This window comes from Cinclus cinclus, chromosome 3, assembly GCF_963662255.1.
Source record: "Cinclus cinclus chromosome 3, bCinCin1.1, whole genome shotgun sequence".
In the NCBI taxonomy this organism is placed as follows: domain Eukaryota; kingdom Metazoa; phylum Chordata; class Aves; order Passeriformes; family Cinclidae; genus Cinclus; species Cinclus cinclus.
Window position 1 is genome coordinate 61722214 of NC_085048.1, and position 144179 is coordinate 61866392.

The following is a 144179-nucleotide window of genomic DNA, read 5'->3' on the forward strand; positions in this document are numbered from 1 at the left end:
TGTAGTTGCTAGATCAGTTTAAATTGAGGCTTAAGTAGACAGGTATAATTCACATTTTCTATCAAACCACCACAGTCAGCATCATTTGAGGGGTGAACATGTGGGAATCACCACAATGGATGACACTCATCTGTGCTGCCTGGTTATATTCCTGTTTATCCCTCTGCAGAGCATCCATGCACCACTGCTACCCTGTGAACCCACCTCCTGTACACCCAGACCATACTCATGCAGCAGGTGCCAAAGGCTGTAGCTTTTTACTGTGCAGTATCATTAGCTTTTCCTCTAGAAAGTTGGATCATATTGCCCTGAATATGGTACAGCACTTTCACAAAACAGCTTCCTGAAAAGAGGCTGGAGAAGGCACTGTTGCACACATCCCACCTCACTACTCTGCTCTGCTAGGCAATGTCTGCTGGCTCCTCCGATGCTGTCAGGAAACAGTGAAATAGCTTGTTCAGTGCCTGTACTGGCACTTCCCCGTCTTCTCATTTTTTTATACTTTGCATCTTACACTCTCTTCTCTTTTCCATTCCTCGGCACATGTAGTCTTGTGATTCCTCCCTGCTCTTTTCTCCATAACCTTTCTCCATCTCTTGGAAATGGCTTGAAGGTTTCATTGGACTGTTGTCTGAGTTGAATCCAATAAAGACGTAGCTGATAGCTGTAGGAGAAACTGTTTAAAGGAAGTGGATAAACCTGGCCACTCCCTGCCATACATTCTGTACCTACTCCCCCATCCTCCATAATTCTTGCAATAAGCATGCTAGAGGGTACAGCCCTGCATCTTATTTTAATTGTATTTTCATGGACCCGCTGTCCAAAAATTTATCTCCTTCCTTTTTGTAAGCATCTATATCATCTACAGTCACCATCACTTATGGCAAAACATTCCAGAAACTTCCTATCAACAAGAAGAAATATGCTCCTTTATCTGTTTTAAATTAAACCCCTACAGTTTTCTTAACTGCCATCTAGTTTTATTGCTGCAGGCTCATGTGCCAAAGTGTAAGTCTGCCATCTTTATGATTTTGCAAACTTTTTTCATATCTCACTCCTAGGTGGAGCATCACTGATATTTTATTCTCTTCTCATAAACCAACTATTCCATCTCCTCCATAATTTTAATTGTCCTTTGCCTTCTCCACTTTGTCCTTCTTGAGATGCAGAGACAAGAATGGCCTGCCATACTGAAGATGTGGGCTCATCAAAATCTTGTGTGGCAAAATTGGCTCTGTCCTGCTCCCAGTTGCCTTCACAATGATGCTAAGCTCTACATTTTTCTTCAGTTTTTTATTTGTTTTTTTTCTGGCTAAAACCACATGCCAAGAAAGTTATTTCAGACAAATGTCAGTCCAAAATCTGTTACTTAAGTGTTATTTCCAAGTTAAGTAGTTAAAAAAAATGTAACATACAATGGAAAGTTAAATGACTTCTCTCTGTCACACTAGTTGAACCAGAATCATATTTCTACATGTTTCTCTTCTTGTTTTCTGTTGAAATCCTTAAGTGACTCTAGCTTCTTTTGTGTCAAAGATCAGCTCTTACTTTTTGTCTCCAACTTCTCCTGTAATTTGTTTAATGCGTTATCTCTCTTGATATATTGTAAGGAATAAGCAAACAGGTTTCGTGAGGTATGCTTCATGGTCTTCCTCAGGAACTTGGTCTACTTAGGCACAGCTGAGGCTCTGGCTTAAAATCAGCTGTGGTAGTGGTTTGTAGCTGCAAAGGGCAAGGCATGAAAAATCTAAACCAAATAGGTAGCATAATATCACACATAACATACACAAATGTGTATTTAGTGAAACCGTGTAACATTTAAAATATCCCTTGAAATCCCACCCCTAATTTAGCAAACTTTGGAGTACTATTTCCACACATGCTTTCAGAAAACTTTACTAAACATGCTGTAAATTAAAGTTTTTAAAGCTCTCATCCATATATAAAACTGTAATAACATTTAAGCCTGAGTTTTCTCCTTGCCTCACAAAAACTGTCCCCTTTGACTAAGCTCTTCTGGTATCATAATGAAGCCTTTCCTCATTGGGCCTATTTTGAAGCATTTTTATACTTTACTGCGATGCACATTATGTTGGCTAGGTAACTCCCTAGCTGGTTTGTGTTCTCATTCAAAGCGACAGCCTACCAGTAAATAAAAATGTTCAATTAACAAACGAGAACTGAAACTGCACTCCTATCACTTCACTTCAGACACCATTTAAAAACGAAAAAAAAAAGAAACAAAACCAAACCCAAACAACCCAAAACATTAATGGTAAAACAGGAAGTAACACTGATTTGAGATTGTTTTTTGAGTGGCATTCACTTGTTAACTATTCCAAACACATTAGCAGCCTGAGGGGATCATCCATGTCTCAGTGGAGAAGAGGCAGTTAGTCAAAACTTTTTATATATAACAGTCACAAGAGTATTCAGACCAGGAGCTCCATGCCTGCAAGCAAGGGAATTATGTAACACCTGAAGACTGTATCATGTTTTCACAGTAGTATTCTGCATGACATAAACATTAAAATAAGTTCTTGAAAAAGGGGAAAAGAACAAGCTGAACAATTTAATTAATTTTCTTTTATAATGGACCAAGCTCCCTGTAAGTTTTCATATATACATAAAGTTCCCAAGACATGGTTTCTTAATTTCTCTCAAGTGTTCAAATTAAGATGCTCTTTATTAAATGTAGCATAATAATCTCGATGTTAAAAAAGGAAGTATAGCTGTCTAACATATATGCTGTCATATTTTGATTGCTTCAATCAGTGTTCCTCCTTCTGCTTTTCCTTTTTGCTTCAATTGCAATTAAGAGGTGCTTCTCTCTTTATTGCATTATCTTCTTCTATTCCCATCCTACTAACCTGAGTATAAATGTAATGGTCCAAACACTTCCTGCCTACTCAGCTAAAATTCGTTCCTTCTAATCCTTGCATAATTGAACACCTAGACTTTAATGTCTGTATTACTTTTTCAGAACCTTTTCATTTTTCTATGTAATATTCTCACTATTGCCCCATGTTTTGCTCTATTGTCTCTAGAATCTGAATTCTGGACACCTGTAAGTTAGTAAACTATGAATGGCTAGGAAGTTAATTCAAATAATTGAAACTACAAGTTCAGCATCTTTTAATGTTTTGCTTCAAATTTTAAAATTATAAGAAATGATAAGAAAATGATATAGACAGACTATGTGTTGTGATTTTCCTTTTACAGTAGCTGAAGCTGAAGTTACTTTGATATTCAAGTTGTGTTTGGAGACTGCCATCAGACATCCAATTTTAATTCACCCTTTCTAAAACTGTCAGTCACACAGTTAAGATCATGTCTGCTAAATACACTCAATAGTTTTAATGCTTGAGTAATTTTACCCAGTAATTTTGGAATAAATTTTTATTCAAAGGGAGATCAGGAAACTTGGGCTGTACTCTGCCTCAGCTAATTGGTGCTCAGCTCAGTTAAGCACTAGAACACCTGCAAGCCAAGAAAGCATAAGTATTGACAGGAAACAATCTGAAAACAAAATACAAGAAAAAATTTATACAAAGTTTGTGGTCACTCTCTTTGTCTGCTTTCTTTTTTTAAAAAAATAAAGATTTATAAAAAATAAAAAGAATTATTTTTTTAGCTTGAAAAATGTCAGCTCACACACTACTTCTCTCTTATGTGAGTAAATATTGAAAGCTATCTGCTTCTTCTTTGTGGCAGCTAACCCAAAGTTTGGACTTCTATGTTCAAAGATAGGTTATTACATACTGACAGCAAAGCAGAGGATAAAACAAAAATTGTTTATCTTCCAGCTCATTAATTTAGTCAGGACTTTCTCATGATCATTTTGTTTGGTTTTGGTTTTGTATTATTTTTTAGAATTTTTTAAGTACTCCAAGTTCCATTGGTTTCCTCTCAAAAAATTGTATGAATTTTAAGCAGCAAATACGTAGCTACAGCTTTATACCACTGTGGATATTAAATCTTGTTTTTGTAAGGGAATAATTCATAACCAAGCTTGGTGAAGTACTTGCCTTCATGGTGCTTGGATGTCCTTGCTGTGGACTGAGGCAAACATCCCTTAGATTGTGTCCCAGGCTCTGTTGACTCTACTCTGCATTCCTTTCCCCTGTATTTCCCAGTTCTGAGAATAATTAGCAACACTGACTGGTGATAGCATGCTGCAGAAACCTAACAGTGATATCTTGCCAACACCAGCTGTGCTTCAGTATTTATTTATTAAGATCACACTATTTACACAGGACAAAGTTGCTGAGACTGCAAAGAGATGAATACAGTTACAGCAGCTGAATTTCAGCTTGACTTTTGAAAGGAAATAACACACATACTGGGTAACGTTTATCTCTAAGAAGGGATACAAGCCTTTAATTCCACTTCCAAATTATATTTTGCTGGCTCTTGAGTTTAGTCTACAGGTGATGGAAGGGAACCTTGCACTGCTGGGTGTAGTGGATGATTCTTCTTTTTACACTGCATTAAAACAGCTGAGTGCATACATTGGATATGCAGGAAAGGGATGCATCTGTGAGGCAGGCATCCCCTTTGCATTGCTAAGGCCAAGTCAGAGGCTGGCTTTGTAAATCATGATACACTTGAATTTTCACATCTGCTTGTCAGAACTGTTGAGCAACATGAAAACTGATGTCAGCAAGTCTGCTGCTTTCTAGTTCATCTCAGGTAGAAAAAAAACATTAGGCATCCTTATGATTTAATGTGTGTGTTCTTTACAGTAGAGTGAATGCCAGAAATTTAAAAGGCTAGACTCTTTTAAATTAAAGGTTTAATTTAAAATTTGTAAGAAGGGCTGCTGAAGTGCTACAGAAGTTCACACTAGAAGACACTATCCATTTGGAAAATTACTGACTGCTTTCTCCCTTTTACTTAGAAAACTGTGTATATTTTCTCTTCCTCTACCCTCATTTGATTATTACTGAATATGAAGCAGTAGTGATTTCCAATCTCCTGGAAATAAAAAAAGACCTGCCACTGAAATGTGAGCCTAAAATAACTATTTAAGTATTCAGAAAAAGTTTTGCTAAACCTTTCATGACATACATAGGCCTAGGTCCTTTAGTGATTTCAAAACTAATATCTTAAAAGGAAAAAGGTGAAGTCAGGAGAAAATGTTATTGTCTGCTTACCAAGGGAAGAGGAACTGAGGGTGACTCCAGCACAAATTGCGACCCTAGCCGTGGGACATCATCCCACAAGACCTGAGCATGGCAAGCAGATCCAGGTGCTGGGAACAGAGCCCATCAACTGTAAGCCATGAACCAGGGCCAGGGAACCTGGTGAGGAGAGGCAGGAGACAGGGCTGGACACCCTGACCCCACATCGAGCATTCCAGATCCATCCAGGAGATGGAGCGAGAGCTGGAGGTCCTTTCAGCGTAGCTCAGGCAGGGATTGGGGGTTCTGGGCTTAGCTGGAGTGGGCTCCATGGGCCCATGAGGAGCTTGGTGGGGCTGATCAGGGCCAGTCAAGTCTGTTAGCACTCTCAGAGCTCCAACACAGAGACATCCTGAAGTATGTCATTCAGTTGAAAAGCAGTCATGGAAAGAAGCATATAAAAAGTTGAGGATGATGGGCATTTACAGCACAGTGTCCCACACCAGAATTACATTCTTCTTATCACCTCACTGAAATAAAGTATGAAGTGTATGAAGGCAAAATTTACTTTTAAAAAGTAATGCATTATGAGATAATAAATGCCTAAATTGAAGCATAATTTGAATCTTTTGCTTTGTCCTTTTCGAATTTTTTTGGTGCTGAGTCACACAACCTGAAAGATTTATAAAATATTATGTAAGATTGATATGACAGACATGGTAAGGAGTCAAAACTGTGTGGACAGTGTTTTTGTGTCACCTCCAGTTATCAATGATTCATCTTTGTGCAAGTATATTGCATGCATATTTAAAGCTTCTCAGTATATATAATTTTTCCAAAGTGGGCAGCTTCTCTGATTTTAATCAGAATTAAGTGATTAGCATGCTTGAAGATATGTGTGAGAAACATTCTTAAGTATGGTTCACCTGACCTCTCCAGCCATGTAAAGGATGATGTTATTTTTTATGAGCCGTGAATACAGAATCATTGACTGCTTGTAGGTAGCTATAAAATCTGGAGTACATGATCAAAAGTAGTTATCTTTAGTAGCTGTTTTCTGGTCCGCATAAAATAAATTGACCTTATAGCCCTTTTTCATTAGAAAGCATCAATACCACAATAAACATTGCTAGGGATGTCAGGCACTATTCAGTCTGATACCAGCCTCAATACTGAGGCCAAATGATGGCATGAAGTGCTGCCCCATCTCCTGCCCCACCGGCAGCAAATGTTCTGATTCAAGGGTCAGATGGAATGCAAATGCTTTCTGTTGTGAGAGTGTTCACATACCCATTTTTTAACTAACCATTTTTATGAACCGTTATAAAAATGCTAATTTTAAAAGAAAACCTGGAGCCTTTCGAGTAATTTCAATTCACCCCTTGCTGCCTGGACAACAGGCAAGACAACGCTCCCAATTTTTTGTCAATTAAAATCGTCTTGATTTCAAGCTGGTTTACTGATGTTGCTCCCTACCTTGGGCTTCAAAAATCTTGAGTAATCTCTTTCTTAATATGTATATAGATATATTGTAGCTAATAATTCTAAAATATAAAATATTATATATATATATATATATATATATATATATATATATATGTTTGATGCTTTCCACATAATAATATTCTGTTGTTGTATGGACATCTAATCCAGTGTCCTAACCAAGGCTATATTGTTAATAGCAACTTAATATGCAGCAATATTTTGAGGCTTACATAAAAGAATTTAGGACACATATCTAAGTGCTTTTCCTTACCGGGTCTTAGTTTTATCACTGTCTTATTGCAGATCTCAAAAATAAAGGACTTGTTCAAACCACCAAGCATGTCATTTGCCTGTTTGGGAAAAGAGCAGGGCCTCTTTGCTGCTGCTCAAGATCCAGCAACATTTGGAACACTCCTGGAGTGACTACACAGAGCTAGAAGGCACAACACAGGTCTGTGGGAGGATCCCCACCTTTTAAAGCAGCAGGTGGAGGCTTCGTGGCCTAATCTAGGGCTTCTGAAGATCCTGGACCCTATTCTCAGGCAGCTGAAGTAAGACTTAGTTCAAGATCAGGACATCTCAGTATAGCTGTCTCCATGCAAGGGAGGCAATCCCAGCTGTTCATTTAGTTTGGGATTGTCTGCCTCAGTGTGTAGTCTGAGCTGATCAGCTCTCCCTTGACCCTAAGAAGAATTAAAACAGGCTCACACAGACAGACATCTACCTTACATGCATACATAAAAGACAGGTAATCACTCACCTTTTGTGTGAACCCCTTTGACTGGATCTGAATCCCAATTCATGCATCATAATATCTGTGATTCCCCCTTTACATGAACAGGAGCAGACCATTTAGATACAACCACTGTCTAAAGAACTGGGAATGAAGGAGATTTAAAAGGAAAATAAGTTACCAAATGTTTAAATTATAGTAGATTATAAAACTTTAAAGTAACTAATACACCTTATTTTGCCTGTTTCCACATGTATATTATTCAATATTGAATGAACAATGTGCATCTCTTTGAATTATCATAAAGCAATTTTTAAACTATTTATAACAAATATATAAATTTAAAAAAATTAATGCTGTTTCTGAATATATGTATATCATCCTCTTGTATACATATTGTTTTTATGTATATATAAATAATTTCATTTAAATTATACATATTTTTTCTGTCATAAGCATAAAAGCACACTCTCTTACAAAATTGTGTTTAGAAAATGTTGTGTGAGGTATAATGCATGAGTATGTGACTGGGAAAAATTTCTTAACTTTAAATACAAAAGAACATACATAGACCATGTCCACAAATTTATTTCAGAAAAATAAAAGAATTCTCTGGCTATTATGAGTTAATAAAATATAGAGTGGAAGTCATTATGTTACCCAATCTTTAGTGTATTTTTGTGCCTTCCATGACTGTGTATACATTACCTTAGTAGAGAACAATACATAAGATTTTTTAATTTAATTTTAAAAAGTGAATATAAACCTAAACATGAAATTGTTCCTACTGTTAGCAAATATCCAGCAATGAATAGCTGCAATGTCATAAAGGCTCCAGGATGTTAAATAACCCTCAGGCAAAATTTTCTGTTTTGACATTGAGGAGGTCATAAAATCGCTCAAATATTTTCTTAATTAAAAGTCATATGCAAAACATCTGTCTTGGTACATGTTTACTTCTGCAATATTGTGTTCATATTAGATGATGCTCTTGAAGACCTTGTAAAGCTTAATAAGGACAAAACAGAGGGACAGAGCTGTTACAGAAACAAAGACTTATTTAGAAATTGCATTAGAAGTTGACATAATTTAAAGATAGAAGACATTTAATGAACATACTACATAAAATAAAAATTAAAAAAGCTTCCTAGAGTGTTTGAGATTTTTTTTAATGAATAAAATATCTTTTAGTGCAGTTATTCAAATTGTCATTTGTTAATATTTACACTGTGTTTGTAAGAACATTGATACTGGAGACATCAGATGCAGATTTTTTTAAAGAGTAGAAAAGTGGCATAACTAAAGCTACAATGACAGCTACAAACACTCAGTGACATAATTTTCAAGTGATTATATTTTTGTTCTGCTATCACATACTGAAACAATATGTCACTGTTACTAGAATAGGACTAAACATACTGTATGTCAAAGTGGCAAATCAATTTTCATAGCATTTTAACCAATGGAGTTTCAAATGAACAGCAATTAACAGTGAAAGAAATGAATGCTGTCTGTAAGGAGGTTTTCTGTTTCACTGAATGCTATATATATATGGAATTGACTTGAAAACCAGAAGTGAAGGTTTAGGGACTAAATCTTACAAACTGTAGGGTTTTTCCCATTTTTTCATTCCTTTTTCCCATACATGATAAATAGTTATTGTTCTACCCATGCTTGTATTCATGCAAAAGCAAAACCAGAAGACCACCTTTGGCATTTTTAACAACCTAACAGGAAGTATTATTCTTTAAAAAATCAATAGAGATGATATCCTGTCCCTCCTTGAAATTGCATTAGGTGAATGGAAAAAAAGAAAACCAAAAACCACCAAACATGGTGAGAAATAGGAACAAGGATCACTCTATGAAATAGATCAATTATGCTCAGTCATATAAAAATAAGCCTCAAGCCTTGTGAATATAGCAGATTTTTCCTTTGACTCAGTAAGCATGGAAGCACTTTGAAAGCACAGTACTTTTGTTGTACTTTGAATATGTTAAATTGATGTAGTCTATTTATGTTCTTCACATACCTAAACTGTGATTACCGGATAGACAATTTCACTGAGACATTAGGTAAAATTTCTTATTTCAGAAGAATATACTAATTAGATAACATGGAAAATAAATCTGATAACTTTTAATCTAATTGTACATTTCACTTTTGCAGATAATTTAAGCTTAGTGAAACAATAACAGTATGATATTAATTCATTGACAAATCACTTTGTGTGTTTCTATAAGTGTATCCAAATTCAGAAAATTTGAAAAATAGGCATTAAAATTAAACAGCTAACTAATATACCTTTATAAGATTAAGGAGAAAATCCAACAAGCCCTTGGCAGACATTAGATAGAATACTGACTGAAAATTAATTCAGGATTTTTCATGGTCCCTAGTGTGATCAAGGCAAATCATTGTTCAGCAAATGGTTGTAATATTCATATTTTAAAATGTGGCTAACAATAAACTGAAATGCCATTATTTTCAGTGCTGTCTCTTAAAAAAACACTGAAATAAATAAGTTTATTATAGAATAATAGCTTTAAAAACTTATTTCATATCAGATAATAACTAATTTTACAAATGCAAAACAAAGCAAATTTCGTTATCAACATTCTCACAGTGTGCCATCTACAAACTTTTACACACTTTTACAGTACTGTGAGATTACAAACCATCAGTGCTATGAAACAATCACTCTCCACACTATGTCTCAATATCAAATGCCCTTTTTTATCTATTTGTTCATGTATACAATGTATTTAAAGATTAAAATCAGCAATAGGGAATTCTATAAAGAGCTATTTTTCATTATTGCTCTAGTGCTGAATGAAGGCAATTCTTTCAACAGCAGAAGAATATGGAAAGTAAAATAAATATGCTTTCTAACTGTGGGGTCTCTATAATTTCACAGGTAAAAATCAATCTTGGTAGGCCAAATCTTTGATCTATTTTATGTATGTCTGACACATATTCATACTTTATGGTTGCTTAACAAGTCAAATATAAAAATCCACTAAAACCAATCAAGTCTGAGGCTGAATAACCAGGCCTAAGTGACCTTAAATAAGGTAGACTAATTTAAGTGCTGCATCAGCACTTAAATGTTGCCTTAGGTACTGATGCACTCAAGTGTGGAGTGGGATGTGGGTTTCGGTCCATTTAGATCTGGCGAGTGCTCCAGCCACACACCATTACTGTTACTGTCAGCTCTTCCACCTTCAAATTATCCTTTTTATGGCTACCCTTTGAAAAGAGCAGCTGCCACAACATGCAGCAAGGGTTCTGTGTACCAGTGCTATTGCTATATTTTAAATGTTTTTAGAAAAAATAGATTTTCCCTCCAGCCATTGACCTCCTATCAAAGAGCAATCTGACACCTGTGCATCTGACACCCATGCTTCTCGTGTTTTAAAGGACTTCTTTTATTTCTTTTTATCAGAACTTAAAGTTGAGAAAGACCTTTCCATAGAATGTGCATGGAAGCAGATCCAAATATCCCATCAACAGACACTGGGAGAAAGAGGAGAAGGAAGTGGGAAGTCTCAAAACTGAGAGGGGTTACTTTTACTTGTTACTGAAAAAAATCTGCAGTTTTACTGATTGATTACAGCCCAAAATAATTGCGGATGCATAAAAGTTTGCCTAGTGTTGAGCAGAAGTGCTTTCCTTTTAGAGAAAAAACATGAGTAGTTTTTAACCCAGTGCACGTACTTCATAAATTATGTACTGAAAATATTCCAACTTTGACAATATAAATATCTTATATGTCTGCTAGTATTTGTTACCCAATTATATGAGTCATAACACATTCCCTTTAGAGTTTGGATAAAGGAACAGAATTATTTTGTTTCTTAAATACCTTAAATACTATAAAAATGTGTTTACATCTGTCTAATACACTTCTAATATTCATTGTAGCTTTTCATTCATTAAATTTTGACACCTTCTATCACCCTAACAATGTTATTAGCCTCTTTACTTGAAGTCAATGCTCTTCAAAGCATAATAATTTATTCTTTATATATTCTTTAAATATCTGATAATGGGTAGTTACAGGCAATATACAAATAGTAAAGTAAAATGAAATCAGTAGTAACAGCAAGGTATTAAAGATTTAAATATTTAGCTTTTTTTTTTTACAAATATCTGTAACATTTTACTTTTTGTTATATGAAAACTTAATTTGCTGAAAGGCAATGGATGTGCACAGCAATAAAGAACAATTGTATGTTAACCATGGCTCTTCATCTTATTCTTTCATCTGCAAAAATGTCAAATTTACAAAAATCTTAAAGCTAGACTGTTAGGGTAAGATGAAATAAAAGATAAATGCAGAAATCAGTGCTTTTCAACTCGTAAGTGTAAAGACATTGAAAGTATTATTTAATAGTTTCTCCACTGGTAATAGATAAAAATTTAATATTTCATGGAACACACAAAGATAAAGCTGGGATTGAGTTCTACTGAGCTGAAAGGTTGGATTCTGTTAACATAAACCAAATTTTTTTTTATTTCAAACAGCCTATTAGGATTAATCAAACCTTTGCTACATAGGAGCTGCCTCTTAGGCAGCCCCAAGATACCTCTTCATGGCTAATAGCTGCTTCTGAGTTGTGATGTGGAAGTTAAAACCTTGTGAATTCCACTGTAAATTGAACAAAACAAGGACAGCCCATGGCATGGGTCAAGCAGTGTGGTGTCTGATCTGTCTGCAGGTGTCCATGTGGTAGGGCAAACCTTTGTTTAAGCACAGAAAAATCAAATCTGTTTTATGAAATAAAAATAAAATAGACAATACTGACACGAGGTTTTATTTGGTAACTAAACAGAAGGAACTGAAGACAGAGGAAGGATGGATTTGTGAGGGATGAGAAAGCCCTGAAAAGCTACATCCTTTATCTCCTTTAGATTTCCCCCGTGGTGACAAATAAACAGTGAGCACTGTTTTTTTTTCCCCAGGTGTACTCTAACTGTGCACTTCTTACTTTGCCAAGTCCCAGTTTGAGAAACAGCACGAATAAAGTCTACCAATAGATGGTCTACCTCCTGATAGACTGTGTAGATATTTCTTTCAGATTTGGTTATCTACATTCCCTTTGAAATCAATTAAAAGAAAAATTCTCCCAGGTTTGTCTGAACAAGAAATCTGTCTCTCAAATGAAATGGAAGAATTGGCTGAACCAGGTCCCCTTTCGTGAAGTAAGAGAAATGCAACTCCCATTCCGAGAAGTGTTGCAAAGACATTGGGTGAGTCATAAAATGTATAAGGCCTGTATTAAACAATTCACTAGTTTATTTTTAAGCATTCAAAAAACAAACCCCACATTTTCACCTTCTGTTTTCTCTGGGAAAACTTGGCTTTTGCAAGAGTAAGAATATACAGAGCAGCTGCAAGGTCAGGGATCCAGCCAGGCCTGCAGCAGCTTGGACCATCTTTACCATCAGGCAACACTGAAAGCTTTTAGAGAAGATGCCAGATCAGAGTTTGCAGAGAAACTAATTCAAGCAAGTACATTCTTAGTTTTATTTTGAACACTGCATTAGAGGGAAAACTGTCCTTCTCCAAACTCAACCTGAGACTGCCATTTTACAAAATATTTTAAAGATTAATTTATCCCCTCTGTCATTTTCAGACTTCACAGAGATAAGATGCACTAAAAAGTATTTTGCACATTCTTTTCACAATAATTACTGCTACAAACCATGGTATAAGTAAGTGCAGCTTGAATGGCAGCTTAATCCATATATGCAGCTAGATTTCAAATTTTGATTCACTCCTGAAGCCTTCTCTGCCTTATCTTTTGATCTTCCTATAATCTCTATAGTCTCTGTCAGAGCAGCATGAACTTTAGCCGTTGCTAAAAATAAAGTATATAAAAAACTATTTCAGCTGACAATACTCAAGATTCCCTGTATTCCTAGAACAAAGTGTATGAGTGCACTGGGGACCACTTAAAGGTCATTTTTTTCAGTATCAGATAATGTTAGAACAAGAGAAAATAAAGTGAATGCTCTTGGCTGAAAAAGTCAGGCCATTTTCAAGACAACAGTATAAGCCATTAAAATTTAGTTCTGGCACATGGTCATTCAAAAGAATAATGATTTGCACCAAAAGTTAGATGATTTAATTGCCTAAGCTACATAGCAACATTGTAAGCCTCAGTGCACTTTTCCCTGTTTAAAGTATTTTATCCTTTGTGTTGAATTCCACTTTTTTTTTTTCAGCTGTATCACAATGGTTTAGGCAACAGGGCTTCAATAACCTGATTAAGAGTGAAATCTAACCTAATTTTGTACTCTGATATAATAAGCTTATAGGCTGATCCTGAAAAGACTAATGCCTGTCTTCACTTCCTGTGCTGCAACCAGCTCCGTTGGCATCAATGAAACACCTTGGAGAGTACAATGAGTGCACACATCCATTAATCTTTGCAGAACTAGAGGCTTGGACTCTGTGTGAATGAAACAGGGTAGCACCGTGGGTTATAAAAGCGATGGGCTATAAAGGAGAAGAATATTAAATGGCAAGTACAGGTGTATGATTCTTCTGAATATTTATCCGAATTTTTTGAAGTTGAGTTTTAATTATTTTGAGCTGCAGAAAATATCGGCAAAAGCTATATTTTTCCTCACATGAGGTCACAAAAATATGTGATTTTGAATATTTTTGCTCTAAAAGCCAATCCCCTTTCTTTTAAGAAATAATGTAATGCAAGACTATAGCAAATTGAAATATTGCTCCAGCATTATTTGTATTTTTCATTGAAGTATGAACACTTCATACATAAATCAAGTGTATGGAATACAGCAACATTTCTCCAGCTGGAAGTTTTATTGGATAGTTTTTAATGGTCTGTTATTTCCAATGCAGGCTATATGCAAATCAAGATAAAGTAGTCATCCTGAGAAGTTCTACTTCTCTTAAGCTGGAAATCAACAGATATGTTTGTATCTTAGCTTGACCCTCAATTCTAAAGAACTGGAGATTGAACAAGCCTTAAGGCTTTTTTCCATTGAGAAAGCTTGTCACTTATGAGGATTTGGAAGTGGTGAATTTGCCACTTGTATGCAAGACATTTTTCTCTGCGTAGCCACATCACAGAATTTCATTTCAGAAAGTAACAAACATAGTTGGTTCCACTCTATTCCAGACTGAGACTAACAAATGTCATCTGTCTTCAGATGGTGTTTCAAGACCTATTCTTTGTGCACAACTGTTGTACACAACCCCTTTTCCAGTATATTCCATTCGAGCAGCTTTTCCAGTTGATGACATAAGGCTGTTGTATTATCTGAGAGATTGTCTTTCTAGCTCTTGAAACCATAGAGCATGTATTGATTATAGCAGAAAGCAAACTTAATTGTTTTAATTTGCAGATTAGTACAAAGAAAAAGCCATTTTGATGGCATCATGTTACTGAGGAGATGACAAGCAGGTTATCTTGTTTTTTGGTAAATACATATCAACATAGAACACATGATTTCAAACTACCAGAGCTTTAAATGTAGAAGAACAATTGAAGGGTGAAATGATGAATGTAACATACCTGACAAACATTTACTACTAAACCCAGCTATGACTGTATTTGACTTTTTTCTTTTAGATTCCATGAGGCCAATAAAATTTGTAGAGCAGTTAATATTTACTTCATGGACACAGCACAACAGATTATCTCCAACCTGGCTGAAAATACACATCAAAGAAGCAAAATTACACATCTGTTTATGAAACTAATAAGAGGAGAGCATGAGGTATATGAACTGCGCTGAAAGAAAGAAGCTTACAAGGTAAAACATTGCATTTATGTGTTATTTTTCTAAAGAATTGCTTTTATAGGACTAGGTTCAACAGAATAAGTCTGAGACAACTGGTGTGAACAGTGCTGACTTGATAGGAGAATTGAGTTCTGGACTTATGCTATAAGCAAGTGGTCATTTCAGAAGTCTCTTTGTTTTTCCCAACTAAAGGACACACCAGCATAGCAACACTCTGAAGAAAATTCTTAATGCAGGATTCTTGACAGGGTCCTTCTTTGCTTTGAATAGTCTGCACTGTAAGGAAAAGAGGCACTGTCATTTTAATATGTGATTTGAAGTGCTGATGCAAATTTTCATCTTGTTTCTGTACATTCTTGCCTGCATCAAATGGAATTCTAACATGACAGTTCATTAACATCACACACATAGAAAGTAAATTAGAGGAGTAATATAACTGCACTTAAATATTTATTTAAAAATCTTATACTTGCCTTTTACACTGTAGAATGCTAGGACAGAGCTGAAAAGAGATTTTAGTAGGAACTAAGGAGTCCAGCTGAATATGTTGCACTCAGATTATGTTAAATGTTAGCTTTCTGGCATTAAATACATACCATGAAATAGATATTGTTGGTGTTCTTGACACCAACACTGCAAGACCCTGACAAAATATTCACAAGCAGCATGTTCTTATTTTACTTTACTCAGTTGTCATTGTTCACACTGGATTTAACTTTATTTCTATATTTAAAAGTAAGTGAAATGTTTTCTTTTCCCATCACAATATTATTACCCCTAATGTTTATAAAGATGTTAAAGTATCTTGCATGAGTATTTCTTATGAGTGGGTAAATGATAGCTGTCTTGGTTTGAAAGACAGGTATCTGCTAGGGAGGGCAGATCCTCCCTTTGGAATGGAGAATTTGAATCCCCTCCCTCCAAATTATTATAATTTAGAAAATTAAAGGGGTTTTCAGGCAGAGGTCTGGGAATAGGAATAACAGTTCTTTACTAATACGTATAGCAAGACAAATAAACAACAATAATAACTACAGCATTAAAAGTAAACAGAACTAGGGACCTTGAGGGGCTTTGCTTCACAAAACTTTGGGCAGTCTGATTCCGGTGTGGAACTTCAAGAGCACCAAGCCAGAACGGCGGAAAATCTTGGGCTGGTGGTAGCAGTCCAGATGAAGCAGTCTAGTTGAAGCAGTGACTTCGTAGAGAAGGTCTGGTGGCCTTTGTCCTCGGCAAAAGATCTAGTAGGTAAGGGCCCAAATCCCACATTATATTCAGGTGAGGATCCTTGGCTCCTCCCTCTGGGTGGAGCATATCCCGATGGGATGCAGTAGGTCCTTGATTGCCCCTTAACAGAGAGAGCTCCTGGAGAGAGTTATCTATAGGTCATGGCAAAGCATTGATGGGCCCATTAACAGTTCATGAAGGTGGTGATAGAATAGATTTTGGGCACATCCTGGATTGTAACCTAGGACAATAGCTCATTCAATTACCTATCTAATGGAACAGTTCTATTCTAAAAGCCGTTAAATCCTAGGAAAAGGTGGCAGAACAGTCTTGATGTTCAAACTTTTCATACTACTGTTCAAATACCAGTATTTCTTTAGCTGTCCTCCTTTAAAGAAGTCTTGTAACCACTCCACAAATTCCCCTTTTAACGACTCTGCTAAAATTTCAAGTAAGCCCTCCATCACAGCCAAGGTTTCTGTAATACACAACCTTTCTGATAACCATGACATATAAATTGCCTGCAGAAGGAAATCAGAAGAGTATATCTTGAATTCAGCTCATCTGTCAAAAGCTTTAAGATGATTTCTGACCACAGTGTTATATGAATGGTTTGGACTGTTGGTAAACGACAGCCATTGGAGAGATAAAAGCACCAGCTTGGAAAATGAGAACTTTAAATTTCATCTAATGGAGCCTATTTCTGACTAGTTACACACCATGAAGTTTCCATTTTGCTATTTAAAAACCCTAAGATGAAAAGGACAGAAGGAGAAGGATTAGCATTTAAACAACAAGATTATGTTGCAAGGTAATAGAGAAACATGGCAGTAACAGGAGCCCCAGAGATTATTTGCAGAAGATTCCATGAAATAGTGAACATGGTGGTAACCTCAATAAAATATGCTGAAGGCAGACTACAGAGCACCAAAAAATTTAATACATTTGTAAACATTTAAGGATTTCTGCATAGAAGCTGCCTTTTTATTTAGAGGAAAGAGAAGGACAGATCTAGATCACAAAACCAGTTCAAATTAAGTTGCTGCTGTTGGGAAGAGGCTGTTTTCCCCAAAGAGACAAGGCACTTGCACTCGGGCCCACTGGATAACCACAAGTAGGGCTGGATGTTATTATTGTGCAGATTGTTACGAAGTAAATTACCCATGTGATGCCATAAGAAATCAGAGCATTTAGGCATGTGACCGTGTGGGCTGGAGACAGCTCCAGTTTTCCACCAGTGCTTGTGGTACTGGACTCAGTCATGAATCAGTCATGATGTAGAGGCCCAGGTGGCCCATCATAAATGCACCGTGATTTACATCTGATTAAGAAAAAAGTACTTAGAACATATGTAGTGATATAAAATTAGAGCTTAATTAAGGAAGCCTCTGTCCGCTTAACACAACTTCCTTTACTCCTCTGAGTCAGATCCACCTGATCCACCTCTGAATCCACCTGATATTGCAATTTCCTAGTCAGGGCTTTACAGAGGGCTTTTTTAAAACTGTTGAGTATTTGGAAGTATCATTTCTTCCTGACCCACATTCATATTCTTCAGGGACTTCCTTCAGAAACTGAGGATTAAAATTACTGCTCTTCAAACAGAAAACTCCCATATGTAAGAGGCTGATGGACAGTGCTGGCTCCAGCACCTGCACTCATGACATATCCTCATACACATATTCACTGATTATACTGCAAATGAAAGCAGAAAAAGCATAAGGCAATGACTTTGAAGACAATCAAGAGTCATTTAAGAGCTGAAAAGAGACTGTTGAAGTTATATATTACAACTTTCTAATTTCTTCCTCAAAAAGATATTTCCTGAATTAATTTCCCTTTTAAATTGAACTATAGCCTGTATTTTTTTAAAAGGTTAATATTCCTCTCTGCCTTCATCTAAATATTTTCGGTCATAGAAATAATCTGTCTCAGGCCATGACAAGGTTTTTAGTGGTTAATTATTTTTACTTCAGAAAATACTTTCCTTGGCTCTTGGTACTGAACACACCTAGCTTCTGTTTCCAGCACCCAGGATATTGTTATACTGCTGGTTTTCCTTATAAGCATATGTAAACCAGGATCAATAATTTTTATTTTGACAAACTTATTTGGATTTTTTCTCCTTCATAAAATAAATACTATTTATTTCTGCCAAAAGATTTTCTGGCTTTCTGTGTAGGTATATTTCATCATGCTTTCCTAAATATTATCCAGTATTTCAATATATTTCCCTTACAAATATAAGGCAGAAACACAGCAAACCAGGAGTGTTTGTGCTATTATCAAGGTCAGAAGGAATACAGTCTCTCTTGTCCTACTGTCATCTTTATATACATCAGAGATATATTTGTCTTTTTGGTTCCATTACAATAGCATCACAGTTTCAGATATCATTTCCCAGAATAAAGTTCTTTTGCTTGGAGAAGCATGTATTTAATATTTTGTTACAAATATGATTTCTTACACATTAACAAAATCTGTGGATTAAGCAGAGAACAAACTGACCTAGAGCACAACTATAGACAGCTTCTCCCATGATGTTACTGGTTGCACCTGTACTGACATTAATTCAATATCCTTTTCCTACCTTCTCTAAACAAAAATTAAAGCACGGGGTCGTGTATCACTTGATCATAGTTCTCTGTTTAGAATTATATGTTATTTTTAATCAATTTGTTCACTAATACCAGTTTTTTTAAAAGTTATTTTTTAATTAGTGATTCATGCTGTATTGAAAAAAAGCCAATATATAAAGAAGACAAAACCAAAATTTTACCTAGAAAGACACTAGAAGGTGCTAGCTTCTCAAAGTGTCTTGTGATTTTTGCACCAAAATCCTTATAGAAATGTGGCAGCCAGTCTAACTTGCAGTTAGAAAATTATGGTATCTTTGCACTATTTTTCTGGTAAATAGAAATTAATTGCATATTTTCATATTTTAAAAGATTGTAGGGTTGTTGCAAAAATTGAAATATTACATGATCTACAGTTTAAGGTCCTACAGCTTCTTAATTTTTTTCTTTTTTAAGAATTCTATAAGAGATTTTTAAAAACAGTTCAGAAATTAATTCCAGAACTTCTGAATAAAATCTTTGACAATTGAAAAAAAAGGTATTCCCTATTAGAACTATCTTTCTTTCTTTTTTTTTTTTTTTAGTTTTTTTCAGGGAAAAATAATATAAAGAAATAATTAATAATTTTAAATAATCCTAACTTGCATCATAATGAGTAAACTGATATGTTATTTTGTATGCATTCAAACATAGCTATCAATTTAATGCTGATTTACCACCATACCACATTTAATATTAGCCTCCAGCTTTTGCAGATATCTGAAATTCCAGGCCAAAATAATCAAAAAATCCTTCAGAAATGCCAATTACGCTTCTGGAAATCAACTATATACTGCAGAAATAATGCAACTGACAAATACAGATCAATAGATTTAATGAATCATGGATATGAATGTTTGGGTCATTAAATGCTGGCACATACAGCAAATGTATATACTGTGTATATAGTGCAAATACGTATTTGAAGATTTCAGGTAATCCAAAGTAGAGAAAAAAAAAAGTTTTAAGAAAATGTTGGTTCTAAATATCGAGTCAGTAGATGACCTCTGATACTGGTACAGAATACATTTCCATGCAACTTTTCTAACTATTCATAGAGAACTTGTGCTGCTGCTTCTTATGAAATACTGTAGCACTACCATCCCCTAAGTTACAACTACAACAATAGAACTCGTTGTTTCCATAGAAACCAAAGAATTTCAAAGGAGGGGGGAAAGTAGGCTGCAGTGTAATTCTTCCCCTTCTTACATGCAATAAAAATAAGAAGACATGTAGGATGAAGAAAATACTTGGTTTTGTCCTCCCATTTTTGGGAAGTCATAGAGTACATGAACATCTGTCAGAAGAGCATCCCAAACATAAAGAAAATAAAAGCTGCTGGTGCCTTGCTCTGTCATATGCGTCTTATATAGGGATTTTCAGCAGGCATCAATAATTTCATATTTGAATAAATACTACAGAATTCACAAACCAATTCCAGCATAGCAACCCTAAAAAGGAAAATGAATAGGCTAATTTGCAGGAAGAACATTTTTTGTTAGTGTGAAGAACCTAAAGTAGTAAGTAACTAAATATTGCATTCTGTTGCAGTTTTAAAAAGACATGTTTCTGACCTTCTGCTAATTAGGAAACCAAACCAGTGCCAATCTGTAATTACCTTTTCTGAAGTTTCAGAGCTGAGTTTTTAGTAATGTGTGCAGCATTGCACATTCCTATAAATAATAGGACCTCTTGGTAAGAAGTCTCATTTGTTTGTATGTCTTTAAATCAGTCCAATTAACAATTTCTGTGTTTTATACCAATAAATACATAATTTAAATTCAACAGCTGAGTATGTACTCCCAGCTATTTGAACCTTTAAAACATGCAGATCAGGAGTTAGAGAAAAAATGTGTGCTTTTTGCATCTTCTCTGGATCTTCTAACTCTTGTCAGCACCATCCTCCACAATAAATTGATATTTATTCTGCAAATGCACAAAGCTGAGGTGTTTAAACAATTTCATGAATCTAGCCACATTCTTTAAAATCTTAGCATCACCTCAAGCAGCCTACAGACTGGTCTATCAGACCACTGAACTGTTCAATTACTGTGGTTACTTGTATTACTTGACTTAGTATCTGTGTCTTCTGCCAAAAGAGAGGGAATATATATATCTAAAACAGAAAGGTATATACAATATTCTGTATTTCATCTTAATTCAGAGTAAAAGCCTCAGAAACTTCCTGTGTGGTGTATGAAAAAGCTATGATGATTTTCCTTTGTGAATATGTCCTGAAGACTTTCGTTTCAGTAAAGAGTTTCTTAATGTCCTTAATTGCCCAAGCAAGTAAAAAAACTTTGGGTTAAATTCCTAGGGGCAGCTGCTTAGTGGCTTGATATTCTAAGGATATGAGGATTCTATCCATATGATATACATGTGTTTATGCATGTGAAGGTCTTCATGTACTTTACTCAGGAGAAAAAAGATCTAACAGCCATGTAGGGTTCTCAAAGTTATTCTGTTCCTAGGATGCAAAGGAAGATAAAGACATGATTAATGCAACAGCAGAGAAGGGAAAGCACAAGCTCTCAGATTCCACAAAAGAAAGAGAAGCTACGGAAAAGCCAACTGCTCAGAAACTTCAGATGGAGATTGCACCTCAGATATAGCAGGATGCAACCACAGTATTTACTGTTATAGTGGTCATGATTTATCTGCTCATACAAGATTAGTGAGTGCCTTGAGGACAATTTGTGTCAAATTTTTGTTCTAGACATTGCTGCCCTACTAAAAGAGCCTGTTAGCTGTGAGACAACAAATGATATCTTGTCTCCAAACATATAAAATATCTCAAAACAAGTAACTAGCCACTTATGGACAGCACTTATAGGAACTAGAGAGTATTTCTGTTTTTTATACTGAACTCTGGGTGTGAGGGGAAGGGCTGACCAGAGAGACGAGATATCTCTTAGCATAAATATTTAACGATGTTAGCAAAGAGCATTCTGAACTAACGACACAAATAGTTTTTACTGTAACTGCAAAAAAAACCCCAACCAACCAAACTACCAACTGCCCAATCAATCAACCAAAACTTTATGTGTAAGACTGTATTCAGTTTGGGGGGGGGGGGGGGGGGGGAAGGGGGGTTGGGGAGGGTGTATTTTGGAGTACACCTACAGGTTGTGGAAAAAACTGGGTTATTTGAGAGTGTTAGCAAAAGACTGAGAGGCTTCACATCTAAAGAAGTAGTTACTGCTGAAAATGCTGATTTTTATCAGTTGCGCATCTTTGAGCATGGTTCAATTCCCATTTAAGCATCAGGAGGATATATTAGCTATAAGAACTGAGAAAATAGAGGAGAATAATATATAACATATTGATACACTTTTATCAGCAGAGTTGTGGTCAGGATTTTCCTGCTGATTTTTTCGATTCAAAGACATCAAATAGGCAAGAACCCTGTCAGTTCAAAAGGTGTGGGAACCTCTATTAATCTGCCATTCCAAGCTGGGTGATTCCAATCATTCACCTTCCCTTTCAGTGCTTATAAGGATAGTTCTCCTTTATTCTTCTTATTTTGTGCTTGTTTGTTGGCTTCCTTAATAATAGTTGTCCTGATCATCATTTTACTTTGAGAACTTCAGACAGAATTCCTCTGGAAGCTTGTGATGGGAAGCAAGCAAGGGTTACAACCATGGAGACATCACCTTTTGGATTATGTCAGTGCAGTGAAATGGACCATTGTCCTTAAGTTGTACTGCAAAGAAAGAGTTGTACCATTCCCTTCCACAGATTTGGGCCAGAATCAGGAAGAGTGTACTTGGCATGGGACAGCCATGACAGGATACACTCTCCACAAGACATAGTCCTGACGTTTTGGCACATGTGTCTAATGAGTGCACATATCACATTAACATGTTCCTGCTGCTTAGTGTTGGTGAAGAACAGCTGTCTGTGAACTTGTCTTGAGGTAAACATTTATGATGTTAACCAATTTCCTTACTCTTGCATTTCTACCCTAATAGGACTTTATATTCTGTTACACTGACTGAGGTAAATACTGATTCTGAGATTATTGCTATCACAGTGAAAAAATGTAATAATAATTACTATTTATATTAATAAATAATATTGATAAAAAGTGTTTGTATTAAGCAATAAACAAAGAATGATATTGAAACATTTTACTCTGCTGTGTCAGAGTAGCCAGACAAACAACAGTGGTTGGCATGGGATCTGTGGATCCCAGTAAGCTAAATAGGTAGAGTAAATAAAAAGTGCAGCTCAGTGCTATATATTTCTAAAATTACTAGCAGTCATGGTTAAGAGAACTGGTTTTGTTCTGTGGATTCTGTTAAGGGAACTTCTGGAGTTCTTTAGGAAATGTTAAGTGTTCACACAGTGAGAACCAAGATCCTCCAACTACATGTGTGAAACCACTAGTCACTTTAAATCTTAGCCAATCTTTTATTCTGCTCTGTACATATTAGCACATATATTAATCACCATTGTCAAAATATTTGAGTATAAATATTCACTGAATTTATAAGAAGATGTGTGCTTTATGCAGAGCAATGTAATGGACAAGCAGGGTAACCTCCTGCCATGCCATGTGTAATTTGCAAATGCCATACAGTACAATGCTTCAGATTCTTTTGATATATATACACGCATTATGTAATTTGTTTTATAATCAAAAGGACAATCAATACATAAAATAGTCAGATAGCATTATGGGGCAGGTATATTAAAGCCAAAAACCTCAGCCCAGAAATAGGAATTATAAACCTCTAAGTTTTGTTGTCTTTTACTGAACCTTAGGGAACGTGCTTCAAATAACCTTTTTTGTACTGACTCGTATTCATCACTTCAGAATCACAGAACACAGAGGACACTGTATGTATGGAGATATTCCATTTGGGGATAAACAAATGGTTTGCACCCCATAATGTCACCCAGTTTTTAGGAAACAATCCACAATATGAAGCAGCCAAAATTTAAAGCTTAGCCTGAAGATTCCTTTCTATTCCTGCCTGAAAGGTAGGGACAATGATTGATCCATCTGTAAGATTGTTTTTTATAGAGTAATTAGTATTTGAAAGGACTGCTGAATATGAAAAAGACAATGTAAAATGATATGTGTTATTATTAAAAGAAAATCAGTTACAGCTGAAAGCTTTAGTAGTTATTGTTGAACTCAAGTACATATCCATATCCAGTCATTATCTTTAAGAGAATGCCAGGAGAAGCGAAAAGTACAGGTTCAAACACCATTTTACACATTAGTGTTTCAATAAAAGTTAAGAGTCCTCACTACATAATAAATCCTGGACACAAGAAAAAGTAACGATTCTATTAATAAAACTACTAATGATCAGTGATGACAAATGGTACTCAGAGTTATTATTTCAAGTAATTGTCCATGACTACTTAAGCAAATTTTTAGACAAATGCGTTTGGCTCTGCTTGTATCTCTTTCCACTCCTGCTCATCTGGCATAAACATTACTGGAGAGTAAATGTTAAACTCTTTTCAAAGAGTTGCAGAAACGGAATGTAAAGGGTCTAATTCTCTGGTGGTGCAACCATGGAATTTTGCCAGCACAGAAATTTGGCTCTACACACATACATACAAGCAATTGTATGCCAGGTTTTGTGTGTACAGCCAAATTCAGAATAGAAGTAATAACATGTAACTTAGCTAGGCTTTCACAAGTAACCCACATGTCCTGATTACAAATAGCAAATTGTCACATAGGTGCATGATTAATACAGAACAAAATTCAGCCACATTCCAAAAATACTTCTATGAAACAAGGGCATTAATGGAAATCTTTCTGAAGAGGCTAATTTTGTCAGATTAATTATTCATTGTGAAGTAGTCCTTCACATGTACTGCTGGGGTTAGCAATAAAGTAAGCAAGAATTACAACATAAAACAGAAATGCAGAGCAGTTCTTCAGCAAAATAAGCAAATATAAAAGTAAAATAAACAAATAGAACAATGAAAAAGCAAGGTGCCACTGAGAATGTAAGCAGTATCTAGACCAAATTTAACAGGAAAGCAAGGGCATCTTCTGTAACCAAAATTTAAGAGAAAATATGGTTCAGTCATAGACCTCTGAATTCAGAAATAAAGAAATTTAGTATTTTTCTAAGGTCAAAGCAAAAGGTATTTCAAGCATATTCTGTACCCCTGCAAGATTCAGTTAGTCACTGTCACACCTGGACAACTAGTGGGAAAACAAATCATTAAAAATCTCACAGGGCATTCTGCTATACATCCATATAAATTTTAGTTATGTTACTCACAATGAAGTAGTGAAACAGCTGTACAACAGACGCTTGGGCATTCCTCTTGTGTCACAGCTGGAAAGCCATGGATGCATTGGGCTGCCTTTCTGGAAGGATTAAAGTGCCATTGGAGGAATACTTTTTGTCCTGGGTCTTGTGCCTTTTCTGATCCCATTTAGTGGCCTGGTGTTGAATGTGCCATTGAGCTGACACTAATGGTATTGATACATCAGTAATAGAAGAGGAAACCCTCTGCAGCAATTTGGGGTTCAGATGTGGCTTTATTACTATTCAGTTGGCTAAATCTGTCTCCTCCTGGTGACCTCCCCGGTTAGTGGGGGCCTTTCAGACGCAAGCATCTCACAGCAGTAACATCGACAAACAGAATTAAGACATTTGTTTGGAATTTATATGCGCAAAGATATTCCATCTTTAAGACCCAGAGAGAAAGGAATCTTTTACAACTATTTTCCTTGTGGAAGACAACGTTTCTGGCCCTTATTTTCCGTGAACATACAGTTTGTAGAATTTAAGAGTCACAACATATTCAGGAATGATTTCCTGGCTGAGCTTTTGAGATTGTAGAATAGCATATCTTGGATACTTCTCATCTCCTTATTTCTTGCTTCCTTGTATTTTTGGAACAGGGTGCTCTCCTGTTTATCAACATGAATTATTTCATCAATATAAGAACAGAATGTTGCAGCTGAAATTAGGGTGTTTTAATGTATTTTTCAATTTAGTCAATTCTGAACAGAAAATTTAATACATTAGCAAGGTTACACTGAACTAGCTAGAGCTGTCTAGAGCTGAGGCTGAGCTGAGACACAGAAACATTTCCTAAAGCAACTCAATCATACAGAGACAAGCAGCTTTTGCTCACTGACAATTATTCTGTTTTTCCCAGAGACATTTATTAATACATAATGCAAGAGAGCCTAGGCTCTCTGTGTTCTTTGTTTCTTACATGATTCCTCTGTTCCTTCAGGAGCAAAGAGAACAATTCCATATGACCTTCTTGCATTGTACGCTTTTAAGAAGAAATACAATCCATCTTTGTCTATTTAATCTACCCTTTCTGATTACCTGCTCATCTGATCATCTACCAAAGATATTTAATTCCAAGAGATCAGTGGAAAGGTTTTGGAAATACCACTTCCTGAAAGTGACTTTTCAGCCATCCTTCTCTTGTCAAATTGCACATTACTCTCTAGTGATGAATAATAGGCTGTATTGTTACTCAACATATATGACAGGAGAAAATAATGATAAGTACTGATGAATTTGGATCATTTTGATAGGCCAAACTGAATTCCTTAGGCTTTGTGAACAATAGGCTCCTTTGAAGCAATGGGTATGTATCTGAAGCAGAAAAGGAAAGCTTACTTTAAAGGATATTCATTGCCTATAGGCAAGATACTTTCAAACCAAATGTTTTGCTATGAAGCAAATGCAACCTTCCATAGTTAGATAGTGACATTTTTTTCATTTACTTCTGTAAATTAAATTAGTGAGATTATTACTAAAAACACTTAAGTGGCTGTTGTCAGCTTCAAAATTCATTTCAGAACAGAGAAGCTAGAACAAAAAGAAGAAATGATGAATAAATTCAGACCAAATGACATAAAAATCAACAAAACTTGACAAAAATATAGAAAAATAAAATATGACTTAAAGCGTAAAAATTTTTTAAAATCAATCTATTCTATTTTCTTCCCCCAAAAAGGTTGACCTTAAAAGAAGCATCATGGTAGGAGACAGTTCGTATTTGAAATAAAAGGACACGATAAGATCAGATTTTCATAGTGCACACAATCAGACTGAGTGGAAAGAATTGTATTTTTCCACCTGGAAGAAAATTAAATACTGGCATAACCTATCACAAGATGTGATGAAGTCTCTATCATTTTAAATCAAGACTGCTCAACTTGGTAAAAATACTCCATTCTCAAATCAAAAAATGTATGAGGTAAATTGTACTAAATTAACTAAAAATGTTGTACTAAAATGAACATTTCAGACTAAAAATGAACATTTTTTTACTAAAAATGAACGTTTCAGACCTTTATATCTATAAACATCAGCCTCTGAAGAAAATCCACATAGCAAATTATTCATTGACAAATTTGGTAAGATTAGTCTGTATTTAGAAATGTACAAGCAATCTCATAAGCTGTTTCATATGTGGTAATACAATCTTTCCTGTGTAAGCCAGAGGTCGTGCTGTATAACTTTACTGTTTTAAGGACTGGCTATTTGAATTACCTTACATTATTGTTCCTTATTATGCATCGTGTATTTTTAAACATGTTTTCTAAAGTCTTCAGTGAATGTGACTAAGAATTCTCCTGATTCAAGGCTATTTAGGTAATAGAAAGGAAGTATTCTTGCAGCCATAAAGCCTTCTTTAGTCATGTATTTCCAATATTTCTTTCTCTAGCTTTCATATTCTTCATAACATATTGAAATGATCAACGTATCTTCAATTTTCATTATTAATACAGTACAGCTGTTACAGCTGTGGAGGTCTAAGGATAGAGGTAAGAAAGAGTTCTTCCAGAGTAAATATGCCCATTAGGTTGCTGACATTCCTGAAAAAATAACAAAGAAAATTTGGGGACAAATATCATTTGGAATTTTCAACACTCATGGAACAGTTTTCATCTCTCTGTTTTTTATGGAAACTTGAAGTATTTCAGATACTTTTAAAGCTGTGTCTTGTGAATACATTTTTGCTAGGTCAATCCATTTCCATCTACTATAATTTCATCTTTCAAGTGTTTTGTGGATTTTATGGTTATATTTCTCTATTTTTTTTGTTTTTTGTTTTTTTTTTTTTGTATGCATCATCCCTAGAAAAAAATTCTATAAAATTCTGAGATAATTTTAACTCTTACACAAAAGCTTTGTTCACTGCTTGCTGTCAAGCAATGAACAGTATGAGTTATATTTAAGAAAAAAAGAATATATAATAATGTCTACTAAACATATAATACATCAAATAAGTAATAAAAATTTAGTTTGGATATTCATATTGGAAAAACAAATATGCAAGTATTTATAACTATAGAATATATGTATATATATTTACCCTGTAATTCCCTACCAAGCCTTCAAGTATTTTAGTAATAGGCCACAGGTCAGATTCCCCAAAGAATTCATGCTCCTACTCATGGATTTTTTATGAAAAATGGAGTCTATCTATGATGTGTCCAACAAGTTTGTTTCTTCTTTATCTGGTCTTACAACTGAAAATGTCACCTTTAGCATAAAATAAACCCAAAACCAATCAAACAAAAAAAAAAATCAGTCAAACAAACAGAAATGCATACAATCAAAAGGAGGAAATAAAAAAAACCAAACCCAAACACCCTCAAAAAGCCTCTCTTCCTCTTCTCTTTCCTGCCAGACTTTAAAATTTCTGATGCTAGATTCTTCATTATAACTCACTAGCCCTGTGAGAATTCCCTGTCAGAAGGTTCCCAAATGAGCATCATTAGAAGATCAAAGTTTTCCAACAGTTGATCTGTTGCTTAGTTACCAATTCCCTGGAGTTATGACTTGACAAACTTCTTTGTCCTGAACAGAAGTCGACATTTTGTCCAAAGTGGCTTCCACCTGAAGAGAGGATCATCATTATTTAGCAATACACTCATGTCACCTTGGATCACCCTCCTTTGAAACTGCAGCATGGAAAATATTCCTAAAAAGGGAGACAAAAAGATGGCAGAGACAGACACGTCCCAGATACAAAACACATTTTACAGTCTTAACATAGAGACTCATGGAACACCTCCAGTATCAAACAGAAATAAAGAGTTCTGCACAGACAGATTCACTGTGTCATATAACATTTGGGTATGGAAATTAAACTCAGCCTCCTGAAGCTCCAAATGTGAAGGACATTCAAGTGAAAAGTTCTGGCACAGACTTACCTTAAATTTAATAGAGAACTCTTTAATCTAAGATGTTAACATTAAAAAAATATCTGGATGGCACCCAAGACATTATAAAGTTATGATTTGCTAAATATTCATCACTTTGTACATTCTCTAAAACCATATTTCCCATGCAAATAATTAGCATTTCATTTTTTAAAAAAGTGTCCTGAGAATTAGCAAAAAGTCAATTCTGTGCTCCCTATGCTCCCAATTCTGAATGCAAATAGGGAAGAGAAAGCACTTACTACAAAGGGATCATATAAATTTTTCTCTACAGAAAGGTCAGACTGGACAAAAGAATTTTCATGTCAATGTCACCCTTTATGTTCTGCTCAATCTTCATCTTCCAAGAGGGATGCATTTTATTACTTTACAAAAAGAAACCCTATTATTTCTGGACGTGATTCTTGATCAATAATAAATTTCCCACATAGTTTTATTTTAGGTCATTTGATAACTGGGCAATTGTCATATTTTTAAGAGTGAATTAAATAAGATTTAAAATAAAATCAAATGCCTCTTTCCAACTTTTTTTTAAGGGAAAAACAGTTTAATTCGTCAGGAAAACAGTCAAGGAAAGAGCTATGAATTTTATGCATATGAACATGAATCATAACAGAATGCAATATACATTAGTGTTAAGCATCCATATTTGATAATAAGAGAAAAAAAACATACGAAATATTCTGCATCAACACAGATCTACACATGTATACATACCAGAGAATCACAGAATGTCTTGAGCTGGAAGGTGCCCAGAAGGATTATTGAGATATACACATATGCATATGCATATACATACACATACACATACACATACACATACACATACACATACACATACACACGTATATAATCTACCATTACAGTTTTGTGTGGCCTAAAAGAGTAATTTTCAAAGAACCCAGAACTCCATCAGTTTCCCCCTTTCCTCTTCTTATCATCACCACCTAATGATGGCTGAATAATTGCACCTTTTTATCTTCCTAAACCTTCACATCCCACTAGAGTATTTTAAAAATATGCTTATTCTGGATAATTTCCCACAATTTCTCAAAACTTTGGTAACTTTTATAAGGAGGCAAATTGACAGAAAAAACCTCACCCTACCAAATACATTTATCTCTTTTAAAAATTTATAAAGTTTTTTTTCCAGTCCTGTAGAATGCATAGGCATTATGTTTTTCTGCTTTCCTCTTGAAGAGATAAATAATGGTGTATGTCTGAACTACAAATCAGAGGCTTAGTGTGAAACTAACAGTGAACAGTAATTATACAGAGAAATAATGCTCAACTTTATTTCAATGAAACATATGAAAAAACTCTAAAAAACATCAACCTTATCTTGAAATCAAACCGTGGGGAAATTGTCATTCTTTAGGCTCAAACATGTCAAGAATTCAAGAGGCTGCACTTACAGGTCCTCCAACTTCACTGCAGAAATAAACAATTACTTGACTAAACTCAAAGTTCTACCATCAAAGAGGAGAAGATGATGCATTGCACAGCTCTACATTCAGCAGTCAGCATCTTCTGACTGTCTACGGCTCAGCAGTGGCAAAATGTGAAGTCTTATAAGAGAGACCCATTTGAAGGTTGGCTTCTATCCAAACTGGCAACTCTCAAGCAGTTGCTACGGCCAGACAGATGCACTTCTCGGGGACTGCAAACCTTTGGAGGACTCAGTAGCACAGGATGACATTTGCAGGGGGAGCTTGACTGGTGAAATGACATTCATGGGCTGTTGTGAAGTTGCTACGCAGCAGGAGGGAGAGATTTTCCAGTCCAGAAGAATGTCCTGGTTGCAGAGCTGAGATGATGATGCCAGGGTGAGGTAGCCCTGATGGGCTGGGGCAAACTGCCAAGGCTGCATTCTCATGTAGATTTGAGCCTGTCACTGTGCAGTGAACCTGAAGTTGGTACAAGGAGAGCAAATGTGGCCCCCTTTTAGAAAGACTGCTCTTGCCCATTCAACTTCTTGCAGAAATTAACTCTGAACTTTGATCATATTTCTTAGGGAAGAAAAACTGATTAACAGCTTCCCCACCCCAGGCCCACCCCCCCCCCCCCCCCCCCGACCATCCCCTACCCCCACTGAAGTAAAAACCCAAAAGTGTCTAAAACAGACACAGAGAGCAGAACAGGCTGTGCCATACAGTCTTGCATGTGTTGCCTGTATAAAGGCTTCTCATGAAAGCACAGCTGCATGTTTTAAAACTATCTGCTGTATAGAGAAGGGAAGTTCTAACAAGAGCCTACTGTAGAAACAGACTACTGTAAAGAGGTCATTCCATATAATTGCAAAAAAAAATATTCAGCAAAAAGCAATCAAGGGATGATTCAGTGGCTCCCACATCCTCACTGTAGTTTTGATAAACTGTGCCATTCTCTGGGGAGGAGTGAGAAGCTAGAAAGCAGTGTTTCAGAGAGCGACCTCCTCAAGTGGCAGTGCATGTGTCACGGTGTATCCCCACACTCAGAGCTGGCAGTCTTTACACAGTTTGCTGGAGTAATTCAAGTTTTGGATGGTGAGGATTCCAGAGATAAAAAGCAATATTACTGGGAGAAAAATCCCATCTTCAGCATATCTTTGTGGTGGACTTTTCTACACAGTATTTTCAAAACTTGCACAATTGGATATGGTTCATGGAGCTGGACACGGTTCGTTAGGCAAGTGTTTATAATGGCCTCCTGTTACATCTGCTGAAAGTAAAATGCTTTTATCTTGCATCCAGGAGCAGATTTTGAGACTGTCCACAATATCATGCATGCTGGTGGTAATTTACCCTTAATTTTCCCATTCAGTCTGCATTGCAAAGCAGCAGGGAGGTTGGCTTAACTCTAAATGCTGTAGTGTCAAAAGAATCAGCAGGATTCAATGCCAGTATTCATATGAATTTCTTCTCTTCATATTTGAAACAGAAAGATCCTATGATTGTCTATTAATATGCCAGAACCAAGCAGACAACCAAAAGCTCAGTTTCTTGAGTCTTTATGAAACACCTGAATATTGATGAAAATCAATTTATCACTTCTACTTATTTTGCACATTCATCTATATGTGCCTCTATCTGTTAACTCACGTTCCATATTAATTACTACATTAGCTCATTATCGCTCCCACCAATATATTGCTAATATTTGTTGACAAGCCACTTCATTTTTGGCTCTTAGTGGAGCTTCTGATACATGGTCAATGTTCCATTGTTTAGGGGTGGTTTGGTTTTTTTTACCTGTCTTTTATTGGTATTCATTCTGCTGGAAAAAAAAAAACACTTTTTAAAAATTGTTTCCAAATCCCAAGATTAATCTGGAACCAGAAAATCCAGGAGTGTTTTTGTTGATTTTGTTGCTATAAAGCATATTGTTGCATGCACTGGGTGCATTTTATATTCAAAATGGGAAACAAAACTAAGCATTGGTCTGAAAAGTCTCAAGACACAATGAATCTGATTCAAAAAATTCTTTTCATAACCAAATACAGTCAGAAAAATAATTAGTTGAGCCAGAAGACTTTGTTGCTCAGGAACAGATATTCCCAAGGAGTGATTTTTACCCCAGTTAAATGGCAGTCTTGATGTTTTATTCATCATAAAGAGGACTTTATATCATGGCCTTCAGACTCTTCCCACTATACAGACCTTCAAACCTCATCTCAACTAATAGGATTCTGTTCTTCAGCAATAGAATTGCTCAGCTGGACACCAGGTACCCACCAAAGCCCTTCTACCACTCCTCAGCTGGTCAGAGAAGAGAAAATATAATCAAAGGCAATGATAAGGACAGGAAGAGATTGCTCATTAATTATGGGCAAAACAGACTTGACTCAGGGAAATTAGCTTAATTTTTCACCAAGAAAGTCAGAGTAGGATAAAGAGAAAAAAAATCAAATCTTAAAACACCTTCCATCGGTCCCTCCCTTCCTCCTAGGCTCACCTTTAGTTCTGATTTCTCTCCCTCATCTCCCCCTCCCCCAGTGGCACAGGGAGATGGAGAATAGGTGCTGTGGTCAGTTCATCCCATGTTGTCTCTGTTACTTCTTCCTCCTCAATGGGAGGACTCCTCACATTCTTCCCCTGCTCCAGTGTGAGCTTCCTTCCACAGGACACAGTCTTCCAACGTGAATTTCCAATATGAGTGCTTCACACAGGCTGCAGTTCTTCAAAAACTGCCCCACAGTGGGTCTCTTCTATGGAATGCAGTCCCTCAGGAACAGACAGCTCCAGTGTGGGTCCCCTGCAGGGTCACAAGTCCTGCCAGGAAACCTGCTCCAGTGGGTCCCTCTCTCCATGGAGACACATATTCTGCCAGGAGCATGCTCCAGTAAAGGTTTCCAACAGAGACACTGCCAACTCTGGGCATCTACTTGCTCCATGGGGGAGTCCCCTCACTGTCTGCAGGTGGATATCTTATCCTCCATGGACCTTCATGAGCTGCAGGAAGGCAGCCAGTCTTACCATGGGCTTCACCACAGGTTGCAGACATCTCCTTCACTTCCTCCACTGACCTTGGTGCTTGCAGGGCTATTCCTCTCACAAATTCTCAGTCCTCTCTTTGCTGTTCTGCAGCAGCTTTTTCCCCTTCTTAAAAGGGAAAGTGCTACCACCATCACTGGTGGGCTCATCCTTGGCCAGTGGCAGGTCTGTCTGCAAGCCAGCTGTCAATGGTTTTTTTCACTGGACACAGGGCAAGCTTCTCACAGAAGCCACTACTGTAGTCACTCGCTGGAAAAACCCTGCCATCCAAATACAAAACACCTCCTTCTCAGCAGTTTTCAGCAGGAACTTAGCTACCCTTTTCCTCCACTCTTCTCACTAGGATGAACTGTGAATGATTCAGATATACAGAAATACAAGAGCCACTTAAAAATACATGCAAACAAAATCCACCTCAAGAGTAAACTAGCTAGAATTTGCTTCACAGAGAAGGGCAAGTGGCAGAGTTAGTCTTAATAAATGAATTAAATATCTATTCTGTAAAATATATCTTTGAAATGCAAATACATGAAATATAAACTTAATGTATTCTTTTGATTTTTTTATGGCAGTTTGAAGAAAAACAAATTAAAATAAAAAAGAACAAAAAAAAAATTAAAAATCCTTCTAGTGTTGCTTCACTGGATTAGTGTGAGGATAGTAAGGCACTGGAAAAGATTGCCAGAGAGGTTCTCAATGCCCCATCCCTGGAATAGCTCAAGAACAGGTTGGATGGGACTTTGAGAAACCTGGTATAATGGAAAGTGTGCCTGCCCATGTCAGGGGGTTTGAGACTAGATGATCTTTATGGTCCCCTCCAACCCAAACCATTCTGTGATCACTTCCTATACAACTCATTGGTAAAAAAAAACAGTCTAAGACCTCTATTTTGAATGCATCACTTCATAAAGTGATTAATACATTATCAGTTATATCCCACAATTTTATTTCTGTGTATATTATGTCTTCTTATTTTCATGAAAAGGCCATCAACATTAATTCATCAACTTTTAACAAAGTAAAAAATCTACTTAAATTATTAACATCATTACTTTGAGATTTTCTAAACCAGTGCAAAATCTGAAATTTTAATAATATTTAGAAACAGATTTGGGATCTGGGAAAGATCATTCAGCATATGATCAGTGTGATTCATTTAACGACCACTAGAAGGTATTCACAAAGTACAATGGTGAATAGAAGCTATAAACTTGTGGGAATCAGGAGCCCAAATCTTACTTCTAAATGCTTTTAAATTCCCCCTGAGGTTATAAGCACTTAGGGTACAAACAGTTATTGTTGAATGCATTTCACTTTGTAAAGACATCTGAAGTTGGTAGTCTGCAACTAAGCTAACTGTCTGATGACTGTTTTGGCAAATTTTTCCTTTCTTGGGGAGAAACTTGAATTTTTCAAAGGTCAATTGGTCTCATGCAAATATATATATGAATGGTGATATGCCTTGTCCTCTCAAAACATCTCTCCATGAAGGGTGAATATCTCGAACTTGGAGTATTTATTTTCCAACAAAGTGAGATGAATTCCCCTGTGACTGAGCACTGCTTCTAAAAGTCCTTAGGCATCAGCTTGGGTAACACCACTGCAATAATTACATTGGACTTAATTATATTGACTTTAACTGGATTCTTGCCAAAATATTATTATTTTCCAACCCAAAATGTTCTGCTGAACTGCATCATGTTTCTACTTCTGACTAATTACAGTTCTTATTACATAATGTATAAGCATGTAGTTTGTCACCAGCAGCTTATTTTTAAAGAACCACCTCTCTTGCTGCTTAATCAACAAGGTCTGATCCTCTCCAGCCTAATTTTAGATAATAAAGTAATACCTTGAGTAACAGACTTGAATCACTGCCTAGAAATGTTATGACTTTTCATTGTCTCCTGAAGAAGGTGAAAGAGGGAGAAAAATGGGGGGTATGTAGGTCCTTAATTTGGTTACATATAATGCTGAACATGGATGGAATGGTCCGGCTGAGTGTCCATCTCAGGAATCACAAGGAAAAAAAAAAACACAGCTCCTGAAATATATAAGATAGCAAGGTGGTTAAATAGGACTTTAATGAACCAGGCCTTTTATAATTTAGGAAATCCCTAAACTGCAGTGCAAGCCATGAAATTTGAAGCTTCTGTCACTGACTTGAATTTTGTTTAGAAAAGCCCACTGCTATTTGTGCTTGTCTGAATTTGTGCTCATGTTATGGAACTCTGTCTGCTCCACAGAGGATGTGAATTTATGACAAGTCTCAATTTGGGACTTGACTTCTAACAAAAAATCTTCAGTGGCAGATCAGCAGTGTTAAGTCAGGACAGCTTCCTAAATGCATGGGATGCATGACCGTGCAGGTGCTGATTTTTTTTGCCTGGCTAAATGAACAGAGCTATACTTATGAGCAATGTCACACTTGCAAGGGTTAATAATTATTAAAAGGTCACCAAGTAATTTGCACTTAGACCAAATTACCTTGATTTCCCCTTCAGAATTATGCTACTTTCTGAAAAAAATAGGAGGAGGCAAACGCTTCTTTCTTAAGAAAAAAAAAAAAATTTGAAAGTTTAGCATTCCCTAGTGTCTGGATTTTTTAAGAAAACACAAGTATTTTTGAGAGTTATTAATTTGGCCCAGTGAAATCTTTACTTAATAGCAATGACTCTCTGTCAGATTAGCCTCAATTTTTTGACCTATCTTGATTGTAATCCATATTCAAATTACACTGGCATTAACTCTGGGAGATTGTTATATTTTCAATACTATAATGAGAAAAAATTTAAATCAATCATTCCAAACCGCTGTATATATAATATTTATTTCCTATTGTTTGTTTTCCAGCAAGGAGAAAGTGGATACTCTGTGTGTATTTCCACATGAAAAACAAACTTTGTGCATTAAAATGCAGTATTTGTATGTTCAGTTTTCTTTTGCTAGCCAGGGCTCATTTAAAAATGATATATTTTGTGGTATTATAAAAACAAGAACACAAGTCAACAGAAAACTGGAAGTATGCCTCTTTAAATTTATTTATTTTTATCTTTTTCTTTGTCATTTGTAGGACACTGTCCTACTTTGCCATGTTTCTGAAATGAGCCTTGTCCTGCTGGTTCACTGCATGTTCCCAAATGAATAGAGTTACAGGATAAAAATGGAATTCCTGAATATGCTACAATGCAGAAGAATACATCTCGTTTTTAAGTTCTTGTAATGAATTTTCTAAAAATAAAAGACAATGAACACAATTTTCTGAACAGTGAGAGATTTGTATCAGAACTACAATTTGAGCTATTGTAGGTTTTTGTCGCATTTTCCTGAGGTTTGTTACTTTTTAAACTGATTTGCATGTAGCATGGAAGTTACCCAGCTGTTCAGATGAATACATTACTTTTGGCTTTCAAACACACAAAGAGGAAGGAAGACTTTGTGTGTGTGTGAAGGAACGGGGAAACAGACTGGATTATATATTATGCTTTATATATAAAGGAATATAATCATTCAGGGAAAGCAAGGGGGGAAAAAAAAAAGAAATATGCATGGCACATAAATGAGTGGTAAAAGCCTTTCTATGTAGTGGAAGTTTGTTAAGTAAAGCTTCCTAAATCCTGGGAAGTGGTGAAGGACACTGTAGAAAAAGAAGATACTCTAAGCTTCAACAGTTCTAAAAGCTGTTTTTGTTGGCTTAAAGAAGACAGAAAATAAAGGTCTCTTAACATGTGATAAAGTTCTAAGGCAGTGCATAACACCAAATTAGGAAGCAGAAAAAACACCACAGACTACTGTCTGCTGCATTTTTTCTATGGAATCCCTGCATAACTTTACTAATCCGATCCCAGATATTATAAACTATCTATACTGCATTCTAAACTTCTCCTGAGAAAATATTCATTTTAAAATGAAGACTGAATAAAATTTAGATTTTAACTGCTTTTATAGCTGGGATAAAAGCCTTATGTATGTGCTCATACAAGACCTAATAAGAGTCAGGGTCCTGTTTATTAAGATTGATATTGTTGTTGTATCACAGAAGAGCTGTGATAGGAAGGAAGCTCTGAAGCTTATCTAGGCTAATGCCCTTCTCAAATGTTCATCAGGACCACATCTAATTGAAGTTTTAATATCTCTAAGGATGCAGACTTTAAAACCTCTCTGGGAAACCTGTATATGACCTTGTTTTCAGTAAACATATTCTAATTTGATTTATAAATTTTTTTTTTTCTGATGTTTAAGGGAAGTAAATTTATTTCCATTAGCAGTTATTGCCTCTTTTCTTGGCACTGGGTACCTCTAATAATCGGGCTCTGTCTTTCTTACCTCCTCTGGTCAGGCATTTTTACACATTGACAAAATCCCCCTGAGTCTTCTCAACTTCGGACTGAGCAGAGACAGCTCTCTGTTTTGTTTTGTGACAGAAGCTCCAGTAACCAAATTTTTGTGCCCCTTTGCTGGACTCACACCATGTCTTTCTTTCCCTGGGAAGCTCAAAACTGGGCCTAGCAGCCCAGATATGTCTCGCCAGGACTAACTGGAGAGGAACAATCATTTCCTTCATCCCATTCTTAATGAAGCCAGAGGCTGTTGAATTTTGATGCAAGGGTACATTGGTGTCTCCTGGCCAGCATAGTGTCCACTCAGACAGAACTTCTGTACTATACTACATACGGTTTCTGGGCTATAGTGAGTGGTCTCCATCTGGACTTTGTTCTGTTAATTGAAAGCCTTTGAGCCTAACAGTTTAGGAATAGTTTGTTTCAAGGCCTAGTTTGCTATCTTACATACTTTGGTATCTGGCTTTGTTTTTCTTGTCTGATTCAGTCCATCTCTGCCCATGTTTCTAGTCTGTACTTTGTTATTTTGTTTGTAAGAATGTTATGGGAGACAATGCTGAAAACCTTGATGAAATCAAGATAAACAACATCAGCTACTTGTCAGCCCTTGCCTGTAGAGCTGGTCACTACATAATAGAAAGCTGTTGGATTGGTTAAGCATATAACTTAATAAATTCATAGTGACCAATCCAAATTTCTTTTTTGACTTCCATATGTTTGGAAATGGCTTCCAAGAAGATTCACACTCTAAACTTCCCTGGGACTAAGATAACAGAGAAAGTATTCTGAGTTGGAAGGGACCCACAGGGACCAAGTGGAACTCTGAAGTGAATGGCCCACATAGGGATTGAACCCACAACTTTGGGTTATCAGCACCGTGCTCTGAGCAGCTCGGCTAGTCCCAGATGACGCTGACCAGATTGTAGTTCTTCTGATCTTTCAAAGATAATTGAGTCTAATCTTGCAATGACAGTGGCCAGTTTCCTCAGTCTCATCAGTGCATCCTGTTAGGCCCTGTGGACTCAATTTGTTTAAGTGTTCCCTAACACGAACCTTCTCCACTGAGGGTAAACCTTCCTTGCAACAGGATTCCTCACTGTTCTCAAGGGGCTGAAACCATTGAAGGCAAGTTTTACTGTTAAAGAACAGTGAGTAAAGGCATTCACTCTTCTCCATGTTCTTTTAGTACAAATATGAAATACTTATGCAGAACCTAGACAGGTTCTACTTTTCTACTGCTGATTTCTATCTGACCCTCCCTTCCTCACCCCCAAGTGAAAGGACTGATTTTCTACTCTGAAATTATGGGAAAATTAATTCTGCAGTGAATTCATAGCTCAGCAGTCCAGACATGCATTTTGTATGGATGGCTATATTTGTTTTCCTCATTCAGCAGTCTCCATATGCCTAGGTATAGTACTTACTATAACAGAAGATAGCTATTAGAGATAGAATAAGTAATGAATATGGGCAGCAGTTTGCTCTATGAGTCATTATTATAATCATCTTTGATATATTAGCTTTAGTTAGCCTAAGCAGAAATTAGAGGAGTCAGGGACTTCCAAGGGTAAAAGATTAGAGCAAATGCTTCAGGTAGCCAATATGATTTCCCTTTATTCAGATATTCAGATTGGGACAAAATGCTACAATCATATTAATACCTAGATTAAGCTGAAGCACAGATTCCCACATAAAGATGTCTGAATTTTTTTAAACTTTACTGCTGGACTTCTGTAAAATAAGGTCCCAACCTAAAGAGAAATTTTAAGCGCTTCTTTGAATTTTACTCTTGGCATTACATATATACATTCTACAGAAAATAAAGGTCATTTGTTTCTTTCTGTACCTTTGTAATCTACATATAAACATCAAGATTTTGTCAGATGTATATTATCATACCAAATGATTTGCTATATATGCACTTATCACATTTCTTATTTTAGCTGTTCAAGTATAATTTTTTCAGCCATTATAATGAAGATTTTCAGCTATTCTTTATGTTTTGGTGGGCTCCTGGATTTAATGTGATTAATCACCTGACCTCTGAAGAAGTCAAGGTGACAAGAGGATAACACAGATTTGTCAATAGGAATTTTTGCTTTCTGATATTAATTTAAGGTCTAGAGCTTAATTTGGGTCTTCATGGATTGGTTTCAGACTCACATCTGGTAGGTTTAGCAGAAGAGGTATCTATGTCAGTGAGTTATTTGAGCTTTTGATCTCAGATTAGTTGATTCCAAAACCTTAAGAGTGGAAAAAAGTTTGTATAAAAATAGAAATGGGCAAGAAAAAGTTTCTCCAAACTGAGATTTCAAATGTTTCCCTGTTTCTTACTGAGACAAAGCTGACCTTTTGAAGTTTTCAGTGAAGAAACAACCATAAATCCAAAATAAACAATACTGCAATAGCAACATACTCAAAAGTAATATTATGCCTGGTTGGCAGCTGAAAACTGATGTTCTACCAACCAATGAAGTGATTTTATTGTTAGAAAGCAGGTTATTTTAAAGGTCTGAAAAGAATAGGGAAAAGGGTAGTGGGAATGGAAAAGAACCACTGGACTAAAAAAACATTTTACATACATCTCCAAAAGTGCAAATAAGGTTAGGAATTTTAGAAAAAAACACCCAAAGCAGTAACAGTGTCATCTTTGTTATGAATAAATCGAATGTGGTTTCTCTGGTTATTCCTAAATGTTCTCAGCAATCCCCAGCAGATATATGTTGTAATCCCCATCTCTCTAGGTTGAGTAAACCTGGGCTGCAGAAGAAATTGTACGGGGAAAAACGAAAAAAATTGTCAGTGTGTTATATAACTTGGCCTATCATTCTTATATATAATCAAGATGCATCTGTACTGTGAATCCATATCACAAAAAGATTTCCAAGTCTTGTCCAATTTTTTAAAGACATTTCCAAGTTCTACAGTTTTAGAGTTAACCTTGAGAAGTACACAGAAATCAAGAATTTCCACAGTATGGAAACATACCTGTAAAATGAATACTTCTTAAGAATAGGGTACTGATTCCTTCTTCTAGAGTCTTTAAAATATTGTGGCATTAAGCAATATGAATCTAGGGGAAAAAAAAAAAAAAGCAAAAACCACCACAGGAATGCTAAGTCCAGAGATTTATTTGATTGATTTATTTCCTTCCTTCCTGTAATCCAGCTACTTGAAGAGAAGAGAGAAAGGAAGAATTCTGACAGTCAGTCTTGGATGAAAAACTAAAACGAAGTTCCTAATACAAGAGGGAGAGAGGGAGAGAGAGACAGATGGCAATAAAAGGTGTGATGAAAAACATGAGAGAAACCAGGAGATACTCCATTTGCACCTTGGACAAGAAGAGAGAAAACCCCAAGAGGGTGCAGCTTTAATAAAAGCAGATGAACTGTTAGAAGACTCTCCAGATCAAATGATGCTTCAATTGTGGGGAACAGAAGGCATAAGAGATAAGAAAAATGATATTAATTATAGACAAAGAAATAGAATTTAAATTAACCCACTAAGGTTACCTACACTAGAAAAAAATGAGGGGGGCATAGCTTATAGGAGATTCGTAGGATCACCCTCAAAAACATTATCCAAAATTGTGGGGTTTATTTTAAGATTAGCTTGGGGTCTTTTTCAAACCAGGTCTTTATTATTATTTTTATAATTATCTTGATTATTTTATAATCAAGAATTTTATTTTTAAATTATTATTTTTTAATTATTATTATTTTTATTTTATTATTTGATTATTATTTTATAATCAAGAACATCATATTTTATTTTTCTAGAATAACCACACATCATTTTCATCCTTGTCTTTTCCTGGTAATGAGCACCTCAGGGGAGATCTGACAGGAACTAAATGTTTTGTTCCTAACTGAGAAGCAATAAGATGTAGCTATATCATCTTGCCATGGCCTCTCCACCCAAAATGTCATATGATTGTCTCAGGATTTAGCCCATGTTTTCTTAGTGTGTTTCACAGCAAGGGAGTCTGAGGACCAGTGATGCCTCAGGAAATACTTCTCATCTGTAATGTTATGCTGCTGGAGAGAGATTCTGATAAAATTAACTGGAAAAAACCATGAAAATTGCAGCTAGCAATCAAATAGCTCTTGTATTCAGGAATGCCAACAAATATCTTTGGAGTGGAAAGGTAAGAGGAAGGGAAAAATATGAAGAATAATAATAAGACAAGTAGTAGGGAAGAAAGAATCAAAATTATAACACAGGACACCAGGAAAAATATCCATATTCAAACATTTGGAACAAAATAAAGTATAATGAGGGAATTATTGGAAAGCAAAGGAAATGAGGTTCTCTGAAAGTGAATCTTCACTTTCTCCATCTATCTTGATTGCCTTTTTAGGATAAAGGAAAGAGCTGAGACAGTCTGGGGTTTATTAAAATCATCATTCAATTTTCCTTTGTTAATTAAGAAAAATCAAGGAAGAGATACACAAACTCTATTTGATTACAAGTATTTATGCAACTTTACGACCTAACAGATTGCATTTCAAAGTCATCCACAAAGTCATGAGTGCTTTAAAGTAGTTCTTTTTTGCTCTTTTAGATTCAATTATTCAGACTTTTTTTCTGGAGATGCTAACATCACATCACATGCAGAGTCTGTCTCATATTTGTCCAACACAGTTTATAAGACAAGGCTTTAACCTGGGACATTTAAGCTTTGCTTTTATGCAGCAACCAGGCATTCAAACTGTCATCTTCATTAACATCAATTCTCTTGAGTTCCTGAATCCCAAAATCCTTCTCAGCAGTATCTGCACCTCCTAGTGCCCTCCACAGATGAGCAAATTCTCACTAGATAAACAAATTAGTATTTTCAGAACTAGATCCTCCTAAGCATTTTACTTTCTTCAGTCCCTTCTTCATATTTAAATGTAAGTAGAAAACTCTTCCTTTGTATACAATGGGTATCAAAGCATCATATGGAGAGACATGCATGTCCCATCAGTAAAGCATATAAACCTTCATAAAAGCCAAAAGATGTGCTTCATACAGCCTAAATTTTAAAATCATGCCCAGCAGTTATGCCTGCCTGCCCCCTTATCATCTTTGCAATCTCATCCTGTGTCAGTATTATTAATTTTCCCATTATGTTATTTTATCCACTATTAGTTACTAATTATCAACATATTCTTCAGTGCCATCTATACATTGCTGTGAATTTAGGGTATCCAGTAGATTTTGTTTGGGTAGATACTTTTGTCCCCCCAAGCGGACGTAGCAATACGCAGTAAATTTCATTCACACACAATCATTTATTTTCTATGTGTGTGCAATTACAGGATAAAAGCAATAGGATTAAACTTTGACTTCGATATAACTGAAGGTATAATTTATCTTACAGATATATTTATCTGCATATTTATATTTATTTGAATGTTTTAACATTCAAATTCCTCTGTTATATCTACAGCACATTTTTTTCTGTGCAAAGCACCTGCCTCAGATGCCTGTGGAATAAATATTGAGTAATTACTTTAAAAATGCAAAAGCCACAGTGCCTTTTTCTTCTTTACTTTTACTCTATGATACTAGCCATGAGTTCATTTAGGAATTATTAACCTTCTTCATTTAATGTATAAAATTAAAAGAAGTAGTAAAAAAACCTTGGAATACTTTCTTGAGCCTGGCAACAAGCACTAAGCTGAGCTTCTTTTATTATAAATCAGCATAACTCTTTGTTTATTTAAACTTGCTGACATTTGCTCCTCCAGCTTTTTAATGTTCCAGAGGTGACTCTCAGAGCTAGAGTGTTTCAGCTTTTTGCAAGCCACCTGGGTTAAAGTCAATTAGAGAGGAGATATTCAGCAGCTCTTCAAATCAGACCTATGTATTAGAGCCATTCAAGAAATGTATGCTTTTATCTGAAAGCTGGATTGAAATATAAATATTTCATTTTGGGTCATTTTTTTTCCCCCATTCTGGTTTGTATAATTCTCTTTCATTTTTGCTGAAAAGAAAAACTAGTCACTTGGGATTCATGCAAAATATTTTGTTCAGTCTGAAACAGAATATTTTATTTTAGCTTAATTGAAATAAAAGACAAAAGAAACAACATTTTAGATAAAAATATGTAACCTAAATTTTCATTTTTGTCTCATAACCCAGTGCTCAGGGACTCATATAAAATTATGAAATGCACAAGGTCAAGACCTTCTTGATGCAGGGATCTGACCATTCACAGCACATAAAGCAGTCTTGAATATTTTGGTAGAGGTGGCTCTCCCTCAGCCTTTTCTGTCAGAGCCATGATATTCTGCACAGCCTATTTAAATATTCATGGGACAAGAGGATAGCATAAAAATGACTTCATGGCCTGCTTTTTCAGGTGTTCGTCTGGGCAGGATAAATTAATTCAAATCCCTGCTCTGAGTCGGCCAAAAATATAACTGTGACTTTGAAGGGCTCCAGCACCTCATTTTTTGGGGGAAGGAGGCTTTGTGTGACTAGATTTTATGCCAAATTCTTATAAGCTGTCTTGACCTTCCAGAAAGCTCTGTCACTCTTATTTGGGACAATAAAAATTTGTCTCTGAGTTGTGTTTCTCACCGAGGGACTGATTTGTTGACATTGTAATATCCAGCTATACTGGATATTTTTAATAAAACACATATACTGAAAAGGCATCAGCCGAATAAGTTATTTCCACTTATCAGATAGCATAAAAATACTAGATAACACTAAAAGGCTTCTCAGTCTAAACAATTAGTACTCTACTTTTATTTTTTTTCTTTTTCTTCTCTCCCCTCCACCTTCCCCCTCCCCCCCCCCAATATGATATTTTAAATAATTGTCAGGAAGAATAAGTCCTCATAATCACATCCAACCCTGACTGTTTCAAATGAAGACATTATTCTGAAACTATCTGTAGAGAATGTCTGAAGCAGTATTTGAAGTTTTAAGTAAAGTTTTCAGTTTTAAATAAACTCCCAAGATGTGTATTTTTTGGCAGTTTGACTAATGTCAAATTATAATATATTATAATTCTAAGCAAGTCAAGGAAATTGTCTGCATTTGTGCACATGCTGCACCTAGTGCAGGAGGGATACGTTCTAACATTGGAATGGACCTCATTCTGTAATCTCTGGGACAAGGAAAATATGCAATGGGAGCTGGTGGCGAAAAAGGGCAACTTTGAAACTAAAAGCATCAGAAGACAAGGAAAGACAGCAATACCTGGAACGTATTCCACTCTACCAGACATTGGTAGTCTTCATCAGTAGGACTGTTACAGAGCTTTGCTGCCTCTTGAAGTCAAGACTTCCTGGTAACCACAGGAAAGAATAATTATCTCTTTTGGAGCAATTAACGCTTTGGCTGAGCAATTCTGAGGAAGACCAGAGCTCCTGACAAGAAGGGGCATAGATATTCTTGTAAGAGTGGCAGGGGAATGTTGCACAGGTTCGTAGGTACCCTGCTTCCTTAGCCATCATCACCTGCTTTATTGGAATAGGACCCTCAGATGAGACTGTTCATCTCTGCTGTGCCAGAGGACCTCATTGCTGCTCTATCTGATAGGATACTAGAAAGCCAGCCTGCCTCCCTTCCACTTCTTCTTTTTACCCTCTTTCCCTCTGTTTGTTGGTTGGTTTTTGTTTTTTGTTTTTTTTTTCCCTTCCCTCACTCCATCTCTAGCTCTCTCCCCAGCTTTTATACCTTTCTCCATTAACAATCCATGTATGCCATCAGCTGTGAGCCCTGCTAATACAAACTGTGTGCAGGTGAATCTGTCCTGACATCCTTTGTGCAATCTGGCCTATGATTAGGATTGTAAAACTGGCAGAGATATAACACAGTAGATGAAAAATACTGAAAGGAATTTTGAACAATAATGGAAAAAAAGCCGCAGACACAATATCACACAATGAAAGAATAATAATAAACTCTCAGAAGAGAAGATTTGGAAACCAGAAACAAAGAAACCAGATTCTGAAAATGTAATTCACATTTAAAACCCGTATTAAGAATCCTTATATGGTGAAGACAATAGCAAACAGTATTAAGTATTCATGCCCAACTGTTTCCCTTAACATTGCATTTGATTATTTTCTTTACCATCCATGTGAACTGCTGCTTTTTGAGAAATTTATTAGGTGAAGCCTGAGGAAAGGGCCTGGTACTTATCTATTTGATCATTTCTATAAAAAAATGCATATAGGTGGTCTCCCTTTTTCTACCTAAATTTCATTTTGTTTGTCATCCATCTGCATGGTTGTAAATAAAGATGAAATAAGCAAGGTTGGCATTATGTGTTTTATTTTCTATTTACAGGTTTCAGATTTGAGGCTAAGGCTCAAAGTCTAAAAGGATAGCACAGCTTTTCTATTTTCCTATTCATAAGCAGAAGAATTGGATATTTCTGAAACACATGAAGCAAATAAAAGTCTCTTTTATTATTATTCATAACTAAAATTCTGGTCTATTTTTATTCTAACTGTAGCTTTTATAGAGAGCTATGCATCTGAGTCAGCACCTCAAAGCAAAACTCATTTCCAATTCATGACATCTCTTTTTCCTCCAATTACTTAGCTTCATTTCCTTCTCATTTCATTTTTTTTCCCTTTTGACTCTCACTCACTCAGATGAAATTGCTACACAGTGTAATTCTCCATTTGAGAGTGATATATCATATTCTTAAATAGGCTTTAGTTTAACTAGCCATTCTTCTTTGGTTTTGTTTTTCTGTTTTGTTTTTTTTTTTTTTTTTAATTGCAATAATTACATGGTCTTGACATGTAGAACTAAAATATAGGAAAGAGAAGACTGTATGGGAAGAATGCCCATTTGTGCTTTTTATTATGGCTGTTGGGGCCATATCTTCAAAGTGTCATTTTTCATTCTTCCTTCCCATACTGTTGTGTTGATGGCCTGTCATGTTTCTAAATTTATCTCTTTCACTTTTTTTGCACTCTTCATCTTCTCACAAAGCTTGATTCTATTTATTCTAGCTCCTCCACGTCTCTTTCTTTTTTATACTATATATAATTTTTTCTGCTCTACTGTGTTGTCAGCTGTGATTGTCAAAACTTGAGTTATTTTCAGCAATATTAGATTGCAAAGCAATGTCCAATGTTATGACTTTTTTGTGCACTTTGTCTTTAAATCTCAAGGTATGCAATGTTCTTGAATAGTAAGGATTTCCAGAGAGGATCCTATAAAACATCTGACAGAAGTGTTAAGATATTAATTAAAAATTCACACCAAACTGTAAATATGTGTCTAATCATTGCCTTTGCAGTAGATTTTCTTGGCATGCATCCTGCACATGCCTAGAAACATGTAGGTGCTTTTAAGGGTTCAAGTGCAACAAGGTTTCCAGTAAATGCCTTGGGAGGTAGTTCTGTGAATCATCCACATACAGTACAGAGGGAAAAGATTATCGTACAAATCAATGGGGAAGAAGATACTTATTTCATTTAAAAAAAAAAGGCTCTGTTTTAATTATACTATAGATATTATAGAGAATATTATACTATATATATTATAGGGGAAATAGAGTCTCAGAAGTACAGGAAATTGCTAACTGAGCTTGTTCACAGTCCTCCACCATATTTGATAACTTGATATTCCTCTAGCCTCCATGGCCACACAGATCCAGTATATGAGGAAAAATTGAAATGTATTTTGTTTACTCTCAAAGAAAGGACAGAAAAACTATGTCCTGGATCTTACATATACTATTTTTCACAGTAACTTTGGTTGGTTTTTTTAAAAGACTCCTTTGAAAAGAGAAATTCACAAATATAACAGTAAGTCTGCTATTAAAAAATCATGTCCTCAATTCACTAGAGTGGTTATTCAAAAATAGCTCACAGAAAAATATACCCCTGTAGTACTGCCAAGGTCAGTGAGAGTTAAGATGATCTGAACAAATGTGGATTTTGCAACTGAAAACTTCACATTAACCATCAACTTCAGAATTTCCCTTGATTTGAGCAAGTCAGGTCATTGCAACTTACTTCTCTTAGCAGGTTTCTTCTCTCCAGATATCATTTGATATTATCTAAGTGACATGATGATGACTGTATCAAAGTGTAGCATCTCTGAGTCAGATTCTTCAGTGAAATAAAGACAATATTCTTAATTTGCTTTGATGACATAACCAAGTATCCGAAAGTACAATTATTATTGCAAAATGGATATGCCAAATGGAGAGGGTCCAGCTGCTCAGAGGGGAATGCTTTCCAAACAGAGGGTGCCCAAAAGACTGACAAAAGCTCTGATTTGTAATTCAGCCAGGATTACTGGCAGATTTGGAAGACTCCTTTGTGGGTCTTTTGATTTGCAGACAGTAGAAACAAGGATCTCACCCCAAAGAATAATATACCCAATAATAAACCCAGAAGCAATAAAAAAATTATTTGAGTCATCAAGCTGTAATTAATCATGCAGTGGGGAGAAAAAGATGCGAAGTGCAATTTTAACATTGGTACAGTATGTTGTTCACACCAGCTCTTAGTTTCATCATACACTCTTGACCAAAGACTTACTTTTTTGTTCTAGTTGGGATGGAAATGACTTAATTAAAAGACACCTGAAACATTTTCAGTGCATGTATGGGATAGATACATTCTCTCAGATCAGAGACATACCTGTGCAGATGGTGCAGTTAGAAGGAGTAACGCTAAAAATACCTTAATACTGGTCAGCAGCTCCAAATACCTAGAGGGAGAACAGCTGAGTTAGGCAGTGCTATTTTTATATAGCCACTTTACACAGGAGTACAGCAGTTCAAACATCAAGATGATGAGGTCATAGCAATACAAAGAATGAACAATTAAAATCTTTCAGAATTGTTTGAGGAGGACTTTTTGTGAGTGAGAAGTGAGCACATATCCAGCAACAAGCCAAGAATCTGTATCCAAAGGATTGGTGCTTGCAGTAGGAGCAAAGGGTGCCCAAAGGGTGTCAGGTGAGCTGATGCTCACCCCACACTCTAGGTGCAGGACTTCCATTAGTGGTTAACAGCAACAATACACAGGCAACAAGGTGAGAACAACTCCTTATACAAGAATTCAAGAAAGCAATTAAATCTGTATTCCCCAAGAACAATTTTGGCAAGCTTACAATTAGTTCTGATGTGAATATCCTCCTTCCCCGGTGTGTTTACCATTACAGACACACAGCACAGGCAATAACTGCAGCCTTGATTCTCTAACAGTTTATTATCATGACTGAGGTATTTATATCTTCCTTGCACACCTGTACACAGTGTTCTGTAAATTGTTTTGCAAATATCATATTCCATATGTTTTATTATACATATGTTACTGTATTTAATACAGAGATCCATTACCCTGAGGGTAAAGTGGCTTCTGTCATCTGGATATGTTTATTTTTGAAAGCTTTTAGCACTTTCATGGCTGCATGACAAGTTTAGACTATTAGAGTATATCCTAAGCGTAAACTGAGATTTGAAATGAAAGTACAACTTCATTTATTCAGTATTTTCTGCTCATTCATTTTTTTCCTGAAAATACCCACTAACTATTTAACAACTCACAGTGCACTGTAATGTCATATTGAACTTGTCTTGTGGTTATAATAAATAATATTTCTTAAGATCACATTAAGTCTCTCAGTATTCTTCAACTGTGGGGTCAAAATGAGACCATAAAAGCTTCAGTAGTCGGTGTCTAACAAAGTGCTGTTATTGTTTATACCATTTTGTGGGTCAGGTCGCTGATTACTGCAGATGTATGTATGCTCATCTGCATGTTTACACATGCATAAATATACATTTTAAAAGGCAGGCGAAGATATATGTTGGTATATACCAAAAAACCCTTCCATCTGTAAAGGACCACCCATAAAACTTACTGTAATTTAAGTGCCCGACTACAATTTGGATTTCTGTTTTTCCTTAGTACTGTATTCATGAGTTTGTGATCTCTGTTGTTTACAAAGCCACAGAACAAGTCACAACTCACTGACAATTCAGTATCCTTCCTTTTACAAGGAAGACCAAGAAGATAGTTATATGAGCTCATTTCACCAGCAATAAAACAAAACTGTTTAATCTCATTTTCCACTCAAAATACTGACTCTCCTTACTGAGAGATTTTGGTCAAGATCTATTCTGCTTTCAAAATTAAAGAGGCCTTTAAACCTATGATCTGCAGAGTAGACAGGTAGGCCTGCTTTTACAGTCTGCCATGACTGAAAAGTCCACATTTTCATGGAATAAATGTCTGTTTTCTATAGTAGCTGCAAGGGCAGCATGCAACTGGATTGAAGAAGGAATGAAGTTTTTCTTCCCAACTCATGTGGCTTTCTCCATATATTGTATAATCACATCGTCTAAAAATTTGCATAAAAACTAGGGTGCAAATAAGTATAACAGGACCTAAACCCAGTAGTGAATAGCATTAAAAATTATTGTGATAACATCCATGTTTCATAACTATGAAAAAGAAAGTTATGACTCTTTGAATTGATGTAGAGCATAAATGATAGATTATTTTCTTGCATAAAATGAAAATGATGCTTTCATTAATTAATTCCCTACATAATTACATTGGATTACAACAAACAGTTTGAAGTTCAAAACTTCCTTTTCAAAATAAGTATAGCGGAGAAGAAAAAGGCAGATTATATTTCATTTAGGTATGCTACAATAAGAAATGCGTGAATATTATTTTCATTAGTAGTAAAAACAGCTCAAATATATTAAAATGTGGTACACGTATTATTTATTTTTTATCTGCCATGCAAGAAACTATTTACCATAAAATAATATAATAAGCTTCAACTTCAATAAGTACTGTGCGTTTAATTTTGATTGAACAAGTAAAAAACAAGGGGAAAACTCAATATGAGAGCTTTTTCTGCCACTTCACTAACTTTCAAAAAAATCCTCAACTTTCAGAATAAGAATTAATATTCCGAACTTCAATCTGTTTTCTGTGAGTTTAAAAACTTAAAGAACAATTATTCAGTTTTCTGCAGTGGCTCACTTAGCCTTGCCCAATTTCAGCTGGTAATGAAATATTTTAATGACAGAAAAGTTAAAGGGAGCATAGTTATGAACAATTTGGTAAACATGAGTGGAAAACCCCCAACAACTTCCATCATTACTGATATCTAGATATCTATATATGTATGCATCTATGTATATATATATATGTATATCTTTGCTCTTACTGTTCTTGAATTTCCAACTGCAGTATTTATTCACAGTTCCATTCATTTAAAGGGATGTTTTTAGACAGCAATGCCAAATGGAAATTAAACTGTGAGATACAACTGGAATCTTTATTCTACAAATTAGGAGAAGCTTGTGATTTTATATCAGCTTATAATTTTCCAAAGCTGAAAGTCTGTTTCCTTGGAAAATTTTAACTTCTCATCTGCCCATAATACGCTGAGTTACTTTACTTTTTCTACTCAAGTTTTAACTCTTAGTAGCATTTTCTGACTCAGATACAGGAAGATATTCCCAAGTCAGGCTGCAGTTGTAACTTTGATGCGAGCTGCAGACACCACTTTCCTCCAGGAACATCGAAGGAAGGAGAGAAGCCAGGGGTAGGAGGCCCTGCATATCCACTTGTCCAATGCACAGTGGGAATGAGAGCCACAGCTCTGTGGAGGTTACTTTTACTTTTATTGTAGATAGAAAGCAAATGCAGCTTTACTCCACTATACAAAGAACCCAAGACAAGGAGCCATGTCACTAATTAGAAACAATATCTGCTGAAAGAAGTTATGTACACTTTTATCTCTGCTTTGCTGTTTGAAATGGGAGGGCACTCTAATGAACAAGGAGCGGAGGTGTGGGACTGAGATCATCCTAAATTTTAGCAACCTTTGAAACCCGGAGCTGGGTGTAGGCTACTTGAACTTTCAGTCTGTGGAGATTTGTATCAATACTGTGAGCAGTTAAAGTTTGGAAAACTTCCTGGAGTTAAAGAAACATGTTTCCTTATATTAAAGGAATATGATGCAAGCTCTTACTATGCTAACACCAATGTTCAGTCCCATTTTCTTCACCAGAAAAATATCCACAAAGATCACTAAATCTTTTCTAAGGGTTGAGGAAGGGAAAATCCATCCACGATACAGTCTTGTAAAATGTGAAGAGATCACTCAAGACAGTGATGTGGACAGATGATATGGATGTTATTTATAACTAAAAAGATCATCCATAGACAAGAGAAGTATTGAAACCATTGAGCCTGGAGCATTTTAGGGTACCCTAGAACTGTGTGAAAGTCATGCTTTCATCTTAAATAGAAGATAAAGTATTAGGAAACTGGAAATACTCTCCATATGTATCAAAGGCCACTGCTTTTAAAAGGTCATCTCATACAAACCTTAAATTCTTCTCAAGCCTTTCCTGTAGACCATAAGCTAAGCTAATAATACAGAGTAAGTTTTCCTACAACTCTCAATCATGTGCTTCTGTCATTAGCTGGGGTACATTAGGTGTCCCAGGGCTACTGTAAGCAATAATTGTTCTGTCACTTTGTAACAGAGCAGACAAAACAGAGGCATACATAGCCTAGGAACAGTCAATGGTGAACCTTTGCTTGACTTACTACACAAATAACAAGATACTTAAACATTCAGTTGTCTGTTAGCCTGTGCAATGTGCAATTCTACATGGAGAGAGAAAACATCCTTTTCTTCCATTTGAACATTCATTAAGATTGCTGTCCACTTCAGGGCTCATAGGTGAAATTACTGGTCAGAAAATTGAATCCCCAGAAAGGAAAAAGTTATTTTTTAAAGCATTTATGATATTGGACCTGCTTCTGAGTTGAGAAAAGGAAAATAATAAGTTCTTTTGGTACTTAGAAACAATTAATATTCAGGTCTCACCTGATCCGGCACTGAATTTGTCTTGGATTACTTGGAAAATTTGCTTCTTCATAATCTTTTTGTTATGGGCCTGTAAAGCAATCCTAATGATCTGGACAAGCCCTGAAGCATCTCTAGGGCTTTATGGAAAAATTAATTGAGGATTCACTGCCCTTGGAATTTACTACAAGTGGAAGTTAATAGCTCAGGCAAATTCTCTCCCATATGCTAATAAACTACCGTGGCACTGTGGTGCTTCTGTCTTGGCTTCTCCTTTGTTATTATTTCTGTATCATCTCAATTACCTTCTACAGGTTCTTATTAATGTAATTCCCACCTAATCCCCTTTCTCTTTTTCCCTTTCCTATGTCAGCAGCGTTTCAATACATAATCTTCACTGGGTACACTTGTTTATTCCATGTATTTCAGCATATTTTTGAATAGCCACTTCCCATTCTATTCTACTCGAACACTAAATCCATGATTTGCTAAAGAGTCTTCCCAGAACAGCCACAAGCTGGCTTGCTTGCTCTCTCTCTCTCTCCCCCTCTCCATCTATCTCATACAGAAAAGATATTCTAGTATTTCCAGTTTTAAATAATCCAGAAATATCTATTAGAAGATAGGAAGCTCTGGTATGATATCACATTTGCCACTGTCTTGCTGTGTGATCTCTTCATTTGCCTTGTCTGTCAGATTTACATCTTGAGACAATACAGGATGGAGCCATTGTGTCCTATTGAGACACCAGCAGCTGAGTTCTGCTGACCACACATTTGCTTCTAATTCATGACAGGAGGAAAGCTATAAAAGCATGAAAACTCACGCAAGCATGAGCTGTCTTCGTGGTCCTGTGCAAGAACCAAATACAAATATACTCAGACTTTATAAATATAGACAATACTTCTCACCTCACCTACTTGCAACAGTACTAAAAGATAGTTTGCTTCTCCTACTAGAGCTTAATGAGTAGTTTAGAAATAATATGAGCATATATATTCTCCTACATTGCTCTCACTGCACTTCCAGCCTACCTAATTCTTGAGTGCAGGCAGTTGCAGCATTGCTCAGCTGGGGACACATGCAGAAGATCAGGAGGCAGACTCTACTGAAGTTCTGCAGGACAAAGAAATAATACTGGAAAGAGGAATTGGGTATTTTGTCCTCTGTCCTCTCCCCCTGTATGTAATCTAATTTAGGTAAACCCCAAATCAATGTAAACAGAAAATTCCATTTTGTTGTCAGAAGCAGTGGTAAATTATGGTTAACATGTTTGTTAAATTAGACAATCCTTTGTGGCAGTACTGAAGTCTAAAATGCCTGAAGGCTGGTTCAAATAGTGTTAGTATGGTCTAAATGAAACATGTTTTCTATAGAAAGAAGCCACTTCTCTTAAAGACAAAACCTCTACATTTTCCTAAAAGAAACAAGCTTATTTTTTCTGTGTCTTGTGCAGCACGTCTTTAGGAAACTTCTCAGTATTGAGGCTACAACATTTTATTTCCACAGGGAAGTTAAAGTGCTTTAAAGTAAGCATTTTGAGAGAAAGAGAAACAAGAGCAATAATTTTCTACTTGATCCTGCATTTTCTACCAAATAAAATATTTACTCCTGTGAATAGTCCTAGGAATTTTAGATTTCACATCCATATGAATTTTTGTTTACTTCAATCATTTTTCTTTTTTTCTTTTTTAACAAAAAAAATCATTTCATTCTGACCACTGGCACCACTGACCAGTATTTTTACTGCCAGGTCTTTGCAAAATAGTCAATAAATAAAAGTTTGATACCTGGTACAACTGAAATAGCAAATAGAAGCGATTAACATTATAAAAATAAGTTGCCTGTTAAATTTGGTTTAGATTTTGGCTATAGTACAATTATAGTGTGCTTGACTTTCCCATACTAATAATAATATTTACCCCAGGGAATGGATTCTGATTTTTAAGTTCCTACTGGTGACCCTAGAATTTGGTTCAGCATGCCTGTTCATCAGTAACAGTTTTATATTTCCTGATGCTTTCATGGCAATACATGTTGGACTCAGCCTATTCTCTCAAGTACTCTGTTTTGCTCTGACCTTTGCACATATATTCTCTTTTTTTTTTTCCTATTTTTTCTAACCTACGTTTTACTTCACACAAAATCAAAAAAGGCAATAGCAATTACTGTCTGAAATGAGAGCCTAAAAAGGCAATAGTAATTACAAAAAAGGCAGTGTTTTGAAAAACGACAACTGTAAATGCTTAAATTCTGGCTCAGGATTTCTGTCTGAATACAGACTGTGTGATTTCTTCCAGTTAAGGCTTTGTTTTAGTATCTTCTTCTCCAAAAGGTAGTGAGGAAATTACTGCACATTTCTTCATAGACAGCTTCTGATACACTTTCACTATACCCTTCCTTACATTCTCTTAAAAAGTCAAAAGACTATGATCATGGTCTCGTCTTTAAAACAGGCACTGCATCAAATAAAAAAAAAATAACACTTTTCAATTGCAAGGTAAACTTTGGGAAGCTGATACCTGAACATGACTTCAGTTTGTAGGTCTAGGAGGCCAATAATTTCAAGATGCAGTTCAGATTTTTACATAATTCAGTGCTTCCTTCCTCCTTCCTAAAATCAACCTAGGATTCCACTTTCAATGTAATTCCAAATAAGCTTTAAATTTTTCTTTTAAAATATCCTAAACTATAAAAAAATACTTTGAATGTTAAGAAAAAATCTTTAAAATTTAAAACATTTTATTAAGTTTAACTCAGAAACAGTGACAATTAACAAACATTTGCAAATTCAAAAGCTTTGTTAACAGTAAGAGATAAAATAGGATAGGAAATATCCTTTTGAAATATTTGATGAGAGAGTCATTTTTGAAAGCAGTGATTATAGAAGCAATCCTCCTATGAAACGCTATGAGAAAGATTTGTGGTTTTCTGTAATTAGAAAAAAAATGCTCCCAGTTCTAGTCTGCTGAGCCAGGGGGAAAAAAAAAATTAAGGACATGAAAGATCTCGGTATTAAATAACAGAAATAATGGTGACCAATGAGATAGAGAGTGTATCATCATTAAACACAAACTATGGTCATAATAAGATTTCCTTGCAAAGATAATTTTGAAAAAACCCACAAAAATCTGAACAGCATACAGATCTCTCATCTCTCTCCTTCTCTTCCACAAAGAAAAAACAAAAAGAAACAAAAACAAGAAAAAACCAAATCAAACAAAAAAACAAGTAAAAAAAAAGGAGAATTCTTTCTTACTCATGATAAAGGTGAAATACACTGTATTTTGAATGACAACATTTGAAATCCTCAAATGCTTTAAGTACTACCTACTGTAGGAGTTTAAATGAAATGCCTAAGGCAAATCAATATTCTCCTGCCTTATTCTGTCATACTTAGGCCTTTTGTGATTTGGCAAAGTTTAATATTGCTGTATCTGTTCCAGTGGTGAAATCTGTGAGAATCTATATGGCTATGAAGCTCCTACAAATGTGATTACCTGCTCTTAAAAACACAACAAAAAATACTAAATGATAAAAATTCAAAAACACTTTGTTGTCGGGCTTAAACTGAGAAATCTACGTTCCCTGATTTATTCTGAAGATCTTAGGAAACTTTGAAAGGAAAGCTCTCCAGCTTGTGAACATCCATTCCAAATTTAATGACAGGTACTTCCACCTTCATGTTGCTGTCAATACATGAATTATTGATTGCATTCATTACTAAGCAATGGCTCATATCTTCAAAACAGATTCCTTAAAATTTTCATGAAAAACAGATATCTCAGCTGCTGCTGAAAATCTCTGAAAAGGAGAAAGATATGACTAGGTCATTTTAAACATCTTTGTGTCCAGTTTAGCAACTTGATTTGTAGTTTTGGGTTTTCTTTTTGTGTTGAAAACAGAAGAAAGGAGAAAGATGAAGTTCTGTAATAGGAGCTGTGAAGAGAACCAGCTCTTTTATGCCACTTAGCATGAAAGTATAATTCCTTTCTGCCCTTCAGTTTGCTTCTGTGTGTATCTGCTGCTGTGCACTTGGAAAAGGCTTCTGACATCTCCAGGGCTAATAAAGGGTTTGCCAGATAGCCATGTTGTTCCTGGAGCAGGTTGTCAGAGACCAACAGGCTGAGGCAATTATGGCAAGTAAAAGTAGAAGCAGTGAGTTAACAGAGGCAGGCTGTTGCTCTGTTTGCCTGGGGGATTTCCCCAGTGATACTAGCTTTGACCATTAGATGACCAGTTACAGAAGCTAACAGAGAAATGAAGCATGTCTGTCTTCAGTGGAGGCAATTGAGACTGTGAAGAAAAATAGAACAGCATCTGCTTCATAGCACATAAAGATACTGAAATCCTGGTTACAAGGCCCAGCAGAAAGGGAATAGGCTTGAGGATGGGCCATATGCTAGGGAGGGGTTGATCTGCAGAGAGGGATGTAAAGGAGGTTCAAGCAAAACTCCTGTAACTCTCAGCTAGTAGGGCTTGAAGCAAGAATGTAACAAAGATGGCTTTTTCCTTCTCATTAACAACTGAACTCACATATGGAAGTTGGCTATTTTCATTCACAACAGGGCTCAGTAGAACAATGAGCTGCTAAAAATTGTTTCCTCCTTAAAGCCAGACCAAATTAGCATAAATCCAGAGAAAAAAATGTTGGCCCTCTTCACAGGAGCCATGATTAGTTTAGGGAGTGCCCTGGTTTCAGCTGAGATAGAATTAATTTTCTTCTGAGTAGCAGATACAGTGCTGTGGTTTGGATTTAAGACGACAATAATGTTGACAACACACTGCTGTTTTAGTTGTTAGTGAGCAGTGCTTACACTAAGTCGAGGACTTTTCATCTCCTGTTTTATGGTTCTGTGCCAGCCTGGGAGCTGGGGGTGCACAAGAACCTGGAGGGGACAAAATCAGGGCAGCTGACCCTAACTGGCCAAAGGGCTATTCCATACTATCTGGCATCATGATCAGCATATAAAGTAGGGGGAAAGCTGGGTGCACACTGCTGCTCAGGAAGAGGCTGAGCATTGGTTGGTTGGTGATGAGCAATTGTTTTTCATTTGCAGTTCTTGTTTTTCACAGTTTCAGTTTCTCTTCCATTTTCTTATTTTCATTTTCTCTATTATATTTTATTCTTATCATTAGTTTAGTTTATTTTAGCTTAGTTTAGTTTAGTTATTAAACTGTTCTTGCCTCAACCCCCAAGTTTTATTGCTTTTACCTTTGATATTCTCTTCCCCATCACACTGGGACAGGCAGTGAGCAAACAGCTGGGTAGTTCTTAGTTGCTGGCAGAGGTTAAGCCATAACAGGGGATTCACTTCCTGCAGCAACCAAGGTGAGAACTACTCTATCCTATGAACAAAACTCTGGACTATACCTGTCAAGAACTTCAGCCAACTGATGTATGAAAGCTCTTTACAGGCAACATTATACCACTTTTTACATCATTCCACTGTCTTCCAAATTTCAAGACGCTGAAAACTTCAGGACATTTTTCTCCAGAGACTCTACTGAATGGGAAAAACTGAACAGAAAACATTCAGGAAAAGACATATTCTAGATAAAAAGAAACTGGAGAGGGCCAAAGTAGCTAAGACACCTTATGTTTTCCATAGGTTTATGCAGGAATTCAGTATATAGAAAGAGATTAAAAAATCATAAAATAATTACTGCCTTTATCAATCAAATCAGTTCTTGAGTGCTACACAGATGTGAGTGATCCCATGAGATCTTGTTGGGACTAGTAGTGATTAATTTATTGCAGATCTTTTATCTACTGAGAAACAAAGTCCAAATGACACTCCCCCTTCAAAGCAAGAATTTGGATGAACACAGATATTTGTTTTCAATGTAGATATCGTTGTGTTGACCAGAAGTTTTTATGGTTTATTTTAGACCTTCCAACAGCTGGTTTAATTTCTGTTTCTACCTCTTCCTCTCACAAAACCTTAGTATTAATCATGTCTTGTTTCAAAGAACACACAAACATGGAACAAGATCTGCCTTCATTTGCTCCAACTGGACATCATGTTCCTCTTTGGGGTATACTTGTCAACAAGATTTTTTTATCAAAAATTAATTTATTAAGCTGTATTAACAGTGGGAAAAGAGCTTGATAGGCTCCAATGCTCTGGAGTTTTGGAGACATCATAGGTGGGAACATGGGTACTTTTGTTTTTTCAAAATGCTGATGTAAGTTGAAGCGAATCCTTAAAATCTTTAAAATGCATTGCACAGTTTGCACTTGCTTCTTATTTCACTTCTCACTCACACTGTTTCATGATTTTTTTCCATGTTTTTCTTCTCATTAATTTAAAAAAGAAAAAGAGAAATAATAATAAAAAACATAAAAACCAAAACAGAATCAAACCTAGGAACATATACCTCATATTGAGAAAAGAAATTAAGATTCTTGAATCACGTGTGGTTGTGGTTTATGCTGCAGCTGCTTGCCCCATCCCTGCCTCAGATGTGTTTGTTCCTCGCTAAAGTAAGCTGTAGGCACTTAACCTCAGGGGTCCACAGCCTGGAAAAGCAAGTAAAGATTAATTTGATGCCTTCATAAATGCAATTATAAACTTCTGGTCTGCAGGTACTCCACAAACTGAGCAACTGAGCCATGCCTGCACTGGGAAGGGGAAACTTGCAAAGGTTGAGGGAGCCTCATAGAGAGGGGCAGGAGCCACTGCTGCTGTAACAAGTTTGGCCATGTCCTTTATGATCCAAACTCCTGCCTTGGTGCAACCATTGCACCAAACATGGCTTAGCAGTATCCATCACAAACCATCTGGATTTCAGGGACAGCTGAGGAAGAGAGCTACAAATTTACCTGCACACACCCACAGTAATTTATTGTGGTATATTTTCTGAGCCTTCACAAATATAAACACTTACAAATGCAAATATCTACCTAGAATAATGATCTTCCTGATGTCAAAATGCAAACAACCCTGAAGGTTCTCCTTATTAAGATATTAATTTCTTCTAAAAAATAGAGATCTTTTGAGTCATTAAAATATAGGCACTTACATTCAGAATTCAACTGTACTATCTGAAATTTCTTCTCAGATCCATATATCAGATTTGTGATACTTCATTCTTTAAGTCAATCTTCAGGTTTTTCACATGTTTTAAAAATGTAAAGGAAGGATCAAGCATGTTAAATATTCTTGCTCAGATAAGATGTTTGACGTGATAGCATCATTTTTAGCCACTGTATGAGTAGTGAAAGTACACAAGATGTAAAAGAAAAGTAGTTGCTCTGAAAAAGTAAAGCATTGAAAGGAAAAAATGTGAAGAAGTTCAGCTGTGGAGATATGAAACTATCTCTGTACAAGAATCAGAATATTTTTTCCAGATTTTTTTTCAAATACCTAGATTCATGGAGATTAAAGTCTTACATTTTTAAAGCTTTTTTTAAACTGAGTTTCTATTTTCTAAGATAAGAGCCTGTCAGCTTGTGTGTTCCCAGCTGTAACTTCTGAGGCTACATTTGAAAACATTTCCCTTTGTAGATACAAGATTAAATCCTGTGTCCTTTGAGGATCAATAAAATAATCCCATCTATTTCTATGAGTTGCAGATATGGCTATAATGCTAATTTTTTTCCACATTTGTTAGCTCTTGTGCATGGCATTTTGCTATGCATTACACTCTCACAGACTGTACCCAGCACTATGCGAAGGAATCCCAGACTTGTCAAGATAGAAGAGATTCATACTGCACTAATCTTTTAATTCCTCCTCTTTCCAAGCTCAGAACTTGAGATTCTTCATCATAATTTTTATTCATGCCTGAAACTAAATGTCCTTCTACTGTTGAATTATGGTTCCTCACTGAAATGTTTTTTTTCCACTGAAGCCTAAGAGCTTCCATGGGGCTTTGCTTTGGATTTGTGATGAAAACAGTTTTGATAACAGATGTTTTAATTACAGTTGAGAACTGTTTACAGAGCATTGTGTCCTTTTTTGCTTCTCACCATCCCACCAGTGAGGATGCTGGGGGTGCCCAAGGAGCTGGGAGGACACACAGCTGGGACAGTTGATCCCAGTAGACGGAAGAGTTGTCCCAGACCATACGGCATCATCCTCAGCACATGAAGCTGGGGGATGAAGAACGAAGAGAAGAACATTCAGAGTTATGACATTTATCTTCCCATGTAATTGTTTAGCATGATAGGGCCCTGGTTTCCTGAAAATGGCTGAACACCTGCCTGCCCATGGAAACTGGTGAATTAATACCTTGTTTTTCTTTCTTTGTACAGGCAGCTTTTGTTTTACCTATTAAACTCTCTTTATCTAAACCCATTAATTTTTTCACTTTCACCCTTCAGAGTCTCTTCTGCATCCCACTGAATGTGAGTGAGCAGTTGGGTAAGATTTTGATTCCTAACAGAGTTAAACCATGACAGAAAAACTATCCATAGTTGAATTCAGCCACATTATGGGGCCACCTCTGAAGCCACATTTTTTACAAGAACACATAATCCTACTTTACATCTGATAAAACAGATGCTCTTTGGATTAAGTACTGTGCAGGTATGTTGAAACACATCAAGACAAAGAAAATAATTTTGATGATAATTTTCAAAATCTGAAAAGAGAATAGAAAAAAAACCCTATTCTAAATATTTTAGAATAATAACAGTAAATCAACATGCTTCAGTAGAACAAATTAATTTCTAATCAATGTTTTTCCTAGTACAATGCTATTTCCTAAATATATTATTTTCTTGGGAAAATTATTTCTTACATTCTCCTTGTTTAAATAGGCTTCCTATTGCTCATATATAAAAGATATTTTACTTATAAGATAACTCCTGCATTCTCTGCAGACTTTATTTCTTTTCTTTCTTAATTCTTTACATCTTTCCTAATCTGTACCTAAATCTGGACCATCACTCTGCATGAGGCATGTACTGCTATTTCTTCTGTTGGCTTCTACCTTTAAACAAAAACTCCTCCCTTTTCTGAAAGTGTTTAAAAGGTTGATACACCACTGTAAATACAGTCTACAGCCAGCTGTGTTTTTTATTAAAATGTTTATATTTTAATTAAAACCATTCTTTGTTTGCTATATGTAAGGCTCAATCCTGCCAATCACACCTTGAAATTGCAAAGAATCTATGTCCCCTTGTCTTTTGTACTGATAAGTCACTATACTATGAAAATAAAATATGTCAATAAGTTTAAATTATAAAAATTCAAATAGATCTATGCAGTGCTGGAAAAAGATAGACTTAGCAGGAAACGTGTAAATTGAAAGGATAGATAACAGAGGAGAAATGTGTCCTTAATCAGATTTTGGGTCAAATAATAGGTGAAGCACTCACAACCTCTAGCAGCCCTTGCCCTCTTGCACAAATGGAACAACCCTGGCAGCCTCATTCTGCCCAGAACCACAGCAACTGCTTCAGCCAAGCTCCCCGGGACACGCTCAGCTCTGGTTTGCAAGTAATCCTAGAGGGCAGCTGAAAGCTACATCATCCTCCTGGACTTTCCTGGGTCAGAACTAGAATATCCAGCATCTTCAAGCAACTCCTGAAACATTAAGTCTACAATGGAAAATGTTTGAAAGGTATCTAAGAAAGCTAAGTGGGTTAGCAAAGCAGTTTAGTTAAATATCTTGGTAGAGAAACACAAGAGTCAACCTAAGGTCACTTAAACTGTTATTTAAGCTATCTCTATCTGGAGCTGCATACTGATATCCTCTACCCTGATACATATCCATGCTAAACTTGTCTAGAGAAAAACAGAAGAACATAAATGGAAGAACACAACGGGAAAAAAAAAACATAATTAAACTTCTACAAACTATACTGCATGCTTGACTCCAGTTTAAAGCAAAAGTGTCAGTTCCCATTTTTTTATAAATCAGTTCACCAGTTCCTTCTTGGAAGTTAACTAGTTAGAGTTCTCACATGGTTGCTCTCCTAGGGAATCTAATTTCTCAGTTTCAACATGCCCAAGGCATCTGCTTTTCTTACTGACAAGACACAATCTTTCTGTCACTGACATCAGAGGAATTATCAGTACATTTGACAACAGTGATGTTCAGCACTGAATATAGCTATTATATCCACAAAAATAACATGGCAGCTTACTAAAAGAGTTGTGAAAATAAGTACTTGGAAAGCTTTCATTTATGTAAAAAAAAAAATATATATATAAAGATTATTTAACTTTTACTGTTAACATTTTAAGAAGTGGCTTTTTAGGACAGGAGAAAGACCACTTGGTTACAGCAAAGTCTGAGCATATGGATATGACACTGAAGAACTGGTGGGCAGTATTTTACATCAATTATACATAAACTAGTAAATAATTTGAAACTGCTACTCAAACAAAAACCTGATCTTCAGGGCAAGAAATGGCATTGGATTTTTTTTTCTATTCAGACAAAAATATCATGTACTTTTGTATTTGGACCACATGTTTCATGTATATATATGTGTTCACCAATTAAAAAAAATGTTAGGAAAATGGAGGCCAATTTATGCTAAATATGAGTAAATGATCTCTAATTGCAATTATTGTCTCTGCAATAGACTACCAGGTTCCCTTTGTATGAAAAAACACTAAAGTTCTTCTTTTAGAGTGTATCTAGTACGACTAGGTTCAATACTCTAAGAACTAGAAGTAATGTTTGCATTTTGTTTTTTTTACAAGCTAAAATTCCATTTTGCAATGTCTAAAAATGGTATGCAAACTTTAACAAAATTTTTCCTGAGGTATTTTGTTGTTTTAGTGAACCTGGTGGCTCTGAGCTGTCATCATGCTCAGGAAACAGTACTTGCCTGATTAGAGTCTGCTGACCTCAACACACCTTTTTGTTTTTTACAGTGAGCAGCAGTGCTCTGTTCTTCTAAAGGTTGGTTTGGACCTTCCTTGATTAGTTAACTTTTTAATTTATTATTGACACTCATACAACCAGATAACCTTACACAACTCATGACATAATTCTTCTCATCATGAGGATATCAGATTTATATCTCTGGTATGTTGTCAAGAGTTCTTTAAAAGTGTTCAAACATCTAGCTTGGAAATTCAAGTTATTTTGGAGGGACCAGACATTCGTTTCAATTTTAGTGGGGTAAAACTTTGCAATACAAAAGCAATTACCATAACAATGAGAGTTTTTTGTGTTCCTTAAAAGCAGAAAATCCTGACAGTGGCAGCATAAGATACTGTGGCTGTTTACATTGCCATAGCCCATTGAAAGATCACAACAAATTGCTAATAGATAGATACCTCACAGTCTTAGGTGCTGCTTCAGAGTCTGAGCTTACAGTTTAAATAAACACTACAGAATGAATCTGGATTGAAGTATCTCTTTGACTCAGAAGAAGGAAGACCAGATCCTTGGTTATGGTTAAATTTCTTCATTCCACAGGCTAATCCCAAACTTGAAACTGGTCATTAAATTACAACAGAAACACCCTTTCCCTTGAATTTTTGGGCATAATACCAATAACTTCAGCTCAGTGGGACAGGGGATGAGATACCACATGCAAAGCAGATTGAAAAATACAGTCTGTTTTACCTCAGACATATTACAAAGACAGAGAACCAGTTAACATTTATCTTCTGACCTTTTGACATTATATCATATCTATTTTAAAAACAACATAACAAAACAGATTAAAAAACTGTAAGATCTTGGTTGCATCAATAAATATAATACAAACATAAGCTTACTGTCTCTTAAAGTTCTGTGCCATGGAAACAAGACTTCACTAGAAAATAAGATTTTTTAAAATAATTGTTTTAAAATAATGGTTTTTTCTCCCAACAGAAGGCTATGTATAGTCTATCTGTTTTATGATAATTTTTTATAATTTGTTTACTGTATAAAACTTGTACAGAAGGTCAATACAATGCAGACTAGCTGTAGGAAAGGGGCAAGTATGTATTCATACTTGAAAGAAAGGCATCATGCATCAATTGTCTTCAGAATCATTAAATTATGGTCCTGAAGAAATGGAAGATTAAATTCACTATCTAATGATGCTGTCACAATTCTTTCATAAAAGGTGCTGGGGGCATTTTTTTTCTTTGGTATAGACAATTGAAACATGAACATGAAATTATATTTTTACAAGCAAGCAAAAATATGCACTGGTCACTAGCAAGTGTCTTCTTCTCTGGTCACTGGAAGTATAAGCAGTTAGAATTCTACTGCTTGAAATATGACTAAGTTTTCAAGGATTCCAGCAAATAACATAATCTAATATAAACATGTGTCAGAGGAATAAGGTAAAGTCCCCTAGGTTTCATTTAATGCCTATAATTTTCCATCAATTTTGTAGATTTTTGTCTGATAGGACTTAGTTACAGTTACAGAATTGAAGGTTAGAATGTCAAAGGTTTGTCTGTAATGCCTTTATAATCTGCCTAAAATTTTAGATATCTCAGCATGGAGACTTCAGAGGCCGCTGAAGATTAAACGAGTTCTAAAAGCACCTGTGAAATATTTTCTTCTTCACTTTATTTTTGAAGTTAAAATATTTACTAGCAATTGCAGAATAAGATTTATCTTATTGGCTGGCCAAGGGAAAAACCCACTGTCCTCCTAACATTCCTGCAAAAGAAAAAAAAGTCTGTCTAAGGGATAAATGACCTATCACTCCTCAGACAGATTAAAGTTTTTAAACACTGTGATAAAAAGAAAGTGAGCACAAAGGAATGAATTCAATTCAGACTTTACCTTTGGGCCACATGGAAATTCCCAAATAGCACACCTGTCATATTTTAACACAGACCACCGAAAACTTGCCAGCATGCACTTTTTTCCCCTCACATTCCTCCAAATTTCCACTTCCCCCAGACACTGTTTCTCCCACACAAAGGAATCAGAAATTCCATCTCATTCCTTGCTTTGGCAAACTGAAGGGTCCCCCAGACTTTTGATTCTACTTAGATATACTCCCATGAATAGCAGGGATGCTTTGACAGAATAGCCACCTTAAGGCCCAGTTTAATTTACTCATATGATTAGCAGCAGCAGAGAAGGAACTTAACAGTTAGTGGCACTAAACTGTGCTCTACAAGTAGTTCAGTTGAAGTCAATAGAATGTCAAAGGAATTAAATGTTCCTCAGTTGGTCAAAGCAAGTAAAATATTTTTGAAAGTAATTATTACCCTATCTGATGTCATATTGAAATGAATATCAGGTGGGATTTCTGTATAGAGTCCACCTTTCACTACACAATATTTGAATTGGTCCCTGTGTGGGACATGGCAGAATACACACTAAACCAATTTTTAATTTGAATCTGGAAGACAATAAGTTTTTTGGAAGGTACATAAAGAGACATCTTCATAGGTTGTAGCTAGTATTAATAAAATCTTAATTACTTGATGACTAAAATGAACAAAACATCCTCTCCAACAGAGGCAATAAGTAACTGAAAAGTAAAGGTGAAAGATTAACAATGTGTTCAAATATAGAAGGCAAGGACCGTAATGAGACAGATGGCAACAGAAGGACAGGAGTTTGTGCTTGGTGACAAAGTACTTATGAGTCAAACATAGAGCACTTTCACAACCAAAAAAATAAGTGAAAGGGAAGCAAATGCTATAGACTATTAAGTTGTATTAAGACTAGTAAATTTAAACCCAAATGAGTTAATTACCCTGTTCTATTTGGCATTTATTAAGCATCAGTTGGAGACCTACATTCAATTTTAAGCATCATATTTGGAAAATGACAGGCAAATTAGAGAGTTCAGAGTGAAATAAAAAATGATTAAACATTTAAAAAACAGGTCCCACAAGACACCATCTAGGAAAAAAATGCTGATGGGAGGCATGATGACTGACAAAACACACAAGGGGATGGAACAAAAGGGATAGTGAGCAATAAGTCTTGCATCATTTTCTTCAACTGACAAAGAGTAGGTGTACTGGAAAGCTACAACAAGGAAACTGTGCTTTAGATAAACAAAATCTATAAGAAAGCTCTAGGCTTTAGGGAATATGTCACAGTGGGGATGCTCCATTGCCTTCACTGGAGATCTTAGAGGTTAAAAAATAACATCGGTCTGCAAGGTTTCAGGACAGGGTAGTCTTGCTACATTGTAGGGAATGGACTTGCTGGTTTAAGACTTCCATTGTGTGCCAAGTCTTCCATGTGTTTTTATATGGATGTGGATATGCAAATACTCACCTGAATACTGCACAGATATATATGGAGTAAATGTGATGGATAACCCATCTGTTATGACACATATGCACTATTCAATATCTCATAAGTGAATACACAATAAATTTCATAACAGGGGCTGGTCATTTTTTATACAGAATAGACTTTCTCCTTTCATTGTTCTCCAGACTGAAATGTTTTTCACTTGACAACTGTGCAGTGCAGAAACTACTTAAAAAGTGGAGATCAGGGAGATAAAAAAGATGGTTTATGTTTCACTAACTTCCAAGCTCCGCTAACAAATGGTACATCTAGACACAGGCTCTAAACTAGAATTTTGCATTTGAACAACTGTTGTAGATCTGTCTTCCCTTTATTTTTAAAGACTGCAAATGTCTCAAAAATTCATGGCAGAACTGCACTTTAAAAGGCTGTTTACTCTTAGAGGGTTGGGTTTGAGGCTTCCAGAAAGGTTTCGCTTATGCATGACTGAAACCATAGGAATGCCACAGCCATCTCCTCTATGCCTGCTTTAGTCTACTTACTTTCTTATTTTTCCATAGACAGGGAAAGATCCACTTACACTTAAGGATATTCTTTATTATGAGTCTGTTCCTGGCAAATGGCTTGTTATCTACCTTATTCTCAGTCTAGGCAAGTGGTATCTCAGTGTATGCAATTATGCTGCTAATGACTCTTGCTGGCAGGAATAAAGATATGATTGATTGAGTTGTATCTGCTAAAAACAGCTTTACTCCAAACCCCCCAACTCAAAACCACTGGTTACTGCATTCTTGGAAAGCACAAAATGTGAAGGATCATTCTACAAATACCAGATATCCAACTCTTTTCCATAAATATTTGTTATTAGCTGAAATAGCAGACATACAGAATAATTGAGATGAACCATTATGGCAGTGGTCTATACCACTAACATATGCACAAGTCTATGGGGCCATATAGGATCCACCCAAGAGGACTGATGGAGCTGGCAAAAGAGCTCACCAAGCCACTCTAGCATTTACCATATGTCCTGGCTCACTGTGGAGGTCCCAGGTGAGTGCCTGTAATTTAGCAAGTATGATCACCATCTGCAAGAAGGGCCAGAAGGAGAATCTAGGGAACTACAAGCCCCAGGCAGGGGCTTGACCAGCCTAATGTCCTTCTGAGACAAAGTGACCTGCCTAGTGGATGAGGGAAAGGCTTTGGATGCCTTCTACCTGGAGTTCAGTATCCTGAGTGGTTGTTGCCTTCACAGAGGCGTGGCGACCTGGTTCAGGAACGGCACGGCGGCAAACCCCAGGCTGCTCGGGCCATAAGCTCACAGACACCAGTATGGTGGATGGCAAATGGCTTTTATTAGTAGGTTGCATGGGGTTATATAGGTTGGGTTTATCGCGTCACGTTTTTCTGCTTGCGTCATAAACCGGATGTTGCTGGCTAACTAAGGGAGGTTAAGTAACTTTAACTATTGAGAGGAGGGCTTATGTCTGCCCGTACAACGCGATATCTTCCGATCGCCTATCCCTAATCATCCACAGGTGGTATCAGAAGTACTGTGGGCAATGGAACTAAGGCATCGTTCTCCTGTGTTTAGCCTTGGTCAGGCTGTACCTTGAATCCTGTGTTCAGTTTTGGGCCCTTCGCTACAAGAAAGATATTGAGATGCTGGAGTGTGCACCAAGAGCAACAGAGTAGGTGGAGTTGGGAGTACACAAGTCTCCCTTATCAGTTTCTGTATCTCCCTGAAAGGAGGGTGTAGCTGGATGTGGGTTGACCTCTTCTCGCATGTAACTATTGATAGGTCAAGAGGAAATGGCTTCAAGTTGTACCAGGGGAAGTTTAGATTGGATATTAGGAAAAAAAATCTCGGTAACAAGGGTTGTCAGGGACTAGAATAGGCTGCCCAGGGAAGCAGTGAAATCACCACCCCTGGAGGTATTTAAAAGATGTGTGAATGTAGCACTTAGGGGCATAATTTATAGGCGGACTTGGCAGTGTTAGATTTACGGTTGGACTCTATGATTCCAAAATTTAATCTGTTGATAAGATGAACAATATTTACTTCATTCTAGATATTTATACTGCTTGATAAGTAGATACTATAAAAAGGATATTCCTAAACCCATAAATAGGTGTTGAAACACTGAGAAAAACTGAGTTTTGAACAGTGTAATCCTTATTCATGAAAAAAAATTAGGAAGAAGAAATGGGCCAGAAATAGAGTGAACAACATTTTTAAATGTTTTCATGTTCTTTACTCAGTATTTCCTTTTGCAGGTGTGGCTTTTTTTCCGTTCCATAAGAATCTCTTTTTCAGAAGAGGAAGGAAAGAAAAATGTCAACCAGATATACAGGACGTCTAAATTAAGATCCCGAGCTGTCCTTTGATCGTTTGATAGCAACAAAACTTTCTCTCTCTTTCTCTGGTGCTGAAGTCAGTGTAGGGTTTCTGGTCTGAATAATTTCATCACCTTCATACTGTAGCCATTGTGGCAAATCTAATTAAGTATTCACTCATTTTATGTAGGACAGAGCAACAGAAAGCTACTGCCTTTGTAAGTATAATGGTGTGGATAGCTGCAACATACCCTGTAAAATACTGCCTTCAGAATCTTTCATTTACTGGAAATTCTCACTATTGTTTCATGCGTGAAACACCACAAGTCCCCTTTAATTCAATAAGATTAAAAAGCTCTATCATTTGATAGAAATCCAAAAATAAAATTGTCAGCAGAACACTGCAAAAGAGCTAGAAAAGTTATTCTAATATGCAATACTTGCTGGTGTCTTCTGACTAATGCGGAATGGAGGCAAGTTATAAGTAAATTTTCCCCTTGCAACTGAAATCATGTTAGGTCCTCTGTTGCCAGAAGACTCCAAGCTTCTCTACTAGGGTTATGTTCCCTCTTCTCCATGCATTGTAAAGACTAGTGCATAGGCCAGAGAGTGTAGAAATTAAATAGTATGATGGTCCAAGAGATGGGTAATAAAGTGGTTGGAGGTTTTTTTCAGTTTACTGGTTTCTGAATGAACTGCTCAATTCTTAGATTTCCCCCTTTCAAATAATTGAGTATGAATCCAAAATTCTGTTTACATTTTTTTTTGTCTGCAGTTATGTTGGCTGCAGCAAGCTCTGCTAACTTTAACTCCCACTAGATATCGAGGATAACCTTTGTAACTAGTCTTATCTACAAGAAAACTCCTGCTCTACCCCCTTTGTCATCAACAACAGTCCCAGTACCTCACCTTCATGTACAAAAGTAGCAAACATCCCTGTAGGACTGTCAGTGCTGTCTCAACAGCTGAAAGATAGGAGGACTTTTTGTCTAATGATGCAGTCAGTTTCCTTCTCCTTTTTCCTTCCTGTTACTGTGTGATCTTGAGTTACAACCACGGCTTCCATCAGCCCTTAGAAGGGTCCCACATCTATAGGTATGGAACAGCAGTCTGACAGAACTTAATCCAGCAAGTTGCCTTTGACTCCTTATCATACAGTTAAATTTTGCTATATGCAGGTGTTTAGAAATTGCTCCCCTAACTGAGACATCTAATGGCTACAAATAAAGGATAGCCCCTCCTTCTATGCTGCTGTCACTACTGAGAAAGATGCCTCTGAATTTTTCCTTTCCCTGCAGAAATCTGCATGGATCTGAAGATAATAAAGGTGCAGCCTTTAAATGAAGTGTGCAAATTCTAAGTACATTGTTGTGAATTAAGTCACAGTAAATTAATCACTGATTATACAAATGAAGATAAAAAGTGGAGCTCGTGCATGGCATTCACAATGCAGTGTAAACTGTACAGGGCAGGGACTGCTTCTTGCCATGGCAACCTCATCCCAGGATTTCTCCTCAGCCTCCTACATGAAAAATCTGCAGCACTGCTGCCGTGCATTGTGTCACTGATCTAAGGAAAGGGACAACTTACACCCATCTGGAGAGGAAAACAGCACTGGGGACTGCAAGAAGGAAAACAATACTTATCCCAGAAACAGGGAAACTGTCCAGGTTTACATGCCTTGTCCCACACCATAAACTTTATGCAGAGCTTGTGAAGAACAACTTGTTTTTCATATAATCCTTTTAGAGAGCTGCAAGTGTGCTGGTGATCTATGGGGAAGGGAAGATAAAGAATTTTAATTTCAAACCTGTCTCAAGTTGTCAATGTCTTTCTTAATGCTAGAAATTAACAAAATGCTTAACAATTTGTTGAAGAGCATTATGATAAATTAACAACTAGAAATTAATATGTCATCAAAAATTTTTTAAAGATGTAATTGAATAAAAAGCAAGCACATATATAAAAATATGCACTAAATATAAAAAATGTATAAATGTGAATATGTATTTTAATATCTGCTCATGTAGTGTGTATAAAGTGTGTAAATGTATTTAATATATAAATACATCTATATAGGCAGCTTACATTTAAAATCCAAAAGTATCCTGACCATGCAGAAAAGCAAACATATTAAGCTCATATAAGACTTATTTTTCCAAAGATAATAATTCTACTGATGCCATGTGTTACAACTACACTACAAACCATTCATGCCCATTCTTTCTAGCTGGGTTTCTATTAAGACATAAAGAATGGGAGAGAGTGTGTTGCAAAATTCAGAACTGGGGCACAGAAGCCTTTATTCTTCAGTTACATTAGATAAATTAGAACATTGTATTCCTGATGCCACAGTGTTCCAACTCCAAAGTCTATGAGTAATTTCATTATGCCTACAGAGAGATAAAATTTGGTGTCACTGAGTGAGTTGGAGAGCATGAAAAGATTACATATTGGGATGGTTATCAAGTCCTACCACATGTAATGGAATATTTAACTCCTGAGATGACTAATGGAGTCTTTGGGGTAACAAAGTAATAAAGACCCTGAGTGAGCAAATCAGTAGAATGAAACTACCCCAAAGATTAAACCAAGCATATACTTATTATTTTGCTTACATGAGATGATAGGACAAAAATTATTTACTACTATATACCCAACACAGCTACAATTTCTTCCATAGTAGATGTACTATTACAGTACAGTACAGTAGCTGTGCACATAGTAGTCGTACTATTGCAAAAATTGATGATTAATAAATTCACAATTTTGAATTTTTGAACTTCTTTGGAAATTGGTTTTTTTTAAACTTAAAATTGGAGTATTAAATTCATTTGGCCATACACCAGCTGCAAATAATAATTGTGTTTCTGTTTGCTTTAGAAGGATAGGATTACAGAAGCAGGTCAGTTAAAATAAAAAAAAAAAGCATCATCACCTTATTTATATGTAAATGACATCTAGGTTTTCACAAACACTCTAATATATGTGGCTTACAAATAAGATGTAATAAGTTTTGCCCTGATTTGAAAGCTTATTGTTCTGAATGCTTTTTTTGAAACATTAATTCTTACCACATTCCAGCAGGAACCATATCCCCAAAATATTTCACGGTCACAGCACGTTCATCTGTAGGCAGCCAAAGATAACAAAATGGGTTTTTGTTTGTATGTTTGTTTGTTTGTTTGTTTTTAAAGAAAGCATAATCTCTCCTTGAAAACTAAATTTCATTTAGTTGCTTCTTAATCAATATTAATTCTTGACTGGGAAACTGTCATATTAACCCATCTGAAAAGCACACACAAGCTTGATTTCAGCTTCATGCAGTACAGTGCGAAACTTAAAAACAAAGTTTCTGCAGGAGATGGCCCACTAAAAAAAAAAATAGCAAAGAATGCAGACTGCAGAGACATTCTTTCAAGATATTTGCACTATTCAATGTAAAAGCATTATTTCGGTTTCTTTCCTTCAATTTATTCAAATATACCATTTTTATAACAGAAAAAAAGACCAGCAGTGAGGAATTTATTCACTAGACAACCGGACAGTGGACCACATCTTTTGGCAAAGAATTCCATATGGAAGAGAAATCAACAACAGAAAAGTGATTCTAAAAATAAACTAAATACAAAGTAACCTGTGTCTTAATCTGCTTCATTGTTTGGTAAATTATCTGATATAACTGGAAAAGAAAGACATGAAGAAGTGTTTGTTTATGTTGCTATGGCTAGTAATCTCCTACTTCAGGATGTAAGATTTTTCCTCCTATTTATTACTGTCTGAATTAATTCTTTCACTGTACAGCTCCGTTTTATCTTTGATTGACTGCTCTGGTTACATCAGTGGCTTACATGGTAGGCTTAATGCATGCATTTTCCATCCAAAGATAGCTAACAAGTGTTATGTGCCAGCTAGCCAAAGATGAGAATAAATAGTTTTAAAAGTTCTTTAACATTATATATTATGGTTCTTTTCATGTTGTTGTTGTTCTCCTACTGTACACTAACACTAGATACAATTCTATTGTACAATCTATTATATAAAAGCTGTTATTTCATTACAGGCTGTCTGATGAATCTCTCTTCTTTACAATTATCTAATTTCTATAATATTACAACACTTTTGGTTATTCAGTCTGAATTAAGATAAGTAGTACTTCAAGTACTACAGAGTAGAGTATAAAAATGTGAGTCCAGTTGATTTGAAAAGTCACAAGAAGTGGAAAACTGTTCATAAAGGGTGGTTTGCTTGCTTAGGAACACAATAAATAAGTATACAGATAAAAAGCACAGAAATGCCTCTGTCTCTACTGCTTTCTTTTGACCAAACTTTCTTATTTGAGTGGTCTCAAGATAATCAGTGCCTGAATTATAATCTAAGTAGTCAACATTTTTATTCAGTTAACTCTCTTTGGAGTTAATAAATGTATGAAATAATTCTTTCATGGGCGAAAGTAATGAAAGCAAGCAATACGGAGTAACTGACAAAATCTTCCTATTATTATTATACAAGAATAAGAATATATGACCTTTTCTCAGATCTGAAATTTTCAACCTCAGAGTATAGGATACTACACTTAAATAGGAATAATCAGCTCCAAATACTGTGTGTACAACAGCTGGCTGGATAAAAGTCCTGTAAAAGATGCTGGGCCTTAGAGTTGATTACAAGCTGAATGAGTAAATAATGTCATCCTAAGCAATCACACCAAGGATACACATAGGAGGAAACAGGCAGCAAGACTGTACATGGAGCAATCATATTGCTTTGGCTTGTATAAAATCACTACTAAAATTTCATCTTCCGTTTCAGACAATTCACTTCTAAGAAAAATGCTGCGCTACTGAATAGGCTGCAGCAGAGAGCAGTCAGAATGATTACAGATCATCAAAAGATGGTCCACAAGGTAAAACTGAAGAAACAAGGGTAGATGGCCTAGAAAAAGGCTAAAAAAGAGGAAGAAAGATTTAAAAAACTCTTGTTTATTGCAGCAATGAATGAACATATACTAAGAATAAGAGTCTACTGGTAAGGCTAGATGACCACTTTAGTGGGTGGATGTGCTAGAGAGATTGTAATATCTTTTTTAAAAGCTAGGCAAGTATTTGCACTGGACATGGAAAAGGCAGATTGTTTCACCACCTGAAAAGGTAAAATAAGTAAGATAGGTAACTTCCTAGTACCCAGCTCTATTTTTTTCTGTCATGAATAAGATGTCATTTCAAGGAGGGAGAAACTGAGCATATGCATGTCAGTTGTTGACTGATAAAAAACACCACCAGGTAGTTGCATGCCTGTTTAATTAAATAGTGTCACCACTTTTTAGAAACATTAATAAAAAGAGCATCACAATACTATGTGGCAGATATAAATCTACTTGTTGTACAGATGAATGAACTTAATGCGAAGTGATTACATGATGTTTCTCTGGGGATCTTTTCCTCATTTTCATTTGTGCTATCCCTAATCATATGTCAATTCAATATATACTTTGTTGATTTTATTTAAATGGAAAGCCCTGTTAGTGTATCTTTTATGTAAATACATATGATTCTGTGTATCCTGTATACCATAAATACAGTTTCTATGTACAGTATCAGTGATGACATCATACCCAGACTAAACCAAAGGTTCTTTAGACAGTCTCTCCTAAGGAAAAAAAAAAAAAAAAAAGATGTTAATGAGATTTCTTGATGATCCTCCAAATTTCTCTTTGTAATCCACAAAAGAGTTTAAATACTTATGAATGCATTAAGCTAAAGGGATTTCCTCTGTATATTTTGAGCTACTTCTCCAAATACTCTGTCTCACTTAAATCATGACTGTATGGTCGATAGTTAGATTTACACTAACATTCTAAGTTATAAACTGAGACAAACCTTTACTGGCACTTTCTGTGGTTGCTGCAATAGGCTTTCATGGCCCATAAGAGATTTCTGGCTGCAAAGGGTTTTCACTGACTTTATTTTAGCTAACATACTTTTTACTTAGCAAAAATAAAACTGCACAAGGTATAATTTTCAGCCCCAGATGAAAATATTTCCCAAGAACCAGGAACTGTTAACTCTTCAACATCAACAAAAATCTTTCAACATGTATCTTTACAATATATGATAGAGTTCCATGTGTTATGTCTCAACTGGAAAGATTTTATCTGTGACCTTTTTTTACTACAAAACTTATAGCATTTGATATTCACTACTGCAGATTAAATCTCAATTGTTCTCTTGCAGTAATAATAAAATCCTCCTAAAACTATTTTCTTATTGTTAAAATGCCCTTTGTTTACAAATAAACAACAAGATTACATCTTTCCTTGGCTTCTGATAGGTAAAAAAAAAAAGTAATATTGTTATAAATGTTCTCTTTTATTAGAATAATTCCAAGGGGACAAATACTTTATCTGCATAGCAAAGTAATTCAACAATTTACAGTAACATTCTGTGGGGGGGGAAGTATTTTCCCCTCTACATAAGTTCTGTATCATGAAAAATTGTACAATTATCAGTTTATTACTGTGACATAACTCTAAGAAGCATTCCTAGCTCCAATTACAACTGTATAGTGCCACCCTTTAAAACAACAAACATCTGAACTCTGCTAACCTGTCCCTTTAAACTGCTCACCTTCAAACCACCTGAAAGCAGAAAGCAGGCCCCAACCTCAGGTTTTCTAACAAACTGGATTTCACAAAACTTCTTCACTTTTTAATGAGGCGTCTCAGAATTCTGCCAGCTTTCAGCACTCTGCTATTTTCCATGCTGCATTTGGAAGGCATACCTTCCAAACTACAGCAGACTGATGGCTTCTCACAGCAGCAAGGTGCAGCCCACCAGCACTATTTTCTCTCTATGAAAGGCCTGGCTCCAAGATTTAAGCTCCTACTGAATTCTGAACTAGGAAAACTGAAACTCAAGTGATAAAATCTTTATTTTGGTAGGGAAGAGGTTTCTTGATAAATGTTATATTCCTCTGATTGCCAAGCTCGGGCTAGACCCACCATGGGACATTTCCTGGCACAGAATATCCCGTGAGATGCTCGGGGAGCAGGACCAGCTGCCAGGCTCTGCAGTGGGATGCTGCCCCTTGGAGGGTTCCTGGCTCCAGCTCCTTCAGCTCTCAGTGGATCCTTGGCACCTGAGCCCGATGTCTTTGGGGAGAGGACCACAGCTTTCATCACTGCCTGCTGTGGGCATTTGCACGTGGGCGCCGTGGCAGGACATGTGTGGATGGGGGTCGGATACCGCAGCTGACTAACACAGTTACCTGGCAGTAATCCCAGCTGGGACAAAGCAGAGGTGCTCCCCAATCCCTCTGCTCCTTGGTTTTGTTCTCAGCAATGTCTGACCATTCTCCAGCTATTCATGAAACTTCCCTTCGATCTGCTTTATCCTGAACTGGTTAATTCCAGTGGCAAAAGTTAAGTTGTGCTACCAGCTGGCATCTCTCTTTAATGTGAAAAGCCATTTCACCCATGTCTGTAGGACAATAGCACCGATACTATTTCCACATGAATTATTTGCAAAACAATCTACCCACTTTTCATGTTTCACAGACTAATTTCAAGAATGACAAAGTCTGTGCCTCCTACAGTATGATTTATTTTTAAAGGCTTTGCAAACTGCTAATGGTCTCTGGTCCATAAGGTGTTTGCTGGATGTACGGAGAAAGGTTGCAAAGAAAACAGTTCAAATCTGTGCAAAGCATATGAGATTATCATACTCAGTTTAAAAAAACAAAAAAGCAAACATAAACCCTCAAAAAAGCAACAACAATAGCGTCCCCCCCCCCCCAAACCCAAAACAAAACAAACAAAAACCCCCACTTACTGAGATTAGCTGGCAATGAAAAGTGTTGAGAAACCCAAATAAATGGATGGAAAATATTCACTTTTTCAGTAAATCAGAAGTGCTTTTGTGTCAGGTATATGCAGCCACACAGTTTGTTTCAGGTATAGCATATTTAAGATGTGCTAAAATTTCTACACACCAATTTAATGGTTCAAGAGAAAAAGGAGATCACACATTACTCTAAATTTCAGGGTCACAGGAGAAAGACAGGTCTTAATTTGCAGGAGCTTTGGTATGCAAGTAGCAGAAGACATTTCATATATATTAAGTATTTTCAGTAGCTTGGGGAAGAAGGGGTTATCAGAATTTTTTTAATAAATTCTCTTACAGGATAATAATGTGGTAGCACAGGAGATGGAGAACTATGACTGCAGCCTCAAGAACAATCTGCAGTCAGCATTAATTGCAAAAATGATCATAATGTTGCCATCTGTTTCAGTGGAACCCATTAACAGTTTGTGGTACTTTGAATACGTATGCCTCTTTGTGCTCCTGGAAAGTTACTGCAGCAAAACTCGGTTCTTTCACAAAAATGAGTTCAGCTTTAGCAGCTACAGCTCAACTAATATTTCTCCTATTGCCACTTCCTCCCCCTGTCCCTTTTTTTTAAGCCTTTTAAAATTCATTGCAGTTTTATAATGCATTAAGTCTTCCAATTGCTTCTCACTATTAAGAGACTCATTTACAGTCTCCATTATGACATAACAGTCCTTTTTATTCCTTCCATATGAAGTCACTGGTAATGTTTACCTCTAAGATATCTAACTTAAGTGCTCTGAAATACTCCATGGAAGATTGACTCTCATGCTTGCTGTCACTAAAAAGGAATAATTTGGAGGGAACAAGTTTCCTACTTAGATGCCTCATGTAAGCGCTTAAAGTTAGGCCAAGTCACAATCTGTAAAATAGCAGTGTAAGATTAAAAGGTGACACAGAGAAGAGATTTAAATATTAGTGCTGCCCTGCCAATAGAGGGAAATTTAGAAATCCTATTATATACTTTACAGTTCTAACAAGCGGCAATGCAGAAAGCATTCTATTGTCTGAATCTCCAGAGTTAATACTTTCTTGTCAAATTTGCATTAGGATATTATCGTGTACTGAACTAAGGTACATTTATCCCAACTGTTTATCTAGAAGATGAGCATGTATTTTCAGAATGCAAAAGAAATGCAAATTAGGATGGTGGAGCTATTAACTTTTTTACTTTTTTTCTTTTTTCTCTGAAGTGCAACATGTCCCATCTTATTCAACACTCTTTCTGAAGACACAGGAAGAAGATCTACAATTAGATGCCTTGCATCACTCCTTTCAAGGTATTTTGATGCTGAGACATATATTTCAACTGGATACAGAATGTATTTTTATCAGTTTAGTTCTGTGAAATTTGAAATTTAGGACCTGAGCATCAACTTTTTCTGGGTTTCTTTTTACTTGTGCTTTGGCTCAGTGGAAATGTTATTTATACCTTTCCAAATCAGTCTCTTCCTACTCATTCATCCTAAAGTGATGTATGAACGACAGAGTTATGAGCTCTTCATCTACAAATTCTGCTTTGAGAAAACTTTTTGGAAAGGAGGGCAATGGGAATTGAGGAAGGAGAAAATGGTATTTAAGAATTCAGGCTAGCACAGATTTTCTTCTTCTCTTAAGATGTGCATTTAAATATGATTGCTTCCATTTAGCAACAAAACCCTTTTGTTCTACCACTTCCTTGGAACTTTCCAGAATAGACAAGAATTAGCTAAAAATCTCCAAAAGAATTTGAAATTCAAAGATGTGAAATAATTATGCTTGGGTGAAAAACAAACAAACAAACAAAACACACCCACACGCAAAAAACCTGGAAACCCAACTACAACAACAACAACAAAAAAACAAACCCAAACACAAAACACCACACCAAACTCTAAGAATGATAATTAAGAGCCTGAAGTACAAAAGGCTAATGCACTGTCCTCTTCCCCAGTAGGGAAGTTCATTAGCAGTGGAATTGTGTCATTTGCCCATCTGTTCCTAATTGGATTCACTGCGGGAATTAAGCGACGGAAGTGACGTTACCTGGGCTCAGCGCAGGCAGCCGGGCACATCGCACGGGCTCCACACGGGCTCTTCAGCTCCACATGGGCACCTGCTCCAGCTCCAGCTCCGGCCTTCTCCATGGCCCAAGGAGCCCAGATGATTTTTGCATTGCCTGAGCAGGGCTGGCCTGGATCATATCTCTGAGATGCGGGACAGAAATTAAATTTTAAAAAGGTGACACATTGTGGATAGGACCAAAGCCATACCGAGGGGGAAATTGTCGTTCCACTGGTTGGAGGCACACACACCTAGTGTGTGTACATCCCAAACACTGGGTGCTTAGCAGCTGCTGTCATATCAATGAGCGATTGAAACAGGCCCTCATTAGATTTGTGCTGAGCTTATTGCTTGTGCCAGTCTCATTATTATTGGTGACTAAACTGGCAGATTGTCAGGATGCCTCATGGCGAGATGAGCTTTTGCAGCTCTTTGTTTGTAGTTATTATAAACAATGAAGTGAAAGCAATCCCCTGGGCATAGTCATGTCTCAGATGTTTTTTGCAAGCAGCAATCAGCTTGCAGAAGCAGCGATGGTAAACAACTTCTTATTTTAAGAAGCAATATTAATTAAAGCACGAGGCATGGTTCTGAAAGAGAACTTGTTAATTATTTAATGTCACCTGCACTATCAAGCCCACCAGTTGGAAATTGTTTCGTTTTGCCTCAGATGGGTTCTGCCTGTCATCTGAACCAGTGGAAAATAATGTGTGGTGCCAAGTGGCAAAAAAATAGTCAGGGTACATCTGGGAGTCATATCAAATTTTAATGTACAATCCAGGTTTATTACTTCTAAAGAATTCTGAAAGTGAACAGTATGCCACATTACACAGTCTTTCTAAATGCTAAACTTAATTGTGAACATTACATTCCTCATAAGAATAAGGAGAATATTAAGCAAGCTTAAACTGTAGATATTCATGGTTATTGAAATTCCTGGCCATCTACTGATATCACTGCATACAAGTAGATTATTTGGAAACTCTGCCCAGCTGTTAAATCAAATAGTGTGAATCAAGGGTTTGACATCAGCTAAAACATGCACACATTAAGGAGAATTCTTCTTTACTTTTAGCAAAACTTCTGCTTCCATTCCTGTAGCACAAGAAAAGGCTTTCAGCTTTTCTTGAAAGACCTACAGGTATGACTAGAGAAAGCAGGGTATGAGCTGGAATCACTGGGTCTGAAACTGCTCGGAGTTGGGCATGAACCTTCTGACTTTGCTTCTGGAGAAATAGTAGGGCCACTGAGAACCACCAGGACCCATTTGGGTGCTAAGTTCAGCACAGGCAGAAGGTCATTGGTACTGCTCAAAGGTATTTCTAGTTTTAATTGAGAAAGAAATTCCAAAACGTGAGGACATGAAAACATTCTTGTTAAGTGATGAAAAAGTGAATACAGTTTTCAAATATGGAAAAAGTTAAAAAGCGCCATCACTTTTATATCTTCTTGAGTCTTTTTAAGACTTCTTTCAAATGAGCACCAATCAGTGCCTCATTTTTTTTCAAATTGGCATAGGCTATGTTGCTGCATCTCAGAGAACGGTGGCTGATATTTATGTATATTCCTAACACTATGTAGGAATATTGTTTATATCGTGTATACCAGAATACGTAAATAGAAATTAATGTGAGAAAGGACCTGGCAGAACAGGCTTGCATGACTAAGAATCATCCCTAAGCTGACTTTAAACTACAGTGGCAAAGTTAGTGCTTTAAGGGTCATTAATCTCTGCTGGAAAATTTGACTGAATTGACACCTGAGTCTTCTTGGTACACATACTTAAATTCTGGCCTGCAACAAACGTCAATATAATAGATGACAAAAGTTCAGGTTTACAACTCCTGTGCAGAGGATATGAAACTCTGATAAATAGTTTTAAAACTTATTTTAAAATAATCAGTGTTCTGAGGATGTTTTTTGACAGGAGACTCAAAACAACATAACAGGAGAAAGATAGACAAGCATAACAAAGTTAAAGGCATCAACAGTTGCAACAGCTGCAGTAGAAAGGAATGGAAATTAGGGAGTAAGCATGCAAGAAAGGACAAGAACACTGATTCACTGCTTGCTGATTTGGAAAGCAGGATTGTATTTCTTTGCCTGCATACACTATGTAAGGAAAATCTTGGAGCCCTGAGGACACAGTTTTAACCAAATGATCTGCAGTATTAATGAACTGCAATTCTGATAAACTGTAAGATCCATCAAAGACTGAGAAGAATACAAAGCTTACCAGAGAGGTTAATTAATTATCTGATAGGTAGAGATAAGACAACAGGAGATCTATATCCCAAGCTGATTTAACCTAAAAGTTGACAGGGCATAGCAGGAAGGATGTTAGCCCCAGGAAGGAGTATATACCAAAGACAAGCAATCAACATAGCTAGATCTGGCACTCCCTCTGAGCTAATAGTGAAGTAAATATTCATAAAATGGAGCACAAAGGAATTTAAAAGTATTATTTCAAATGAACCAGACTGTGGGCTGTTTGTTCCTTTAAGAAACAGTTATGATTTGTGAGAACAAAATGTTGCAGTAAGTTACAATTCTATTATCACCTTGCAACACACTAAATTGATTGCACAATAATGTTTCTATTTTTTCCCCACTCTCTCAACCATACTCAAAGGTGTCTTAACAGTCAATAAAGCAACAACAGCAGCAGCCACTGCTAGACAACATTTTTTGAATGGAATTAATTTCACTTTCAGAGAAAAACAAGAGCATATTTCTGCCAGGATTAAGGGTCTGGAAAACTAGAAACTTTAATTCAGGCATATTTTTTTTTTCTTCCAGAAGAAAAGACCCACAGTTGGTAGAAAGTGAAGTTGTAGAAGGTGTTTTTTTCAAGAACCAATTTCAATATTAACATGAATTCCTCTTCAAGCATATCCAGCCTGAGCTAAAAAATAAAAGGTAGACAAAACAAAACAACCCCCCCACCCAAATTATCAAATTTGATCTTCTACAAGACAGCCAAACTTACAGCTCCTTATTTTTGTAAACTTTCATGGGCCAACCCATACTCTGTCATGAAACGTGAAACATGAGCATGAAATTGCTCAGACATTCAGACTAGGTCATGAAACCAGTTTTTACTTCAGAAATGGAAGCTATTTTTCCTACAGATTAAAAGCAAAGGAGATTCAACTATCTAGAAATCTGTTAAAAGGGAAGTTCATTCTTTATTTTCCCAAAGACTCCACATCTCAAACAGCATTTGGTAAAATAATGCGTATTAACTGTTTGAGTTTTCATTTAGGAAAATATTTTTTTGTCATTCACAAACAGTGCAAATACCTAGAATATTTTTTAATTGCTAAAATAATTAAATTATCGGAGATGTTTGCGAGTATGAAATGTTTTCTTTTATGAAAGATACCATGCTCCTGGTGAAATTCGATTTGAGGAATATGTGAGTTGCACTATGCATCTCAAAGGATGCCTCAAGACTATGGACTTTTATTACCATCTACCCTGTCCACTTCTGCTGGCATCTACCGTCCTTTGCATTTCAAAGATGGGCAGCCAGGATGCACTGCCCAACCACACACAGAGGTGCCTGCTGCTGAGTGATGTATTTCTGAGATAAACCAGTGACTCCCTCAGGTGAAAAATAAAGGAAAGACAACATTCTAGGCACTCAGCAGTAGGAAGGCTTATATAATATTATGATTACAGCTCCAAATGGCCTTAGCACAGCCCTAAAATGCAGAACATCTCTTTTGTTAACTTGCTGTTTCCACAATATTCAAGACACTAAGAACTTTTACTGTTAGAAAGTACAGACTTTCTTCTTTCATATTGCCAGATAATGGCCATAACATTGAAAATGTTTCCCATTTCAAAGGAAGAGAAGTTCTGACAATATTTTTGTTATTGCAGTTGGCCAATTAGTCAGCAGCGTAGGAATGCATCTGTTCCTTTGCTACTTATACATCTTTAAAGTGGAAAACAATTTAATGAACAAATACTGTGCAACTCAGGCAATAATAATATCTATTTTCCATTTGCACTGAGCAAATCTACAAATGTCAATGTATTGAACAGGAAACAAAAAACAATAAAACCAGAAATGTTATAAAATTATTCAAAAATTGCTAAGGGAAGGGTGAGATAACAGTAGTGACCACCTATTACTTAAGTGATAGTAGATCACATGCCTTTTCTAAATACTGAATTTGGTACCCCTGTAGTTCCTCCAAAGGACTTTATATTTTCACAAGTGCGATAATTAATGTCTGTATTTAAGACCATTGAGTTAAAAAGGAATTTAAAAATGGTAAAAGTTTCACCACTGAGATTTCACAAAGGCTTTCTTTTGCAGTGAACTTTCTGGCAAAACATACAAAAAGGGAAAACGAAACCCATCCAATAAAATTTAGCATTATATCTCTGTTTTTCTCTGTCAAGTGTCTAACCTGTCAGCTCCCTATAGAGACACACTTGAAATTGCAAGTAAGATTTAGTAACATTTTAAGGATACAGCTTTGTACTCAGTTACCTTGATCATCAATAGTCAGGATCATCCTTGGTTTTCAGTTTTGGCTTGTTTTTTTTTTTTTTGGTTTTTTTTTTTTTAATTTTGTCTCCAGCTATGGCTCCAGGTGGTGTCCTATCTGCCAACAGTGCAGAGATAACCTGAAAATCCTCCAGTTGAGGATTTTTTTCACACTTCTAGTAATTTTTGCTCCTGTTACGTATTTTTTACGTTTTTCAGCATCAGTGGCACCATGGTTACTTCAGAAGAAATGCTCCTGACTTTTAAAGGGGATTTAGAGATTTCAGTACATAGCTGACATAGGAACTAAGATCAGGTAACCCAGACACTGAGGTTTTCAGTTCTTCTTGCTTCCAAGCAAGAATGTAAAGTGAAATTCTCAGGAAATTTAAATGGAATTTCATTGGATGTGAAACTGTTGTTTGGTCAACTAAATACTAATATAGAAGGTAAAACAATAGCTAAACCTGAGCTGCCATTTCTGTCATAACTGCTTTGAAGTTCAACTCAGACCAGAATGCCACTTTTTTGTCTATGCTGTTGGGAAGGGACTTTCTTCTGCTTTTCTGGCATTCCAGCCTTGCATGACAGCTGACCTCTTTTTCATATACAACCTGACTCTCTTATCTTGGACAAGACAACAATACCTGAGGCAACATGTGTATGTCCTTTAGGCCATGGGCTGTTTACCTGTTTATAATGGCACGCTGTTTTATCTCCAGATACTCCAGTGGCTGGAGTATGGAGTATGGCTCCAGTATGGCTTTCCAGAATTTTCTTCAGTACTGATCAGAGCTCTGATGGCCTATTTGGAATTTCTGTTGTCAAAGGTCCGTGTGAATATGGAATCTTGCCTTTTGAAATTACTTTTGCTGTTGCTTTTTAGCAGCGCTGAGGCCTGCTCAATTGTAAAGTTAGAGATGTGGATAGCCAGCTCTTCTGCAGCATTAGTCCCAGAATCAGATATCACAGAATATTCTGAGGTTTAAGGGATCCACAAGCATCATCAAATCCAACTGTTAAGTGAATGGGCATTATCAGCATCTCCTCAGCTGCTTCTGCCATGTATGAGACAGCCTTATGAGAAGCATAATTTAGTCCTCCATCTCATCAATCCTCACTCTAAATATCTAAAGGAATATGGAAAGGAGAGTTGCAGTAGTTAAACATTGCTGTGCAACATTATCCCCACTTGTTACACCTTTTTCATCAGGCTGTTTCTTCCGTGCTGGCTCTACTTCCCAGTTATTTGGCAGTCAGTTGTCTGAATTCTCCCAAAGTGTACTGTGGCTCATTTTCTGAAGACAGTATATCTTCAATTTTCTGATCACAGCCCTTATCAAATTGTCTTCCCAGAAATAAAAGTAGTAATTAATTGTGATTATCCTATTACTAAAATGAACAGACTGGGTTCAAACACTGCTGTAAGTTCACCATATCTTTTGCACACTTAACATTTGTCAATAGAGTGCACACAATTATAAAATAATATTTCCCGTATTTGCTTCTTACAACCTGACTTAACCTAAACCATCAGCTTCTTCTTAGAAGAGAGCCATCAAGGTGTCTGGCCAGACTGTACTGGACCTCTTCTTCTGAAACAGAAAGGGACTGTGACAGGCTGATGGACTCTCTTCCAATTCTTAGAAAATTGCAGTGTTGCACTCTGAAAAGTGTGCTCTGCTAAGTGTGTCTGCTTTCAACAGCAGTTTCTCAGAAAAATTGTTCCCTTTTTAACACCAGAGCATTAGAGTGTCAGTAGACTTTGGAGATATGAAGACAAGAACGGTTTGTGCAACAAAACTTCTTTCAAAGGGCTCTTTGTACCTGTTGAACTTCATATGCACCTTGCAACCAAAAGTTCAGGTTTCATAGCCATACAATTCCACACCACAAAACCGAACAACTTTTCTAAGCTAAGTTATGCAGTTTTCAGGTAAGACAGCATACCCCATGTGGTGCTGGATGTACAGCATTACTCTTTTTGGGTTTCTTTCTGAAGCATTACAGGCTGGTTGTAACTCCTCTTCTGCCTGTATTCCACCTCAGGATCTAGTCTGAAACACTCATCTAGGAGCTATTACAAAATACCATCTTTGTATTCTTGGTCCTGTACTAACTCTTCTTTGGTTTTAACCAGATTGTATGAAAGAAGAAATAAAGTCTTTCATGCTGTAAAATTAGATAGCTAAAACTTGCTTCTGCAGCTTGTGTTTCAGTACTAGCCTCTTCAAAACTAGTTGTTTGAATAGTAGATTCAAATTTACACAAACTCTTTTGTCAGCTGAAAGCTCTTCTTGTCCCTTCTAATGTTGGCTAATTTATAAAGGTTACTAGGGAATTTTTCTGCATAAGTTGCTCCAGGATAAATGGGTGGGAGTTCTAATTTAGCATCAATGTCCCCATCAAAATGATAATTTATCACTTTTTAAATCTCTTGGCAGTCTGTATCCTCACCCCAACATCTAGTCTTAGATTTTCATTGTAAAATATTTTGTTAAATGTTTTTTAAATCCAGAAGGATTATTAGTCTTGCTAGGATTGCATTGTAGCTTTCTCTGCAACTCAGCTCAAATAAAATATTTCAACTATATATATGAAAGTATTGCAGAGTTGTAAATATGACCAAGGAAAACTCATCTTCTCAAGTACAAGCTTATTGTCTGTTTGGCTTATGGAATGCTTTTTTCTTCAATGCAGACATAAAAACTTCATGTGCAAATGTAAGGCAGGAACATAATTTTGACAGAAGATAATACCATTTTCTAGTTCATGTGTACTACTGTTAGTAAATTTCATTCTGAGTTCTCTAGGATGGATTTCTGCCCTTGATTCTGAGAATGTTCTTTGTTCTTGCTAAATGGAAGCATTTTCCTGTAGTTAAATAGATTTTTGTGGTTTAAACATCCTTCAGGTTAAGTTTTTGAAAATAAAAAGGAATATTTTGTTACATTCCCAAGTTACAGGTTAGTGGTGGATTACTCAGTTCAATAATGTAAACAACTGTTTTGTCATTTATTTCTCATCTAAAATTAGTTTGTTTAATGAAAAACCCCTTCCTGCTCTAAATCAAAGTACTTAAAATAGATTTGTCAGTCATTATAGTGTTTCTGGTATCATTATCTGTCCTACCTTTTGACTGGCCATTTAAAAAATAGAATGAAATGTTTGGTTCCACTCTTTTTCTAGTTTACAGTGTATGTTGAGGTCTGAAATCCTTATATGAGTCTAGAAGCATAAATTTGACCCACATCCAGTAGAGCCACACCTGTCTACCCTCACCCGTAAGCATGCTCTTGTCTTCTGATGTTTGTAGCCTGCCCATTAGCATCATATTTTATTGAATATGCAAAGTAAATAATACAGGCAGACTCCAGGAAGCAGCACAGTGGTAGAAAGGAGAGTGTAAACTCACTCAACAACATAAGTACTGCAGCTGTCACTGCCTTTTCAGTTTTCAGCATACAGACTTATTAATTTGCTCTTCTTCTAATTTTTTCAGAATATTCCCTCTAAAACCCTTTTCCCCAGGTTGTTGCAGGTATGAAGATCTTCCTTGAGATGTTGGGTTTTTGGTTTTGGTGAGTGTTTTTGTTTTGCTTGTGTGCTTTTGTTTGGTTTTGGTTTTTGTTTTGTTGTTTTGGTTTGTTACTTTTTTAAGAGGGAGTAACACTAGAAAAACACATGAGATCTCACAAGGTCTGGCATAAACACATACCAGTTCCCTTAAAATAAGGTGTACAGTACTTGGGAATGAGGAAAAAGTGGAAGAAAAATAAGAATTCTAGAAATAAATATTTCATAGTTCCAGGAGACAATACCAATCTTAAAATGTCTCCATACTTCCAGTATTTCTTGATTCATCTTTTTCTTATTGGAGCATTCTGTGAAACATTCCATTGTTTTGGTCACTTAGACAACAATTAAGGCTACATTATCATGGAAGGAAGTGCTAAGGCATGAGACTGACAAATATAATGGTGACATACTTGCAGAGAAGTCACAACATACCATGCTGCTAATACATAATAATAACACCTTCATTAGGAATCAACAGTTCTATACAGTGCTTCACAATATGAACATTTCCATCCTGTGAGATGAGAATAAATAAATTGTATTATATTGCAAATACAAGTTTTTCAAGCACAAATCACTATGTGGTCTTTTCTCCTTCACAATATTATATGAAGTGTCTCCTGTCTCTGGCTGAGGATCATGACTAAGATACAGAAACAGCAAATAAAAAGCTACACCTGCTCTTTCCAGTGCTGACTTTGACACTAGATGTTTATTAAAACAGCCCTTAAGTTGTGTAAATTCTATGCTAATGCCATCTGTAACATTATTTGTAAAAAATAAAAACAAACCCATAATTTCCCAAGATGAGCTGTGCAGTGTTTCAGTGATGCTTTTAATGTTACTGGATTTGTTTGCTTTCTAATAATTAGATGTTGCCAACAGAAAAAAAAATTATTGAGTGTATCCACAGATAATTTCAAGACATAAACTGATCACCAGCTGGAATCATGAAGAAATTTATCCCTTAGTATATTATAAAAAAACTGGGTACACAACATGGTTTTTATTACCCCATCCAAAGATTTTGGCATTGACCTGTGGTAGAGATACAGCCAACTGGATGGACCTTCTGGCTTCTTCTGCTGTTGCATTTGCTTTGTGCATCTGCTTATGAGTTATGGGATGCAAATGTATCATCTTTAGCAAAATGGCCATCACCCTGCCCTCTAATGCAAGTTTGCTAATGGTGCAGGACCCATTGACCCAGTCTTCCTGTTACACATAGCCAATGTTGTTTCCTCCAGTTCAGAAAAAAAATGCAACAATATTCGCATGATCTCCTAGAGTGCCTCTAGACCTTTAATTGCTATCAGATAGGATTAGAGGGTGTGGCCTTCCAATTTAGTGCTTTATGTGTTGCCTCTTGTTTTTTTACATTATAAGAAATTAGTAGACTAATGTAAAAAATGAGTGGGGAAGGAAGGGTGGTGTTGCTATGACATAGAGATCCCACATAAATGCACCAGTTCAGAGAAGAGATTCCAAAATGAGTATTGGATTCAGATTAATATCAACATTGGAAATACAGAACTCTTTGAAGAAAAAGTCAAAGACGTTCTGCAGGTTGCCTGAGTTAGCACTCACAAAAGATTTTCCAAGACCTGAGATGTGGTTCCTTGTTACCTATCAAATGAGTTTATAATACAGAAGGCTCAGAGAGAGTTTGCAAAGTTTGGCCATTTCTTTATGATGTCAAAGTCCAGTGTTATTTGGGTCGGTATGGAGCTCCCAGAAGCCTTTTTATGCAAGAAGAAACTAGCATCTCTGTGTAAGGGGTAGTTTGGGTGGGGAAGTTCACTGCTGTGTAAAACACTCTGAGCCAGTTAGGGTTCTAGAAGAAGTAAAGGACTATTACAGTACATCTCTTCAAGGATAATTAACCTTGACTATGCTGTACTGATCCAAACTAGTGTATTAATATCTTGCCGGTCATCTAGAAACAACACCAGGAATATGGCCTAGAACTATAATAAAATTGTGTTTAGACACAATGTAAAGTGATAGTACTTATGTTAGAAGATAGGCTATTTCCACTTGGAGGATAATTTTTTTCTGTATGTGGAATACTTCAATACTTTTTCTCCTACAAGTTTAAGTAGGTGTAAAGATTCGTGGAGGAAGTCTTGCTACTTTGTCTTGTGCTTTTTTATGTGAAGTAAGATATAAAAGCAATGTGAAAGAGGTTATTGCTCTGTTCTGAGGGTTTTCAAAATTATGGTCTGATGTGCTGTACTTGGGAGAAGTTTTAATTAACTCTGGTCTTGAAGGTCCTTTCTATTGTCTTATTCAGACTTCCCTTGAAATCATAGCGTTTGCTGCCCCAGGTAGTTTATACTTCAGAATAAGGAATACTTTTTTTTTTTTTTCTGCTGCAGAGATGCAGAATGTGAATTTTTAGTGGAACCTACTTTCTATCTCCCTTTTCTTACTCTGGGTTTCAGGGAGAGTAAAGAAGGTGACAGGAGTAAAAATCATGTTCAGAAGAAAAATAGAGTAGCCATCAATCAGGTAATATCTGCAGCTATCTCCTAAGAGTGAAACTGGTGTGGTTCTGTTATATCTCACTTCAGTAAGGGCTGGCATAAAAAGAGGTTAAAAAGAGACTAGAATACAGGAGAGAGACAGAGGGAGGGAAAGAGGGGGAGAGAGATTTAATCAGACTGACTGACAAAGTTAATATATATTCTCTATGAAAGAGAAGTCTCCAGGGTCATGGTTTCAGTGTTGAACAAGAACTCCAGAAAGTTTAGAGAGCTGGATTGAGTCAGAATTGATTTTTCTCTGTTTACTACATTCCCCAGGTGAAAAGTTAATGAACCAAGGCTAAAACATAAAAAAGGGATAGGTTACTTGGAAGGGTGTGATAAAAATATCATCCAGGTAAATCAGGGATGAACTTTCATGCTACAGAGAAGGCACCTCACTAACCACAAGTAAAGAGAAAGGAAAACTGTTCTGACAAAGCAGAGCATGCTCTGTGATGATATGCTATTCTAAGCAGAAATACATGGCAATCTCAAACAGTGTAAGTGCATAGAGCAACCTCTTCACCTGTAGAAGAGCAGGTGTTTGACTGCAGCCTTTTGACAGATCCATGGAGCCTGAGGTAAAGCAGTTAGTGTCAGAACTACACTTTCTATGGAGAAATGCCAGAAGTCAGAAGTCTGGTCTGTTAATTGGGGTTGAATGTGAGGAGACTCAGCCTCACTGGCCCTGTGAGATCTGTCTCACAAGGATGATATAAAGTTACCTCCCACCACTGCCTCTTCTCCACTGCCCCCAACAGAAACGCTGCATGAAAACACACATGCTTGGTGGTGGTTGGCAATTCATATTTTCTCCTCTCAGGATTAAACAAGGAGCAAGGCTTGGATGTACCCTGCTTTGAATCCCAGTTATGAAGCCTTTTCTTGATCTTTTTCCAGCAAAGAAAACGGAACAGGTCTAGCTGACTGCTTTTACTGTCCCACCCTTTTGTCACAAAATATCTGGAGCAACTTTTTATCTTAGTCTTTTTCAGATCCAGAAAGAGTGGAGAAATCAGTACTGTTTGGTTAGAACTGAAAGGGGTCATCTGGGATGCTGAAGATAAGTACCAAAATAGTTGCTGACAAGTGCATATAAATATTTTTGCAAGTTTCATTTTCTCTTTTACAGAATTCTACTAGGTATTGAAGAAGACATCACTGGAAAAAATTTTCAGAAGCAGAGTCAAAACAAGAGAACATGAAGAGCTCAGGCTCTGTCCCAGCTCACGTTGAGTTATACTAGTGGATTAAGTGATTAAAAAGAGCCACAGCCTCCATAGCCTGATGGTTAAAATATTTATGCATGATATGAGGCTCAGAGTATTGAGATTTTAGTGTGGTTTTGGTGTGACTGTGGTTTATCTGTCTCTCAATTTTTTCTGAAAAACTTCAGCAGAGTCACTTCCACACTTGAGCTGGACAGAAATTATTTCTTCTCCCCAAAATATTAAAATTATTCTTTGGATTAAAAAGATGTTTCCTTTTGAATTTAGATTCCTTTTGAATTTAGACAAAAGTGCAATGCCAAGATTTTTACCTCAAAATGTGACAGAAGAGACACTGAAAGTGAATCTTAGGTATTTCTACTGCTACCTCCAGTACTCATATTCCTTTGACTTTTCACTGGCTAGTGCAGTTCACTTAAAATAGCTTTAGGATAGCAGTCAAAACTTCAGGAATTGATTACAGGAAAAATGATGAAGCTTCTCAGAACACGATAGAACAAGATGAAACACTGGGGCTCTAATGCTGTTATCTTTGCCCACATGAAATACAAGTCAGCACCATAGTTTGGCCATTAGAAGCCCAGTGTAGGAATTAAGAAGTATATTGGAACAGGTAATGAAATATTAAATATGCCAGTTCTCTGAGCACTCAGATTACAGAGCAATGGCAAAAGCAGTCACGTTGAGCCATCTGTATACATCAGGATTTTCTGTCTTCTATGGAAAGCAGGCAAAAGTTAGACCTACAGAAAATATTCTACCCTCAAAGAAAAACACAGTCTCCCATCCCTTGAATTTTTTTTTAAATTTCATTTTGTTTTATATTTTGATGTCAGGAAAAGTGATATATGCAAAATCACCCACGTGCAATGGAAAACTCGACTGCCAGCAGATATGTCTAACCATGTATGCAACACACATATGTAACCCACAAGATACTCAGAGAATACTGGCCTTTTTTAAACTAACCAACCAAAATTTTTAAAAATAATTTTAAATCTGTATTGTGACAGTTTGTTTTATGATGTCATGCCTGGGCAATTGCAGAGCCATAATTGCATAGCTATGACTCATTGCAAACCAATCAGTGCAGTCAGTTTCCTAATGCTATTTTGTACTATAACATTGTTATTGTAAAGGCAGGAATTCTTTAATCATCAAATTGAATGACTGCCAAGAGCTCTTTTATTGACCATTAAACATGCTTCTGTTTAGAAGAAATGCTGCAACATCACTGTTTCCAATAGCAGATTTTTTTTTTCTGCAGTGTTTTTTCATAGGACAATCTGCAACAAAATGATAGGTCAAAAGAGTGTTTATAATTTGTGAATGTACAAGACATTAAAAAAAGAGGATCCTAATCTAAAGTGTATTAAGTTCTCAAGTAGCACTTACTTTTGGGAAAAGGTATTGTATCAGAACCCAAGCAAGCAAACAACAGTATACATATTTTCACTGAGAAACACTAGAATTTCTCAAATATAAATATTTCAAATTTTAAAAGTTGTATCTGCACCTGAACACCTCTGCTGAACCTCTTTTGATATTTGGTACCTCTTGACAATTAAAACACAATTTTAAGGCCCTAGTTTTAGAAAAGTAAAGTGAAACTGCTAAATCTAATGCTGAATTGTGGGAACAATTTTTAATAATGATATTACAGTTTCCTCTCACTGTCAGAGGATTCCATGGAAGGCACAGCATGATGTTACTTTATTCAAAGAATAATTTTCCATCCAGCTGGAAAGAGGTATCTTTTTTGGCAGATGCTTCAATGTTCTGAAAAGTAAGATTAAGTAAAAAATTTATAGAAACCCATGCTCAGTTTAGTGGCAAAATAGTGTGTTGGTTCCAAATTTTTGGGAAATCTTTACAAAATCTTTTGCCAGTACCTAAATATTTCTACAGCTGCAGTTTCTGAGAACACTTGTGGACCCATTCAACAAAAAATTACCCTATTTAGAATACTACATTCTCTTTGGACAGTAAGAAATTTTTAAAAAGTGCAATTATATTACCTTTTATCTTTAAACACACAGCAAGTCTAGAGTCTATAGAAATAATCTCACTGCATTGACCTGTCAGTATCAACTAATGATTTCCTGCTGTTTGCTCTTTTCTTTCTTAAGTTTACCAAGGAAAGGGTGCATAGAGTAAAACTAAAAAAAAAGCTTTTTCTTAAGACAGTAAAAATATTGAGTACTCCTTTGCAGCTCCATAGACATCTGTAGAATCATAATGATATTTGTCAATAAATAACCAATTCAATCAATGATAAAGAAAGGGGAAACAGTGCAGTCCAGTAATGTACTTTAAAAAGGATGTGCTTATACAACAAAACAAATTTGATTATGTGAGTCTGTAAATAAACAGAGGTTTTGTCATCTTAGCAGTTAGCAAGCTGCTTTACCCTTTTTAACTGCCATGGCAAGCAAAATAGGTATAATTACCAGCAAGGAAACCCAAGACTTATCAAGAGAAAAAAGAAAACATTTGTATGCTGGAAAAGAAAGGAAAGGAGACAGCAAGACACGGCAAAAGAAGGAGCGTTCCTGTGGCACAGATGTACTGACAAATGCATCCATAGTTTAATGCAGGTGTGACACACAACAGCAAACCAAGAAAATGGTCCAGAATTTTCCAGTGAGTAAACCAGTCTTTTGGAATGAAAGTATCAGTTCATTATCAAGTTGGCTAACAGACTTGGCCAGTTCACCTTGCAGGTTAGGTGCTATCTATATTATGTAATACTAGTATTTATGGACCAGCAATTAGATGATGCTGGAAGTGGCTTTTTGTTTGGTTGCTCTTGAGTGAATGCAGGCACCTGCACTCCACTCCATGGAAGAGAAGCCTGTGCCTTAGACAATTTCTCTTTGTTATTTCCCCAGGAAATAAGGCATAAAGAGAATAATGCTTTGGATCTCTGTGAATAAGCCAGTACTGGTTTCTAAATCATCTAGAGGCTGTCCTAAAAGCAAAAACTAGTTTCCTTTTATAAATGAAGTCAAAAGGATTCATCTCTCCTAACAGAGCATACCCTGTGTCTGGGTATCCCAGCACTTCTCACCCTAGCAGACAACTGTCACTAGACTGCCTGAATGCAGATGGAGAGCTGGGCCATCAGATATAAGTTATAGAGCATGCCAGGTTACCTAAAACATTTAAAGAATCCATTCAAGCCTGTTCAATTGTATTGTGATATCTGACATCCCATTTCCTGTAATTTCACTCATGTGAACCGGGGAAAACACAATTCCAGATAAAGACATACTGAAGTGTCACATCAGTGGCTGTACCACAGGGTGCATCACTGAGTTAGGACTAATAAAACTTTCTATCTATCCCTTTAGCATTGCTCATGATCATGTTCTCTCCTTGCCTTGTAAGCCCACAGACAGCTGTCAATTGCAGACAAATGAAACTGCAGATATTCCCTGAAATGTCCAGAGGAACATTTTCTCAAATGCAGAAAGAATATTGTCACATTACTGAGTAGAGCAGAAGCTGGATGAGCAGTATAGACAATGATTGTATGGCTCTACTTCTTGCAGCACTTGTCACTGCTAACCTTTCATTAAAGGGACCAATAAAGGAATGAGACACTGCAAATATTCTTAGAATAAAGTTTTTATTAGCGCACAAACAATCTGACAAGTAAAATATGGCAGTAAGACAAGAATTTGTGGAAGACTTGTCTTAAAGAAGGAAACAACTCTTGCTCTGCAAAAATAATTGAATAAGGAGGTTGGTTTGTGTTTTGCTAGCTGCTCTTGTTGTTCCAACAGTTTGTCTGAAGGTTTTATTATAAGTGGTGACTGAGCAGAAGGAAAGAGAATGAAAGCCAAGTGATAGAAGTATACAACTGAGTCAAAATTAAATGGATGAGGAACAACTAGTCAGAGATTTCATCATCCAAGCACCCCCAGCCACAGAAAACAGTGAGCAGAATGGCTCGAACCAGTAACCAGTTTCAGCAGAAAGGTGCTTATTTCCTCCCCCTTTAAAAGATAGCCTTCATAAAATAAAACAGACATTACTCTGAGGAGCCTGAGTACACCCGTGGGCACACTTGCCTTGACCAGCTCAGCCAGCCTCCCTGAGACCTGTGACTTCAGGGGCTCCATTCAGGCTCAGATCAAAGCACCCACACCTGTCCTGAGATGTGGTCCCTGCTGTTCCTGACTTGCTTTGTGGTTTTCTAGTCTGATCTTGGGCCAGGTTTGTGACCTATAGTTTGTTTGAAGATTACAGGGTGTTAGATGGACCCTGTCCCTGAGTAAATTTTGACAAAGGCTCTGCCTATGCTGGAGGTCACCCCCAGCTCCCAGCTCAGTCCTCCTAATGAGTCTGTCCCAGTAGTGCTCACTGCTCTTAGGAACTGCTGAGGCAGGAGAAGATGCAAGGAGTGTGAGCCCCATCTCCTTTTTTCTCCTCCCACCAAAAACTCTCTTGCTGAAGCAGCTGTGTGTATTTTTACCCTAGAGCAGGTACATGGAGGGACTTATTTGTGTATAAAGTGCTGTGTGGTAGAGTTTGTGGTGGACAATGGCCAGAGGAAACAAGAACTACCTCTGGAAGCAATGATGAGTTTGCACTTGGACCTTAGGACATCGTGAATACAGCACAGAAAACTCCAGACCTTGAAGGCAGTTCCTGGCACAAAGGGAGGAAGGAACCAGTTAGCAAGTTCTTTTAAAAAAATAGGAGGACAGTGGGAAATAGGAGAAACTGCCCTAAAATTAGAATAAATTTGATTTTATAAATGAACACTTTAAGGCAACAAAAACTCCTCATAACTAATGGGGCCAGAGGGAAGGTCTGCAAAGAAACACTTCAAGCTGACTTCAACAGCAAGAAAATCCTGAGGCATGCAACTGAAAACTCTGTGATTAACACCAACAGGTCCATCCACAGAGCAGGAAGGAAAGTTGTGAAAATTATGTGTGTGCATGCATGCAAACAAGGGTCTGAAAAAGATGGAGAAATACACTAGTCAAACATCAAAATGGGTAAACATTGTCACCCTGTTCCTAACAGGAGTAATTAGAGCTGGCAATGTCCAGGAAGATTTTATGCTTCCTATAACATTCAATTCCCTTGGAAAGACAGCTTCCAGCACTGCTTGTCCTCCCAGAGTGGCTGATTATGTTTTCAACCAATGTCATCCAACCAACACATGGCATTTCTAAGTAAATGAGGTGAAGTTGTCTTTATTTACTTCACATAGATCTTTTACCAATGTTTTAATTTTACTTTTGAGTCTTGTATGGATTTGAAATTATGTACTCTGTTTTGCACATTCAGATAAATATTTTCAGAAGTTGCTATCCTCACAGTGAATTCATTGAGATCCAAGGAGAAGTAGACAACATCCAGGGACCCATCAACAAAGTTTACAACAAATCAAAATACAAGCTTACAAAAATGCCACCTCCAGCACAGCATCCTAGAGCACCCATAGTGTAAATTGTTTCCTGTTAGAGGACTTACATGATCTAGTTTCAAAAGGTTACACTGCATGGATAGAGTAAAAGATTCTGTTAATCACTAGTAACAAACAGAAAAAGCTCTATATGTTGTGGAAATTAATCTGAAATTTTGAAGGAGTTTGTGACAACACTACCAGAAAAGAAGTAGGGCTGTCATATTCCTTATTCATTTTTTTAAAAAAATTATATCCTTAAAAGGTTTAGAATTAATAAAAATTTGCATTTTTAAGAGAGGAGGAGAAGAACTAAAATTACAAAATTGTTAATTCAGTTTTCCTAATTATAGCAAACCACTTCAAGACATAATCCGGTGATTTTTAATAAAAACCTACAGGCTGTTTTAAAAAATACTGAAGACCTTCATCTAGTCACTTTTGCATAGTTATGTAAACACAAATTTCTACATAAAGCTGCACACAAGCTGGAAGAGTCATCATCCAGACATTTAATTTTAACACAAAAATACTGTTTGAGGTGTATTTTAGGACAGGCCAGATTAAAACCAGAAATGCAGGCTTTCTGAATGCCTTCAAAGCAGCTTTTAGAAAGCCAGTGTGTCCTGCTCTTTCACATCCACCAACTGAAGCTGGACTTTCTCTTTGCCAAGTAATGCCAGCTGTTGCCATCTCATTTCTCCTCTGTAGCTTCCCCACAGACTGCGTGGCAAGAATCAGGATTTTTATTTCCGTGGAATGCCATTAGAAAGTTTCAGACTTCACCAATCACCCAAAGGCTGTTTTCTCTCTAACCTGCTGTTGTGCAGCCAGGACAGCCTGTCCGGATGCTTTTCAGCAGGGTAAGCAGCATCTCTGCCTGCCAGAAAAGTAACCATTGAAAATGGGCCTTACATCTGTGCCTGCTGTTTGTGGCTGGCAGTCAGAAGCCATTAGTAATGCCTCTGCTATGAAGCTCGAGAAAACCAACACTTTCCTACTTGGTGTCTCGAAGGTCTGTTCTGATCTTTGCTCGTATTAATTAAAATATGTTTTAGTTGCATTTAAAATCCTGCATAATAAGCACACTTGACACCAAACATACATAAGCAGCTAAGATGGTAAACAGTGTTAACAATGTTGTCTGAGCTGTTATTTGGGAGAAATGAAGAAACTTTTAGAAACCTTCCAGCAGTCTTTAGGGCTTATACATACTTTGTAACAGCAACTTGATTTTAACATTTTTACTTATACTATTATGCTCAGTCTGCTGCACAATTTCTTGGGAATAGAAAAAGAGGGCAGAATGTTCAACTATCCAATGTTACCAAAGGGACAATAGGTAAATCAAGAATTAGTAGTGAAGGTAATAACACTTTTACATAACAGTTTTACCCTGTTTCTGCACCCCACTGAATTTCATCAGCTCCTGCCCCCTTACTCAGAAGTCTTTTGCAGTTCATGATCAGATTTCAGGCCACTGATTTATTTTCAGTACAGCAAACTTAATTCGGGGAAATTCCTTTTGCCTTCTCCCTCTTGCCCAATACTCTGCTTTTCAAAGCCAACAACCTCAATCTGTTTTTCTAAATCTATTCAGGCAGTTGAGAAGCTTGAACCTTCTTTTTTCCGTCCTGAGGAAGTGTCTAATGACCTCTGGGTTAGACGAATCAGAAGGGGAAAATATGAAAAACCCTCTGTGACATCTAAGATCTGAAGCCTTTAGTCTAAGAAAACAATTACTCAAAGATAATTGTCCTGTCTGTTTGCATATAAACCTCTGTCATTCTGAATGTCTTTTAAAGTTTTGGGTAACCACACATTTCTCTATTGTACAGATGAAATTGTGACGTTTGATTTAATGATTTCTTCTCTTTCTATTTAGACAGGAGAAAAACTAGAGAAAAGAACCTAAACTTCCTTTGTATTTTAATTACCTGAACCCATTAGGTAAAACTCAGACAATTAACCTTTTAAACCATTTACAGATATAACAGAGTTTTTGACACAGTCTGTATTATATTCATGTTGCTCTACAGAGTAGTTCTATATTTACAGATATCTTTTTCATCACCATTTTCTTTTAAAAAGCTCAGCAAACAAACAATCTGTCCTCAAAATTCTAACAAAAATGAATGTAGCTACACATCACATTAAAAACCTCTTAAAAAACAGAGCATGTACACATATAAATTAGGGGAAATCATGATGAGACATGGCAGGAGAAGGGAAATACTACTGTGAGAGTAGAGGTCTCTATTATGCTCTTCAGAGAGCAGATCAATGCATTTTTGATGCAAACACAATGCTTAGTTACAAAGGCATAAGTCCTGCCATTGACTTTGCACAGACAGTTTCAGCTTCCCTCTTGAAGCACCACTGACTTCAATTGATTCCCACATGGAGTCAGTTGCAGAGAGAGAGTCTTTGGCAATTACCACATTATAAGGACCCCCTTGTCCATTAAACTCGGTGTGAGATTTTTCAGTTGATTGTAAATCGGAGTCTAAATGCAGATAGATAAGAAATTATAAGTAGTTTGAATGCATTTCTGAATTAAAAGACTTTCTTTCACCCATTGGAAATAAACATTAAAGACAGCAACATACATCCTTTAAAAATTCATTCATCGATGTGATGGGAAAGTAAATAAAAAGGAATGCAAGAAAAGTTTACATCGTAACTGCTTGAGTTAACCTAGAAATAGGAAGGGGGTATTTTTCCTGAACTTTGATGGCATTAAAGCTCTTCTATTATTGTCGTTATATGCACTGCACTACACCCTTAAATGTCTACTCATTTTCATTGATAGTTTTGTACATTTACAGTATAACTGAATGTTAATTAAAGTCAGTCAATGCCACTGAAACAATTATAGGTTCTCTTTTGGACTTAAATGATCCACCACTGAACAGTTGCAAATAAATGCAATTGAATATTCTGTTTACACAGGCTATATTTCTTGACACTATCATTTTTATGGCTTTACAGTGGGAAAGAAAAATCCAATATAATACTCAAATTTCATCACATATTTTCATCTTATGTCACTTTCACAGTAAGGAACACTGATGACAATATTTTTTTCAATATGAATTAAGAGACTTTTTCTGCATTTATCTCGTCTTGCAGGCATTGATATCTGCTCTCAGTAAATCTAGGTCTCATGAGAAGACCTATCCATTTCAAAAGCTTATTAACAACAATTCTTTTCTTTGATGAAGGAAAACAGATAACTTTTTAAAAGCTAAGAACAATAACAGAGACGTAAAAAAAGGTAAATATTTCTGTGTCTTTTATTAATACAAATTAATTTTTCATTTTTTTATTTTTTAAATCGTATAATTTATAAGACACTTAAGGCAAGAATATTACCTTGACCTACGTTTGCTCCAAGGAATAAATATGAGATACAACGATAAATAAAAGATAATACCGTAAAGGTATATGGAATATCCATACCGACTATTTTAAGGTTACTGTATTCCAGAAATATTACTTCTTCTTTTACCCTTAGATTGCTCTTAAAGAGAAGTACTGACTTTTTATTTAGCCCAAAATATAAAATTAATAGCCAGCACCTTTAAAATAGTATTAGAAGGCATTGTCTATGATGGACAATTGCTAGAGATGAAGTGCTGCCATTCAGACAAGAATGTAACTGACCCTTCCTGACACAGAAATTGACAAAAGTTTCCAATGCCCTCATCTTATTTCTCTTCCTTTTGCAAAATACTTGTAGTTAAATTTCTCATGTTATACTTCTATCCAGGCTATTTTGGAAGATGCTCCTGAACCAGGTGAGCCTTTTTTTTTCTTGAGGTGGGTGTTCTTTTTCACTAAATCCAGGTGTTCTTTTTCAGCTCTGGATGACATTTCCAATTTTTCAAAATGTGATTTTGTTCAAATGTACTTTAAGAACTTTTTGTCCTGCCTTGGAAAATCCACGCAGATTTGGTCAGTTCTGATGTTTCTGGCAAATTTCCGTTTTATACATTCTTACTGGAGGTGTTTTCAATTTTAACCACTGTACACCTGAGACAAAATTATTCTTCTTTAACTTTATCAAATCCCTGGTTGGTATTGAGGCTGTGTATGTGTGATACTAACAGGGCAACCAGACAGGTTTCCTCAAGCAATAACCTCCTGGTTTTCAAACAAACATTGTCTTCAATAGCCACACTCAGCTGCACAGGACTAGTGCAAGACTATCAGCCAGGAGAAATCTGAGAGCTTTTTGACCTCCAAATTAGAACTATTTCTCTGAGTAGAACCCAAACGAGAAAAAAATAGAAGGACTCTGAAAACAGTAAAAACAAATAGTTCAATAGGCTTTGTAGAAGTTTGCTGAGCTCACACAATGATTCAGACCCCAGAGGGAAAGTGGAGCCAGGCTGGGTGAGAATGAGGCAAGGAGGAGATCAAAACAAGAACCCATGTGCACCCACAGGGAAGTTCTATCCTTCGCAAGGACATAGTAACTCTTGTAGAAAACAGCTATGAAATAGGCAAAAACTGACTTAATGAACCTAGCTAACCTCTGCTGAGCTCGAGTCCTTCTCTCACTTCACCAAATAATCTGTTTTCATTACATTTATAAGAATGTAACACCTCTGAGAGACTTTCCTGGTGAAGTTCAGTTGTGAAGAGTCCTGCTATAGAACATGGCAATAATGCTGTGAACAAAAACACTCATCTCCTTGTAAATTGTATGAGCGTTAGTAAACCCAACCAGGCAGAGGACAAAATTAATGGTGCATTGGGCCCCTGGATTCCAGTACTTCCTAAAATTTGAGTTCCTGACTTTTCAATTTGAATAATGTTTAATGCAGCAGTTGTTTGTGCTGCATTTGTAATGCACCATCACTGTGAATTCCGAATGCATTAGCCAGATTAAAATGAACACTTATTGTCAGTGGCACAAATCAAACTTTTCCAACTACTAATCTCAGATGGAACAAACATAGCCCAGCCTTTCTAACCCATCCCTCATGGTTTGCAGTGGGAGGCATTATTTGTTTGCTGCCTTTATTACACGCAATATACTCTTGGAGAGGCAGGTTGCAAATATATGTTCTGTGTCAACCGCATGAAAAATATTTGCTGTGTATTTTTACTTCCAATTGAACTCTCGGGAGGAAAAGAGCTATGAGATCAAGCAAACTGAAAGAAGTCATAAAAATGGTGCCACACATCAACACTCTGGTAATACACGAAGGCTGTGAAAGCCAGATGCAGCTGCAGTATCAGTGAGGAGAAAGGAGGCTGAAGGGTGGCACAGCTCGTGCCCACAATTCAGAATACGGTCCACAGAGCCTGGGCTAGTGAAGGTTATTCCTTTATGCCTTGTCATATAAATTTGCCTTGTTCTTGTGCTTCTGTCTCTGAGAACAGGACTAGGGAACTCAGTGAACTCCTTTAGATGAGGGTAAAAAGTACTTCTTAAAAAGTGCTTTAAGGAAAATTAAAAAGGGACTTGCCCGCAACTCTAAAGCTGCAAGTTGGACTGAGAAAACTAAAAATGCCTTATTTTGAAAAGGTGAGACATCTTATATTTTACCACAAAATAAACATGGCTTGGAGTGGTAAAATATGTACATCATGATGGTTTTTCTAACCATTTTAAGAGATATATAAAAAGATATAGCTAAAGAGATAACTATATAGTTACATAAATGTAAACTGTTCTAAATGAAGCTTAAATGAAAGAAAAACTGGAGTATGACTGAAAATGAATTATAGAGACAATCTTCATGAAATATCTCTTCTGTATACTAGTCGACAGCTGTAGTCCAACTTCAATATTATTAGCTTTGACCATTCATCAGCATCTGGGCTCACAATCAACAAAACTAACGAAAGATTATTGATGTGAATATCAAGGTATTTTTATCAGAGTCTGAGGAGATGTTTGCCAATTTTGTTAAGGATTCTGCATTCATATTTTAGTGGCAACTGTGTTTATTTTCTTTTTTTGTTGTTGTTAAATAAATATGAGACGTAAAATACATAATTGCAACTTTGAAAAACTCCTACTACTTCAAGACATTATGCTTCTACTGAAAGAGTAGACATTACTATACAAAAATATTGGAGAAGAATACCTTGGGGATTATATAAATTCCACATTTATCCCCTCTTCAAGAGCAAGCAAATGTCAAGTGTCAGCTACCCTATTCTCATCCATTAGCTTTAGGGTTCAGAAGAGAATGGACTTCAGGAAAGGACAGCTAGGAAATGGGTATTGACAAAGTGCAATTTTAGCCTAGTATACCTAATCTCTTTAGGCTCTGTCTATAGTCAGCAGAGTAAGATAGTCTCCTATAGAGGATGATTCAGAGTAGAAACCTAATTTAGCTTGTCTGACTCACTCTCCCCAGAATGAATCAGCAGGCACTCTTGACCAACATCATAAGATTGAAAACTGAAAATGCCTTTCCTCTACCTGAGCACATATGACACAGTATTCCCAAACAGACAGAAATTTACAACCGCTATAGTACCTACTGTAGCTCATTTAAAATCACATTTTCATATGGAAAGCACTAAAAAGGAAAAAAATCAAATGAAGAAATAAACAGAAAAAGAAGACAAAACATAAGACAGTTAAATAGCTGGTCAAAGGAGCCTAGGTCCTTCTGGCTAGACCTGATGTAGGAAAAAAGTATAAACTTGTTATCTCTTTAAGTTATAGCGTCTATTGAACATGAACAGGTAACATCCTTAACCAACAGTATACTTTTGTGGGGAAAAGCTCTAAGGTCCTTTGTGGACTTGGGCAGTGTTTGATATGACATAGCACAGCTAGAAGATAAAGCTAGTTAAGAATGTTAATTTCAAGAGGAAAAAAAAATCGGTTGTATAAAACAGCTTGGCAGGAGCAAAGGTGAAAGAGGAAAAAAATACCCACAGGTATATACCCAGACTTTCCTTATCATCATGTTCATACTTATTTTTTTTTTCTAGCAGAATGAAAGGAAAGAGATATTTATGAAGTATGTGAAAAGGTAAGAGTTACTAAGGATGATATTACATATTTTAAGGCTTTAATGATTCAGTTTCATCAACCAGCTATGAAAACTACATGTTAATTAGAACTGGTGACCTTGGGAAAACTCAACTGGGTAAGCAGATTTCTCTGAAAGAAAGAAAATATCCTCCAAGTTGGCTACAGTTTCAGTAATAGAAAAAAACTTACCTGAGAACTCACATCAGCAGTTTTCAAATATGTATCATTATATATTCAAAAGAGAAATTCCCTTTAAATATTCAATATTAATAACATTTATAAATATTTTTATTCCCCAGTTTTTTATTTTGTTATGTTTAAAAGAAGACATTAACATTTATACACAACATTTCCTTCAAAATAATTTTAAAGAGTGTGTCAGGTCAGTTCATACAACAGTATTAGAAATACTGACATTGGGGCACATTTACAGAAGTATCTTACCAAATAACTGTAGTCCTAATTGCCCATATTACTGAGATTATGAAGTATTTTACACCTGTAATATTCTGTTATGCTCACTATATCTGAACCAGCTTTGGTTGCTGCTTTCTGGCAAGCCATAGCCTGAAGGTTTGAGGTAGACCACACTTAGAACTAAGTGTTTTTGCAGTTTATGCTTTGCACTTTAGTAACATAAGTACAATTCCCTGGCAGCAGCAACTGCAAGATAGACATACTTGGAATAAGCACCTCTTGGAAAAGGGGACATTGTCATTTCAACATTTTTTAAAATGCTACCCTCTGTTTTCCAAATAAGTTCTTTAATATCCAGCAGTAATTGCAGATCATTTCAACACACTTTTGTGCACACATCAGCCACCTGTTATGGGTCCTCTGCTCCTTTCCTCTACTCTGTTCTCTGTCACTGCCACAGTATCATCCTCTGGGCAATGTGCTCAGTGTGAAACATGAGTGATTCCTTCTGGATTTATCTTATGGAGAGAGCACTCTAGGTCTGCACCGTTGAATCACAACCTTTGTATATATATGCCTCATAACATCTCATCAAGTGATGACATTGCATTACTGCATCATGTAGTCACATTCTGATGCACATCACCACCCCACTATGTTGCATTTCAAAGCAAATTCACCTCAGGAGGCCTGAAATAAAACAGTGATGTTTCTAGATGTCCTGACACCTAGGAAACCAAAAAACTTAATAAAAAGTGCTTTAAAAATTTGGACTGCACTGCAAGTATTATTGAGTTCATAATTCTCAGAGCCAATATTATTTTATGCAGTGAGCAATTCAGCCAACAGCAAAGTTATTTAGGGATTAATATTTTGTTTGCTTGCTTACTTTTGGCTGGCTAGATTTCATAAGCCTAATAAAATAAAAAAGACTAATGAGCAAACAGCAGTCAGTTTAAACACTTTGAATGACTTGCTTACCACACATTCATTATCTAACTAATGGTTTAATCTTTGTCCTACTTCAATGTGAGTTTTGGCATAAAATCCTGGTAGAGGCTTATTCCAGGTGTTGTTGAACAGATTTCTAATCAATTTTTTGCTTGTACTTAATGGGTTACCCTTGCAGAGGTGGTATAGACTATTCCCATTGCTGACAGAGAAGGGATGTCTGTGTTAGAAGACAGACAAGGTTCAATGACCCTGGAAATGCATTAGTAAGCCCCATTAATAAGCCCCAAAGTATCTAGCCATATGTTAAAGAAGGTGAAGGAAAACTACATCCATGCTCTATGCATAGTATTTCCTTAAATGTCCTTATTAAGCTGTTTTTTACACCAGATTTGCACAGGGAGGTGAGATGGGAAGAATTTCACTGAGATTCTGGACAGTTCATAGAAGGCTTTATGGAACCAAAAACCCTTGAAACTGTAGAAAGATTGTTTTTATTTATTAAAAACATTGTAAGCTATGCACACTACACCTTCCTCACAAATGCAGAAATTATTCCTGGTTCAGTCATAGACATCCTCTTCTTCATCCACTCACTCTTCTCTGTACTTCATAGCATTGCTGCAACCCAGTGTAAGGGAAAAAAAAGGCAGTGAGAGCTGTGTTCTTTTCTTGTCTTAGTGTCTTCTTTATTCTATAAAAAGACGGTTATAGCAATTTCTTCCAAATAAAATCATTTGACATTGGGAAAGTAACCACAGCTCTGTGCTAAATGATTCTGTAACCTGGGGTTAATTAAGGGCTATGTGATAGAAGTGATCTGCAAGCATGGATACTGACCAGACCTGTAGATTTTTCACTTTAAATTTCTCTGCTGCTAAACACATCCAACCACACATTCAAGTTGAGCAGATGTTTCATTTTTTCTTGCAAACAGAGATTTGAAAGGACCATTTTCCTATGGTTTCAAGGACTGCAGAAGCATATAGTACTACATGCATTGTTTACAGCCAGACACCAAAGGGAGTTGAAAGGTTTGAAAGATTTGTATTAACAAAGGCATTGAAAATTACTATCAGACTTACTTATGAACTTACTCATCATAGGGTTTAAAAGAAATTTGTCTCGTTCATTTTTTTTAAGAAACAAACTAGTAAATAAATAGAAAAACTGACAAACAAACAAAACCCCAAACATCTTAAGAGGCAGACTGTTAGAAAGGAAATCTACTTTAAAGTGACCAGTCCTGTTATGCAATTGTACCAATAAGTGAGGCAAAAAAAAAGCAGTAGGTAAAGGTGTTTTACTTTAAAATTTTACCCAACCTGTTTACAGCTCTGGAAAAGAGAACTGTATCACTTGGAATGCCTTCACACTTACTCTTTGGATTGCACAGCTTTTGACATATGTTAAGGTCTATTTCTTCTCCATAGGATGTTGTATGAAAGTGTCAGAAACAGGTATGCAGACACTGAGATTTTCATTAAAATTCTGTCACGCCCATGTGTGTTTAAAATTAGAACAGAAAATAGAGTATAAGTTATACAGTTGAGAAAAAGTACGAAAGAAAGGAAAGGCGGAAAACAAACCTTCCCACTGGTTTGTTTGGTTTTCCTTTTAAGTGATATGGTCACCAAAACAACTAGCTGGTGATGAATATCCTTTGGAGACACTGTCTGTCAGCACAGAGCTGGTCAACATTTACAGCCGAATTATACATCCTGAGATGACAAAACACACTGACTCTTGCTGACATCAGTGCAGACAGGGCATTACACAACTTAACTAACATTACCTGCTGGAGAAGCCATATATAATCTTTTGGAAAGCCATAATCTTCAATTTTTCTATTTGTTTGGAAACATGAGTTGTAGATGGGATTTAGCAAGCATATCTTGCTCTTACAACACCATCAACTCAAGAGCAATCATTCTGGAACTCATTCCTTTTCCCACTTGTCTCTTCTCAGCAACACCCCCTCGTTCAAAGCTCCCACTAGGAGTATCTCTGGTCTATAAATTGTGTCAGGGATTATTTTCTTCCCTAAGTACCACAATTCAATTGGCAGTTGCTCTTGTGATCCTATTTCAGACAAAGATCATACGTTCAAAATAAAATCTAATTTACACATTTAAAAGGTGGATTTGACTTTATTAGCAATGCAAAAAGCCAAACCAAACCAACTAAATGGTCTCCCCTGAAGATGCTAGCATCTCCAAGTTGCACTTGGTTATTGCTCTGACCACTGACCAGAAGGTCAGATCCCCTTAATATCCTTGGTCATTAAAACAACACAACACTCACTTACTTACTTTACTAGCAACACTTACACTGCATGCTGATCACAGAATCTCAGAATAAGCTGAGTTGGAAGGAACCCATCAGGAACATCAAGTCCAACTCCTGGCCCTACACAACAACATCCTCAAGAGTCACTCCATGTGCCCAAGAGTGTCCAAATGTTCCTTGAACTCTCTCGGGGTTGGTGTTGTAACCATTTGACTGGGGAGCCTGTTCCAGCGCCCAACCTCCCTCTGGGAAAACCTTTTCCTGATATCCAGCCTAAAGCTCCTTGACTCAGTTTCAGGCCATTCCCTTGGGTCCTCACTGCTCACCACAGAGCACAGATCAATGTCTGCCCTCCCCCTGTGAGGAAGCTGTAACTGCAATGAGGTCTCTCTCCCCTCAGTCTCCTCCAGGACAAATAAGACAAGTGATTCAGCTGGTCCTCACACAGCTTCCTCCCCAAGGCCCTCCACCATCTTCTTGGCTCTCATTTGGACACTCCCCAACAGCTTAGTGCCTTTTTTACACTGTGGCACCCAGAACTGCCCCCATCACTCAAGGGGAGGCTGCCCCAGCTCAGAGCAGAGCAGGACAATCCCCTCCCTTGCCTGGCTGGCCATGTTGTTCCTGATGCCCTCCAGAACAGGGTTGGCCCTCCTGCCTGCCAGGGCACAATAAGTCATGTTCAGCTAGCCACAGACCAGGACCCCCAGGTCCCTTTCTGTGGCACTTCTCTCCAGCCTCTCATTCCCCATCCTGTCTGTACATCCAGGGTTGCCCTGGAAAGAGTCTGGCACTCTCCCTTGTTGAACTTCATATGGCTGCTGATTGCCCAGTCCTCTGATTTGTCGATGTCTCTCTGGTTTTTGCTAAGCAAGTGGGTTAAAAGAAAGGACCCTTGTATATTTACATGAGGTTATGGTCACTGACAATCTGTTAGGGGCATCTCCCATCACAACTCTGGACCTAATGGAGTCACAGCACAGTTTAGAATTCTCCAATTATTAAAACGCTTTTCCCAGGAGGAACACAGAGAACTGTTGGTAATGTAGGTCATTCAGAGAAGCCACATTCCCATTCCCAATTATTTTTAAATGGGATAAGAATGGGTATAATTAGCTGACATAGTAAAATGACTAATACTTTCTCTTTTCCCCTCACTCCCTCAGACAACAGCCTCCCTGACAGTCAAATATACATTTTTATTTCATGAAACTATTTGCAAGACCACTAGCCTTTCTCCTGAGATGGTTAATACATGTGGCTTCATTTTAATTGGTTAACATGTGCACATTAGAATTCCCATCACCCTGCAACTCTGCTGCAAATATGCCTCGCCTATATTCATGTTTATTTGTATACTATTCATCATCTCTTATGCTTCTGAAATCCATGCACATGTTGCAAATAATATAAAGCCTTTATTACAGAAAACAGCAAAGAAATACTGGGTCATATGTCCAGTAGTTTCCACTTCTTAGACAGTGAAAAGAGAATACAGATATGAGTGTCAGATTCAGCATTGTGCTTTTATTCACTGCAGCTTTCTTTTTTTAGACTTTACTGCAGTTCCTATAAGGAGCTGTGTGACTTTCCCACCTCATGTTCATTTGTACATACTGAGAAAAAGCAGTCAGTAACAGTTCTGTAACCAAACATTCAGGTTTAATTTTAAAAAACTCAGTTTTGTACTGCCATCCACAAAAGAAATGTGGTTTTATTCTACACCAAGCCATATTTTTGGATGAAAAGCAATGACTGGACAGTGGCTGAGATTTGAACACTGCAGCAGTATCAGTCAATCATGTATCAGATAAATATATATCAAAATGTGTATTAAATACCACCTTGAGCTCATGCACACTGATGTACAGTATTTTTTTCTCAATGTGCTCTTTTCCTACCAGCAGAGACTTCTTTGTTCTTCAGCTGTGTGGCTTGAACTGCTTCCTTTCTGCAAAACAATTTTTGAATTTCAGAATAATTTCTTTTAAACTTATTTTTTGAAAGTTGAAGTTTAGGTCAAATGCAAATATGAATATGGTTTTATCCTGCATGCATAATTTGTAGTTTGTGTGGAACTGACTCATCTGTCCTCTGTATCTGGCACTCATATGATGAGCTCTCCTGCTAAGAGTGACCTATTCATCCTTCAAATAAACATCCACAGAGGAAGAAAAACAATATGTGCAGTTCCAAATAAGGAACAACATATTGTGCTTGATGTGATCCACTCATGTCAGTTCTGTCAGCAGCCTTTTGAATTAAGAGTCTCTTATTCTGAAAACATTCAGAGATACTGGGTAGTATCTTGAGCAAATCAAAATGCTGACATGTCTAAATTTAACTGTTTATGACACATGGGCAGTTAAAACAATGTCTTGGCTCAGCAACCTTAAGCATAATGCTTTGAATAACTAAGGAAAAAGTGTGCAGAAAGTTTTTTTAGTTTGAGAAGTTATGGTCTACTGGCAAACAAAAGTATATTACTGCCTTGACTGACTGAAGCACTTATTACTTATGAATATTTTCACTTTACCTATATGATCAATAAAATGTAGCAAAACTTCCAGCTAATACCTTATCTGCAAGAATTTACTGTTTGACCCATATGTTCCCTGCTGTCCTCATTCAAGATGTGTTTTACTTGGTTTGCAGGAGAAATGTTGTTATATTCAGTGGAAGAGTATCATTATGGATATTCACATACTGTATGCACGTGACATCGGACAAGACCTTTAGATGTTTTAAAGAAGAACCCAGACAGCAGATCTATAGAAGTCTGACCATAGCCACAAACAAAGAGATGTGGTGTGGCTGAGTACATTTTTTCAAAATTAGTTAAAAGATTGAGTACTTCTAATTAGAAAAAAGAAAACATTACAATAGCCTGTATAGATAGTCTGTGGATGATTCTAAGAGAACTTTTAAGTTAACATGTATGAATTCAAAAATCAGGATTTTGTAGAATAAAAAAGACTATCTGCAGCAAATATTGATCCCAAGAAATATCCTCTTAGCATTCTTACAATCTGTGTTTCTGCCTTACAAATAGAGGTGATTAAAAGGAGGATCAGGTCGCTTTCTTTTTGGCTGCGATGTGCCACCATTTCAAGGTAAATAGATTTCCATTTCTTTCTCCTTTATGAACAAACCCTGAATCTAGTGGTCAGGGTTGGTTCATTTAATCTCATATTTTACAACACCTGAACACAGCTGTCTGCATGAAATCACTAGCTACATTCATGCAAACCCACAGCCTTCTGATTAAACCTTCCCTATATGGTGAAACTTTCACAGAGGTGTTACTAAGAGCATAATGAAAATATAAGGGACTGTACAGGTGTCCTGATAGACCTAATCTGGCCAGCAGTACACGCATTACTAACACTGTCAAATGCAATATCTAAATCAAAACCAAAACACAGTCCTGGCTTAATTCCCAGTTCTAAAGAGTGCTTATAGAACTGGCTACTGGGAGGTGGAGGGTAGAATAACAACATTTTTATTTTTTTTCTTCAGTTGGAAAGCAGAGCTAATTTGAGCTGGAAATAAGGAGGAAAAGGAATATAGAACCCTATAATGCCATTTTTATTTAATAATTTTATAGGTTACAACTGGCAGGCTCATGTTTTGCCAGGTTGTTTTTTGTCACTTAGCACATTATGAAAGCCTGATTTACAGACAGACACTGTCATATAAAATAGATTACTACACTGGAAATTTAGACAAGCAGACTTAACAGTGCAATTAATTTGATCTTAAACTTTTTGTGCTTTTCCTGAGTTTCCTTTGCATACCACCCTTAGCAGTTCTTGTGGCATTGTTGGACTTTTCATGTGTTTCATTTTGTTTTGGGACCTTCTAATATCACATCCCACTTCCCAGACTCACTGAAATAGTTTCCTCTGAGATTTCTTCTATCTCTTCACCCATTTGATTTCTTTAAAGAGGCAGAATATAGTGTGATTTAGATGACAGATGAGAAGAAGGGTCACAGAAAAGGGCTGATGATATCTTTTCTTTTTTTAATAAGTCTGGCAAAGGATAAAGAACAGAATAATAAGTAGTGAAAATTTTATCTCTGTGGTGTGTCTGGAAATGAAATATTTTCTCTTGTCAGAAATCAAAAGTAGCTGTTGATTCAAATATGAAAAGCATTAAAAGAAGACCCCTTAAATTGTTATTTTCAATTCTGTATCTGAAGTATAATTATGTCAATGCCTGTGTTGTCACTATGGTAGAGAGAACTCTCATGATGCCTGAGAAGAAAGGTTGGATGGAAGCCAAAAAGAGGATTTTCTTATTGTTACTGGTCCACTCTATTAAGGATGCTGTTAAACAGGGCATTGCCTGCATAGCTCACACCAGAGAATAGCTCAGGCAAGGCAATGTCTGCTGCACAGACCATGTTACAAGCAATTCAAAATGTTCTGTGTTTTGAAGGAATGTAAAGTGAGAATATTAAAGGCACAGTCAGGAAGACAACTGACTTAAGCAAAACACTCAACATTTATAAAGCTAAACTAGAAATTAGTCTTTTGTAAATGCTACATGTAAACTGTTAGTGTCATCTTCAAGATGACTACAATACGACAGCAAGAAAAAATTTTGGTGGAATCTTGCAGCAAGATAGTATCAAGAGTTTTTTGAGCAAGGAGAAGAGAATTTTTTGCCAATGAGTCTGATGGCAAAACTCCATTACATAGAAGCAAAGTCTAATGAAAATAATAATTCAAACATAGTAGCATCAAATAAAAGGCAAAATAACTTCTTGTTGTTGTAGCAGAGGCACAGTCAGCCAGTGTTGGGCTGTGGCTTTTGGGGAAAACTGCCTGGTTCCTGCACAATTCTATGGTATCAGTTCAACAAAAATTCAGATCTTTATTCCCTTTCCTAGAATTCACAGTGGCTATTCACGAAGTCTTGCCTTACTGATAAGGATGGACCATGCTCAAATGGGACATTAGATGTCCCAGCCTTTGATTCTTCTTGGTAATGCCTACAGCTAGAGACAACATCTGCAGACTCCAAGGGGTTTTTAAGTTCAGGCATGATGCATACATCATGGAGATATCTGGGGTCTTCAGTTGCCTATCAGACTCACTCTCTCCGAGTATGACAGCCAGTGTTGAGCCAAACACAGGATTTTGAGGATCTAATTTTAGTATCTTTATGAATCAATTTTTAAAAACAGAAAAATGTTTCTTTTCCAAGTTTCTACCCTACACATGTCTTCTTGGCTTGTCTGATATTCCCTCTGCAGAAGTTTAATGCAGTGGCAGGCTCCAGAAGTGTATGTGTGTGCTTACTAATACAGCCAAGGAAGAATGGATGATTTATGTGCTCAAGGACACTCTATGCCTTGAAATAATCCCCTGGACTAATTTATTTTTCTCTCTTCCTCTATAGTAGCTCTTTCTTCTCTCTTCTGATTTTGGATGTGAGGTAACTAAAGTCTGCTCTCCAAGGCAAGATTTTGTGTAGTCCATATAGCAGCTAGGGCAGCTAGGCAGCTTTATATTTTCAGGGATGAGGGCGAGAGATCTTTGTAAATATTGCAGATAATTTTCTTCATTTTGCCAAATAATATTTTATATTCTCATCTTTCCTACTCTTTCATTCCTTTCTGCCTTTCTGAAATCTTTGACACAGCTGCACTGAGGTGCGTTATTAATGTTTATTGCTACATTATTGTAGTAGCCCCTTCTCCTCATGCAGTTTATAGTCACAAGCTGCGTCTTTCAATCATTTGGTTGCAAACAGCATTCACAGTACCTTCAAAGACTGTTTTTCTGCTGTTTGCATACACATTAGGAGCTCGAGGTATTTCAGGTACTGGGGCATTGAAAACCTTTTTCATCTATTGCAAACAGAACCTTAGTGCCGGCCTTACCTCACCCTGCTGATTTCTCCCTGCTTATAGGATGTGCAGTACATCCTGGAAGGGCCAGATCAGTGCATGACACCGAAGGCTGCAAGAGAGCCTAACTGAATCCTGCAGAAATCAGCCAGGAATGTAGCTCAGGAATCAGTAAGTGTAGGTGACAAGCAGATGCTGGAGAAGGAAGGGAAACAGATGAACCATGTGAATGATAGGAGATGGGAAAAAAAGAAGGCCTCTTTTCCACAAACTTAAAATATTCCCGTTAGTCTAGATGAGTAACTTGGTAAAGAAATATTGAACTTAGCTGTAGTAAATATTTACAAACATCACACTATTGCTACTCTTTTATCTAGCCTATGAAAGACGTAATCGGCATCTGCACACCTGCAGTTGCAATGTTATCATTTTTAGAAGTATCTGGAAAAATGATAAATACATTTTTACTTTTGTCTTCTACAAAGAAATGTAAACCAGCTGCAAGGGAATTTAAAAACTGAATTTAAAGGTGTTTATGCTTTATAGAACAATCTACTTCCTTCATGTAAGTGACTGTTAGCTTTACTCAGTATGCCTGAAAGCGACTCATGCTATACAAGCAAAGGATTAGGTTATGACAGTCTTCAATGTTTAGTAAAGTGCTGACAGCTATTTCAGAGGACTGCCTGCTCTGAACTTTCTTACCCCAGGATTATAGATAGACACCATGAGCCCAGCAGGGTAAAGGGAGACTCCTATGGTGAAAATATCCACACAGATAGACCTGCTTCCTGAACCTCATTCTGTTTGCTCATTTTTTATTCTAATTAATTCACCAATTATTTCCCAGCAGTGTCTCAGCATCTCATGCGTAAGGCTCAGCTACTGCATCAGCAGTCTGCAGCTAAACACCTGCAGATGGCAGCTTGAGAAAAATATTGATTTTCAATTACTGGGATTTGTTTAATTCAGCACTCAATTCATAACCATTCCTTCCTTATCAGCATAGGACCACAAGAAACTTTTCTGTTCCATATAGTCAGGAAGAAGCCAGTGAGGCAATTCATAGGGGCAGCTTACTCCCTAAATAAGCAGGAGGAGACAAGACACAAGGATGCACACACAGCTGTGGAGAATGCTACAGTCCCATTCTTCCACAAACCACTCTCCTGAGTGCAAAGCAAAAAGAAAGGGGTGGATCAGCTGTGTTATGCACTCCAACCTGGAAATTCTGGAAGGGATATCCTCTGCTGGTAGTTCTTCACAGCACTCTTCCCCAGCATGATGCAGTTCACCTATGCCTAGAGTGACAAAAAATATCAAGAACAACATTTATTTTTTCAGGTGATTTCATAGTAGCTCTAGGGATATTATATAGGGAGGGGGTTCTGTTCTAGAATTTTTTTTAAGAAAATATAGGAAAAAACCCTCTCATTGGTGAAGAAGCAAAGGAAACCCCAACACATTACATAAAGGAGCAAACTGGATATGTTTTTATTGAAGAGGAAAGGTACAGTTGTGAACTCTGACTTCTCCAGTGGATACTTGTACCATCAAATAAAGGAATAACAGCAATCAGTTTATTATGCACACAACCGTGTATGGTACATGGTGAAAACCTTGTCGAGAAAAAAAGACAAACAATGAAAAAGAAAAACATAGGTTCTTATACTTTTACACTGTCAAAGACCTTTCCTTCTAAATTTATTATTGGTGTATGCACTATTATGTTCCATAACATAATTCAGATATCTACATTGTCATTCTCTGAGTAAGGTTTTACACAGTATGATTAATCTGAGTTCATATGTGGTGCCTTATCTCCCCCATGTAAAACCTCATTTATACCAACTAAGAGGCATGGAGAATCAGACCCCACAAAAATGGGAAATCTCAGAGTAGTGCAGAATCTCCTTCACTGATGCCATAGTATATGTAGGCCCTGGTATTTTTTATTAAGTACTGCAGTGTAACCTGTAAAAAATCATTGCAAATTATTCAGATCTAAAAATTAATATAGTCTGGAGCACTGAGTCTGGAGATACAGTATTGCACTGATAATTTTAAGGTTCAGGACACACCACTATGAAACCTTGTCAGAAACGATACTGGCAGGAACAAAGACAAAACAAAGAACCCAAATTTAAGTCCTAAAAAGAGCATGCACATTAATATGATAGCAACACCAGAATTTTCATTTCCTTATCACACTGGTGATATATGAAATCCAGTATTTAATCTGTGGTCTTTCAAAGAAAAAGGTGAGAAATCAAGAGGAGGATAATGTGCCTATAGGACAAATATCTTCACAATGCAAACCAGATTTCCACTTTGAAACTTAAGGGTCAAGCTTTATCTTTTTAAGAAGAGAGTATGATCATTCTTATGAGACGTGAAACCACTGAAGTTCTCATTATGTATTTAAATGCATAATCATCCTTTGAAACCCACTGAGCCTGGTGGCACCTTGTGGCAGTGAGTTCTAGATTAATTCCATGTTGACCAACTCTACACATTAATAAAATCAGTGATAAATAAGGAAATTGATACTTCTCCTCATATAAGAACATTACGAAAATTTGAGGGCTAGCCTGGAAAACTCAGCAACTTGGCTGATATTTGGAAGAGCAAAATTAAGAAAAGACAAATGCAAAAATGTTGATAATCATCTTTAGATATTAGCTCCCTTTAAATATTTTTAAATTTTAGCATATTTTAAAATAGCTAGCCTATTTATCTGTGGATTCAAAGGGATTTCTGCTTCTAGTTTATATCTCTGTTGCCATTAGTTCTTCCCTTTCTAATAAATTTCCATTCACATAATTTTAATGTCACAAATGAATCATAATCATCTGCATTTCCACATAAATAGGCCTTGGTCTTTCCATTGAATAAGCCTCTCAGATTTTCTCAGTGGGTATTTTAACAAATTTAAACAACCCTGCCTGTCAAACTCCCTCCACCCCTGCAATTTTTTTCTCCTTGTTCTACTAAATAATCAATATCTGGATGAAGGGTTAGTACCAAACCACTCAGTTCAAAACAGAGTGAACAACAGATCAATAAAACACGAAATTTTCTCCCACTTACAGGTTTAACAAAACATTTATTTCAATAAATACATTTACAGCCAATATTATTAGACTGCTGTTTCTAAGGTCAGAAAGGTTTCTAGTTTGAAAAAGATGCAACAGTTCATTTTAAACAACATATGAGAAGATTTAAGTGCCAAAAGACTGACACTTCTTCTGAGTAACAAACTTCTCCCACTAATTCTGATTTCCTGTCACACTGCACCAAAAAAATATTATGAAAAACACTCCCTAATTTAAACTAGAGGCACAAACGTGATGTGTGAATCAGTTCTTCCATAGCATTACTTTCATGCAATGGATACATATATCTCAGCAGATATTCCTGCATCTTCTTACTTTACAATTGAGATATTTATCCCTGGCAGCAGTGCCTCCAACCTTGGTATACACAAATAAAACTCAGACAAAAACTGTCCCTGGAGGGATGGTCTCAGGTCCCTCCAAAAGTTCATCAGAAAAGAAAGCATAAATTTATGCAACAAAGGCAGGTTACTGAGATCTAGGAAAGTAAAGACTCAGCTCCAGTACTACAGAACTGTGTTTTCACTGATGAAGAGAAAGCTCAAGCATATATCTGAGCATGGACTTGGGATCCCTGTTCTCACATTTCTGGGGTATGTGGAGCCAACCCAAAAATCTCAAAAAATGTTATGCTTAGGAGAAGATGACCTCAGGATACATCCAGGCAGGCAAAGGAGGCTGTTCCTAGCTCCAAACTATGTATGTAAAGGTGGGCTAGAAGCATGTTAAGGCTGTATTCCTCCAGGCTCTTGCTCCCTATAGGGAGGACCAATGCCAGCCAGCTCATGCAAGCAGATGCAGTGGTCAGCATTGTAAATAGTTACACAATCTGATCGTCAGAACAAGCTTATGGTGACATAAGTATGCCCATACATTTATTTCATGCAATTACTGACCCCAGAAAAGTAAGTTTTAACAGCTGTATGCTGTTATGTTCACTAACTGTCCTGGGGTAGGTTTGAGTAGAATCTGAATACTTTCCCCAATGGCTGGAAGGCCATGGATTGTAAACTTTGCATCCATTTCCCTAGTAGTAAAACTCCAATTCCAATGTTCAGCTGTTTCACAGGGGGTTATGAAGACAAATCTATGAGTATTTGATTGCTGTAAATGGAAATAGTTGGATCATAGTGTAGTAATATTACCGTATTCCCTCAGTGTTATGGGAAGCATCACTATAACAATTTGCATTCCAAAGGAAAAATCACCTTTTGAAGATTTACTTGCATTTCAGAAGATTAATTCTGCCTAAGAAAAATCAAAGAAAAAACAACAGAGCTGCTGAGCACACCTTTGCACAAGGCTTCATTTCTTCTCTTTAGAGGCTTTAATTTTTCTTCCTTTATTTTCTTTTTATTATTTTAGGCAGTAGGTAGGGCTGAGTCTGTGAGATAGGTCCTCTTTTCACTCTCATTTATAGAATCTTACCCATAACAATACATTTATCAATTCATGAAACCAGAAGTTGAAAACAAGTGATCTCTCCATATTCAGGAGGAACTTTCTCAGCCACCTTTCACTCTCTGTATCACCTGCAAATAGAAACTGAGGGTAGCTTCAAACAGTAGCAGAGACATACTCTTTTCTTTGCCTCAACCGAGAAAAAGCCACTGTTCTCTATTTCAGAATAAAAGCTGTACACAACAAAATCTCTCCTTCAGAACACCAATAGCAGCTTCCATATTTTTCAGCATCCACTAAAAAAGTTCTCACCTGGCTGTGCTCTTACTTCTCTGCTGAAATCAATTGAATGATTCCAGTAGAAGCTGATACTTGAACAGGTATTTCCCTTAAAAATATATACCATAGCATCACAGAACTGGCACAGGATTAATTTAAGTACTTAGGCTGACACACACATCAGCTAAAGATGGATAAAAGAGGGTCTCTCTGATTTCTTTCTCTTGTGTATGAGAGATGGGTGTAACCTCATTGCCTGAGCAGGAGATTGGGATCAACTCAAAGAAAAGAGGCGATGGTAAAAGGTGAAATACATATATGGTTCCAGCCACAAGAAGTACAGGTTGCTTATGTGACCAGCCTTAAATACTGTGATTTCCCCAGAGCTCCTGCTCATAGTCCTGGAGGACTTCTTTACTCAGCAGATCTCCTAGGGAGTTACTTCTGCCAAAAATTGTGCATGCACACTTTTAATCTGTACCTCACAGCTTTTCTTTGGGTTATTTTGCTTCTTTAATGTTATTTTAAAGGCCTGGTTTACAGTTTCTGTATTCCTTCCAGAAGACAAGCCCATCTGCCTCCTAGCTTCCAACCCTGGACTCCTGATCTCCAGGACTGCCTCCACCACTTGCTTTCCTTTCTTTATTTGCCAGTCTCAGTTTCCCAATGTCAAAACTCATCCAGCAAGTCCTACCTGGCACCAGCTGTTCTCCAAGAATCATCACCTTTTATCTCCCCTTATCTAACAATATTGCCTCAAACTTAATACTTACCGCAGCTATTTTCATTCTCTTGTTAAATTACAACTTCTTTCCTGTGCCATTTCACAGCTTTGGTTTTGAAGCATTCAATCCCTACCACAAAATCAATGCATGTAATAATTGCAGCTTAACCTTAAACATACTTCATCTTCAAAAACTGAATGAATTTTTTTTCCTAGTTAAAAAAATGCGTACTGTAAGAGACTGTCAAAATCTCTCAAAATTCTTGGCGAATAATATTTGTTCATCTTCTGGGAGAAACAAGCTGCTAACTGCTGCACTGAGTGTGTCTGTTTCTGTTTTTCTATATAGTGCAGATGCCTGTATCACGTTCATCATCGGTGGGTTTACGTTTGCTCCTTGCTATGCAACTTTGTAATTATAGTGGAATAGATATCACCATCTCCCTGCTATAAGATATTTTTCTGCAATTGATTAAAAAAATGTTAAATTTTAGCAATTGCAGATGCCTACATTTTTTCTCATATTATTACTTAAACCATGATCTGGCAAACAGTTATTTGATAATTCCACCCAAGCTATGTTAACTTGCCAACTAGTTAAGTGAAGCAGAGTTTTTCTTCCAGTTCTGATTGGTCAAAACTCAAGGGCTACCATTTCCTTGAACAGAAGGATTGAGAACATCTCTCTTGTGCCAGGAGTCCAACACGGTATCTGCTGCTCCTGGGCAATGGGAAGAAAGTTGGAAGTTCTCTACAATAATTTGGAAAAAGAGGGATCTGAATAAGGCAGAAAGGCATGTGAACTGAGAGAAGGAAACGAGGATGATTATGAAAAGTCTTGAGGCAAAAACCATCACCATACAAAGCAGGTCTACATGACAAGGGAAGTCTCATTGCCTTTCTCTCCCCACTTCTCTAAAGTATACCCATAATCACTGCTTATTTATATTTTAGAAAGCATTTAAAATAAATCTGACATCTTTGTATGGCATAAGAAAATTATATATCCTGGCTGGATAGCTATTCAATATTCAGTCCTATCCTCTTCTGCTGATGTGTGACATCGGGTGTCATGTTGTTGCACTCTGAAGTATGCTGAAACCCAGCTCTGAGTATCAGTCCCTGAATTTTCCTGATCTGTGAATTTCAGAGCAGTCTGGGATTAAAATGTTTTTTACTCTGTCATGAAGCCCAAGGCCCCATAGTTCTTATATCACCAAGAAGGGTATTTTGAAAAAGCACGTGCAGATCTTTGTCTGAAATTCTCATTGCTGACACAGTCAGGATGATATTCAAAAGGTGTTTTTTTACTTCTTTTAAGAGAGACTTCGGTAGCTGAGGAACACCTCTGTGTGCAGCCCCACTCCCAAGAATGGTGTCTCTCCCTGCAGCCCAGGCTGCACAGCAGCTGTCTCCTCTGCTGCACTGCTCTGAGGCATCCCCAAGACACAGCCCATCCTGGGGAAAAAATAGCATGAGATTACATAATGAAAGATAGATTTGTGGTGTGCATGCACAAGAGGGCAAAATTAAGGTCATGCAGTCAGTTCTGTAATGATTTCTGATTGCTTCATTTCTCCTCAGCACCTACCCTGCTCCCCATTGAAAGGCCCTATTTCCCTCCCATCCTCCTCCCCTGTTCTGTTTCCTTGGCTTCCTCTTTATTACCCATCCCTGCTCATTTAAAGAATCATGTTTCTGTCTCTGTTTCTGTCTCTTGCCCCTATTTTGATGCTTTCTGTATATATGGCTCTCACTCTCTGCTCCCATTTCTCACTGTTGTTTGAACAAATAGTTCACTGCCTAAGGCTGCTGTCTCTTGACAAATAGAACTCCCCCCGCCCCACCCTGTCCTCACGTCTGACTCCAGCTTCTCTCAAACTCTAACACAAAATACTTTCAGATGTACAGAAGACTTTTGGATTTAATTTCCTCTCCAGACACAAAGGGGAATTATTTGAAAAGTCCTGATTAGACATGATCTGAAACAACTGAGGCAACATAATCTACACATAGCACTAGTAATACTGAACACTTATGCAGCATCTTTGGCCATGAAAGTGCTTTGCAAACACTAAGGGAATGATTTTTCAGTGATTCTGTGCACTCATTTTTCAGTGACTTTAGATTTTTTATATAATTGCTCAGTGCATCTGAAAATGAGAAGTCATCCAATTAGTCATTGAATATTGTCAAAAAATATCTCTAGCTATCATTTTATACACAGCAAAGTAGAACTATATAGAGCACCACGTTTCAAGCCAGGGTATAGGGCTGCCTTTTTATCTTTGTACAACAAGGCCCTGGGGCTGTATACAGAAAAGGGCTTAGTTCTCAAAATGATGCATTAGGTGTCTAAGTCCATAAAGATCCTTGAAATCCAAGTTTCTGCAGATGTTGTTACCTAGATGTCTTCTATTTTTACAGCAAAGTCAGAAATGGTTGGGTTTTTTTGAGGTTTTGAACCTTCCTTAGAGGAGAACTAAGATAATTATGAAACCCACTGTCTGCTCTTAGCAAATAATTCAACAGTTAGAGTATTCATCTTGTGAAAGATTTTGTTTATACTAATTTAACCCCTGAGATCTGACATCTAACAGACATTATAATGAAACTAATAATATGACCATTCATCCTCAGGGATAAAGTCGGTTTCAAAGAGGTGACTAAACCTGGGTCTTTCTGCATCTTACAAGAGCACTCTTAACAGTGTTACATTTTTCTTATATGTTGTTTTACGTGATAAAACAAAACAAAACAAAACAAAACCACAAAAAAACCCACCACCCCCGACTGTTCTAGCTTACATTCCTTATATCAGGGGAGGTTCCGCATACTTATTTACAGTTGGAGGATCCCTTTCCCATCTGCAGTCTGATATAGGACTTATTTCAATGCCCTAAGTTCTTACTTCCTGCTGGCTGACTTCAGTAGTGGTTATCTTATTTTTTGGTTTTCTCTATTCCCTTTTTGAACATCTTTCTCCACATTGTAGAGAACTTGCAGAATCGGGTGCTATTTTAGGTACTCATCCTTGCAATACATCCGTCCCTCATGGATTTAGCCCTTGATGTCTAAGTAACACAGAAAACAGAATATAGCACTGACTCAGAGTTCCTAACTCCAAAAGTCTCTTAGGTGGTGTTAAGTGTCCACTTATCTACACAGTTCACTTTAGACTTGGTGCAGTTCAGTCCACATCATCTAACTTTCTTTAATCTACTATGCATTTTCTCAGAAAGGGAAATATCATCTAAGTTTTTTTGAGGAAAGGTTTTTCAGGTAAGTGAACCAGGGATTTATAAAACTTACTAACAGCTGGTAAAACATTCCAGTCTCACCCGGTCCTGTTGACACAGACAGCCATGAGGTAGCTAACAGCCATTTTATAATTGCAACTCTTTACTGTGATGATTTGGAAGTCCATTGTAAAAAAACTAAAAGTGAAGACATCTCGATCTGTACATTTCACATTATTGATTTCCTGCATCAAAACCACTGTGAAAATGGATGGAGATCTTCTCTAGGATGCACTGCTGAGGAAGGTGCTGCTCTTTTTGGTCCTATTTTGTAGACCAGTCTGCATGAATCATCTGACATGTCACTACAACTAAATATTTTCTGTCCTTTTGGTCCCTAGATGCCACAACCAAACCTGTGTTCAGTGGTGACACTAGAATTGGTAATGCTCTTCTAAAAGAAAAAAAAAAAAAAGGATAGAAATATTATCAGCGGGTCAACCTGACCTCAACGATTTTAAAAAGATGAGGAGCTAGACTGCTGCTGGGTGAAGAGCTAGTTTGGTACAGATAGTTGTCAGAGATAATAGGACTCTGGGTTTGCAGGCAGTATTTCCGCTAACATTTTCAAGTAGTTAAACAACTGTAGTTTCTGACATTTTGAGCCCAATGTAAAGCCTCATGTAACATGAACACATAGTGCTGCAGTTTGCTCTTACAGGAAGTGTTAGAAATAGTCTCTTCTTGATCTGATCCTTTAGTGTGTCTACCTGGCTCTGTGATGCAGCCCAGTGGTCCTGTCATTTTCTTCATGGTACATCAAGTTGAAATTCATCTATAAAACTTGTTTGGAATCTTTGAGAAACTTTGAATTATTTCCTTGCTGCAAGTATTTATAACAGTATTCAATGGCTTAAAAAAGGAGTCCTTGCTCCCACCTCCACCACCCTCCCACTGTCTCATAGTTCAATTGCTTGTTTTTCAGACTTGAAAGAGATCCCTCACAATAGCAACTTCCTTTGCAATCCCAGTAACACCTGTTCAGAGAAGCAGCTCTCACTGGTGAGTCTCAAGTACCTGACAAGAAAGGCAGAAAAGTAACCTAAAACACTAGCTGAAAATTCTGCTGGACAGCAGGCAGGACAGAATATTGCCAGTGTTCAGAAATGAGTCTAGTCTACAAAGAGACTATGCAGTGTGGTGGTTCTTTTATTTTATTGTACTGAATGCTGAGTCCTTTGGAAAAAAAGTTAGAAGACAGCAAAGCTGAGACAATGTATACACATATTTGAAGATTGCCCACTCATTTCTTTACTTTTGTCAAAAAATTAGAACTATTTAAAAAAATATTTATACATGTTTAAGAACAGTTTTCAAAAGTGAAAAATAGTTTTGAAGTTCCTATATAAAATTCCATCCTTTGAGGATCTTATGGGAAACTTTCACTCCTGGAAAATTCTGGGAAGAAGGTCTCCTTTTCTCTTTTCTTTTTTATTCATATCCAACTTAAAATTATTTTACAAATATAAAAATAGCTGGCACCAGAAAGCAAGCTAGTCTAAATTCACCATTCCTCAAATTGGCACCCTACCTACACCAGCATCTAAATAAATGATCTAACACTATACAGTAATCATGAAAATTTTCAGAATGAATATATGGTACTCATACGGTAAATATAGTTTGCTTTATGTTCATGGCAGTTTTATGGTTTCCTGTCTTATCTGAAATTACCTCACCTCAGATTCACTGTAAAGCTATTTTACTGTAACATCCTGGCAATTTTCACCAACCATTTCAGTTTATCGAGATACTTTTAAATCTCCAGGAAGTTGATTAAAACCCCACCACCCTTTTGCTTTCTGGAGGTAGACTGCACTTGCATCCCAACAATTTCCATGAGCAAAATATCCATTTCAACAAAGCTTCAGGTTAAAATAGACACATTACATTCCCCAGCATAACTGTTTCAAGCCTCCTGAGTCCATGGATTGTTCTGATTAGAGCAACCCTGTGTCTTTAAAAGAAAGGAAGACTTTGTCAAGAAATTAATTCTGTTGTGCTCATTTATGACAACTATGCGCAAACCAAAATAATATGGTACAAGATCTCAGGTAAAGAAACAATGATGGTATTGATCATTTCAGATGAATCAAAGGCTTTATGTTTGCAGAACGCTGGGATGAGTGGGATGACCTGATTTGCCAATTTCAAAAGATTTTTCTTGTGTCCTTTCTTCTCCTTATCAGTTGACTGAAGTAAATAGAGAGGACATTGGTGAAAAGGCTAAAGTTGTGTGTTTCTCTCTGTGTGTATAAAGTAAACACAGAAAATGTCCACACATATATGGGCCTCTGTGTGTATGTGTATGTACACACAGATAAACTCTGTGGATTTTCAGTGATACAGAAATTTTCAAATTAAAATTTATACATAATCTCTATGTATTATATGTGTGTACAGCATAGTTTTTATCTTTAATATTAAATGCATATAGGATATACATGTATAAAATGTATACCACATATGTATCTAAAGTACATTTTTTTGTTCCTTTTAGGTAGAAAATTTTTATTTCCTTGAAACACCACATTTTCAGTTAACATCCTATGTAAAAACTACTGTCTTTAAAAATACATTATTTCTATCATAAACGATGATAATGGGGGGGAAATCCCCAGCAAAACCATTGTTGCCATAATTCACAACCAGTTTGTTAGAGGCTTAACTGCTATCAGCTTTGTCGTGGGCCATTAACTAACAAACCAACCATTAACTTCTAGTAATGACCATTTTTTCCCTGAGATTATTGCTTAATTGAACTCCTATGCTGTGTTGGTTATTTTTATGCCATCTCACAATGACTACGCATTACCTCATTTTCCTAGTGTACCAACCACATACTGAAATAAATATGGTAAGCGTTGGAGAATTTGATCTTTCACTGTATATACTATTTAAAATACATTACTTTAATGAACAGCTTTCATGTAGCAGACATGCTTTTTCATTTTTCCTGTTCTCCAGAGCATATGCATCAAGGAGCTTAGATGCAGAATTAATGCGTGCTGTTGTTCAGTAATGTATACAATGTCAAGGCACTGTATTAGTAAGCTGTGTTATATATTCATTTGGGTAAGACACATTTGATTATTAGCATTCTGTTCTTCAGCAACAAGCCACATGTGCTGTCTGTTGCCATGGCAATAAATTAGGAAGGATAACCTGACTACTTATCAATTTTTATTAGTACAATCATCCTACCTGCTTAACCCCTCAGTAACAGTAGTGTATTTAAACACCACTGATAAAATCTATTCAATGCTGGGGGTGTGAGTTAAGATAATAGGGTGGGGAGGAGCCCAAGGTAATGTGGAGATGGGGGAGAGAAATACTGTCTTACAACACAACGTTGAGGTGATTCATTTACACTACAGCATCAAAAATGTTAATGTTTCTGAGGATCTTAGCACAGTGGGACAAGATGAAAATAAATGCAAAAACTTAAGATGGATAAAATGAATAGTGCTTCCATCCTGCTGTGTTTAAAGCAGTATGTGAAAATGGATATGTTTAACTATAAACCTGAATAAATGGAATCAAAACGTGTACACTCTAAGTGTTAGGGAACATCATAAGCTATTAAAAATACACTTTAAAGTAGTCAGGAATGAACTCATGGAACATCAGCTTGATTTTCTCTAAGATATTACTTTTGGTCTGTGACCTTTAAGACTGTGGCTAGCACACTTTCAATTATCACCCATAGAAAAATCAATTATTCTGTACTATGCAGAAATAAGAATGAATAAGCTTCCCATTCAGCCCAAGATCTTTCTGGGATCAAAATAAAAGTTCCAGGCATCTCATTTTGATCCAAAGATCTAAATGTTCCTGCAGAGCTAAATATAGTTAATCCATATTTGATTGTTGCAAGACTGACTATTTCGGTCTCAATATCAGCACTTATTTTATTGCTGGGTTTACGCACATCTAAAAAAAAGAAAAAGGAAAACACTTCCAAATCTTGTTGACTTTAATGAAGCAGGGTGTGAGTGCACAACACAGCAGCAAAGGCAGGACAGGAACCTCCTTGGACCTGTTCTCTGCATGGATATGCTCGCTGGGAGGACAATTGCCTGCTCTGCTTTCAGCTTCCAGGATAACCACACCCACTGCCCCACTATTCCTATCATCCTTCACTCTCCACAGGATTTGAGTCAACAAATCAAACTGTCCATCTGTGGACATGGCATTTTTAGGTTAGTAAAAGGCTGTCAATTCAAAACTTTTCCCAAGCCTTAGAAAGAGGGAAATATTCAACACAAATAACTCCTTATTTCAGCTGGAAAATACTAATATAACATTTTCCAAAAAACCTAAATCCTTCACTTAAAAGGCTGCCCTTTATTAACTTTTTAGGAGTTATGTGGGAATATAAAAAGAGTTTGATGGAAGCTAACCCTTGTCTCCTGGAGAAATAAGCAGCTCTGGTATCCTGGATGGTATCCTGGTATCCCTCCCTCCTGTGATTGAGAGTTTGCTCCAAATGAGAAGCAAACCTCTTTCCTCACCTTCACTGGCACCTGCAGCTCTCGCTGGGGAGATGAGGAGCCACCACAGGCAGGCTGCACTTTCTCCCACCATGAGCTTGCTTCACATATCCTGCTGGATGAAAAATACACCCCAGGAGATGGTAGGACAAACTCGTTGTGCAAATCACATTGATAGCAAGGGGCTGAGGCAGGGTCTGAAGAGAAGCCAGGACAAGGAGCAAGGGAGACCTCAGAAGTCCAGGGCAGGAACTGCTGCTAGGAGAGGGGTGAGCAGATGTGGCATTGGAAGCAAGCTGATCTGAGGCAGAATAGGACATCTGGAAGGACAAATACCTTCTTTTACTCGTCCCTACATGAATTGTCAAACAAAGTAAAAAAAAAAAAAAAAATCACAGCTATAATCAGTGTTCAAGTTCTAAATCATTACAACTCTTTAAATCTGGGAATCTGAGGCAAGTTGGACAATCTGGAGTTTAAATTTCTTCCTAAAATGAGGCACAGCCTTCCAGGTCATTTAGGTACTTGCAATTACTGAGTTATATAAGCATAAATTACGCGCAGTTTCAATAACAAAATTCTCAAGGTGTCTTTGATAGGTAGTCTCAGAGTAAGAATATTTTACCCCATAAAATTTTATGTGTTAAAGGAAGAGTGCCTTGTGAAACAATATTTTTAGAAGGAATAATTGAAACTAACTTTGCAATCTACAGCAAGTTTCTAATCAGATATGCCAGATGTTTTTTTCTCCATTGTCAACCCCCCAGCAAAACACTAGGTCACAGCTAGCTGATAGTTCAGAAGTCTTGATTTATAAAACTTTGGATATCCTCTGCCTACAAGCTTTCTGTACATGTGCCTGCACATGTGTGCATATTCAGTAATAACAGCAGGATTTGGTAGATCTGAGTGTTACTGCTTCTTTCAGGGCTCAGCTTTCTGATGGAAAATACTTTGTTCAAACCTCTGACTTTTACTATGCTTTCCACATCCAAGAAGGTGTTAGGATTATTCATTTCTTTCCCATAGCTGAAGACTTATTTTCCATGGAGCCTGATAATGGTGCCCAATGTCAAAGCTCAAACTGAACTGATGGATTAGTTACTCTGTTCCACTCCAGTCAGTCTGTAAAGGAAACCAGGCATTTCTAGATATAATTGTGAATTAACAGATTTCCAAACAGGGCTGTTGTTTGCGCAGACCTCTCTGGAATGAATCCTGTGAGCAAACAGACCTTCTCCAGTTGGAAGCTGAACAAATCCCAATATTGTTATGTCTCAAAAAGCTTAACCTTCCCTGTCAGCACCTCTTCTGGTAGAAAGGAGTTGTAAACCTCTGTGTCTACACAAACTGTTTTGAATCAACTGTTAAAGTAGTGTCCATCTAACTGATATACCCGGGAATATTTATAAAGGTTGAGATTTGAGCATAAAACTAATGTTGATAGCCAGTACCACTTTAACAATTGGATTTTTCACAATTTATACATTACTGGATACTGATTGGACAAATGGGATTGAAACAGCAACAGAAATATATTCAAGTTACTAAGCTTGGTATCACATTGGTGTCCAATATCATGTTGTTGTGGGTTGGGCACAGGCAGTGAGAAGGCACATAGCTCATCAGAAGTTCAGATTCATATGGAAAGCCAAGACATCACAAAAATAGATACCAGAACACCATTAGGGGCTATAGAAGATTTCTGTCTTTGTGTTCAACCAGGCAACAAATGCTTATTAGAATCTCAGACAAAGGACACACTAGTGTTAACCTGAATATGACAGGGAGGGCTAAGTTTTGAAGACGAGTTCTTCAAAACTGAGAGGAGGAAGAACAACTTTCCAAAAAATCCTATTTTCTGTCATCTTAAACTGAAGTCTGCCACTTTAAGTCATAAACCAAAATAACATTATTGCAGTTAAAGGAACAGAAACAAATCATGTAAAGGTAAGACTATTAAATAAACATATATGAGCCATGCACCAGTTCACTGATGCATGAATGCAGGAAGCAAAGCTTTCTTTTGCTTCCTAGTCCTGTCTGTTTTTAGACTTGACACTGCTTTATAGGAATAGGGCTCTCTTCCTCAGACTAGGACAAGACCATGTAAAATAGGGAATTTCTCTCCCTGCTTCATTCCTGCAACTGGGGGTCCAATTCCTGCTGAACATATTTCGCTGGCACCACAGCAAATCAAACCTTATTCAACAGGAAAAATAAATCAGGCAAGTGCCTGTGAGTGACACTCTGTTCCAGTCTCCTTTTGCCACCAAGAAGCATTTTTGAGAAGATAATAAAAAGACTGTAAATAACTCTGTAAATAAATAAACAATTATCTGTCAAAATGTCTGTCATGTTCCTTGTTTTTTGTCTTCTGATTCCAGGAGGTTTCTACATTTGATGAAAACTTTAGCAAAATATTTATACACCTGGGATAGGGGCCATAGAGAGGTGGAAGAGAGAGATTTTATGGAATGGTATGTTTGCAGAGGAAGACTTCTACAGGATGGGTACATGTACTAGGAAAAAAAAAAAATAATAAATATTCTTCCACAATAGTTTTAATTCTATAAGAAGCATTAAAAGGTTAGTTCTCAGTTCATTTTATACAACTCAGCTACAACAGGCAGTTCAACATTCCCAGTGTCTGGGTTCCAGTAAAAAAAAAAAAAAAAAAAAAAAAAAAGAGCTTAATAAGAAAAATAAGAAAAGCAAAACCCCATGAGACTGCAAGAGTTACAACCGGTGAGCAAAGCCCAAATCCCTGCCCAATTAACATCAGTGCAAATAAAATTTCATAGATAGAGCTGTTTGTTTATTTGATCTTTCTTTCCTTTCTCTAAGAAAAGCACAAAAAGTGGTGGGAGAAGTGGGAGATACAGAAATTCTATGACAGAAGAAAGTTTTCAGTAATGACAGATATTTGTAAAATATTACTAACACACAGAGCACCATGTGTGCTTTCCAGCTGATCTAAAAGCTTTCCTTCCCTTGTTCTGTGCCTTGCACTTTACCATAGCCACAATACAATCTTCCACAGTTTTTACAAGTAAAAAGTTTGCTAATGACCAAGCCTGGGGAAATGGATATGGCCACAGCATTCTCCTGAGCTACAAGAACTCATGAGTTTGACTGAGAGTTTTATTCAATTTTACTTTTCTGTTCATACTGTACAATTGTAATTCTTTTTTTACTGTTCCTTTTACGCTATTGTCAGCTCTCTTCTGGCTCCTTAAATAAATCCTCAGCTAAACCCCAAGAGTAAAGACCATACATTTTTTTCCTCTGAACTATAAGTGTTTTAAGTATATTTGTGATGCCTTTACTTCACAATACCCTTTATTTTCTGTCTCTAATTTATACAGTTTCTCCAGAGAAATCATCAGGTGCAAACGCAAGAATCCAGATGTGGAAGCTGTGATTTCGTACAAGCATTAGCTATATTGTGATTGATCACTCAGACTAAAAAATAACAAGATCTTAGAACTCAAGAGAGACATATCTAAATGATGTGAGAGCAGAATACTTAAGCCAAGTACTTAAGACATACAGTTTTGCCTAATTCTAACACAGTTTACAAAGTGGGTCCCTGAGCTCTGAGACAAAGGAAACTAGTTTTTTTATGAACATCAGAGTCAAAGATATAACCTACTATTGGAACTTTTCCAAGGTTGAGCATTCATAAAATATTTCTCCAGAGCATGAGATCTTCAGTGTCTCATAAAGGCTGAATTCACAGTGCACTTTTTTTCCATTGTTGGAAGGGAATTGATACCCACCTTTAAGCCCCTTACCTACTTACCCAAAATCCTACAGGAACTTCATAATTTTTAACTTTACCCTTTAGTCAAATGTGGTTAGAATCAGGAAGGTAATGCAAAAGTTGTTCTGTAAGTGGGCACACAGCCCACAAGTGGGCACACAGATTTGAGATGTGTGTGTGTGTATCACATACATGTAGCCACACACTGAGCATAACTGTGTAAGCCTTGGTTTCCTTTGAAACTATGACTAAATAAATGGATGCTTGGCCAACTGGTCTTAATAGTTTCTTTACCTGCCAACGTGTGTTTTTCCCTAAGATTACACAGATTAGCAATATGAACTTTGCAGTGTGCAAAGTTAATAAGTCTACACTATGAAGGGTGAAAGACAATCCAGGAAGGGGAAAAATTCCAAGATTCAAGACCCATTTGCTGAAAGAATGGCACCAAAAACACCTCATTTTTTCTGCAATTTCAGTCTGTTTCCCTCAGCTGTGCAAAGCTGTGGGAGTGCAAAGCAGACCAAGGTGTTACATCTCAAAACAGTACCTAGCTGCTGAAGGTTTTATAATGCAAAAATAAAATCTGAAGACACTGAAACAAACAACCTGCACTCTCACTTTCTACAACAGCAATATGAACACCACATTTACCATTTTCAGTGTACAAGGAAACTGGAAAATTACTGAATGCTGTGTGAGTAGTCTTGCAAAGATACCAACTGGAGTAGCATGTTTTGATTTCAGGAGAAAAAGGAAGATTAATTCTATGAGAATTAAACAAAAAAGGTCAAAAAGCCTGAGATCTCTAGCTGAATAAAGCAAATACTGAACAGTGCCATGGCTACAGTGCATAACTCTATCAAGATGGACAGCTATCTAAGGTAAAGGACAATGTCAACACAAGGACATTCATCTGTGAATACATTTGAGCGTGCTGTTTCCCAGCTGTAAGAACACTGGAAGAACACTCAATGCCCTCCCTGTTCTGACAGTGGGTATTAAAAGGTCAGCTTTTATTTGGTAATTGTTCTGTTTATGAGATGTTATTACATCCTTGCCTTGAAAGAAACTGAATATGAAGAGGCAGATGGGGTTCACCCTTCTTCCTGTGAAATCTTATGGACTCTTGCATTACTGGTGCCTAAATGCAGCAGACCAAAGACATAACCGAATGCCCAAGGGACATTTTCAAAGAGAAATTTTCTGATTCTTGCAGTACTGCAAAAAAATATTATTTTCTTCTTTAAGCTTCAAAGAGGAAGAATAGGAGTCCCCTACTCATTATGTATGTAACCCTGTATTGCAAACTATTAACATTTCCCTTCAACAGATGCAAACATAGAGTCATATAATGGTTTGGGGCTGGAAATGACCTTAATGATCATCTACTTCCAACACCCTGTCATGGGCAGGGACACCTTCCCCTAGACCAGGTTGCTCAAAGCCCCATCCAGCCTGGCCTGGAACACTCTCAAGGATGGGGCATCCACAGCCTTCCTGGGCAACCTGCAGTCTATCACAGTAAAGATTTTTTTTTCTGATTTTCAAAAGCTTTCCCTCTTTCCATTTAAAGCTGTTAGCCCTTGTCCTATCACTACTTACCCTTGTAATACATCACTCTTCAACTTTTTTGTAGGCCTTATTTAGATATTGACCTCCATTCAACTCTTCAGACTTGTTCTTGATTCCACTATTACTTCCCTTTCACCTGGTTTGATGTCTCAGTAAACCTCTACAGGTGTGGGATTTTTATTTATTATTCCAAAGAATGCTCTTAACTAACAACACTTCTGTCCGTATGCTCACTTATGTCATTTTACCAAGTAAGTTTGCCCCAGTTACTGTCCTAAAAACCTCATAAATTCATAATGCATTCACTGTTAAAATTAAAATCATTCTGCTTGGAAAAGTGTTAAGGTTTAGCGTTTGAGAGTCTGATCTTTGCAGAGCAGTACAAAGAATTTTTGAAGTCAAGAATTATATTTCTCAGCTCAGAGGCAGAATCAATTGCACTCCAGTTTTTCTGACTGATGAGCTTTATTTCCTCAATTCCCAGATTTTGATCCTACCCAACTACTCTGTTAGCAACCATAAAGTTGACATTAGTGTTTAGGAGTTAAACAAATATGCAAACCAATTATTTAATTTTTAAGCAGTAAAGTTTTTCTGATGATTGCTAAGTCAATATCAAGCAAGCTGGAAACATTTAAGTTCTAGAAAACAGAGCTTCAAGTTAAAGTATTGTATTATAGTACGTCAGTAACCATATCTAAATGTATTCATTCTAATTAATAATTTTAAGATACAGTACATGATTTAGCTCAAGTATTCATTTTTATCATCCTCTGTGACTCCTCAATAGTGCCAAAATACCCAATTGTCTATTTTTAAATGAAAGCTTAAGCTCTTGATCTTTTAGGTGTGTGTATCTATGGTTATTTAAAGAAGTGTAAACTAAATAGCAGGCTGAAGTTTTGTCTTTCAAAAGACCAGGAATGGGCAGAAGTGCTAAGAACCCTTATTATACATGAACTAGATGAGCACTCCAGCTGCATTCTGCTTTAAACTACTTTTGAATCACCCCTAATCCCTAGAAATAAAATGTGATTTAGGAAGGAAAACACAGTTTGAATTCTGGATTTAGGTAAGAGATAGAAAAGTCAAGAGATTAAATTAAAAAAATGTCAAAAAGAAAGCATTTTTAGACTAAATATTACTGTTAGGTTGCAGCAGGAGTGCTCTTCATGTCACAGGCTAAGATTATAAGATGTCTGCCTGAGCTTTCCCTCAATAACAATGTTGTGAACCCAGACTTTCTTAAAAATAGAAGTTTGTTCTTTTTTTGAGAAAACAATGAACTGTTTTGGAACAGATGTACAGAACTCAGTGAGGTGACTCATCAGCTGTGCTCAGTTACAGTGGCTTTATCTGCAAATGAGCATAGAGGAAAAGCCACTGGAGAGCTGGAGAAGGAACAGCAGATCTACCGAGAGCTAATCACACTGGGCTATTCTTGGAGGAACACAGTCCTTGCACGTAATGACAAGAGTTACCAATTATTGCCTCTGCTTGGAGAAATGAACAGATCTGTGCAGTCATTTAATGGTGCTCTCTGCAAAGACTCTATTTAAAATACTGGAACCTGTAATTTTCTAGCACTGACCCAATCTGGCAACTGAGCATTCTGCAGTGTGAAGGCATATCTGCTTAACTTAAACTTGTTTTCTCCACAGTAGATATCCAGTGCCCAGCATACTAATGATGCATATTATAATATGTTATTTGCATAAGGTTGCATTAAATTCAGGAAAATGGATTAAAATCTGCATTTTACTGACAACACTTGTCATGATATCTGTCTTATGAGGAAATGAAAGATATCCCATCAGATTTCTCCTGATGTTAATAAATGGCACCAACTTTAAACATAAGGAATATAGGGATGAATCATGCCCTTATAACCAAAATAAGCATTGCAATCTCATTTCCTCTAATATATAAATTAAAAGCCATTTATTGTGGAAACTTTTGTTTCATAAGTGAGAATTAACATAAAAAAGTAAATAACAAAATGGAGCACCCCTACTAGTAAATCCATAACTTCCTTTTCAAATCAAACAATTCCATTGTTTTTCAAAATTTCTCTTTTGTGACTGTTACTGGAAAGTTTCAGTTCACCTTTAAAGTTCTTCAAAGTCAACTGTGGTGCCTCTATATTATGTGCTTTTTTTAACAGATATAAAACAAATTATATAGATTTAAAGGAAGACATATGGTAAAAGACAGGCAAAGAAAATTTGTATGATTTATTCATATAATTTTGAAGTAGCATATTTAAAATCTCATCCTATTAACATCCATTGCCCACCTAATTACTATAAGTAATTGACAGCTCTCATTAGGAAGAGACAAAACTAAAGGGAATTAGGGTCTTGATCTTGCAATTGGATTTCCATGAGCCAATGCCTTCATTGTCTGGAGCCTCTTTGGCATATGTGGGCTCAGTCTGGATACAGGAGTCCATCTGCGCAAATGTGATTGCAAGATCAGGGCCTAAGTGATATCATGGGAATTAAGCACATTCTGTTATTTGGAATGGATCTGTTCCAAAGTTACATAGCCAGTTAAAAGTTACCAATTGTCATGAAATAGAAGAAATATATGATAGCTTGCTCTTTGAATTTGGAACACTGCACATGACCCATGATCTATTAATCCAAACCTGAAAGCAGAGGAAAGGATAATTTTGAAAATTTATTCTTTACACTCTTCATGCAATTAGGAAATGTGGGTTTTTAAATTATTATTGCTATTTAAATGCTGTTGGGTAGATAAATACTGGAATCCTGTTGCCAATTTTAAAATTGATTCATGCAACTTTCCCTCCACATCTTTTCAAATGTAGCCCTCAAGTTCCAATCATGCTTTTGGAGAATATTATTCTTTTTTGTTAATAGGCAGCTTTAAGACTAAATGTACTATGTCATACCTATTCAAAATAACTTCACTCCTAGTTAATGCACATCCAGCTGAGTCAAATTTATCCATGGATTAGACAGCTGTAAGTCCAGTTGTGGTGCAGTGGCAAATGAATGACAAAGCAATAGTTCATGTTACACGTGTCAATAAAGTGAGAGGAAAATAATGAAAGTGGTGTGCCAGATAGAATATGCAAGAAAGTATTATCAGAAATACATGCAAGGAGAAGCTATAAAATACCTTATCAAAGATAAAAGCATATTTAATTGGATTTCTGGCAGAGTAACTGACCTGCACATACAGGCAAGCGATCCTGCCTTCCTGTATTCAATTTTAGAATCATCCCCTCCTTTTACGTAGTCATCTATTTTCATAATATGCGCAATCTATACACTAAATAGATGCAAAATCAATGTTGATACAAATTTCTTTTCATATGTAACATAATTATTCATGGGGTAATTGCCACTGCATTTAACCACAGATTCTAACACCTGGAGTAACAGATTTTGCTGGCTGGATCAGGAAGGCAGCTGAACTCGTGAAGTTTGTGGCTTCATACTTTCTGCCCTTACTGCAGCAATACTGGGTGAAGAGAGGCTTCCCTGCCTCCACAGCTGCACTTGCACCCTTCCACAAAGACTTTTACCTCTCCTTCACGTGCTTTACACCTGATGAAATCTTCCCCTTTGGTTTGCAGCTTCATCTCAAGAATCCTACCTGCCTGAGATATGAAAGAGTTGAACAGCAGATGCCACTTGTCATTATCCGCATAAGAGCTGGGAAAGTAGTTCCTTTCTCACGGAGCAGGCAGGTGTTTTGCTCAGCTTGCATTTTCCACTCATCTGAGTTTACCTCAGGACTGTATTGTCTACCTACCCCTTGTAGCACAGATGAAGCAACCTCACTGGCATAGTTTCCTTTCCAAAGAGATCAAAATGTTCCCTGAAGTACTGCAAAACTGCAGAGGACATATTATTTTTAAAATGTTTTCCAAAAAACCGTAATGAAATCATAGTTTACTTCTATATATCTTTCCTGATCTTGTGTTTGAACAGGAGAAAGGAACTCCCAGGAAATAGAGTGGAATTTCTATTGTCTGTTCTGTAAGGTCACTGTGGACTGGGTGGCTGGCTTATAAAGTAAAACACCAAAAGGAAAAAAAACATACTTTTCTAACACTTTATGTGTAGATCATGAAGAATGATAGCCTCATAGTATCATAAATATATTTTCTGCAGCTGGGAATCTGGAAGAGGGTTTGATGGCTGAGAAGAATGGAGTTTATTATACTGCAAGAAATATGCAAGAAAATCAGATTTTACAGGAAGATCAGAATACTCACTGTTAGAGCTCTACAACCAACTACTTTTGAGCTTGCTGGCAGAACTGAAAAATAAAATGCTAGACATGAAATTAAGACATCTTGGTTTTCCTCATGAAAAGAGATGGTTTTTTTAGTAGTGAAATTAATGATCATTTCATAACATTTTTATATAAATCAAGCACTAAAACTTAATCACAGCACTCAGCTTAAATGATACCAGGTCCAAATAGACCTCTCTTTCAGTCCTGTCTGAGAATTAATTATGTTGTAGATAGCAATTGAGATAACTTATCTACACTGTCATACATCAAAAAATCTGCCGTAGGGAGATAGTAGTGCTACTACTAAATGTATACTAATAAAAATAATAAAAGTATATATTACTCAAAGAGTTAGCTTGCTGGGGAGAAGATGGAAATCAGCTTTCAGTGCCAAAAGGGGGGAGGGGGGGTGGGAATCATAAGCAATGCTTTTCAAATCTTGGCTAGTAATTACCACTTTTTCCTAGAAAATTGCTGGCAGGTTGAAGAACAGAGGTCTTGATCCTCTACTTAATGGCATTACTATTGTGAATTTCACTGAGAGGGTTATGACTGCTTCCTCTAAATCAGAAGCCAGAAATGCAAGACAGGACTTCTGATCTACCTGGCCCCATTTTAGTATTCAATTTAGCAGGTCAAACATAGCTGTCACAACTGTAAAAAAAGTATTTTGGTCTGGCATCAAATGTTTTGTATTGTCATATTTCCTCATTCACAGCACTTATGCTTTTAAATTCTTGGTAATAGAAGTGGTCCAGGAAACATGCTTGGAATATGAGAGAAATCCACAGCAACAGAAACACTCATATCTTACAGAGGATGAGTGGTCTTGGCCGAGCCTCCTCAGCTTTCTCAAAGGGAGAAAGTTGCTGCCAAGTAAAAAACTGGGAAGCCTCTTTAGCTAAAGCCTTTGTTTATCCTGTGCCTCAAAGTAACTGACTCATGTCCCCTGCTACTTAGGCTAAGCTTCCTCCCTTTTTGCCATCGGAAGCACCAGGACCAACCTGGGACCAGCAGCTTGGTAGGGAACATGGGCTGAACACAGGGGCAGGGGGAAGCAGGAGGGAAAAGCCTGCTCCAGTGTCTTGGCAGGGACCAGCAAGGGATGCAGGGATGAAGACAAAGCACAACCACACTGTGTGTTCCCATCTTTTGCTTTTTACACCTCTCTCACACACTTTCAACATGGCCCAGAAAATAGCACTTCTGTGGCAGGAAGAAGAATATCTCTTCATCAATTCTTGTAAGTTTTTAAAAATAAACTTCAAAAAACTAAGTCTTGCTCTTTTTTTGTGACATAATGATTCCAGAATGCAATCTGTAAGTTCAAAAATGTATTTTAATGTATATAAAGAAAAACATAAACCTGAATGTACAGCAGATGTTCCTCTATAAAAGCACATATATATGTTTACAGCACAGTCTCTCCCACTCTCTCTATACAGTCTTACAAAGACTCTTATATAATTTAAATAACAGTGGACAGTTCTGACATTGCCTATAAATTGCCAATACGAGCAAGTAACAGGTTCCAACCCAGGAACCTTGTGCTAACACCCATGTTTCATTTTTCAACGGGCAATATCATTATTTTAATACCCTTGAGTGATTAAGGTACTTTAGAAGGTTACTGCAGGAATGCTAACTACATCCCAGGCAGAAGCTGGGCCTGTCATGGCATTATAATTTCAAATGGATTGTACCAACATAAATTGAGAGTCATCATGCTGTGAGAATATAGTTATATACATTGCTACAAATGTAGAATGGGTTCAATCCGTAGAGGTAAACACATCTGTTAAATAAATGACACGGCAATCTTGTTCTCTGCAAAAATACAAAATGAGGGAAAAAATACAAGATGAGGGGAAAAGCCACAAAATGTATAGGAAAACCTACTGGTTAACTGTGTTCTTGCTAGTATCTACATAAATCTATCCACATTTGCCAATGAACATGGCATGATATTTACCTTTCACACAGGAATGAGGCAAGACATAATTTTAATAGTGTTTGCAAAGTGCAATATAAGTGCAAATGATTGATAAAGCCAGAGAATGGCAAAGAGCCAAATATTTAGACTGAGAAGTGCTTAATCCAAGAGCCTTTAGAGAAAGCATTTTTCTTGTAGCTTCTTCATAGTTCACAAATCAAGAATTGGAAGCTTTTTATGTACTCTTATATATTGGGAAAATGAAATAATTTAGCAGCAAATAGTTGATCCATTTTCCTACCTCGTGAGATATAAAAATAAAATAGACCCATGATCTGTAACTATTACACAGCAAATTCACTGGATTTTTCCCTCTTGTAACTAAATAATGATCTCTTTTTCTTGACTTGGTTTCATGGGCTCGTACTATATAATGGCATTTAATATTATTATAATAGTTTTCTCACCTCTAGAATGTCTCAAGACATATTTCTGATTAATAAAAGACATTTGTCCAGTATTATATATGTCAAGAGTGTATTTCTTAAAAGAAGATAAAACAGAAAAATTGGTACTGACAAAAATAAATAACTCTAAATTACTCTACTTGTCCAATAACATGTTCAGATTCAAAGATTTTTAAAAAATTGTTTAATCTGCCTTATAGTCACAGCAGCAAATTTTGTCAAAGGATTTGTTTTCAAAAAGCTCTGTGTAGATTTTGTCACCCATACAAAAAATCACACTGGTTTTCAGGAAGTTGCAGTTTCAGTGCAAGCTTGCAAATTGTAAGGATGGGGGAAGCCAAGGGGGAGGAACAGAGAACAGAGGCTAAGATTTCCTTGACTTGGTGGAAAATACATATTAATAGGTGCAAATTTCCATCCATCATGGTGGAAACACACTTTTTGCTTCCTGTCATTGTATTAATTCTTTGCTGCCATCATTGAGAAGACGTTTTTTACCAATCATTAAACCAAGACTACTGTTCAGGATTTTGATGGGAGGCAAAGATGCCATGAGAACACTCATCTAGAATGCATTAGGTTCAGAGACTAAATCACTTCACCGTTGCCTTTGCAGAAAAAATGGAGCAGGAGATTTCTCTCTCCAGCTCTGACTAATACTGGAGTATGGTGACATCTCTCCTCCCAGAAGAATCTAATGGCCAGTCAGTTCTCAGATAAAATGACACAGCACTAACCTAATATTTTAGGGGGCTGGTTTTACAGTCTGGTTCTCACAGCTCAGGGATATAGGAAATTTGGTTTCACCTTCCCATTCCATCAGCTTTAAAAGATCTGAAATTTCTCCAGTGTGGGACAAAACCTAGCCCAGAAATCTTTATATGATTTCGAAAAACTGAATTCTTGTTTCCTGACCAGCCTTAATTACCTCACACAAGAACATCCGATGCATTTAATTTAACACCCAACTAGGAAAATTATCTTGTGTCCTATACATAGTTCCACAGCGATAGCTTAATATCTATTCACCTGCTTACGACAATCACTATGAAAGAACCCCCAAAGCCTAGGAAAATTAAAAGTTTTTTTGCTCTTGGTCTGAGATTCAGATTTTACCTAAAAGGTGAAAATCACAACAAACTATTAATTCTTTTCAATAACAACAACATGCCACTATTACTAATTTCTATCATCAGCTGCCACTACTAATTTGCAGATGGTAAGAAGAAAGGAGTGGACCATAAATCCTAGTGTTTTTGGAAACAGACTAATTCAACATAAAGTAAGAGTGTGAAACATTTGAAGACATAAGCGGTGTCTTCAGTGAAGAGTCTTTACAAGAGGTAACACTTTCAAGGCTTTTTTTTTAAAGATTAGACAAGCCTGGAGCTTACAGATGTTAGCTTGTATCTTTGCCAGGATTATTTTATTCAGGCTGTATGCATAAGAGGAGCCTGCAGAGATAATAAAAGGAAAGAAGTTTCTATAAGGCTCCTAGTATATGGAGCCTTGGCCTCCATGGCCACTGATGAAATATCTGTAGAAGTTAATCAAACTCTTCCATGGCCTTCAAGCTGTCAGTTTAGTATAGGCATTCTGCCTGTTCAAACAAAAATTTTGGCATAGGTTAAGCCTACTAGTAGTGATTGTCAATCACATCACCAACTTCTTTCAGTTAAACACATTGCCGAGACTTTAAATACACTCATGTCATCCCAAGGGCTATTTTAAACTGGCATGTAAAATAGGACCTTTAGTATTATAGATATGGGTGCCAGCAATGTATCCTTTTGTTGTGGGTTTAGGAAAGGGCAAGAGCACAGTAGCCTACAGCCACCAAGGCCTTTCTGAAGTGTGCAGAGAAAAAATGCCACTACGCACAAACTGGTGGTTGCCTTCACCAGAAAACAGAAACAATTTTAGTAATAGACAGGGTTGGGTTTTTCCTCTCCCTCCCGAATTCTATGCTTGTTGGGAATGTCTCTGTGTGAAGTACTATTCATCAAAGTACACAGTGTGCAGAACAGCTCGGAAGTGATTGCACAACATAAGACGATATTTCCAAAGTGGGCACAGGCACTCCTTATATAAATCACAGTTTCAGCAGTGATAGGAAAAATATACAGAAGCATAAACTGTGTTGTTAAAGGTTTTAGTAAATCATCAGAGCCTTGAGGTTGTTCAGCTATTTTTACTTGGTGCATTTACTAGCTGCTGGCTCTCCTGATAGAAACAGATAGAAACACAGGGCAAAATCGTTAACTGGATGCTGTGGGCAGGTTCTGCTTGGTTTAATTACATGTGTATTAGTGCTTTTGAGGGAATGCTTTGTCTCTAAAGTATTTGGCAAAATCAGTGTGGTTCTTTAGGTGGATCACTGGAAATTGAAGGACCTCCTTGTGGACTTCAGCAATAGGAATTATAACTGTAGGAAAGTAATTTAAAATTCAGCTATGATTTTTTAAGAGCAAAAATCTGTAACCACACTTTAAACTACATGGGCACTGTGATAAAAAGAGAAACATCATGAGAAATATGATGTTTTCCAATTTATGTGCACATGCATGCATATACACAAAAACCAACAGTGATAAAATAACCCCTAACCAGCAACAACAACAAAAACCCAACAAAACAAAGCCAAAGCCAAAACATCAACAAGAAGAAAACCCAAGCCACATCAAAACAACAAACCCAGACCTGAATAAACACAGCTTAGTTCAGAACAGCACTTGCAGGATATGCAATTTCTTATTGCAACACATATTTTGAGAATTATAAATATAAGCAACTTGATGATTGGTGAAAAGTTTTCCTTTTGAGACCCTTGTTTCATTTGCCTATCAGACATTACAGCAAAAAATGGAATTGTCCACTGAAACCTCTACCTCGTAGAATTTAAGTAGTGGAAGTCGGTTTTGGCTGCTATGGAAATTCTAAGTGTTCTGGAGGAGACTTGAGAATTGCTGACATCTTTGCCTATGACCTGGTTGGGTTACAGGATACTTCCTACAACTTTGAAAGTTGTAATGGACCAGATCACTCCCCATTTTGTCATCAGAGACAGTGTATGTCCAAAACATATGGCTCCCTGTGCCATCACCCACTAGCTAGATGCTTTCTCCCACCCAACAAGGCAGCTTGACATCCTAGAAAGATGTATACAAAGGTCTAAATTCTTCAAACTTTATGTACAGTATGTACAAATTTATGCAGTGTAATATACTCCTGGAGTTCACCAGCGTCACTACGGGCTGGAACTTTCATATGAATCTCTGTTACACATCAAGACAGAACTGTTTTCCATGTAATCTTCAGGGAGTCCTGCAGGAAAGTGGAAACAAGGGATCTGAAGATTCATTTCTGTGCCAGCCAACACGAATCTTAAAGATTATTCTGTGTTACACATATCGCATTGCACAGCTGATTTCAAAGCTAAAAATGTGCTCATGAGTAATGTCTTTCAAGGCAGTTTTCTTTATCAAATGTAGAAATGCATTCCAAGCAGTTTTATCAATAGACCTAAACGTATGCACTGTCTATATTGAAATGGGGGAAATCTAACTACTAAAACCAGACAAATAAGTTTTGATTAGGCTATTTGATGAGTTCATCTTCAGTGTTCAGTAATTGTGTGGCTATGATAAGACATCAAACAGCAAGGAAGTGCACTGATGTTGTTTAAACATGACAGTACTGTCTGGTCACAACCTTAGGGAAAAGTACTCAAGATTTTAATAGAAAATAATTCCTAATATTTGGTAAAAAAAAACCCTTTTTTTGTAAAAACATGAAAAAGAGTTACAATTCTCAAAGAAAAACTAATCAAAAAGACTAGAGAGACCTCAGTTTCTACTTTGCTAGTGAATAGTGAAGTGTTTTCTTCTTAATAAACGCTACCACAGTTTCTTTCACACATGCTGGCCTATGGATTGCTCTCCACAAGGCTTTAATCACAGGTCACAGCATTTGCAGATACATCCAGCTATGCATAAAACAACACAGAACAAAACAAAACTGTGGAAAACAAAAAGCCCACCCTCGTGGCCTGTACTAGTTGCAAGTGATTATTTGAATCCATATGGTATTTGTGACCTGCAGATCTGTGACATTTATAATCTTACTAAGAATCTTTATCTCTGTCTCCACTCCACCACCACCCCCAATCTGCTTTAAATCTCCCTTAAACTATTTCCTAAATATATTCCTCAGGTTTTTCTTTTACAGCTCCCTCTTCTTCCCAGTGTGCACCTGCCTGCCTGCATTGACTCAGGGCCATTACATTTTGGCCCTCTTGCAACCACAGATGGACCTCCTGGATTCCATCCTCAAACTCAAAGCCAAAACAAGAATGACACACATTTCACTTTCTGTCTTTTTATATGTAAAATAGTATATTTCTTTCTTGATGAAGAATTAGGACTCAGTCTCAAAGCGGTGTGTATTTGTGAAGTCAGGGAAGTCTAGATCTCCCTCAAGGTTTAATGATAATTTTGAAGCACAGATGCATTTCTATGCTATGATCCTCCTGTCAGTTTTGCAACTATACAGTTACCTCAGAGAAATTATGCTTAGCACACAAAGCCTATATTTTTTTTTTTACAAAAAAGCATATATTCACTTTGCTTCTTTTATTTATGCCACACAAACTTAAAACTGCCTTGTATTTCTGGCTAATGTTTTAGAACAAAGTTAGATAATGAAGATTTTCTTCAGTGTGCTATCAGTCTCAGTGCCACCAGCACTGTTATGCAGGGCTGTTTGAAAGAGTTTTATGAGGTGAGGGGGAGAATAAAAATTCATTTTCAAAAAATTGCATATAGAACTATCCTTCTCCTATAGGATCTTACCTATTCTGATGAGATGGATAAATGGACTCCTATAAATAGATAGCTTGCCAAAAATTGTGCTTCTATTATTAGATATTAGATAGATGACAACTAATCAGCATTCACTTTTCTAATTGAGCTGCATCTGGATTCTTCCAAGTCCTCTGTAACTGTGTCTTTTAAGAGAGGAAAAATGGGAAAGGAAAGCTCTGCCAGTTTTATTTGCACATCTTTGCCAAAATTATGATTTAATAGCAATAAAATTTCCAACAGCAAGGCAATTTTTCCCTGTTTTTATCCCAAAGTCATATCAAGTGAACCTGAATCAATGATAAATGTCTACATTAAAACCATCATTGCTAATAGTATTCTATATCATTCGTCTTTTGTTCAATGTGACCAAATTACAATCAGCACATGACTATAGCTACTTGTGATTAATGATGGCTTTACTTAGTAACTGACAGTGAAGCTTCTGGGAGGAAAATGGCAATATATTTCAAAATTCCAAGCTATAAATTTTGAGAAAAAAATAGCTCTATTTTCAAAGCTGTTAACATGTCTGCTGCTGCTTTTACCACTGTCAGACTGAAGTGCTTAAAATTACTTTAAGTTTGAAGGGATTATTCCTCTCTTCTCAGGGTGGAAGTTTTGGCTTAGGAGGTCTTAAATTCTTTACAGACTATACACAATATTTCAGAAGAACTAGAGAGTGTGCAGGGAAGAGTGTTGCAATTACTCAGGAAAAAAATTAATGACCTGGAATAAAGTCTCTCTGAGAGCATGGTAAATTAAAAAATTATAGATAACCTTTATGAATGAATGAATTAAAGAGTAGACTTTGCGAAACACTGGAAGAAAGCTGTAAAAGCCTTCACTTGGGAGAAGCTGATCTTGATAAGGTCAGAAGTGGATAAAAGCCATTTTTACTGTCTGATGGCCACTCAGCAGCTTTAGGCTGGTGTTTCTTAGTCTGACACAGATGTTCACATCAAAACAAGCACTCCCGTTGATAATCTCAAGAGTCTGATCAAACAGAAAGA